This window comes from Patella vulgata, chromosome 2 (assembly GCF_932274485.2).
Source record: "Patella vulgata chromosome 2, xgPatVulg1.2, whole genome shotgun sequence".
NCBI classification, from domain to species: Eukaryota; Metazoa; Mollusca; class Gastropoda; family Patellidae; genus Patella; species Patella vulgata.
The window spans coordinates 14,622,465-14,737,173 of record NC_065880.2 but is presented as its reverse complement, the minus strand read 5'-3'; the positions used below and the strand labels follow the sequence as shown (position 1 = coordinate 14,737,173).

Here is a 114,709-nt window from a genome sequence, read left to right as displayed (position 1 = left end):
CCCCCCTTCCTGTTGAAGTGTGAAAATAAATTAGACCAAGATTTCACAGGATATTTACTAAAAAGGATAAATAGATAATATTACTGATATCATAGGAAAACTTAGAATTAGACTTTAGAATTTGTCCACTATTCTGAATCCTCAAAATTGCAAGTATAGTGAAGCTAATGGTGAGAGATCCAGTGGTGGACAAATTCTGCATTTGCTGTTAACTTAGTCTTAGTTATTCATTTATGCCCAGCTGAGACATACTAGTATCTAAGGGCCAGCCAAAAATCTTCAATGGAACAAGAAAATTATTCATTTTTTTTTTTCAAGAATATTACCTTCAAGAGAAATGTGGTTGATTAAAGACTAACATATGGTTTGATTTTATTTCAATTATTCACTATGTAGGGAAGTAGTATGGGAAATAACTCTTTATATTACTGCGGACCATATTTAGTGAACTTGATTAAATTCTAGCAGTACAATATGCTTGAATACATATTTTAGTAGCTTTTCATAGTGTTAATTCCACTAAAACTGGGCTTGTATATAATAATACAGAAACTATGTTGCACTGAATCCCTGCCCTCTACCAAAATGATAACACTCATACTGGCAGAGAATTGAAATAAAATGGGGTTGAATGTCCTACTGGGCTAATGAAGACAAGCATATAATATGCCATACAGTGTGTTATGAGGGAAATTTTGCAAACTGCCAGGGGATCTTTTATGTGGATGTATATACTATGATCAAAAATAAATTTTGAATTCTGATGGAATAAAATTTGAAGAAAACTGGAGTAAGATCAATATGAATCTGTTATAATTATGCCAGTAACGTTGGATGTTAAGCCGAATGTGGTATTCAACTGTTATTTCCGGACATAATCCTGTAGAAAATTAAAAAAACAACTAGTAAAGTCAAACGCTAGACAAAATAAGGTCTGACTTTTAAGAGATACTGTTTCATTTCCACTAAGTTGCACTGACTTCTGATAGACGTGGCACACATCATCATCTCAATAATTATTAAGATATAGTTTTTAACACTCCATGCTGGGGCTGCCAGTGGATATGACTGTCAGTAGAGGAATATACGGGTAAAATGAAGGACCTGCGGTGTCTCATGATATAAGACACTGGCTCGCTAACCAAGAGGTATCGGAATCACTCAGTGTTCGCAGAGACAGTTTCTTGGGATTTACCTGTGTATTGTCCCCTTGTCAGTGGAGGAGGACGGAGCTCTCATGTACATGTTAAAATAAGAGTAGCTTTTATCGCTACTTACAGAGGCAAAATTACCCTCACTAAAGGGCGTATACCTGTCTTCATTAGACCAATCGATGCAGAAAAGTAGGACGATAAACTCTATTTCATTTTATTTTCACCCTTAAAATGAAAAATAAAATCAACAACATATTATATTGATACATATAGTTATATTAACTAATATATTATTATTATATAAAAGTATACTGATCAGAACAACAACAGAATTGTATGATAATTACAATGAATCAATATACAACAGACCACTCATTTAACAGGATTCAAAAACAAATACAGAAGGAACAGTAAGACATTATTCTTGTCAAAACACAAGGTTTGAAGCTTGAGGTATACATGTTAAAACTTCATATTAGATTTCACTGTCTGAAGTTTCAAGCAAATGCATCTTCCATTCATAGTACACACATACAACACTCATTAAAGTTACAATTTCATATTTTCTAAGAAAGTCAAAACATAATGTCTTTTGCTCAATAGGTTGTCAACTCACTATTATACGATCTTTCTCACACTTAAAAATCTTTACACCGGAAATAATAATACAATTACCTCTGAATTACCTCCCTTGTTTTCTATTCCCCACCATGAAATAGCTATCTTCAAACGTATGAATTTGAAGTTGAAAATGATATTTTTGCCAATTTCTCAACTGGCAATAGTGAATTATAGGATTAATAGGATTATTCTTTAACAAGGTAGGATTGTTTATAGAAACCATCTATTTTAGGGCTTTATTTTAATACATTTTAAAAAAATAACTTAAAAATATGAAATTGTAACTTTAAAGCAATGGTGTCAAATCTGTGTTGTAATAGAAAGTTTAAGAACATTTCAACAAAACCATCAGAAGAACCAAATATATCAAGTATCTCCTATGTACTGGGATCTAGAGCGTTGATGCCTTTATCAATTAATCATTTTTGTCCCTTTGATTAAAGTTCCGTTTGGAATAACAGAATCGTAAAATTCACATGGTAATTACAATATGATACCATGTCAAAAGAATTATTAAATCTATCCATTATATTAAACAATGCATTCACACTTGGCTAAATATTACTGGTAGTTACTAACCCAACTATTCTTCCCCGTTTCTCTTTAATTAGCCAGCAGGGTTAATTATTATTTTTTGTCAATAAAACCATTCTCAGAAATTAAGCAATTCTGGTGACTGCAGCATGACATTCAGACTACATCTGAATATATTATAAACACTACATATCTTTGAAATCCAATATATGCTGGTGTGGATGAAAGACATTGTTTCTATTTCCGCAACCAATTTCTAAGAATGGTTGTAAGGTTTTGATAGTTTCTATAATAAACACATTCATCAGATAAGTGAAGTTAAAACCAGGACAATAATTTCGAAAAAAAACCTTGTCAATATTTGTTTTCACTCACAATCCTTTTACACATTTTGTCTTTCTATAAATAAGAAAATTTTCAGTCTTTAGAGAACATATCTTTGAGTCTGTCCCGACTAGTATAAAGACAATATGCTGTAGCTAATCCAAATCCTATTCCACCACCTCTAACACACCTCTTCCACCCAGCTGTAAAAAAAAAAAAACAGTTGAAATTAAAATATACTCTTCAAAATTTCTCAAAAACTTTAATTTTTATCCCCTTTCATGGCAGCACACTTTACAGCAGATTATAAACGAACCAATCAAATGTTCTAAGGGAGCAATACCTTATTTTGATAAACGATCCTTAATATTATGATAAAACATCCATTTAAATTTTGTTTAATTTTGGGATCTCAATATCAGATCTCCCATTATTACAATTCCTATCTTGACTAATGTGCTTTTTGTCAGGAAGTCAATAGTGGTAGACGCAGGATATTTGGTTGGGGGACCCAGATGGGGAGTAGTTCTTTCCACCCTGTTCACTCGACTGATTGGGGGTTCCTGGATCCTGAGGTGTCAATGGTTATTTGTGGCGCATATTTGGACCCCAATAAAACATTCACTGTCATCAACTACAACCAATACAGAGCTCAAATTTACATGTTTTATAGAAACAGAATAAGTGAATTTTTTATACTCTTATTCATATTCAAGTCCAATTTATCAACATGTGCATTTTAGTACGGAAAGTCTGTTGGCCAATTTCGTTATTTTACCGAGATTTCATCTAATGGTTTGGATCCAGCTATGGCGGGTGTGGCGCCAGGCAGGGTAAGCTTACTCTTCCGGACACCTGTTACCACTGTTTGTCGTGTATTTTGTACACGGTGAACAGTCGATTTGCTGTTTACACCATTTTTTACCTATACCGTTTTTTTTTTTTAGGACTTCGAATTTTGTCTAATGGTTTGGATTGTTCGTACTTGGTTTTATTTTATTTATACATACCTGAACATTTATATAGTAAACCTGTAGCTGTAGCTGCTGTTATAGTGTTTAACTCGTCTTCTACACCTCGACCCATTGATAACACAACACCAAATATACTATACATTAACGCTATAAATACACCAATAAAAACTTCAGTAGTAAAATACAAACACAAATTATTAGATATGTGAACTTTATATTCAGTGACACCTACACTATCATAAGGGGTGTCATTGAGTCAACAGGCATGGTTTCTACGGTTGTACGTGACAAGTGGGTTTTCTCCGGGTCCTCTGGTTTCCTCCCACTGCTAAAGACCCCTACGCTCAAGCAAATTATTGAAATAAAATTGAACCATATGTTGGTCCCGAAATGACCTAGTTTGTGTCGAACGGACGTTAAACCCCATTTCCCTCTCCCTACACTACTGGAAGAACAGTTTGGAATGCTGCTACAAAGTACATTTTTGTATAAATTTTATGTAGGAAAGCTGTAACATCTTTATATCATTATGTTTCGTTTAACTAATCTATTGTGACAAGAATTGTAAAAGTTGATACATATCTATACTTTATTGAATGATATTTCATTTTCATTTCTGCAGATATTTAAGAGAGAGAGAGATGGGGTTTAAAGTTCACTTAACACAAACTAACATATGGTTCAATTTTATTTCCCGGCGTGGTTTCCCTTGTCAGTGATGCAGGACAGAGGGGCTGACAAGGAAAGCTGTCTAGTCGTTCGGATGGGACAAAAAACCAAGGTCCCGTGTACACATTGGCGTGCACGTAAAAGATCCCTTGGCAGTTGGAATTCGATTTAAGAGTAGGCCGTAGTGCCGCTGTCCGGGCAAAATTTCCCTCATAGCACACTGTATGGCATATGCCCGTCTTCATTAGCCCAGGTTAGGAGCAGAACAGTAGGACTTTAAACTCAATTTCATTTCAATTTTATTTCAATAATTCGCTTGACTAATTGGAGGAAAGCGGAGGACACAGAGAAAACCCATGAGGTTGGACAGACGACCCTACTGCTTGTCACCTACAACCGGGGAATCAAAACCAGGCCAGTTGACTCAATGACAGACCTTCTATGATACAACGCGCACGCGTAACCATTCGGCATCCAACCTCCCAAATTATCACACCAATAATTATATCCAATTCACTTCATTTGTAGCCCTATCTTTTAGATTAAAAAATGCACATTATTTCATATACTGGTATTGAGATAATGCAATACACTGAGTAGAAAAACACTGAGTAGAAATACCTCCTTTTAATTTTATTGCAATACATGTATCTGCTACAATACTCTACCATAATATGTATAGTAAACAACATACCTACAACTCCTAATGTCTGAGCTGATGAAGCTCCTTGCTTTGCTATGAAGTTCAACATTCTAAGGAGAAAAACAACAATTAAAAAATATAAAAAATAGTTTCAGAATTTCATTGGCAGTGAATTAAAGTTAATACACGTCTCATTTAATCCCTCTCAGTGCTAGTAGCAGCCAAGCGAAAAATTACTACCTATCAGTTTGGTATGTTGGTAGAAAATCATATGTAATGATACAGCAGATCCATATACTTACTGAGTTCGTCTAACTGCTCCTGTTAACTGAGCTGCTTTTGTTTCTTTCAAACCAGAATATAATCCATTTAACCCTCCTACAGCTCCCCCTAACATAATAATACAATATAAGAAATTAACCCACCCAACTCAAGATCAGAAGTATAGTGTAATAATATTATACAGGCTGAGCCCAAAATATATTACCCATTCTGATTGTACGCTACTTATTTAAATGTGAATACTTTGATAATTTTTTTCAGAAAAATGTCACAGAAGCATGAAGTTTTTATTGGAGACTATTGTTTCCGCAAGGTCAGGAACTTTGCCATCCAAAAATTAATAATATTGTCCAATATTTTTAATACACTGCTCAAATACAATTATTTTTTTCTGAAAAATGTCACAGAAGGACAAAGTTTTTATTGGAGACTATTAGTACCGGTATCCAATAAAAACTTCATGCTCATATTAGAATTTTCTGAACAAAATATTATATGAGAATTTTCTGAAAAAAAATTATTAAAATATTCACATTTAAAAAAGTAGTGTACAGTCAGAATGGCTAACATTTTTTGGCCCAAAATGTATATTGACAGTGTGAAAAGGGCAAAACTTCTTATTTTACATTTTACATTATAAAGATTTGATTGTTAGAGCGAACACGATTCGTGAAACATGTTTCCACAGGGGTCAGGAACTTTGGCATCCAAAAAATAATAACATTGTCCAATATCTTTTTATAGAAACTGCTCAAATACAATAGATTTGTTCGTCTCCTAGCATTATACAATTTAGAGAATCTTAAGCAAATGTGATTGTATGGTTTATATACATTTGTATCAAGTTCCATAACTCTGGAAACAATTATCCGAAATTCAGGAAATCCATTTTTCTTATACATCTTAATCATTATCATAAACAAAGAACCAAAAATTGAAACAATATATAGTCTAGGGTGTTTGCAAAGAATTGTGGAACAAGTCAATACTAGCGTGATGTTATAATTATATGACTACACAGAATTGTGGATGAATGAGAAGGCTTTTACCTGCAAACACAGACCCTCCTATCTGAGAAAAGGAAAGTTCTAATCGACCTCGTTGTCTGTTTGCTCCCTCTGGAAATATAAATTCTGAATCTCCACCCTGGAATAAAATGCATTTCATGAGTAATTTTATAAATTCAATTACCGGTTCTTAAAACAAACTGAAGAATTTCTTAGATCTTTGAGACCTTGATAAATAAACAGCTGCAGAGCCAAGATTTTTAAAATTGGTCAAGGGCCACAACTATGAGAAGAATTTTGCCCAGGCAGCGATATTTCTGTCTACTCTACATCAAATACAAACTGCAAAGAGCTTTTATAAATGTGTCATGCACCTTGCCAGACTCTCCGTCCTACGCCACTGACATATGGGGTGCCCGATTGGAAAATCCTAAAACTTTTCTTGGCTAACACCAGCAAGATCAAGCCCAGAACCTCCCATCAATAACCATTAATGTGTATAAAATCTTACCGGTGAAATAAATGCTGGATCAAAATTTAAATAAGGTGACATAATAGACCCTGCTTGGCCAGCAGTAACTGAAAATAAAAGGAGAAATTTTTCTTAAAAATAAGTTTTTACTGCCCATTTGTGAGTAACTGTTGATGACAATTATCACAGTGAGGCCAAGTAAAACTGTTATTTCCTCGTCTATACTTGCTTCGGGATTGCAACATGGCTATATTTGTCCAACTCCAACTAGCATTTCTAATCAAAAGTCGAATAATCAATCTTTATATGTGTATTTGGATTGCTACAGTACCTGTCTGAGAATGAGATATTTTCTGTCAAGGTATTATTATTATTATTATTATTATTGGAGCTTAAATTAGGGTAAGTGATCGCAGACACCCTTAATCTCATTTGGGATTAGGGTACCCGACCAACAATGAGTTACATTATACACATGTGTAGCCGTAGGAGTAGGCTCTGGTTGGCTGGCCGAGAGTATTATTATGTAAGCCTACATGTAGTCACCGGTTGTAAATGTCTGCCATGACATATCAAATAATAACGCAAAACAATAACAATAGTCTAGTTAACTAGTAGATAACAAACCTTAATCTCTCAGCCCTCCGTGTTCCAAAATAAGACATGAGGCCATTACCTTCAACGTAGCACATGCGGGAGCGATTTGCACCCGGCATTTATAAACAAAATTGACAATATTTTTAATAAAAACGATTGATTATTGTTATTTATAATATTTCTGCCAGACCCAACTACAATTTAAAAGCATATAATCCTACCTGAAACGGGTACAAATCATCATTTTTAAAATCGAGGCGTTAAGCCGTTACTAAGACCGCCATCTTTTTAAACGATACGCTGTCATCATGAAGGCGGGGCTAAATATAAGGCTTTTAAAACAGCCAATCAATAGGGCAATCTAAAGCTCTGTAACTACTAACTATGAATGGATTTCGATGGCGGTAAATGTCAGACAAAAACAACGCTTCATTAATTTAAACGCGAATATTTGGAGTTACGCGACAGTTGTGCCACTACATTGGCCTCTGTAAGTTTAATTAATCATAATAGCATAAACTTATCTCATTTTAAAGATGTTACATGCATTAATAAAGAAATTGAGTTTGCCACTTGGAACTAAAAAGGCATCCAATCGTAGCTAAAAACAAACACATCAGTATATCTCAACGTTTTTAGCTACGTTCTCGTAGTTGGTTAACTAGTAGCCTTTTAAAAAATACAGATTGTGTGATGTCATCCTTTGATGTTGGCGTACCATTATTATTTCAACTAGTGAACTACGGACAACGTGCCGCAACGTACTGCCAACCGTACATTATTTTATAGTAGATACATTTTTAACACAGACGACTTAGGTGTATAATATAATCCATTCTCGTACCCTGGGGTTGACTTGCTATCGCTTTATATAATATACATCTAATGATATAAAAATAATAATGACCAACGAATACGATGAATTCGGTCAATTCCATGGAAATTAATATGAATAATATTATAAAGAGAAATACCTGGTACATCCATACTTGGATCCCTGGAAGAGTACGGGGCAAAAAAGCTCGATTTCTTCTGATGGTCAGGATCCATCATTCATAAATATTTTCTAAAGTAGTTATAGGTTGTATTTTCAACAAGAATTCACCGAAAATTTGTCCTTCACACCATTTATTCACATGCAACCTCCGGGAGAGAACTCTAATCTCGCACGCGTTCGTAGCCTTTGTCATCAAGACTAGCTAGACACGTATCGTAATATATAGGCTAACGACGTTGATGCATGGAAATGAAATGGGGTTTAACGTCCTACTGTTCTGCTCCGAACTGGGCTAATAAACGGGCATACGCCATACAGTGTGCTATGAGGGAAATTTTGCCCGGAGAGCGGCACTATGGCCTACTCTTATATCGAATTCCAACTGTCATGGGATCTTTTACGTGCACGTCAATGTCTTTACGGGACCTCGGTTTTTCGTCCCATCTGAACGACTAGATGTCCATGTCAGGCCCTCCGTCCTGCATCATTGACAAGATGGAACCACTTCGGAAAATCTGGATGAACTTTCTCGGCCAATGCAGGGATCGAACACCCGACCTCCAGACTAGCGAGCCAGCGTCTTACCCACTTAAACGGCACTCAGCCATATAGGGGATACAAAAATGAATAATGATTGAAAAACAAAAGAAATAGTCGCAGCAAAATATTTACATGTAGCCAATACTAACAAAAATAAATTACATTTTGAAAACCATAAAATCCAATAAAATTTAATAAACATCAATCACATTTTCGGAAACTTGAAATAGACCGCGTGTCTTTAAAAAGCCGTAATACTGGGAGTTGAACATGTGAACTTACCCTGTTAGTTAGAAACATGAGACCACCGCCAATGAGACTTCCGGACAAATAGAGGGGGGGGGGGGAGAGAGAGAGGAGAGAGACTATTCATTTGTTGAAAAATAAATAATCACAGCAAAATATTTACATTTAGCCAATGCATTATATGATAACTAACCAAAATAAATTAGCCTACATTTAGAAAACCCTAAAATCAAATAAAATTTATATAAATATCATTCACATTTTCGGAAAGATCGTGTGCCTTTAAACAGCCGTAGTAGGGGGGTGAAAATGAGCCTTTCGAAAAAATAGGGGGAGTGGGGGGGATTCATTTGTTGAAAAATAAATTGTTTCCCTTCTGTGTTGCCCCCACGCAGCTACCAGTGCACCCATACTACTGCAGGCCTACGGCATCCGAGTTCACAAAGATAGATTTTATTACATAAAACACCCTTTTCGGGCAGCATGTATATTATACATTAACGTATGCATGATAAATACATTAAGAAAAATGGATGAAAAATACATAAAAAGTGGATGAAAAATACATAAAAAAATGGATGAAAAATATATAAAAAGTGGAATGAAAATTACATAAAAAGTGAATGAAATGTTCATTTATATACATAGAGGGAGTATGTACAAAATATAAACCAATGTTTTGAATATGTCAAAGTCTCTTGAACTAAATGTGAAGAGAGGTCTTTGAATTGTAGGTTATTTTTGGTTTTTATAGAGATATGGGCAGTTTGTGCAAAGAATGACAACCGAAGAATGACAACAATAAAGATATACATGTATACAAAATACTGAACAAAGAAAAACATTAATAGGCCTATACAACCAGAGATCATCATTTCGAAACCATCAACAAACAACTATCTTTACATCGCATGAAAAATATTCTTCGCTCGATAAAGACGAGAGAATCCTCGTCGAAACGTCGCTAAAATAAATCCTTCAAGTAACTTGTATTATTGTGTCGTGTGTTATTCTGATTCAGTTACTAAATACCGCTTCAAAACGTGATCTCGAGTAAAAAGGGAAACTCAAAATAAAAGGAAAAATACTTACCTAAACGGGATATTTTAGTGGAGGAAACCTTTTATAAGCTAGCTGTTATAATTAGTGTTCATTTAGGGTTTCATTCCCCCCCCCCCCACTCTCCCGTCAACTTTTAATTTTTTAACCATAAATATTTTTAAACGCAATTGGCGGGAATGGCGATCGACAGCCTTAGCACTAGGTATAAGCTAGAGTTTCCTGAAATATAACTCAAACATTTTGCAAAAGATGGATGGAGAACATGGAAAATCAATAGGGCCCATCCTCTCATTGTCCCAATGTTGCACATTCAATTTGAAAAAAAAAGTCTCCTAAAAACTGTAGCCTCGGTGCTCTATCTGTAACTCCGGAACGGAAGGTCACGGAACGCTGAATATCGATAGAGTTCATCCTCTCATCATGACCCTAATGGGTTTGAAAATGATGTTGCTGTTTCTAACGTGCATGATGGATACATCAGTGATTCTGACAATGAAAATGGTGATGATGAAATGACTCGGAAAACATTCCTTACTCCTGCCGAAGCCAAAGTCAAGTCCTTAAAAGCAAAGAGGTATGACCATGGCCAGCTTCAAATAGCACTATCTATGTACCATCCCTACGCTTATTGTTGGTCTTGTGTTGTAGTGTAAACGGACAGCGGAAGACACATATTATGGGAATATTGCTTTTCTGTGGAAGCACAAGCTTCCGAGGTACTGTCAAGTACATTTTTGACGACATTTCTTCTCCAACTGGTTGTACCTACTAAAGAATTGTTTGGATCATAACCAACATCCTGTCAGTAGTTAAAACGTTCCGACTGCTGTTCTTAGAACCCCCCCCCCCCTTCATGATTGTTTTCCATATCCCAGTGCGCCATAATCTGAGTCGACGTTTTATCGAGTTTCTTAATAACCCCATAAAGACCATTACCTATTTTTGTGCCATTTTCAACCCTCTGCACTTCACAACAATCCATCAGATCAAAAATATTCTGGTGCTTTACTTTTGAGTGTGTGTGGGTGTGAGGTACTATTTTGATTTTTATTTGAATTAACATGGATTGACCCCTGTATTAAAAATCTTTGAAAAAAAATTCAATGGGGTTTAATCTCAGGATGACAACTTGAAATCCTCCAACCTTAAGCATGCTATTTCTCAATCTGATTAAAACACAGATCCTATTTCGTTTCGTTTTTTATATTTCAATATTTTGTTTTACTTGTCTTTACTACACTAGGGTGTAGGCCATCGAAAGTATAAATAAACGAAACATAATATAGATCTGTATTTTAATCAGATTGGCTTTTTCTGGTTCTATGCCAACACACAGATGTAACAATTTAAGACCCATTTGAAGGAATTCATTTATTCAAATTTCGTAATTTCTTACTAAATATGATTGTATGATTGTATGATTGCATGTAGCATATATTATGTACAATGATGTAGTACAATATAAAGCTTTATAAAGATATATACAAATGTACAAAAAAATAATATTATTTAAAAACAACATATCTATATACAATTTTCTTCATTGTATAATTAAGAAACTTATTAGATGGAAATAATCCAAGTTTGACACCGAAAATAAACAATAACAATTTTCAAAACAAAAGCAACATTTTGTGCCAAATGGCCACAATCAACAGGCTTCATTATCTATTATTCTTTTGTAAGGACATACATGTACATTTTAATATTTCCATGCAATTCAAGTGAGCTAGGCTTCTGTGAAGTACCAGTGTAATCAAACAGTACATGTATGTTTAAACCAGGGTCCTCAATGTACCTGTCTAAAAGTGGGTCACCAGAGGTGGTTGTCAACTTACGGAAATAGGGTCAATAAGATTTGTAACAGAAACATGGTTTGTTATTATCCAGTACGAATATTATGGTAAGATCTGTAAATATTTAGAAATGTATTGGCTTATGCCACAGACCTAAGTGTTTTTAGTGAATAACACACTTGTTGGAACAAATTTAATGTAGGGGGTGCTGTACCTCAGTGAAGCGAATAAAAATGCTATCAGTTGGGGGCTTTTAAACTAATGAACACATATTTGCAAATATTTGCAATAACCCCCACTCTCATAACGGCTCTGCTTCTATGTATGTTTGAAATACTAATTCATGCATGATTTAGTAAATCTTGACTTTTCCAGTCTGGAGACTGTCAGATTGCATAATGTGATCTATAATTAGTCTTTATCAAGCAGCTGATGGTAGTACTGTAACTGTATACCATAGAATTGTGGACTGTTGATAAAAGTGCCATATAAAAGAGCTGGGGTAATGGTAATGGGTAATGGAATGTAATCATATCATTTTTAAAGTAATGGTCATGTAATGAGTAATGGAAGATTTCAAAAGTAATCAGTAATTGAAATGTAATTAATTATATTTTAAAAAAAAATGTCATGGTCAATTACATTTCAATTAGGTGTACATTGTAAGGCAAATATCAATATTAATATTTGCAACTGTGGAAAGCCTCAAATTGTAGCATCAAAGAAGTGCATGTAACTACTGAATTTTATCACTTTCCAAAAGAAAGTATACACTATGCATTTCGTGTTGCATCAACCAAAGTCATTTTCCATTGTATATATGTGGCATTTGGGTACAATGCCAATTTGTTTCGCTTTTTTACTTAGAAATGTTGAGTTTGGATGCAAGAGACAAACTCAGTAATGTTTCATCAAATGTTTTTAATCTAAACAAAACTTAATGTGTATTTTTAGTGTGTATACTTTCTTTTGGACATTAGTATATTTAGGGTCCCTTTTTAGACGAGTAAGCTTAAACACAGTGGATATGCAAATAGATGTAGATTGTAATCAGAGATTAGGGTTAATTAGAATTCAATCACTTAGTCAATCAATCAGATTAAAAGACCTATTACAGATTTCGCCAATCAATGGTCTTCAAGTGTATCTCATCATTTTGTGGTTACTTATATAAAAAAATTATATCCGATTTTATTTACCAGGAATGCTGAATAATTTTCCAATTATGCGATGTCAAGAGACAAACCAATTGGATTGATTATGAATTTTATCTGAAATTACTTGAAATCAAATGTAGTTATCTATACTATTAATTCATTTTTCAAAGCCATACAGTTACAACAACAGTTTTTATGTTAGAAAATTTCCTTTTGCCTAGATGTGAATGACAATTCATACAAAAAAAAAAAGCCAATCAAAGATTGTTTGAGCTTCATTTCATTGGTGCTCCATTGCAGAAAAATATTGTTGTGTTTTTAATGTCATAAAGTAATGGGTAATAGTAATTAATTACTTTCAAAGTAATGGGTAATGGCAATTAATTACGTCGTACATTGCTAAAAATGAGAAAGTAATTGTAATGAATACATTTAAAGATAGGTTGCCAGGCAACAAAACATACGCCCACAGCAGCTAAATCGTCCGAGCAGTCGACAAGGGTTGTCACATATTTATTCTTTTGTAGGTAATTAGGGGAATTTAATAGACAATTTCATACAGATGACATTATAATTTCCGTTGTTTGAAGGTTCACAAGGTTTTAGATCTAAAACCAGGGCCGTAACTCTGGAAGCAATCTACAGAAATTGTTCAAATTCGAAAGGCTTTTTTCGTTTTAATAATTCAAATAATGCATATGAATTTCATACAGATCGGATGATAACTTTTGCTGAAATTCAATAGGCTACTTCATTTCACTAATTTAAATGATGCATACATGTATCTATTTCAAACAGATCGGATGATAACTGTTGTCATTAGAGCGTTCACAATATTCAACAAAGTGAAACAAGGGCCATAACTCTAGATGTAATTAACGGAAATTGCTGAAATTCAATAGGCTTCTTTGTTTTACTAATTTAAATGATGCATATATATTTCATACAGATCGGTTGATAACTTTTGTCATTAGAGCGTTCACCAGGTGCAACAAAGTAAAACAAGGGCCATAACTCCAGAAGAAATTAACGGAAATTGCTGAAATTCAATAGGCTTCTTCATTTCACTAATTTAAATGATGCATATCAATTTCAAACAGATCAGATGATAACTGTTGTCATTAGAGCGTTCACAAGATTCAACAACGTGAAACAAGGGCCATAACTCTAGATGTAATTAACGGAAATTGCTGAAATTCAATAGGCTTCTTTGTTTTACTAATTTAAAAGATGCATATAAATTTCATACAGATCGGTTGATAACTTTTGTCGTTAGAGCGTTCACAAGGTGCAACAAAGTGAAACAAGAGCCATAACTCCAGAAGAAATTAACAGAAGTTATTGAAATTAAATAGGCTTCTTCATCTCACTTATACAAACAACATATATCAATTTCAAAACAATCGGTTGATAAATGTAGTCTGTAGTCAAAAAACTAACTATTCAAATGGATCAATTCTAACTTGCTATGGCACTTTAATGTTTCCACTGGTTTCCACTCATTTCACACCACCATCTTGTGTGTCTTTTTTGTCCAAACAAGTCCATTCTTTTTTTTAATAGTATCACATAGCTTCAGACAGTTGCATAAGGCTAGGTTAAAACATATACTGTATTACTATTAGTTTTCTTTCACACAGAATTAAAATTCATTAATATATAATCTGGGGTAGCTCCTCTAATATCACATGTTCTTAAAACTATAGTAATGTTGAATTGACTTTTATAAGCACATTTTCACAGATCGCAATAAAAATTGCAATGATATCACTTTTGGCTATAAAGGTCTTGCTGAAATATACACTAATTTATTCATTTCAGATTTATGTTCATTTGTTTTATGCATTTCGAGCACTTTGTAATTTCTAAAAACAATATGGCAAATATCACATGTCCTCCTTGAGTCCATTATGTGAACGTTCATATGTCCTTGAAGAGATTGAAGATTTCTGGCTGAATATGGACACAATGTACAAAAATGTCTTTTGTTTCGTATTGCAGATTTCTTACTGCTTGAAGATTGAATATTATTATCAACATCTTGCCCAGCAACTGCTTCAGTACCAGCTACCATTTCTGATATTTCATTTCCTGAAAATACATAAAGGAATCAAGAAAACTATTAACCCTTCTATTACGTGGGTGGCCTGGCCAGCACAATGAAAATTTCTCTCAATTTTGAAAATAAACTAAAAATGTCAGGCCAAGATATTGTCTGTCATTTACAGAGACCTTGTTTAATAAGTTATAATAACATTTACAATCATTTGGCTGCCTTATTGGACTTTACAAAAGAAACTCTGGATTGATATTCAGCCATCATCTTGAATCTGATTTTAGCCAACTTTTGGGGTTTTTTTTGGAGCTATACAAAATGGAAACATTTCTCTGGAACCAATTTTGCTTTAACTTTATTCCCATCTGAAGAATATACTAACTCAACTGTTCAGTGACCTTTAACCTTTCTATATATATAATGATCCTAACAACTAATATCAAAAAAGTTTGATATTGAAGAATAACTTATGATTTTATTAAGGTTGCATTACCGATATCTAAAATTTAGATATAGAGATGACAGTTCTTGCTATAATAGTTGAAAAATAGATAAAGAATAGGGAATATATTGAAAATTTTAGTCAAATTGCTTCATTCTGAGCGGAGTTATCATTGTTTGCAGAACAGTGTAGTCTAGATTGTTATTGCTACCGGTATTGTTGTTTCAATAATAAACTAAGTCCTGATTTTCAATTTTTAAATTAAATCATTAACTGCCAATCGTATTTAAATCTGTAGAAAATCAAAACCATCTGATTCATCATTTGTGAATTGTATGATGTGTATTGTATCAAGAATGAAGAACCAAGCAGACTGGTTTGATAAAAAACCAGCGGCTGCCAGGCAGGATACGCCCACATTTTCGAGAGATGGATAGAGAACAAGCTAACAAAAAAGTGATTTTTCCTACAATCAAGGGCCATAATTCTGGAAATTACAATTCGATATGCGCATATATCGAAAGGAACTGAGATCTTTGTGTTATAAACTTACATTTCAAGTTTCAACAAAATCGGATAAAAATTGTGACCTCTATAGGGTCCACAACCTCGATATACCATATTTTTACGCTATTTGAGAACGAACGGCGGCCATTTTGTCTGTCAATTTTTGGGCGATTTTCACAAAATTCAAACTTAACTGTCCTTAGGGTGGAACGGTAATATAATAATACGGTTTTTTAAATCGGATAAAAATTATGACCTCTAATGGGTCCACAAGCTAAAAACATGATTTTTCGTACAATCAGGGGCCATAATTCAGGAAGTTACGGTCCGATATGGGCAAATATCGAAAGGAACCAAGATCTTTGGGTTATAAACTTATATTTCAAATTTCAACAAAATCGGATAAAAATTGTGACCTTTATAGGGTCCACAACCTTGATATACCATATTTTTACGCTATTTGAGAATGAACGGCGGCCATTTTGTCTGTCAATTTTGGGCCGATTTTCATGAAATTCAAACTCAGTTGTCCTTAGGGTGTAACGGTGATATAATAATACGTTTTTTTAAATCGAATAAAAATTATGACCTCTATAGGGTCCACAAGCTAAAAACAGGATTTTTCGTACAATCAGGGGCCATAATTCAGGAAATTACGGTCCGATATGCGCGAATATCGAAAGGAACCGAGATCTTTGGGTTATAGACTTACATTTCAAGTTTCAACAAAATCGGATAAAAATTGTGACCCCTATAGGGTCCACAACCTTGATATACCATATTCTTTACGCTATTTGGGAACAACCGGCGGCCATTTTGTCTGTCAATTTTGGGCCGATTTTCACGAAATTCGAAATCAGTCATCCTTAAGGTGTAACGGTGATATAATAGAACGGTTTTTAAATCGGAAACAAATTATGACTTCTATAGGGTCCACAAGCTAAAAACGTGATTTTTCGTACAATCAGGGGCCATAATTCAGGAAGTTACTGTCCGATATGCACAAATATCGAAAGGAACCGAGATCTTTGGGTTATAAACTTACATTTCAAGTTTCAACAAAATCAGATAAAAATTGTGACCCCTATAGGGTCCACAACCTTGATATACCATATTCTTACGCTATTTGGGAACGAACGGCGGCCATTTTGTCTGTCAATTTTGGGCCGATTTTCACGAAATTCGAACTCAGTCATCCTTAGGGTGTAACGGTGATATAATAGAACGTTAAATCGGATAAAAATTATGACTTCTATAGGGTCCACAAGCTAAAAACATGTTTTTTCGTACAATCAGGGGCCATAATTCAGGAAGTTACTGTCCGATATGCGCAAATATCGAAAGGAACTGAGATCTTTGGGTTATAAACTTACATTTCAAGTTTCAACAAAATCAGATAAAAATTGTGACCTCTATAGGGTCCACAAGCTAAAAACGTGATTTTTCGTACAAACAGGGGCCATAATCCATGAAGTTTCGATCCAATACATGCCAATATCGACAGCAGCCGAGATCTTTTGGGGATAAACCTATATTTCAAGTTTCGTCGAAATCGGATAAGAATTGTGACCTGTAGAGAGTCCACAAACAATTGTGGACGGACGGACGTCCGGACGGACAGGGGCGACGGCATAATACGTCCACATGAAAATGTGGGCGTATAAAAATTACCTGATAAAGCAGTGACTTCATAAGGTTTTTCCTGAACTAATAGATGAATCTTTGGGAATTTTCTGTGCATTTCTAAATGTTCACTTAATGATTTCATATTCACAGTAGCATATTCTCCTTTACAATAATTACAGGAATACACATTTCGCATACCGTTAATAGCAAAACGACTTTCAATGATATGGAAATCGGAAAACATTTTCACAAAACAATCTTTTATTCCCATTTGAGCTTTAGCTCTTTCTATATTTTTGCCAATTTTTACACTAACAGGTCCAGGATAGTGATCATAATCAAAAGGACTTAGTGGATCTATGCTATTAATACCAACACTATGTTCACTTGTTTTAGCAGTTTCATCATGTTCAATTGATTCAGTTTTCACACCCGATAATATATTAGTTATAGGAATGAACCCCTTTTGACTGCTACTTAATTGAGCTGTCTGTATGTTACCACTTTGATACGTAGGTTTACTGAAAATCCTATAACTTCTACGCACTAAATCCTCTGAAGAAAGTATTTGTCCAACTTTGAGAGGATCCGGTTTAATGTCTGCATAACCTGACGGCCTGTCTTCCATATCATCTGTGTCATCAGATTCTGTTTTAATTCTTTTTATACTGACTAAATGAGTATCTTCAAGATGACCGCGTTCTCTTTTCACTGATAAATTATTAGTTTGGGCTTGTTTTGAAACAGAGTCTTCATCTGCATCAATATTCAAACTGCAAATGTCACTGATTTGTAGCTGATATCTCTGATCCTGTGCCAAAGGCAATGTGGGACTTGTTGGTTCTGTTTTAATTGATATATTATTTTCTGTAGCTTTATCAGGTATAGCTATCATATTTGAAGGGCCATTAGATGAAAAATAGACTCCTTCTAAATCAAAGTCATTTATAGAAGAGATAACTTCATCTGAATCTATTTCACTTGTATTGGTCTCAACAACAACTCGAGGTTTAGCAGGAGGTCTTTTCTTTTTCTTTGGTTTGTTGACCACAATATTGCCAGTTTTAATAAATGATTGCTCTGCTTCGGCTGTCCTGTTTGTTAAAACTTGTTTCCGTCTGCTACCACCAGAGGTTTGCTTAGCAGGAAAGTCCTTCAGGGCTGTTTTTAGAAGATTGCTAGCACATGGTTGCTTTGGCATCTCTTGGACAGCAACAATAGGACTGCAAGGTCTTTCGTCTAAGATTTCTTCTACCTGGGGGGGAGGGGGTTCTTTCTTTCGCTCTGTAAGCGAAATTAAATGTTCAAGTGTAGCAGATCCGCACGCCTGAAGAGGTAGGTAACAAGCCACATCTTCATTTTTCTTGTTACTACTAGATTTTGAGAAAAAGACCTCCTTTTCTGGTTTCTTGAAGACTTGTCTATTTGGTGCTTGAGAGGCATTTGACCTCTTTTCAATCCACTCAACTGTATTTTTTGCACCAAAACCAGTTTTCTCCTTATTAATTTCTAGTATCTCAATATCATCATCTATAGCCTTCTCTGGAATTACAGGTTTTGTCAGCATATTTAACAAAACTGACTTCCTTTGTAGTACAGCAGCTGTATCAAGATCTATCTGCTTTTCCATAGGCTTCTTGTTTGGATCATTCTCTTGTTTTAATGCACTGTTTAAGGGAATTATTATTTGATTGCTTTTAGGTGTAACTAAAGATTTAAGAGCTTGATTGGTAGATGGTTTTAAGTTTTTGTTAATTCCTTGTAATGGAATAAATGTCTTGACACCATCATGTGATAAAGTGTTGATTTTCCCTTGTTGAAATACAAGGTTACTGGTACCGGTCTTTCCAGTTGGTACTGTGGTGTTGTTAGAATTTATTGGTTGTAGCAGTAACCTCTGACCATCAGAAGTTTGTAGCACAATTTGACCAGGCTTTGGTTGCATTTGAGATTGAGCAGTGTTTTGTGTGGCACTGGTGGGAATCTTTAAAGGCGCTGACTGTTTTGAAGCTTGTAATACAGTTGAATTGGTAATATTTTTGGAGAGCATGGTGGATGGAATAAATATTGGGGCAGGGTTAGATGCTTGACCAGTAGTTGTCTGATTTGAATTTACCAACACTGGACCTTTCAGTACAGGAGGAGTCTGCAAGATAAGATTTCCTGCAGTTTGCGTATTTAAGTAAACAACTTGGCTTTTTGCTTGGTTATTAGGCTGAATATTGCGTACTTGATTATTTGAATTAGGAACCACCATACGAATTGTTTTAACAGCATTGGGTTGAGACATCATGACAGGACCACTAGTACTGGAGTTTGATGAATGTAGAATGACCTGACCTGGGTCTTTCGAGCCTACTGGTTTGAGGAATACTTTAGACTGTGGCGAGATAACTGACATATTTGAATTCGATAAAAAAGTTCCAACAGATCTTTGTATAGTGTTTTGTGGATTTTGTAATCTGAATACAATCTGTGTTGGTGCTGGTTGAGTAGTTGGTGCTGTTATAGGTCTAACACTGAAAGGTTTCGCTTCAATAGAAACTGGACTGCTACTGGTTATAGGAGGAATTACAATATAACTTGAGTTTAATCCCTTATCCCCATCTTTTGCAGCACTGTCATCTTTTCTTTCATCATTTAATATAGTTATATCATCATCATCATCATCTCCCAAATCTGGCTGTATCACCTGCTCATCAGCGCTAGTAAAAACATCTTTTGTTTTCATAGAATCCATGGAGGGATTAGTTAAATTGGCATCTTCTTCATCTGAACTTATATTCTCCTCAATTTCAAAATAGTCTTCATCATTATTCTTATTGCTTATCCCCCATAAATCATCTGTTTCTTCTTCAGCCGAATGCATTCCAACAATAGACAGTTCATTCTCATTTTGTTGGTCTTTAGGAGAATCCATTTTACCCACTAACAAACAACTTCTGGAAGAGAAAAATAAATCAAAAACCCAATTATTAAAGTTCATTATAACTTCGATTTAATCATTACAAATTCACTAGAATTAGTTATTAAATAAGTCTTTCACTCACATCAGTAAGGTGAATTACGACCTGATAGTAAATATTTAATATGGCGTGCTAATCCGCACAGTGTAAACTATATTTTAATGGATCTTAATCCACCTTAATTACCCTCCATTTATATCTATTTCATATTGTCTTATATATTTCTTTAATCACCTGTCTCTAGTATTCTTTGTTTTACACTTTAAATTGACCTTATAAATTGTAATTAATGTCTACGGACTAAAGCTTTTTCAGTTACCATAGTGTATTGTTTGTATAGACGATAGATTTGTAAGCGATGCATGGGGATATATAGACCCAACAAGCCAACAGTGAGGCTGATGACCCCGTCGAAATCATTAATCGCACATTTATTTTTGTCAAAAGTATCACGCAATCAAACAAATTATCACCTATACACTAAGTTTCATCACTCTCTATCAGATAGAATTAAAGTTATCTTGTCCCTAAGCATGGACCAATGAAATTGCTTAGAAATAGCTCGAAATGTTAATCATTGAACTCAGTCAAGACATTCACCTAATGAACAGCTACATCAAGTTTAAACATTCTACCTAGATAAAAGCAGAGTTGTTATGTTCAAAAGTCTTGACCAATCAAATTGCTTATCGATCCTTAGCCTAAGCAGAAAATTCTCATCAACAAACTTAGTCAAGGTAATGATATAATGAATCTATACACAGAGTTTCATCACTCTCACTTAATTAAAACCAAAGTAATCGTGACCCAAAGCATCAACCAATCAGATTGCTTATCTCTGCTGACCGTAAGCAGACAATGTTTATCATCGAACTCCACCAAGGCATTCACCTAATAAACACCTACGCCAAGTGTGAACATTATAGCTCAATTAGAATGAGAGTTATTGTGTTCCAAAGTCTCAACCAATCAAATTGCTTATTGATCTGCTTACCCTGAGCAGAAAATGTTCCTTATCGAACTTAGTCAAGGTATTGTTGTAATAAAACTATACACCAAATTTCATCACTCTCACTTAATTAGAACTAAAGTTATCATGTCCCAAAGCATCAACCAATCAAATTGCTTATCTTTGCTTACCCTAAGCCGAAAATGCTCATCTTCGAACTATATCAGCCAATCAAATTGCTTATCACTCTGCTTACCCTGAGCAGAAAATGCACATTATCGAACTTAGTCAAGGTATTGATGTAATGAAACTATGCACCAAGTTTCATCACTCTTACTTAATTAGAACTCAAGTTATCGTGTCCCAAAGCATCAACCAATCAAATTGCTTATCACTGCTTACCCTAAGCAGAAAATGCTCATCGTCGAACTCTATCAAGGCATTGACCTAATAAACACCATCCAAAAAGTGTGACGGACGGACAGACAGACAGACCCATTTTAATAGTCCCATGCTTTCTTCGAAAGGCAGGGGACAAAAAACAGAATTAGAGGGGTGCTTTCTAGAAACCTGTCACAAGGAGATCAACTTCAGATCACATCCCTAAGGACAGACTTGATTTACCTGTATTTGGATATTTGGAGACACAAGTTTATTTCAATTCCTATATCCACATTGGAGCTTATTTACTATTAAGCAGTGAACCAATAACTGTTACATTAACTGTCTGCCGTAAGTTATGTTGATTATTGTTAACTAAAGAATAGAGAAATATTAACAACCAACAAAAGTCTTGTCTTCATTGATTCAACCACGAGAATTCAAGAAAATAAACAAGGATTGCACGTGTACAAAATGATACTATTAAGGAACTAAGCATGGCTATTGACTTTAATAATGCCATCTCACATAAAGATAGGTTGCCAGGCAATGAAACATATGCCCACAGCAGCTTAATCGTCCAAGCAGTCGACAAGGGTTGTCGCATATTTCTTCCTTTGTAGGTAATTGGGGGCCTTTACAAGACAGTTCCATACAGATCAGATTATAATTTTTGCCGTTTGAGGGTACACAAGGTTCTACAAATTGAAACAAGGGCCTCAACTCTGGAAGTAATCTACAGAAATTGTTGCATATAAAGTGAAACAAGGGCAATAACTCTTGAAGTAATAAATGGAAATTGCTGAAATTCAATGGGATTCTTCTCCTTACTAATTTAAATGACGCATGTAAATTTCATACAGATCGGCAGATAAAGTTCAATAAAATCTAGACGTAATAAACAGAAATTGCTGAAATTCAATAAGCTTCTTCGTTTCACTAATTTAAATAATGCATATAAATTTCAGAAAGATTGGATGTCTTATCATTGGATTGCTTATCACTCTACTTACCCTAAGCAGAAAATGCTTCTTATGGAACTTAGTCAAGGTATTGATGTGATAAAACTATAGACCAAGTGTGCTCACTCATGGGCGGATTGTGGCCGGGAACCGGCTTGGTCTCCCGTGTCGGAGCTGTACCTTTTACTGACCGCGGAGCCTGGATGGGTGGGTCGGGGGGCTCTCCCCGGGGAAAATTTTGAAAAATGAACCCCAAATATGCGATTTGGTGGCATATATGATTATAATCTCTGTCAAATAATATATCTCATAAATCGATTAATTTAGGCCAAAACGCACTCATATTTAGCCAGCAGACTAGCTATCATCAAATTTTGCTGAGGTCTTTAAATTGAATTTTTTTTTGAGTTACGAACCATCAGCAGACATTTCTGGCGTATCCCCACAAACAGGGTGCAGGTGACTTAATAATTAGTAAATTTGCAGGCGACAGTGTTGGGTGAATCCGATGAAATTTTCGGATGAAATTCGGAATCCCCATTGCAGGATTCCGAATTCCGGCCCACACCCAAACACCTGGCCCAGAAAGTCTATTATACCAGCCCATTCCAGACTCCAGTGATGGCGTGGGGGCCTGTTAAAGCCACGTGGGGGCCTGTTAAAGCCACCGGCCACATACAACATGATCATTATCGCTCCATGGCCGGTCCAATACTCCCCCTCTCCCATATAATGTTCAGCAGAAAAATGTTTTTTAGACGAATTGGACAGAGCCCCTGCTCTCACTTAGTTATACCTATAAAGTTATCGTGTCCCAAAGCATCAACCAATCAAATTGCTTATTTCTGCTTACCTTAAGCAGAAAATTCTCATCTTCAAAATTCATCAAGGCTTTGACCTAATAAAGTTTGTACCAATCAAAGTGCTTATCGCTCTGCTTACACTGAGCAGAAAATGCTCATTATTGAACTTAGTCAAAGTATTAATGTAATGAAACTATACACCAAGTTTCATCACTCTCACTTAATTAGAACTAAAGTTATCGTGTCCCAACACATCAACCAATCAAATTGCTTATCTATGCTTACTCCATCAAGACTTTGACCTAATAAACACCTACACCAAGTTTGAACATTCTAGCTCAATTAGAAAGAGTTATTGTGTCCCAAAAAGTGTGACGGACAGACAGACAGACGAACCCATTTTAATTGTCCCCTGCTTTCTTCGAAAGGCGGGGATCAATAATTGAAGGAAATTGCTGAAATGCAATAGACCTCCGTTTCATAAAATTAAGTGATGCATATAAATTTCATACATATCGGATGATAACTTTCATCAATCGAGCATTAACAAGTTAAACAAAGTGAAACAAGGGCCATAACTCTAGAAGTAATTATTGTTAATTGCTGAAATTCAATAGGCTTTGTGGTTTCACTAATTAATCTAAATGATGCATATAAATATCATACAGATCGGATAACTTTTGGCGTTGGAGCACTCACAAGGCTCAACAAAGTGAAACAAGGGTCATAACTCTAGACATAATTAACGGAAATTGCTGAAATTCAATAGGATTCTTTTTTTTACTAATTTAAATAATGCATAAAAAGTTCACAAAGATCGGATAACTTTAAATATTAGAGTGTTCGCAAGGTGAAACAAGGGCCATAACTATAGAAGTAATAAGCGAAAATTGCTGAAATTCAATAGGACTCTTCTTTTTAATAATCTAAATGATGCATATAAATTTCATACAGATCGGCTGATAACTTTAGATCTGATGACAACTTTTGTCGTCTGAGCATTCACAAGGTTCAACAAAGTGAAACAACGGCCATAGCTCGAGACGTAATTAACTGAAATTCAATAGGATTCTTCTTTTTACTAATTCAAATAATGCATATATATAAAGTTCGCAAAGATCTGATGATAACTTTAGATGTTAGAGTGTTCACAAGGTGCAACAAAGTGAAACAAGGGCCATAACTATAGAAGTAATAAACAGAAAATTGCTGAAATTCAATAGGATTCTCCTTTTTACTAATTCAAATGACGCATATAAATTTCATACAGATCAGCTGATAACTTTAGATGTTAAAGCATTCACAAGGTGCAACGAAGTAAAACAAGGGCCATAACTCTAGAAGTAATAAACGAAACTTGCTGAAATTCTTCTTTTTATTACTTTAAATGACGCATGTAAATTTCATACAGATCGGATGATAACTTCTGATGTTAGAGTGTTCACAAGGTGCAACAATGTTTAAATAAGGACCATAACTCTAGAATTAATTAATGGAAATTGCTGAGATTCAATAGGCTTCTTCATCTCACAATGAAAACAACATATATCAATATTAAAACAATCAGATGAAAACTTAAGGTGTTAGAGCGTTCACAAGAAATTGTGTACGATGGACAGACGGACGCGACAGCAATATACGTCCACATTTCCATGTGGGCTTATAAAAATTAACGGAAATTATTGAAATTAAATAGGATTCTTCATCTCAGTAATGTAAACAACATATATCAAATTCAAAACAAACAGATGATAAATGCGTTCTGTAGAGTGTTCACAAGAAAGTGCGGACGACGGACCGACAGAGCTACAGACAGAGGCGACAGCAATATACGACCAAATTCTATGTGGGCGTATAATAATTGTTTAGGAATTTAATTTACAGAAAATAATCATTTCATATTAATCATATGGAGGCCTGACTAACTGGCCTTGAGGTCATCCTTATCAGTGATGAAGCGGCCAAGCTTCTCCTTATGACAACAATCAGTGTGTATAAATTTCTTATATTTTATAAATCAATAGCAATCAAGGGCAAGAACTCTAAAATAAATCCTTGGGTTCTTCATCTCATGAACATAAACAATGTGTATACATGTAAATTCAAAGATAATTTGAGCCTACACAGAGTTTTTTCAAATTGGTTTTAAGGGAAAGGGAAAGAAATTCAAGTCAATGAGATAAGAGCCTCAAGAGCATCCACAAGCTATTGTGGACAATGGACTAACAGACAAGGGTGATGACAATATATAAACCTAATTAGGGCGTATAAAATTTATCCACAAGTAATTGTGGGAAATGGACTGACGGGCAAGAGTGAATACAATACATAACTTAATGTGGGCGATTAAAACTAATGGGAAAATATTGACTGAATCTGGACACATCTGTACTGGAAAGCTACATTCTTACATGTAGATGGTTGACTTTGAAGAGAAATTAAAATGAATCTAAGTAGTTATATTAAAATAAAAGGGAAGTAAAAATGTTGACAGTCAATCAATTTACATATAATATATAATCCAATGTCCAATGATGTGTTTTAGTAAGTAGGCCTATCACTTATCTTGCTTGAAATAAATGCCTTATACAACCTAATATAGGCCTTATTGTTGATGTAAATTATTCATGACAATTAGAAACAAAAATGTCATGACCCAAGTAGGCCTACTGTTTTGTGTAATTATAAATATGGCAGTCTAATAATTATTTTTTAATACATATTTTAGATATACTATTATTTAATGGCAAATTATACAAAAATGTCATGACAATATTATTGGCATATCTCTTCAAAAAGTTTTGTTGGGCAAAGAATACAAACTGAACGAAAACTAAAGTACCGGTATATGGTTCCTACGACATTTCTATTCCGTTCTGAATGCGTTTGAATTCTGATATACCACATGTATCATAGTTTATAATATAGGTTTTAAGGCAATAATTGATGATACATATATTATTAATATTGTTTGTGAAGTATGGGATTTATTATCAATAAGAGATTTCTAATGTAGAATGTTGTCTGTAATGTGCCTAATGTGCCTAATGACGACTGGGGAGTTACAGCCTTGTATAACATGCGAAGTTCAAGTTGTGCCTCTGCCCAACTATGATAATGACAACCCGTTAGTGCATATATGGCGTAGTAGCTGTTGCACCTAGCACGTTGCTGATATGGTGTGTAGTTAATAACGTACCTCTAAATTGTAGAAAAATATAACATTTTAGCAACAATGTATCGATATTCTTGTTAAAATGGCGGTCAGGCTAAGTATAGTCGGGACGAGTGACGTATGCAAAATACCCAATTTCATTGGGTGATAGTTTTCATTAACATATTCTTCATCGAGCATGCCACAATTTAAGGTCAAGGTCTTTCCCTAACGGACGTGCTATATAGCCTGTAAAATAAAAATTATAAAGTTATAGAATTAAATCTCCAACTTATGATTTATGTAGAATATTCAGTTCTCCCTAGCAGTAAAATTAATTTGTTTAAACTAAACACCTATGGCTATATATATGTATATTTTTATCAAAAAAAATTAACCGTCCTCAAGTCGCCGAAGCCTCGCATGCGATATCGGTTGCAAAACCTCTTCAGATTGACAATTGTTTTAATACTCGAAGGAGAAAGTTTCTTGGCTTCATTGGGCCTAGCTAAATTATCAGTAACGCGTAGGTTTACAAATAGGTCATGGTGCAACTGTAAACGGCAATCGGCCTTGGAAGTGTTCGGTACATTGCCGTATGAAGAACACGTGGTTTCGATGTGTCCAGACCAACCAGGCGCTAATTTTTTTGTTCAGCTTCTCGGTGGATATGGCAGACGAAACGGGTCAACCCATTTTAACTGCATCATGCTTCGTTATTGGGTGTGCGTGGAATGATGATAATTGACATTGTAACACCGTCGTACGTATATTTCCAGTCCCAATCCGTACACCCGCCGGTAACCCGTTTCGTCGGTATATCGCATACATTTCTAGTTAACAGTAATAACAAAGGCTACAATCTTTATGATTATCTTTTAATATGGGTTGTCTATCTCAATGAAATGAAGAATTGTTTTGATTGACGGCGGGAGTTTGAAATGCTACTCTCTGTTTTAATGTGGAAGTTTTGTAGGCCCTTCTTGATTTTGGGGGTTGGGTGGCGCTGAATGGTTAGCACGTGCGCGCTGTACCATAAAGTCTGTCATTGAGTCAACTGGCGTGGTTTCGAATCCCCGGTTGTACGTGGCAAGGAGTAGGGTCGCCTGTCCAACCTCGTGGGTTTTCTCCGGGTCCTCTGGTTTCCTCCCACTGCTAAAGACCCCTACGCACAAGCGAATTATTGAAATAAAATTAAACCATGTGTTCGTCCCGAAATGACCTAGTTTGTGTTGAGTGGACGTTAAACACTCCATTTCTCTCTCTCTCTCTCCCTTCTTGATTATATTATGAAAATCAGTTTTGTTGGAGTTGTAATTGAGATGTTATAGTTTCTTCAAATTTTTAAACATTTCTACATAGATAATTAGATTGCATTTTAAATAATAAAACAGTCGATCGAAGCACGTACTATATATAACATGTGTAAGAATTTAGTAAAACTATATTATTTTCATTAATTACTTCATTATTTGTATTTCTGAATGGTTAGCGTGCGCGCGCTGTATCATACAGTCTGTCATTGAGTCGACTGGCGGGGTTTCGAATCCCCGGTTGTACGTGGCAAGGAGTAGGGTCGCCTGTCCAACCTCGTGGGTTTTCTCCGGGTCCTCTGGTTTCCTTCCACTGCTAAAGACCCCTACGCGCAAGCGAATTATGTAAATAAAATTAAACCATATGTTATTCCCGAAATGACCTAGTTTGTGTCGAGTGGACGTTAAACCCCATTTCTCTCTCTCTCTCTGTATTTCTGAAAGTTATAAAACTAACATTTTTTCCTGGTTATCAGGTGAATAATATTTACTGATGCTTAGTATTAGCTTCCAGGCCTGTCACTAGTGTCAGAACGAATGTCTTTGTGTGGGAGACTGGGGAGCCACAGTAGCACAGTGAGTAAGATGTTGTTTCGCTAAGGTCCCGTGTTCGACTTCGATCCCTACGTTGGCCAAGAAAGTGCAAGGGACACCATATTATAGTTGTGTACTGTGTACACTTTGGCATCACTGATCTATTTAATACTACAATATAAATTTTTATAAATCAGTGATTGGCATGGACTTAAAAGAACCCTTGGCAGATGGAATTCGATATAAGAGTAAGAGTAGGCCTAGTGCCACTGTCTTGGCAAAATTTCCCCCATATTAGTACACTGTATGATGTATGCCTGTCTTAATAGCCCAGTCAGAGCAGGACAGTAGGACATTCAACCCCATTCCATTTTATTTTATTGGGGGAACTGTCAGCATCAAACTGGACCTTCCCATTGACAATCGTTAAACTAAGGAACATTTTAGCCTAATTATTGCACAATTAAATGTATATAATTGCAAAACATAAACATATATTGAATGGAATGGGGCTTTACATCTTGTCAACACATGCATAACGTATTTTATGTTTTATATGACATGGTAATTTTCATTCTATGGCTCTGTGTGAAATTAGAGGGAGGAGAATTTAGCCCAAACAGCATCTATCAGCCTGATTTTATTTGATTTTTGAACTTGCAAATAGATATATATGCCATTGTGTAAACTGGTGAACCATTTCCCCATCCAAAGGACAAGGCAAAAGCAAATATAAGCAAATAGTACCAAATAACAATCTGATGCACAAAGAAAAATGATACCTTCTTTATTAATTTTTAATACTTTTTATTTGAAATTGAAATTGTTTTTAGTATTGTATTATATGAGTCAAACAGTTAGATACTTCCAGTTAAATAATACTGGTAGTAAATTTATGTTCTTTGTTGTTCATGAAGGGTTGTAGCAGCTGGGGAACATTTGGTCTTACATTGAGAGAGAGAGAGAGAGAGATGGGGTTTAAGGTCCACTCAGCACAAACTAGGTAATTTCGGGACTAACGTACGGTTTAATTTTATTTCAATAATTCCCTTGCGCATAGGGGTCTTTAGCAGTGGCAGGAAGCCGGAGGACCCGGAGAAAACCCACGAGGTTGGACAAGCGACCCTACTGGGGAATCAATTATATTTAGAGACCAACTAAAGAAATTTAATACAGGGTATAATAAGGTATTATCACTTTCATAAAGGGAGTTAAGTTAAGGAGGTTTTTTTTATGGTCATATTATATTTTCAATATAATCTTGAGAAACAGCGTCACTATCAGGCCTGTTGAGTGTAGATCTGTCTAACTTTATTGTGTCTAATATTAAAGATACATTATGTAAGATTTAGATAAAGAGCTGTCTATTCTTGCTATCATAGTTCAAAAATAGATAATGTAAAATGAAAATATTGAAGATTTTATTCAAATTTCTTCATTCTGAGCAAAGTTGTCACTATTTGTAGTTTTGTCAAGATGTGTGCATAGTTGTAACCACGGCACTGGTATATTCAAGACTTAGCCTCGCTTTCCCATTTTTATATTAAATTTTTAAATGGCAACCGTTCTAGTTTAGTTAAAATCGAGAGTTGATCACGGTCATGTTTTGTTAATAAATGTCAAATTTATAGTTTATATAACATTTTAGGCCTAAAGAAATACCTGCAATAGGCAGATTTAGCTCTTGCATAATGTATGTTTAACTTTATTGTTCTAATATCAAATTTACAGTTAAAGGATAGAATTCAGATTCACGTTGAAAATGTCAAAACTTCTTTCGGTTCAAAGATAATATATAATGGACATACCACAGATTTTATGTTCAATTGTCCTCCTGAAATAAAGTGGTTGTCTTGTAAAATAAATGTAATTAATTTTGAATTATATTTGGAAAATAATCTTAGACTCTATCAATTGCTCAAAATTAGAGTAAGATATTAGAGAAAAAGAGAGAGAGAGAGAGAAATGGGGTTTAAAGTACACTCGACACAAACCAGGGCATTTCACGACAAACATATGGATGGTTAAATTTCATTTCAATAATTTGCTTGTGCACACGGTTCTTCAGCAGTGAGAGAAACCAGAGACCCAGAGAAAACCCACGAGGTTGGACAGGCAGGCCCAGAAACCACGCCAGTTGACTCAATGACAGACCTTACGATACAACATGCTAACCATCCGCCCCCATTAGAGTAAGACATTATAAGCATCAGTGTTTGTAAACCTCCTTGAAAATCACGCAAAAATTTGTATGACTCATGAAAATCAATAGGGTTCGTTTTGTTATGATACCAAAAATTCATACCAAATTTTAAAAAACAAGCCAACAGTGAGGCTGATGTCCCCCGCCGAAATAGGAAAATAATTAGAGGACACATATAAATTTATCACAAATAAGCGGAACGGACAGACAGACAAACAGACAGACGGACGAACCCATTTTAATAGTTCCCTGCTTTCTTCGAAAGGCGGGGGACAATCAAAGTAGGAGAGTTATTGTTTTCCAAAGTCTCGACCAATCAAATTGCGTATCGCTCTGCTTACCCTGAGCAGAAAATGCTCATTATCAAACTTAGTCAAGGTATTACTGTAATGAAACTATACACCAAGTTTCATCAATCTCACTTAATTAGAACTAAAGTTATCGTGTCCCAAAGCATCAACCAATCAAATTGCTTATCTCTGCTTACCCTAAGCGGAAAATGCTCATATTCGAACTCCATCAAGGCATTGACCTAATCAACACATACACCAAGTTTGAACATTCTAGCTCAATTAGGAAGAGAGTTATCGTGCCCCAAAGTATCAACCAATCAAATTGCTTATCTCTGCTTACCCTTAGCGGAAAATGCTCATCTTCGAACTCCATCAAGGCATTGACCTAATAAACACATACACCAAGTTTGAACATTCTAGCTCAATTAAAAGTTATCGTGTCCCAAAGCATCAACCAATCAAATTGCTTATCTCTGCTTACCCTAAGCGGAAAATGCTCATCTTCGAACTCCATCAAGGCATTGACCTAATCAACACATACACCAAGTTTGAACATTCTAGCCCAATTAGGAAGAGAGTTATCGTGTCCCAAAGCATCAACCAATCAAATTGCTTATCTCTGCTTACCCTAAGCGGAAAATGCTCATCTTCGAACTCCATCAAGGCATTGACCTAATAAACACATACACCAAGTTTGAACATTCTAGCTCAATTAGGAAGAGAGTTATTGTGTCCCAAAAAGTGTGACGGACAGACAGACGGACGGACAGACAGACGGACAGACAGACGGACGAACCCATTTTAATAGTCCCCTGCTTTCTTCGAAAGGCGGGGGACAAAAAAAATCTGTTAAAACTTTAGCCTCTATTGTATCTTCAGAAAAATTGTCTTACTCACTGAGTCCCTGCAGCTCCCAAATTTGAAAACAATCCATTAAATGCTGTAGTCTCTATCACATTCACAAGCGAATTGTTGACCGACAGATAGAGGCGTGGGTGACATTATATGCATTACTTACACGTTTAAATATTCATTTCATATTATCTTGGAGGTAGTCATTTACTATGCAGAAGGATTTTTGTTCATATTTTATTCCAAATTTGGCTTAGTCAGACCAGGAGGTCCTTTGTAAATTTTATGCCCTCAAAATTTTAATATATTGTATGGCAGAGGCCTATACCCGTCTTCATTAGCTCGGTTGGTGCAAGAAATTAGGACACTAAACCCCAGCGTCTTAACCACCAAGCCTCCTTTTTGTTTATAACTTCCTTAGTTATGCCTGTCTATGTCTGTCATTCACATCTCTTGTTAGGACATTAGAAGACAGTAATCCATATTTTTTTATAAATTGATATTAGTTGTGGACGAATTCATTCACTTGATATATACAATTGTTGTTTAATGTTCGCAATGTCTGTGTAGTTTGAGTGTCTTACCTGTGGGTTTGTCTTATGTGTTTCGTTTGTGTGGGGTGCATTCCTCCTGCTTTTACTATTTGAAACAAAGAGGTCTTTATAATCACCTCAAGAGTTATGTCCCTTTGGTAGTAAATCTTTTTAGAACTTATAGCCTGCAATTATTAACCTTTCTGAAATTTATATCTATCCTGTCCAAAGAAAAAATCCTATTGATTTTCAATGACACTGATTATTCTCCTTTGTTACAAAAGCTCTAGTTAGCACCTTGGAGACTGTTTATGATTTAAATTTTTTGAAGAATTTTATGACTTATTTAACTCATAACCATTTGGATGACTTTGCTGTTGGTTGGTGTAGGTTTTGTTGCCGTGCAGCCTATGTCTGTTTAGAATATGCATCATATTCATATTCCTCTTTGGGGATTTCCCTGATTTTTGCTGTGAATTCTGCCTTCAGTTCACCTATCATTTGAGAGTTGTTCTGGTGCACATTATCCTTGAGATACCCCCAGGGAAATCCCCAAAGTGGAATGTGTTTGAGTAATTCACAATTGTGCGTTGGAGAATATTTTGGAAAGAACATTACTTTCATGCTAAGATAACTGAAACTTTGGGGAATGATAGTATACAGATTGAAGTCTAAGTCCAGCAAATTTGCTGGACCTTTGTAAGATTTAATAAAAATTTTATGGGTTCTCTTTTTTTGGGGTCACCCTGAAAGTTTCAGAAAAATTTGATGAAAACTCTGGCCTCAGTCATGTGGTGTGGACAAGCTTGACAAGCATTGTGAACAGGTTTCAGCAATAAAGGGGCATAACTCCAAAAATATTCAGATTTTCATGAAAAGAAACAGGGCTCTTGTCTTGCAATTTGTACAGATTTCCTGAAAGTGTCAGATAAATCTGCTCCAAACTCTGGTCTCTGTTATGCAGACAAGCATTACAAGAAGCGAGAACAGGTTTCGTCCAAAAAAGGTGCATAATTCTAAAAATATTAATCCGATTTTGACGAAAAGAAATAGGGATCCTAATAATACCAGTTTTCTGAAAGTTCCATAAAAATCTGACCTTAACCTTAATTGCTTTAAGAAAGTTTGAAAGGATGATTACAATATATGTCAACATAAACATGTGAGCCTATAAGAAAATGCACTTGGAATATGGTTGAACCTCGCAGTACAAATATTTCTTCAGACAAAAGAAGATAACCATTCTCTTAACATTAATTCTTGCATAAACAAACTGAATGCAGACATTGGTAAGAATCAAAATACAAATCAAATAGAAATGTGCAGTGTTTAAAAGGATTATATTTGAAAAACATGGGGGAGCCATACTCGCAGTGTTTTGTTTGATTATACCTAATTCCACCTAACACTGCTATAAAGGAAGCAAATTTCTGTTCCAAATTATGACTAGTCAATAGTCCGATTAATAACCAATAGATAACTGCGTAACAATATCATTACGCTTTAAACAGAGCTCTAAATTGGACCATATATGTTTACATAATGTTACATCATGACTCACGATTTTATTATGCCCAATTAACAAGCGCATAGAATATTGCAGAAAAACTAATTTTGTGACAAACGAGGCTATCAAATCAAATACAATGTAAACAATACAGTTTGGAGACAAACAATAATTTCACCGTTTTTAATACCTTAAATCACTGTCCAAGTTTTAGGGAAGACCCCAGATTAAACAAAGGGCTGTTATGTTGGTTATGTTGCTGTATTTGGGATAGATTTGATAGATACACTCCCTCAAAAGCTCAAGTATCAGAAGCCAATCCAGCAATGGCCAGAGAGGGATTTCTCGGGCCATTGCTTCAGGGATATGGGGGAGCCGACTTGTAAGAGTTGGGGTATTGAATTAAAAAGCAATTGATCCATTGTAAAATTGATATACAAACTTTATTCATTTTACCTATGACATGTTATGAATAAGTTACAATTTACAATGTCTGATGAAGGCTATTTGTCTTGATGTTAAATATTGAAGACTGATATATTTGTATATTTATATATACAGTTATTTCTCTATAGAAACAACATTATACATGTAATTATACTTTGGTATTTTAATTATAAGGTTTAGTTTACAAAGAGGACATGCAAAATGCTCACAATTCACAAATAAAACATAACAGTGTACAAAGATAATATATAAGTTTGAATTTAAATTTACACATAAATTAAAAGGAAATATAAAGTTTCTCATTTGATCAGGAAAAAAAATTCACTTTGTGCTTTTTGTTCATTTTCTAGATAGCTTATCACAGCATGGAAAATTACAGGTTGCACTGATAAAGGCACAATATAATAATCATACATTAATACTGTTCTTGCATTTTTTTTCTTTAAATTATTGCATATTTTGATCTTATGTCTGTAAATGTATTAATTTAATATTAAATGCCTCTTGCCAAAATGGTTTTGAATTTTAAAAAAGCAATTTTTCACATTCCGAAATTTCATTTGATCAAAATAGTCAAACAAAACATTTAATTGTATTAAAAATAAATAAATTTGATTTGTTGAATAAAATTTTGCTCTTATAAAAAAAGGAGACAATAAAAGAGATAAAGCACTCAAATAGATTTTGTAATATATTTGATTTAAAACAAAAATATTGTAGCAATCAATTCATTAATGTCATGCAGATTAATGAGAAATTGCTGAAGTAATTTATATGAAAATCTATGACACTGTTTAGTGTTTAAACAGATTGGTTTTGTTTGATATGCTTAAATTCATGAAACTGAAATAAAGGATTGTACCCTATGGTATCACCCGTTCGTTCATATAATGCATGACCATTGCCATATTTAAAACATGTCAACACCACATAAAACATAGTACTCACTGACAGCGAGTCTTCCCCTGAGTCAATAAAATTATTGGTTTTAATTATCATCCATTATATACATGTTTATACAAAGAAAATGGCCATGCCTCTTGCCATTTGTCATATACAAATACATTATATATATATATATACTATTATTTATAATATATATACTTAATTAACATTAATGTAAACTAGTTTTTGGCATTCACAACATTTTGTCTTTGATTACTCTGATATTTGATGCACAACATTTTCTGTTCTTGAACAAATACGGGGATTAAATTTAATTATCTTTAACATCAGTAGAATATTGCAGTTAACATTCTTACATATGGCATCGAAAGAAAAGTTTAAGAATGTTGCCTATTCTAAGGACGTTTATGATAAAATAATATCCCGTTTAATCACTTCAAATGACCATCTTATTCAATCTTGTCGACTTTAGCAACTATTTTGTTTTCCCACATTGGTAAGACGGCATTATCATCACTTATTTGTTCAAAGACAGCACCTTCCCCACCAAACTCATCACTATCAGTCTTGAAGAAATATCTGAAATTATGAATAACATCATATAAACAAATGATAAATTTAAAGCAACTCCTTGACAGACCACACCATTTACAGGACATAAAACGTAAATCAAAAATAGTGCTATAGAAAATAAGAGAAAAGGTCAATTTGAAACAGCTTTTCCGCTGATTCCTAGCAGTATTAATACCCATTTGAATTTAGCAAGAAAATATAGTTGGTATGTAAATGCAAATCTCAACATAAGTCTTGGTTATTTGTTTTTACTCGCTTTTTCTCATTCAGCTTTTACGGTTCCCAAATCATCTCACTGAACAATCAATCTTACAGTGGAAAGGCATGGATTTACACCTCCGTGGAAAAATCATTATCTTATAAAATATAAATCACTCTACAATAATGTCATATGATACTTACTTAAAGTTTCCTTTCTTTGTTATAAGAGTTTTGAATTGGCCTAATGTTATATTACGTCCTGGTAAAGTATGACGATATGGTATAGGTTCTGTTCCGAAATATATTCCAATTACAGTGGTATTCGATGATGAGGTAGATACGTTGGCATTGTTTGATTTATTAGATAGCACTGATCGACTGTAAAAATTAGAAAAATACAGATTAAAATATAAAAATACAGATTAAAAAATTATAAAAGTACAGATTAAAAAATTCTATAAAAGTACAGATTAAAAAATTCTATAAAAGTACAGATTAAAAAATTCTATAAAATTGTTATATTCTATCAATAAATAGTAGCCTAAACAAATATAATTATTCTTATACAGAAGTAAAGAACTACTGGTTTCTACTACTCAACCATTTTTGCAATTTATTTCTATACAAATACTTACTCTAAGGTTTGACTTCCTGATCTGTCAAGATCGGATGGTACAGTTTTAGCCGATGGCATTGTCCGCACCTGAGACGAGCAAGACTGCATTGTATGGCCCTTTGACACACCAGTGAAAGATCTGAAATGAATTGTTAACATAATATTTAAAGAATGGAACATAACTTGCAGAAAAAAACTAATATTTCAAATCATTTAGTAATGTATATTGATTTTTATCAACATAGTATATTTTTAATGGATTGGGGTCGGATCGAAAGGTAGTGAGGGAAAATATTAAGGTCACTTTATGAGGGTTATGATATTTTGGTTAGTATTGTACATGTGACAGAGTAGCCTATGCTACTTCATTGTTGTGTATTGTTAAACAGACTGGAAATGCTGACGAGACGTAATGCAGCGGAAATATTTCTGATTAATGTGCCTGGTTTAGAGGCATTGTCACGCGTTGCTGTACAGGCCTTGGCTGATTTTTACTGGACCCTGCCCACTGGAAACAATAGGCCAGTCTCAGGGTGGCAGTGAGATTGCATCCAAATCTTTGGGCGATGGCTCTGGTGCTCATGACCTTTTGAATTAATGCAATGGCAGATATCGGTGAACAACGAAAGTCCTTATGAGTTGTGTAAAACTGTTATGAAAATATATCGATTTGAAAACCTGCACAATCAATCTGGGACTCCTCCTTTAAAGAGATTTTTCAACTTACTTTGACTTGATTGGTGAACCAGGATAATCTTCCAGCCTTCTTTTTGCCTCTTCTAGCTGAGTACGGGTGTTAGGATGTGGCGGCAATGGCATCATAGTATCCTGTGCAAAAGGTTGACTGGGCATAACTTGACTTGGTGGTACCCAAGACTGTAATGTGTTACCACTTCTTTCCACAGACGTAGAACGGCTATTTGTATGTGTGCCACAGACTTTCTTAGATCTGCACAAAAAAAAAAAAATTGAAAATATTAAAATTTCACACTTATCAAAATGGTTACTTACATTCCCAGGTCAAAAAATCCATATTAATTTGTTCAAAAATGGGGAAGATGGAGTAACAAATAATGTAAAGCGGGGGACACACTAGCGGAATCATTCGGCTGAAATGTTCAACTGGATCAATCGCCTAGTGTGTCCATATGATTTGCTCAATTCAAACATGTTTGATATATTCGGCCAAATTTTCATTCAGCGCGTTTATATTTGCTGAAGACATTGCTCGATTGTAGAATTCATTAGCCAATCACTGGCATCGAGATGATTTTTTGGAAGACAAAATGGCGACTATTATGGCTTTATAACCGCCAACGTCTTCCTCGACCAATGTCAAACAAGTTTGTTGAAGCAAAAAAAAACCTGTGTGTCTCGGTAACGGATCCAGGTTTTTGCCCAATCACTCCTGTTATCCCACCTCTTTATATGCCGACGCATACGGCGTAAAATTTAAAAAAATCCTCCGCTGCAGCTATTTTTTTTTCTTTTTCTTGGTAGCGGCCATGTTTTATGTGACATGAGGAGATGTAAACGACTGGTGAATCTGGTGAAGAATTTGCCTAGTGTGTCCACTTCGGATGAATGAAGTCGGCTGTAATTTGCCCCGAATCATTCACCTAGTATGTCAGCCAGACAATACATATCTATTGCAGATATTCTTATAACAACAATCACTGGACATTCATATTTTGACCACGGCATTCACCTAATAAACACCTACACCAAGTTTTGACATTCAACCTCAATTAGAAAGTTATCGTGATATGAAGTCTCAACAAAAAAGCAGAAAATGATCATCAAGGTACATGTTTATAAAACTATACACCAAGTTTTAATCAACGTTATCATGCTCTGAAGTCTTGATTAAACAAATTGCTTATGGCTCTGCTTAATCTGAGCAAAAAACGGCTATCATCAACCAGTCAAGGTGTAATGAAACTATAAACTAAATTGCTTATCTAGCCTTAGCCTAAGCAGACATTGATTGTCATTAAAGTGTGATGGACAGACAGATCACCCATATTTTAGACTCCCCGGCTTTCTTTGAAAGACGTGGGGACAATAACTTTTCAAGCACACAAAGTGAACTGATCATACATAAATACATGTAAACAGTAATAATTTACCCTTGCTTATGGGATGGTAAAGAAGCACTGGCTGAATGGTTAAGCCGAGCTGCATGTGATTTGCGATTACTGGAACTTTTATCGGAATCTTGATAGCCACTTGATGGTTCTGCAACACGATCACTCTCCAACATCCAAGAAAGAACCCTGCAATGACAATAGCATAATCATTAATGTTTAATTTTTTTAATATAATTTATAAGCTTATCTAGTATCTGTTTATTGTTTATCATTGGCTCAATGGGTCTGTAACTGTAGGAGCACAGCAAATATATCACATGCTAATATTGTACAATCGTTTGAAAGCAAAGCAGGTGTAACTGATAATACAAATTAGCAGGTCTCAGAAATTAGGCAAAATATTCAAAAAGAAATTTAATAGCATTTGTCGGGTATGGAAGGTATTAATGTAGATAATATTATAATACATGTAATTAAAATAAATTATTATATTAATTAAAATAATCTTTTATTATAATCAAAATTAATGGTTATCTATTAAAGAGTTTAAACTTATTAAAATTGAAATTAAAATCTAATCAGAGTTTTTAATTAAGAATCCTTTTCAAGTTCAAATTTTTAGGATTAATTAAAAGAAGCTGCTACATGTATACTTTAAAGTATGACCATTTCTGTAAAGCTATCAGACTAATCCTAATTTTACCATCATAAAAGGGAAGTAAACAAATTATCATTGACTCTATTTCTAATTTTTTTAACGTTATGCTTTTCTCTTTTCATGAAACACAAGAAATTTAATACTCTTTCTAGTGCTCATCTCCTGAGGGATAAGTACAAAGCTTTAGAAGTGAGCTTCTAAGAGCCTCTGAACACAGCTGTTCTTCATTTAGCCTACTGGCATTCACAAAGAAGAGGCTTTGAAGTTGCCATTATTCCTAGCTAGCAGACAGCAACCATCTTGGCAGAAAGACCGTAGTTCTTTGATCTTGCCTTGGGTTACTTTGTTTCTGCCATGTGTAGAATCTCCAAAGCTCCAAACTCAAAAAAGAAATTTGGGTAACTTAGGAAGGATTTTTTTTAGCCTTTACAAGGAGTAATTAATAACAAAATGCTGTACAAAGAGTCACAAATGTTTTAATACATCTTTTGATATGTTCTCATCAAGAGGATTGCCATGATCACATGTACAATAAATCAATTTTCCTATTCATTTCATGATCTAATCTTTTTGAGATTTCCAGTGATAATGATCCTTTGATTCCTATGACAAATTAAACCATTTATATCTTAGTGGAGTTTTCTATTAAAGTTCTTTGTGCACTTTTTTGTTGGACTATTGATTTTTACATCGTTTAAGCTTTTCAGATTCAAATAATTGAGTAATCTGGTTAAAAATACTATTAATCTCTGGTCCCAATAAATTTAATAGCATCTTTGAACTGCATTAATTAATGCCTTACTTTGTTTGATTCAACAATAAATTACGAACAATATGTCATGATTATAATAATGGCTTTATGTTAAGGGTTAAGGAGAGCCTTGCGGGGACAGTGTCTAGTTATTAGGATGGGACAAAAACCTAGGGTCTGTCTTTACATACTCATGCACGTACATGTAAAGAACCCTTGACAGTTGGAATTTGAAATAAGAGCAGGCTATCTGATATCAGTGCAAATGCCCATATAGTACACTGTATGGCACGGTTGGTGCATAAAAAAAGGACATTCAATTCATATACATGTGAGGTTACTACATATTATCCAAATGATTTGTCAAAGTTTGAATTGGACTGATCTGATGTTATTTCCTTAGTGATGTGTCCACCTCAAAAATTTTGTTTCAAACAATTAAGTGGAAATCAGCTGCTATTATAACTTTTGGCTTACAACACAACATCAGTTAATCTTAACATTGACTTATCTATAGAAGTAACATATTTAACAAAGACAGGGTGGTCATCTAACAAATCCAATATGGAATCAACAATTTTATTTTGGACCCAAATCTGTATTGAATCCATGAAAATTTATACTTTTCACCAAAGCATAGAGAGAGAAATGGGGTTTAACATCCACTCGACACAAACTAGGTCATTTCGGGGAAAAACATATGGTTAAATTTTATTTTAATAATTTGCGTAGGGGTCTTTAACAGTGGGAGGAAACCATAGGAACCTGATAAAACCCACAAGGTTAAACAGGCAACCCTACTTCTTGTCACATTCAAGCAGGGAATCGAAACCAAGCCACTTTACACAATGATAGATCTTGTGATTTCACATGCACACGTTAAAACCACTAGACCACAGACCCCCCCCCCCCTTCAACAAAGCAGTTTTAGGCTGTTGCTAGTTCACTGCAACATTTAGTGGGCGTCAATGTATTTGGCAATTTGCATGAGATGGTGTCATTGGAATACTGATATTTTGTCTATATTTAACTACATAAATACATATATCTTTTCTCAGCTACTCATGTAGTTATATACTACATGCATTTACAGATATGTTCATAAAATCTTAGGAATAAAATCGTAGCTTTTTGTGAAATAAATCACTCAAGTTGGGTTAAATTTTGTAATGCCATTTTTTGCAAAATACCCCTAACAATGTGCACTTAGGGTTTCCAGTTATCTTGATGTTTTTATCTAATAACACATGCAATTTTTGTATTTATGTTTCTGTCAATGTATTGAATTTTTATATTATACTTACTTGGAACTTGTAGGATCCATTAAATTAGGCATTGGAGGTAGGGATTCTTTATCATACACAGTACTAATTCCACTATCAATATAACTGCTACTATCAGACGATTTAACACATTTGCTGGCTTTCTTTTTACTCGTAACACTACGATTACCCTGTCCAAGCACATCAGTCCAACATGACATACTCGCATGTTGGGCTTCTTTTTCCATCCGCGTTTTAGATGTCCGTGGTTGATGATGATGGTGATGATGATGATGAATGTGTTTATGTGTCTCTTTTCCTGATTTTTCATCTCCTACACCACTATCACACGATAATGACGAAAGACAATCACGTTTGCGATGTTGTAAACTACGTGAATGTATGGCACTGGATCCAGTTCCTGTGGCCGGTAAGGACTGATTGAATTTTTTACGTGCTAATGTTGGGGATTTATTAGGAGGTGAATGTCCACTAGGCGTATGATGACTTGAACTTGCCCAAATTCTACTACAATGTTGATCTAAAATACTTTCAGCAGTTTCATCTTCTATCACAGAGTTTGAAGGTATGAATGGTATATTGAAAGACGCTGTTGTATTTTTTACCATTGAGGAGGACATTTTTTCCTCTTCAGCTTTATCATACTATAACGAGAAAAAAGCACATGTATTTTCACATAATCAACCAACAACTATTCAGGTCATGTTCACAATACAGTTGACACCATATTGATACAGGTCAACAAGAATGCTAAATCATACCTGTGATACCAAATTTATTGCTACGGTCTAAATAAACATTTATTACAGACAACCATATCTTCAGTCTTCTTTGATTGGCATTTAGTAATTGAACATATTAACACAAGGTACAACTTTATTGATACACAATTACTAAGTTTAATACTAAGCGACGTTTCGGAGAGGATTTGCTTGATAAAGACGAGAGTATCCTTGTCGAAACGTCGCTTAGTATTAAACCCAATAATTGTGTATCCATAAAATTGTACCTTGTGTTCATAACTTCAGTCTTTATTTTAATTGGAACCCCTGGACTATAAATACAGCATGGTTTCCAAAGTTTTGTACACTTACATAATGAAGCACATAATCAAAGAAAATTTACAAACCTCTAAACATTTTAATTTCTCTTCCATTTTTATTCCAATTTCTTGTTCTTCATATACCCGTTTTAATTTTTCAATGACCAGACTGGCAAATTTCTTTGGATCAGTTTCTGCTATATTTCTATCTTTTGGTGCCCTTTCCGTTCGCTAAAAAAAAACCCCAAAAAACAATTAGTCATAAAACAAACAGTGGTTGCGAAGGGTACACAAATAGTTGGAAAGTGTGCTCAATGTCAGATTATGATTAGACTGTAAACTATTCCAAGATATCTTTTAGCAAATAGAACCTGTTCATTACATGTGAAAGACTATGTATAAACATTGATCCTTGTAGTATGCAAGTATCTGGAGCTCTGGGATGTTTTTTCAAACAAACATAAACTTTCACTTTCCATTTGAGGTAGCTAATAACTCCCCAGATGCAACAGTGCATGGATAACCGTGTCTACATACATGTTTATGTCTACACATGTACTTGTTAAAGTTGAAGAGTCAAATGTACATGTAAGTGTTCGTCTTGATTATCAAATCACTTATACAACCAAACAACAAATTCCTTAAAAGAGTTAAGCAAATTTAAGCAAATCTAACGATCATTTTGATATTAGAGCTGAAACATTCATACAAGAGAGAGAGAAATGGGGTTTAACGTCCACTCGACACAAACTAAAAAATGGTTCAATTTTATTTCCATAATTCGCTTGCGCGTTGGGGTCTTTAGGAGTGGGAGGAAACTTGAGGGCCTGGAGAAAACCCACGAGGTTGGACAGGCGATCCTATTCCTTGTCACGTACAACCGGGGAATCAAAACCAGTTGACTCAATGACAGACTATGTGATACAGCACGCACGTGCTAACCATTCAGCCATCCAAACCCCCAAACATTCATACAAAGCAATATTGCTAGATCTGTCCATTTTATTTGCATGCCCTATGATATACTTACAGGTATAATGTGTGAATGGAGACCAGCACTTGTTTCTCTATTAACCTGAGCTTGATTTTTCATAGACTTTCTACTTCGCTTCCAGCTTCTATTGGACAAACCATCTCTGTAAGAAACATCAAATTATGCATGAAGGAATATTAAAGATACAGTTAAATCAAATTCCAGATTTGCTAACTAGCGCTAAAATGTAAGATTAAGAAACTTTAGTCTGTAAACCTGAAAACCAAAAGATATGACCAACCTTTTTGTGGGTTTTAAATTTTACTAACAAATACCAGGTAGTCTTTTTTATTTATTTTGTTTTGTTTTTATTTTGTTTGATTAATACATGTACATATCGGTCATTAGAAGTTCCATTGACCTTCATATTTAAAGGAGGTTGGCTATTTATAACAACAACTGTATTACATTTTTTCTTTTCATCCCTTTTGATACATGGACATGTCCATGTAACTACACAAATTGAGGTACATGTATATGTACATGTAGGCCTACATTGTGCTATTCCAACAATATCGTTATATAGCATTTATTGTATTTTATGGTTTACTTAAAACTGATGTATAATGCTTCACCAGAAGTATGAACAATATTTCAATTTTGAATATTTTGAAGCATTTAACCTGTCATTGCTAAGGTTTCATTGAAATACAGGAAGTAATGAATACATTTTGCTACTTTTTTTCTTGGATAACTGTCATTCTTCAATCCATGTATGTATAATCTAACATGTTCTTAAAAAATATCATTTTAAAAATTCCGCACAATATACATGAACCCAGAAACACAATTGTCTTGAAACAAGATATTTTAGCATGTGTAATATTGGATAAGCCCATCATACATGTATGTATGCACTCATGCTCTCCCTTTTATTACAGTAACATATATTAATAAAATATGAACCTAAAATATGTAAGCTACAAAGCTAATGGTATTCAATTTGATTGCTATATTCTAGGATATGATTAGCTAGGCCAGGTAAAGACAAGATCAAAGAAAAAGCAAGTCATTAGATAAAAGCTCCTTCACTATAAAAGTGGCTGTCCCTTTTATCAACAGTGCATAAATTTCTTCACGGTGGTAAAGCAAAGCCTTTGAAGTCCACAGTTTTGATAAGGCTGACTGATAACTAAAGGCCCAATCGATCCAAGAAACTGTTCACACTATAATAGTCTACATGTTTCAAAGGCAATAGGACAATACACTCCTCACATGTGCACATGTCTCAGTAATAGGTTTCAAGTACAATTTAATTACAAATGAGAAAACGTGGCCTTTGTTAACTATGTTAAGCTCTCAAACATAAGAAATAAAGCAATAAAGTCTATAGTGGCTGATAATGGGTGATTATTGATAAAGGCTAAACTAATGATCTAAAAACATAAATAATCAAAAAATATTACAAATTTAAGGCCCAGAGTTCATAATGCATTCTCAGACTTAAGTTAAGAATTTACTCAAAATTGTTTGCCTTATTTAACTAAAACATAGCCCTTTATAAAACTTTTGTTATTTTAATGTATCAATAAGAACCTATGGGAAAATTTTTGTGTTTCTGGATTAAAGATGTTTCTTATAAACAGTGATTGAAAGTTAAGTATTTTCTTAACTTAGGTCTGAGAATGCTTTGAGAATTTAGGGTCTGAGTTTAAAGATGTGTAAGTTTACAAATAATATAACAGAATTCATAGTTCGTGTATTTTATAACCTTTTTTACGGAACTGTGTTGTCACAACTTTCATTTAGATATTTAGGTCGACACTGTACATGTGTAAATTTTAATAATGAAACTCTGTAATATAAATTCTCTTTGATGTTTACAGACATGCTGTCCACGTACAAGTAACAAACATGTCTATAAAGGGTCAATGTCTTCTTAATTGCCTGTACATGTAGTATGTACATTTGTTCATTCATGTAAATGTTCACCGATTCAGTTACATTATGTACATACAGTACATGATGTGAAATTCCTTAACCAATTATAAATATGATTCATGTTCAGTTCATCTACATTTATAATTTCTAAGAGAAAGGAAAGGGGTTCAAAATCAAAAAGAGTGTGAATGAATATTTTACATGAACAATTGCACACTTAAATAATTCTATAATTACAAGAGATCTATTAAGAAATGTGTAGCTACAAAAATTTTAAGAGCAAGCTTTAAAGTTCTTATTTTCTACATGAAAGTAAACCTACTAAAAGATAAAATAAAAAGCAGAGAGCCTTTAGCAAAATGTCCCTGTAGTAATCTACATATCTTTATTTCTTTTTCTCTACCTCACTGATCAAAGCATTTTGAAAGGTAAGCTCAGAGTTGATTGTCACACCATGACTTATGTTCATCACTCAACCAGAACCGAATATAAAATAAAATGAGGTTCTTTACATAATATATTAAATAACTCAAACAGTTCAACCATTTATATCGCTTTTGTTAAAAGGAAATACATGAAAGGATTTGAATATTTTTTTCACCCCACCTTTACCCCTCTCTTGTGATCAATAAATTTATAGTAAATTTTGAAAAGAAAAACGGTTGGGAAGACAACTTTGAAATCTGAATTCTCATTGATGTACATGTATATCAAACATATATTTGATCTCAAGATAACATTATTTTATTACTATCATAAGTTTGAATAATACCAAAACATGAGAAAAACTTTTATTCCCATCATGTATGTACATGTGTACATGTACACATAAAATTTGTAAAAGAAAATCACCCTGGTTATTTTTTGTGAAGAATTTGTGATTAGTAATACATATTTTGATTTTTAGTTTTAAAAAAAGTTAAATTTCACTTTTTATATTAATATGTTAGCATGAAGGGACAAAAGGTTGATCATCAAAATGTGTTTAATTGTCATGATGTTGTATGTCACTTGCTCTTATCGTTAGATGAAGGGACAAAAGGTTGATCATCAAAATGTGTTTGAAGGGACAATAACACTCTTGCTGGCTTGACAGCTCCAGAAGATAAAAAATAGCCTAATGTAGATGTGTTAGTGTCCTACCTGTTGTGTAAATTATCCATTCAATACTATTTTACTTGTCCAGGGGGTTCAAAATTATTTTTAAATCGAAGTTTCATTTGAAAAGGTTTACGTTAGACGTTTCAAACCATTATGTTGAATTTTTCAAAATTTTTAAATAAGGTGTGTCAAGATGAAATTTGTATCATTAATTAATTGAAATATTCTAAAATAGTACAATTTGTTGACCAGAATAAAGATTGGGACATATTATTCAGTTACAACAAGAGTGGTATTGAGCCTTTAATTGTCATGATGTTGTATGTCACTTGCTGCTTATCGTTAGATACATGGCATAAAAATAATGAACAGAGTATGTTCATTATTACATTCTTAAGTGCAGTTTAACAGTCTAGAGAGAGACATTAAGTAATATAGATGTACTGATACTGCACGAGGGCACTGAAATTATGGTACGCCAACTTCAAATGATGACCCAACTTCAAATGATGACATCACACGTTTATTTTATATAGGCATAACCACAGAAATTTTACATACCCTTAGGTACATGAATACTTATATATAATTTACAAGAGAAAAGGGTATTGTGTAATTGCAGGAAGAACTGACTACAGACAGAATCTAAGAATCATGTAAATCACGTAGAATGAACAAAGTGCCACCTACATGAATGTTGTACACGGCCTAGAAGGTCCAGTATTAAAATTCCCTGATCAAAAGGACACAACTTTGTATCAAGTCATATCACAAGACTAAAAGTATGACAATGTTGACTAACATACACAGTAAACACCTCATTCATACACACTTCACAGGCATAAAAAAAACATTTCACTACTTACACAGAACTATCAGTTAATGATATAGTATCATCAGTTAAGGCATCACTGGACAAACTCTGTAATTCACTATCCACAGTAGATACAGGGGCATAGGAAACATGGGCTGGGTAAGCAGAATTTAACATTCGTGAGGTATATCGGGAGCACCTATGCAGAGAGCAAGAAAAAAATTAACAGTGAGTTTCCTACATAAATAGAGTGTATTTAGAATAAAATGAAAACATCAGAAAATAAAAAGTGATATTCCTACACATGTACATTAGAAGATTTAATAGTCACTTGGTCAGGGTTGTGGAAATGGTGTTTGTGACAAAATAATAAAACAAGATTAATTTGCCAAGTTTCAAGACGATTTTACCATTAATACTACCTAAGTTGTAGTTGACAAAGTGTAATTTTAACGATGTCAGGCAGCAATAAATGACAAAATAACTGAAATGTTAATAGTTAGAAATAGTTTGTTTATATTGATGGCACAGTGCAATCTTTTGTGGTATGACATAGCAAGGTCTTAACACTTCTTCAATCACATACATTTAAATTTGGTAAACAAAGAAGTTATGATAAATTTAGTTAACTGATGAGCTGCTCACTAATATACAATTTGTATATATGGCACTGAAACATTTTCTTCCTTTAATCAAGAAGAAGCATGTCATGGTTCAGACCTCAGTAGTCAATTTAAAGAAAGCAAATGATCAAATTCGATTTCCCTTTTCAAACAGTTTTTAAAAAATTCCCCATGCACATACAGTATTACATGTACATACATGTATGCATGTGAAATTCTTACCAATACCCCCCTTTGCCCCAATGTACAATTTTGATATTTCCACAGCCCTGACTTACATGTAGTGATAAAACAGATTAACAGTAACATGTATAAAGCTTGAAGCAACATTAATATGAAACTAAACATATTGAAGAAAAATATTTAAATGTGGAAGTATAATATAATTTGTGCACAACCTACCCAGTAAGAGTTTCTGTTCTTCTAGCACCAGGTAATTCTGGTCTTTGAAAATTATGACCATGTGATTTATTCAAAACACTAGATACAGAACCATAATTTAATTGGTCACTTTCTAATTCTTTGTCTTCAATAAGGGCCGGTAGGAGTCCCGCTTGGGATACAGGCCTAGCACTATTTGAACCACTAGAGCGGCTTGATTTAGGACTATCGCCATAGTTCTGCACATATTGCACATAGAAATCGGAGTTTAAAAATGCAGGGTATGTCACACCTTTCATATAACCTTCAACTTCAGCTTGTGCAGAATCGAAAATAGTTCTATCCATTTGTTCCTTTCGATTTATTTTGTCTGTTATTCCCTGTCGTGTGTCTTTATCAATACACTTTATTTTATCATGACGCACAAATTTTTTATATATCACTTTTATTACACTTGGTAACTGTTGTTCATCTTTTTGTCTTAATCCTTCACAAGCAAACCAAAAATCCACTTCGTAACACCCTCCACTTTCTTTTTCTAAATATTCCTTAAATAATTCAACACCATCGCTATCACTGAGTAAATGATGCAGTGTTTCTGCCCACTTTAAATGTGGGGGTGTACTATTTTCGGTAAAGGGCGGTGAACTTGCAGCACTTCCTTCTGGTTCAAACCCAAGAGGAGCGTCCATATCATCACTGAACAGTCCTTGGGTAGAACAACTAAGTGAACCTCCAGTTTTATCCAAATTTGATTTGCGAGGCGTTGCTGCAGGAGAATGTGTCATCTCTCCTTTGCTGGACGACATACTTTTACCAGATGACTGGCTTTTGCTTGAAACTTGGCTCTTGTGAGAGCCACTACTACGGGTTGACATTCCACCGTTTGAATGGAGCTCATTTTCTTCTCCAGGAACGGGCGGTCGAGGTGCCGATTCAGTAAAGTTGTTTCCACCTGAATCATTCAGAAATTCAAACACCTTCTTGCTGGTCATCCTCACAAGGGTGTGAGGTCAATCACTGACCACAAGATGCTATGGTTCTGATAATCTGTGTTTACATCTGAAAAATATAAAAGAACCTGTGTAAGTTTACCGCAGTGAGAAGTTAAATAGGTTATCTTTTTATAAGTGGGGATTTCCACTGCAAAAAAATGGGGATTAGAACCAGTACCAGAGTTCCAATGATAAGAATGCCTGCGGAGAGGGTTCTATTTGTTACAGAAACCTTAATTTAATGTTTTGTTAACTAAAGATTACATGTATTATCAGGACAAGATATGTCAGCAGGAATATAGATTGTTTCACAATGACGCCCAAGAAATGTGTAAACCAAGCTTAACTTTTGGTGAAAACAATGTTTATGTCTCTTCTGCATGTAGGTGCAATTTAATTTTTATTATTCACGGTACCAAACTTGGACTATATATCTATCAATTCTAAGTAAAGTTACACTAACTAACTCCATACAAACTAACAGCAGTCTTCTACTTTTTAAGTACTTTATAATCCTGAGAGCCACTTTACTTCTGAAATTCACTTGGCTTTAAAAGACTTGGAATGACTTTACTATGCAATTAATGTTCAAATGACTTTAAGTAAATATTTCAAAAGTATTCAAAGCTCTGTTAAGCCAAAAGGCTACCCTCTTCATCTTTTAAGCTGGCAGAGAAAACTACCCTTATACAAGAGTAAAGAGTAGTCATTTTGGAAAAATGAAGAAAATAAATGGTCTCTACATTTCAACACAGAAATGTCGGTTAAAAAAGGTTTAGCTCTGATGAGTTGCTTTGAGTGTGTCAAAAACGGTCTCCAATTTTTCTTCCTTTGATGTACTGCAGGAAGTCTTCAGCTGTAATAAAACGCTGCTGACATAGAGGGACCTTCAAAGCCTTAAACTATCAAAGGCAAGATAGTTAAAGAATCCTATGTACGACCATGTGTTTACAACTTTCTTTCCTTTATACCTGGTACAACAGTGTCTGACTCAGGTAAAAGAACCAAGTGACCTGCCTACACAAGAAATCTATCTTTTATTCTTACTACACATGTAAGTGCGATATTAGAGTGTTCTTTTAACACTAAATTTTAATGTATATACAATGTAAATGTAGGCTTGCATGCCCTATAATTTAAAAGTTAGCATCATGTCAGTTTTAAAACCTGACAAGTACATCTACAGTTATATTTCTTGTGTGATTTTGAATTATATAAGTATGGTACATGTATACATGTATGTATATTGTATACTTCGTAAAATGTTCTAATTAAAGGAGCTAGACTTCTGTTAATTAAAAAAAAAAGGGGTGCTCAATACGATTGATCTAGTGTCATTTCTATTAATTATGGGACGGTATTTATATGATTAAGTTTCAATTTCATTAAGCGGTTTGTTTACTAATTTTAGTTTCTCTAATGGCTTAAACAGTTAAACACAAAATCAGTTATGTCAACACTGGTTCTATCTGTGGATGTTAAATTTCAAAAGTAGCCAAATACCTATTTCATAAAATAAATCAACACTTTACAAAAGAAAATCGACCATCATAATAAATCACCCAAATGTCTCAAAAAGATAAAATTTAACTAATTACCAATATCATACCTACATGTACACTTACACTGTCTGATCGTTAAGTTGAATTTCATTAGAAATAGAAGCCTCATCAAATGCAATCCACATATTTAATGGAGATGACTGTTTAGTTCCTTATTTCAAAATACCTTTGTACTTATAACTAGACCTACATGTACATGTACATGTGCACACTGAGTTCTAAAGCTTTTAACTGAAACGGTCTGAATGGAACCTCAAACCTAATGCCAACACTTGAAGTTGAATAGCAATGCCTACAATAACACATAATGCTGAAAATTCAATAAATTATGTGTGTTCAAGGTCTCTATGTTTAGCAAAGGTATGTTAAACATTACAATCTATAGATGTGGATGCTCAAAGACAGTATTGATTAAACTGAAGCTCTTGCTCCAGAGGTAATTGTTGCTAATTGATCTGCACACTGATACTCTTGAAAGTGGGTTATATGTACATGAATGATAGGCCTTTAGTTGCCTTTGATCTTACACATCAAATACATACAGCTTATGATAAAGTCTCTGATGTAGTGTTTCTATATAATCCTCAATCTAATTTTTTTTCAAATTCTATCTGTATAAACAATGTGCAAGTAAATGTACATGTATTGCTGCCAGTGCTCTTTTTTGTTAAATCAAAATTTGATATTTTAGTTTTATTACCTCTAGCTAGTTCCTTATTTTTAAAAAGTGCCAGTTATTTTTGTTCTATTATTAAAACATTAAATACCGGTACCTCAAGGGTAAAATACTTACTCTTAACTCACAATCTACCTACAACATGAATACTCACAATCTACCTACAGGTACATGCCTCCTGTTTAGTGCATAAACAGACCTATATGCATAAGGTAACCTACATGTAACTGTATAGGCTTAACTGATCCAAATGTGTTTTCATTCTCCCCTTAGATGTGTGTGGAAAGAATCTTTACAATGTGACATAATGGGCCTATTGTACTGTACTGGTTTGCAACATTTTGACATGTTTTGTTCTGAAAATATCATCCTGGCATTAGCAATTTTCAGAAAAGATAGTGTTATGTCACATCACAGAACATTCGGCCAATTGATACAAGGTGGTAGCAACTTCAAGCAATTGAGAAGTATTGTGTATCGTACCACTGAAATCCCAAAAGGTAAACTGAAAAGTCAGAATAATAATAGCCGTACATGTAGTTTATGAATTTCACATTCAACTTCAGAATTATGCTTGTACTGGCAAAAAGCTCTGATTACACAGACTGTAGTACCTTCAGCCTTTTCAAATATGCTCTCTTATACTCATGATTTTAATCTAAAATTTGCATACTGACATGGATTCAGACATCCAGTTCAATCTTCATGTTATCTCAGAAATCAGAATTGACTCGACCATATCAACATGTCACAATCTACAAATGATATTTTACTTGAGGAAATATTCTGTGTCGAATTAAAGTCTTTTGTCTTTTATTTAGGTATCGTAGTTACTGATGTCTAAATTTAATTTAATTACACTCCTACCTATTATTAACTCATAATATTGAGCATAAAGCAGGGTATGTCTACTCAATTTTGATAGAATACCTGATATGATTTTTTTTGTCAAAGTAGTATTAGTATATAATATACAATGTATGCTTACCCATACCTACCCCTTCTAACATAGATTAATAACAAAAATAACCCACTCTAGATAATAGACCTTTGAAGACAATGTATTACATTGTTGCAATCAATATGAGCTTTATATCCCTTGTTTTTGTTTAACATAACCCATTATCTATAGTTAAATAAAAGAGATACGTTGCAAGTGAAGACCTAACCTATTTTATGACCTATCTTGAAAAGAATAGAAGCGCTTCTAGCCTATAGCCATCACATTTTCTCACCAAGTGGCTCAATATATCTAGCTCGGCTAACAAGAATTTGAGTCTTAAACATGTTGGATGTTCAGGCAGCCATACGTCTGAAATAAACTGAACAAATGCCTCCTAGTAAAGGTAGAAGTCGTATGTCACCTTGAGATACCCATGCATCGAATTTTAAATAGTTTCTCTTCGAAAGGAACGTTCAAGACATAAAATAGTACGTCGATCTTGTAATTTTCAGATGCACGAGGCCGCCATTACTCTCTATGCAAATGGTGGCGCTGTCAGCAACATTTCGCTCGATCGCTAACTTTAGACATTGGATGCAGTTATAGACAATTTTAATATCAATCACCGAAGTTTATCGGAACTTTTTATCACCTAAACAATGTTTTCTAAAAATACAAATATGTTTAGACTTTAAAAATTACATATGGACGACCTGTTGAACAGTGTTTATGTCGGTATACATTGTAAATTCCGAAAATTAAATAAAACAAAAGAAAAACAAGATGAAAAAATGTAAACCATTATTTTCCCAAAAAATTGTTCACCCTACGATAATTGTTTAACTATAATAATCCATCCAGTCATATCGTTATCCGAAGTATTGGACAAGTAACATGCCCTGTCTGTTGGTCCTAATGTTACATACAAAACGATACACTATACACATAATTCCACATATTTGCCACTTTTTGACTTACCATCCATGTATATAACTATAAAACAACTTGTATGTCAGGAGAAGAGTTGAAGGCGAAATGTGTCCTTTTGAACTCGGTCTATAATCCACAGCGCACTACTGAACGAGAATAACTTGTGAACTTAAACTAATGTCTATCATTGTTATGTTAGCCTTTATTTTGCAAGGTAGATCTACTCCCCTAGTCCTATTTTTAGCTGGGGATTCCGAAAATAATATCTAAAAGTAGACATTTAACTTTACCACGTAAATAAATCCTTTTCAATATCATGTTTTTCTATGGCGATGTACGTAAATCCATGGTAATAAACTTCATCACACATTTAATAAACAGAGTAAACGAATTACACTAGAAATGTAGAGGTGGTGGTGCTGACGCCGTCTCACTAGGTTGGAACGCGGTTTGCTACTTACTGGGTCGTATCACTATATACATAGGCATATGGCAAGCTCCATAGGAGGATAACAGATAGAGCTTACCTTTGCATTGCGGTTTCACACAAAGGCTATCTCGACTGAAAACAACAGTTGAAAGGAACAAAAACGATGATGGCGATTTGAAAAGTTTGAATGCAGAAGATCAAAGCCACATGCCCGCCGCCGACAATCCCCCCATACTACATGACGTCATGCCTTTTAGAAGAGCCGCGCCAATCAAAATTGAGGTGGAAACACACTGAAAGAAATCTGTTGGGCGAGTCTAATATGCAGAAGAAAATAGGTAGTGTATTTTACCAAATAATAAGGTTAATTCGGTAACTCCTTGTTTATTTTGGATGAAAGTTTATTAAGCAGATACATTTATTTAATGAATATTTTGTATTTTAAATATTTTTATGCCAAACATTCATTTTTAAACAAAAAGTAACAGTCTATTCAACCCATTGCACTATGTTACAATTTTATTGCTTCCGATAGCAACACGAAGTTGAGAGAATTTGGAGGCTTTGATGTTTACCGCCGTCGTTGATTACTTATCGCTTTAATTAGCTGTAATTTTGACAAAGTAAATAAAAAACATTTTTTAATTCTTTTACCCTGCATTACGCAGATCATCACGGTCATCGTTTCAGTGTGGATTTCTTCATTAATAATTGAATAATTTTGTTTTCTTTCTGACAATGCTTTGCCCTTATAAATTACACATTTGCCGGAGGCCGCCTTTGATGTTTTTGGTTAGTGTATTAAGCACACTTGTAAATCACAAGAGAACAGCGTCTACGGTAGAGGGCTGTATAGCTAGGAACAAACGTCACAGACACGACAAAAATGTTTTGAGAATATAGGGATAGGGTTATAGAAAAACCATACCTAAGCCATTTTAAAAGGAGTTTTTTAAGGGCATAAAATCATAGTTTATGATAACATTTGGCACCATTCCAAAAAGTCTTCCTTTCATCTTTGCGGACAGATGTGTGTGTCTTTGGTTTCTTCACAAAGGACGAAATGGATAATTAATGTAAACAAAATGGATAATACTTTCTTCGTTTAAAAAATAACCCTGACTTAGTCAAAGTCGGTGAAAATCCCATTTATTGCTCATTGCGTATAATTGATATCTATGAGTGGTGAATGGAAACCCAATGAAATGAAGGAAATACGCGAATAAAACTTTGAATACTGTATACGTTTGATATTAATGGGGGCATGTGTGCATTTCGTTGGAGTGGTGGTGGGTGGTGGGGGAATGATAATAAAGAGAAGACGATTGAGGTATGTCATATCAACCTGAAAAAAATATAGGGGTAAACGATTAAAACCCCTGTATTTGACGTTCGGCTTATCTGTACATTTTCGTAAGCTCTAAGTACGGTTATTGTAGGATGGCTCGATACCGATAATAGGTATATATACAGGTTCTCTTCAAATTCTAATCGTCTTTCTTAAGAACCAAATTCCAACAAAGATAGATGAATTAGTGTACACCATACATGGCACTAGATTACACAACCAATTATCAATAATCGTTAATTAATGTCTCAAATCGGTATCAATGTAATAAAACCTTTGTCGGCTCTTAATATATATAATCATTTTCCCTTCTAATAATAATAAATAATGGTTTTGATCTGAAATCATGCAAAATATACAAAGGACGGTTACAATTACTTTTAGTAATGAATTCGTTTGATTTCTATTCTCTTTTGATCTGGGTCTATCAGTAAAGCCCTTTTGAAATTATCCATTTTTTCATCTCTTCAAACAGGCTAACAACCGAAGCCCTCTTTGTTGTTTTCAAACAAATATAGCGTCGTCTTTGTAAATAGGTAATTCTAGGCCTACTACTCTTTAATCTATGGAGTTGAAACGTGTTTCTTGTCATGTAATGACGACGATTAGAAGGTACATCTTAAGAAATAGAATGGTTTTGAGATTTTGATATTTGATGCGTCGTAAAGAATGTAAGAAAAGATGGCAGACTTCATTTTGGATATTGTTTTTAGAATCCTAGACAGATCCCAATGATCCATTACTCTTTAAAATATAGGTTTACCTGTCGAATTAGTTATAACTTAAATTAGAGGAAACGTGAAATAATAATAAAAAAAAACAAAACGTGATGTAAGAATTAGTTCTCGGTGGTATTTCACTTTAAAGTATAAGCTGTCATCCTGTACACGGGACACAAAACAAAAAAGACCAACTATGTATACACTATGCCACAAGATATTTGAAACCAAGCATGCTAGTGAGTGTACAGGTCAGCCAGAATTTGATGTAGTATTTAAGATTATGACTAAAGGCTATAGCCTAATGTCAAGGTTTCATTTGGTATGTATCCGTAATTTAATTATAGTTCATCCTACGGCAGACAATATATGGTTTTCATAGAGGATTAAAGAAAATCAATTTCAGTGTTGACAAATTTTCCTTTGAAGTATTTAATTAAGGGTGGAAGCCAACTGAGGCCGGCAAGCTGTTGGTTTTATGCGCTACAAGATCAAAGAAATCAGGTTTTGTTACCCACTGATATGCCATTGTTGACGCTATAACCTATATCAATGTGCCCTTTATCGTTTGTAATTGTCGGGTAGAACAGGTGTAATTATCCTATACACCTAACAATGCCACGTAATGGACTTAAAAAAAAATACCTTATAAAAACAAATATATTTACATTCTTTGATCTGTACTGAATCCATAAAGTTAATCCTGTTTTATTATATCAAATATTCTTGAAATAAGATACCGGTTAATTAATTAATGAACCGTCCTTTGTGAGGTGTGGAATGATGTTTAAATTGCACAATATCAATCCAATTATATTATTACATATTGTATATGTAGCTATAATGGATATTACCATTTTCAGACGCGTAATTCCATATTTAGACGTTATTTTTGATCCACTCCATTCACAATTTTTGTTGAATTATAGTTTAGGTATGTTTTGCGTGCACTGTCGGATTAAGACCTAATATGGTTAACATTGCATGCCAATATCAAATTGTCGTGAAGTAAACTTCAATCAAATAAGTCCGTTCACAATTGTTTGTGGACATACAAGTTACAATTTTTATCCCATTTTGATGAAATTTAAAATATATACGTGTATTAAGGATCAAAAGATTATGGTTCGATTTTGGTGCGCATACTGACCGCAATATCTTGGGTTATGGACCCTACCCATTACGCAAAATGCGAAACATGTACGAAGTTTGTCGACCCCCGACAAGCCACAATCTTTGTCAAATTTATATTTAATTATATGCTAAGCACCCAACGATCCTGAATGATTGTCATTTTGGTGTCACGGCTGTTTCGTCTGTCCGCCAGGGACAAACCCTATAGATAATCAGCATTCCTTGACACGAGGGGATGAGCCTTGATTTCCCTGCTCGCATGTTGGGTGTATCTTTCATTGCACCCCCCCCCCCCAAAAAAAACCCAAAAAAACACACACACACTCACTGAACTTTGGGACCCTGGCACAGTTGCACCCCACACGCCTTAGTAATCCGACACTGTTTATGTGTATTGTGGTGTGGGGTTGGGGGCAGGCAAACTAAGGAACCGACCTATGCGACACTATTGTTGCGGTCAACGCCATTATCAACAATACCTGCAAATACAGTGTTCACAAGACTTTGTGGACAGGGTACAACCACTGGATAATGTGTACAGGTGACAATATACGCCCACAAAATGTCCGAAAAATAATTCTCCACTCGCTCCCCTTGGTTCTGTAATTTTTATATAAAGCATATATATAATGTCCATAGACAGTAGAGCACTAACTGTCGAACAAAACACAGCCAATTCAATATTGTCAAAGATAATGACAAAGTCGTTTACCCTGACATAAAATAGTGATGACAAAATATACTGTGTCAAAGATAACCCGAATGTCAATATGAAAACAATAATGGATGGCTCCAAGCAATACAGCGGTGTTCCGGATGACATTGCAATTTACTGCAACATCGCCCCTCTCGGCAACATTTGTCTTTCTTTAAAATTTGTTTTCATCCTTAAAGATACATTATGGGAGATAAGATAAAGAGATGGCAGTTCTCGCTATAATAGTTAAAAACTAGATAGTGTAAAGGTAATTTGCTGAAAATTTCAGTCAAATTGATCCACTATGAGCCGAGAAAGAAGTGGGTGAAATTTTTGCATAGTCTCGGTCATCATCACTAAAATCATTAATATAAACAGCATAGTCTCGATTATCCACTTTTTCTGATTTAATTATCAACGGCCGTTAGTGGCATATAGGAATCTAATCCAGCCAACATCGAAGGCTAGCCTTGACATCGAGAGTTTATTATGGTCTGAATAAGTTAATTAATGCCTAATTGATAATTTAGATAACATTTCAGGCCTAAAGAAAGACTTGTAATAGGCAGATTTTACTCTTGCATAATGCATGTTTAACCAACACATTTTCATACCTGAATAATACACACATAATGATTTCTGACAATGAAACGCTAAACAATGTTATGTATATAAAGTATACCTATTTGATTATGCGGACTTGTTTGCTTTGAGTAAATCCGACCCTGATTCTAATGAAGACCACAGAATCATCACACCCACACCTTCTGGACTACAGAGCTGTTGTATAAATATTACAGACAAGTTATAAGAGACATCAATCATCCAGAAGTCAATTCTTGCTTTGATATTCCATATAGCTTATAATACAAAAGGCTAATCTATCAGTGATCGAGGTCTGTATTAAAGAAAACTAATTCAAGCAGATTTTTTAATTGCCGAATACGTGTTGATGCAACTATTATTTCAAAGTGAAATTTAATCATTTTAATCATCCATCACAAAGACCCAGGGTTTGGTTACAAAGAAGTCGGCGCGTGCCGACCGTTCGGTAGCCTCAACGTGCGATTATAATTTCTCTTTGATCATGCCGCTCTGAAGATTGTTTGTCCGTTTTACGGGACTGAAAATCCTCCTTATCTAAAGAAAATTGGTCGATAAAACTACACATCTGTCACACTCTGATCATACTTAAAGTTTGTCTAATGTCTTATATATTTTATAAAATACAAAAAGAAATATAGTAGATTAAAGAATTCATTAAAATTCATATAAATGTCAGACCCATGTTCTTTAACATTGTAAAGTTCAACTTCACATGTAATTATACATTGCAGAAACATTTCTGGCTGGTGATGCAGACATGTGAATTAAAAAAAAAATCATATTGTATTTGATAATATTCATAGCATCAGTGAAGAAAGCCGGACAAATTTTAAACTAGCAAAGTTATTTCATCATTCTTGGTCAATATCAATTTAGCACCCCTAAAGTTAATTTTGCAATTTTTTTTTTTGATACAAGAACTGCTCATCGGAGATTATTCTCATTACAACAGTGAAGGAAGCAGGACAATTTTCTAATTGCAAAATTATTTGATCGTAATTGGCTAGGGAAATTAACTCTACTAAAGAATCATGTGTCTAACAATAAGCACTGGTCCCTTATGCATAGAAACGTAATTTCTGGGGTTAACAGTCCCTTTGATCTTGACCGCTCAGAGCTGTTCATTGGAGAGGTTAATCAAACTTGGACATCTGCCCCGCGGACAACGTATTAAAGCACCAGCAGTTCCTTATTTTATATTATCTACGATATCACTACAGGAACGAACGAACTTATTTTATCTAAGTCTGACATTCGTAATAAGGCCTATCGGGTAAATTTGAGAGAGAAATTGTATTTAACGTCCACTGAACAATTATTATGTCATTTCGGGACTAACAGTTATAGTAGGCCTCTATTTCCCTAATTCGTTTGCGCGCGTGACCCCGTCTTCATTAGCCCAGTCGGAGCAGAACAGTAGGACGTTAAACCCCATTTCATTTCATTTTTGCGCGCATGGTCTTTAGTGGTGCCGCCACTGATAAAGTCGACTGTGTATATTAAGGCTTGTCGAGTTTCCTCATTTTTTTTAAAAATACGACATTTTGACTAGTCGAGATATTTATAACTTGGTATTATATTCACAAGAAAAAAATATCACATCTCTGGCTTCAATTGCTTTTTGAGGAAACCTATTTTATAACGTAATAAATTTCACCAAAAAAAATTCCCTTTTTCACCACTTTTTGTGAAAAAAAATCATTTTTTAAAATCCCGAGGTTTTGCACCAAAACACATGTAGAAAGCCAAGATCAAGCGCAGATCAAAAGTTCATCAAATGTTTCACTGTAATGACCTTTAGAAGCAACAAAAGGTCTCATTTTGCGACTTAGAACTTCAGTCACGACGTGTTTGTGCCTTGCTTCACGTCCGTATACAGAATGGGAAGTCTCAGACGTCATGGCCACTGTCTGAAGGTAGTTAGGTACATACAGCTTGGTACCATTCAGCAATGCTTCCTGCAGTTCCTGGTCAGAAAAGTCCTCTGTGAGAGCAGATTCACAAATACCACATTGAGAAAGGTTCATTAGTTTTGGCCAATGACTGTGTATAGCTTCAAAGTTAATAGAGTATAGCATGTTCTCTGGAAGTAGGCTAGACCGAAAGCATTGCACTACAATTAAGTTGTTGATTTTTTAGACTCTTCTGAGCTGCACTCTATATTAATGTCTTGCGAAGACGACGACGCGAAGGGGGATGCATCTGCTTCATATTGCTTATGTATCTGGAATTGCAACCGTTCTGCTTCTGCTGTATCCCTTTGATCTCTTCTCACATCTTTATCGACAGAGCCTAAATGAAAGGAACCCTTCGGTCCAATTTTCGCCCTTTGATCTCTCGGGTTCTCTCTTTCTTCTACTGGAACCTTCTTTCACGGTGGACAAGAACAAATGATGTGCTGTATTTGACAATTATCTTTCTTGCATTTCACAACATTGTCATCACAGGGGCGAAAAAAATAATTTGCACTGATCATCGAGATAAATAGATCTGTTTATCCGATCAGAGGACATAGAAAATGTCAAGCGAACGGACTTGCCAAAGTAGCGAGCCCTTACGGAGGGTACGGGGATTTTGAAATATAAACAGCCGGAAATACAGTATTCAGGCACCGATTGTCGAGATAAATGTAGAGTTGGTCAGATACCGGATGTCGCATGATCACTAGTTTAATTGTTTTAAAATTTTGGCGGGGGTGGGGCAAACAGAGGGCAAATGCCCCCCTCCCCTTTGGCGTCACCGCTTGGGCCATTGGATCATTCTAAGGACTTTCTTTGAGCAGGTTTTATCATGATTAAACCGACCCGAAACTGTACTGCACATAGCTTAACATATAATACACCAATTCACATTGAAATAAATGTGAAACCTTACCGAATAATTATATTTCTGTCCATTTTAAAATGGCCACCGAACCAGAATTAGAACACACACGTGGTTTTGCGTCACCTCGAAAATACAGAAAAAATGTTCGGTAAGGTAAGATTCAGATTTCCGTGTTCCACTCTTCATTATTTGTAACATAATTAAATATTTCGATGCTAACTGTAATATGTGTTGAAAATTGTGCGAGCAAGACAGGACGCAGGTACAATATTGCAACTATAAATTCCCCGAAGAACACCCAATGGGGCGCGCATAACACTAAAATGTATGGGTAGTCTTAAAGGACAATATTGGTGTCAGTCATTATCACATATGTGATAGAACTGGTTAAACACATTCCAAATATAATTTTAACACAGAGATCATTGCTACGATAGATGCGTTATGAAGCGTTCAAGAAAGGGAAGTGGCGAACGCAAAAGGAAAACACGAGTTATCCTTCTATATAACTAACTGAAGTGACGAGTGATAACAGATTCACCGGCGAATTTCTGCTCACTAATAATTCCTTAGAAGACCAAAAGTTGTTATATGAGACTGTGGGAGGATATCTGACAATTCAAAAAATAATTAACTCTCACTATAAGAAAACGAGAAAAATAAAAACAGTCCGTGCATTACCATGTTTTTATAAAGTATAGAATGAATAAAAGCAAGGGAATGTACGGACTATTTCTATTTTTTCTCGTTTCCCTTATCTAGTGGCATCCAATTACTTTTTTGAATTATCAGATATCCACTCACGGCCTCACATAATAATTTTGGGTCTTCGAAGGAATTATTAGTCAGCAGAAATTCGGCCGTGTATCTGTTATCACTCGTCACTTCAGTCCGTCCTGCCTCAATGACAAGGGGGAACCACGCCGGAAAATCTGGATGAACTTTCTCGGCCAATGCAGGGATCGAACACCCGATCTCCAGGCTAGCGAGCCAGCGTCTTACCCACTTAGCCACATGATCCCCCGTGACGTACGGAGCGCGTCTTATAAATATGTGGAGCCGCGGTGGTTCAGTGAGTAAGACGTTGGCTCGCTTGCCTGGAGTTCCCGTGTTCTATCCTGGTGTTGGCCGAGAAAGTTTATCGGGATTTTACGACGTGGTCCCCCTTGTCTGTGGTGGAGGTCAGAGGAACTGGCAAGGGACAACGTAGGACTATAGTTGTTCGGATGGGACGAAAAACCGAGGTCCCATGTAGCCTACACATTAGCGTGCACGTAAAAGAACAGATGGAATTCGAAATATGAGTAGGCCGTAGTGTCGCTGTCCCGGCAAAATTTGCCCCATATAGCACACTGTATATATAGCCTCTCGTCTTCATTAGCCCAGTCGGTGCAGAACACTAGGACGTCAAACCCCACTTCATTTTCATTTGCTCCTTACATGCCTATATTGATCTAATGGGTAACGGTTATGAGAACATTGAGAGAATTAAAAGTCTAGTAGAGGACGGAAAAAGAAGTTGACAGAGGTGGATGATCGAAAAGCGGCTAAAGACAAATTTTAATAGGCTACAAGTTGTTCATGGATTCTCCGTCAATCAAGTCTGGCGGTTAAAATAAATTAAGAGTGATCTCTCAGCGTTAGGGAGCGCTTGCTGTATATTGTTAATAAACTTGATCGTGAGCGGACTTGAATTTAATTAGGCTTCGATATTTATGATGAATGGACAGCGATCAAAGATAACATCGTCTTTTTATGTACCGGTATGCAACGAATTCTCCTCCTACTAGGTACCGGGACAGACAAGTCACATGACACAAACATGACTTCTTTTAATAGATTTTTTTTAATGATTTGGTGTATTTCCTCGCGAATACAATGTTTTGAAGCAAAATTTTGATATATTAATTAGTTTGAATATATTTTTAGGCCAAATATATCATCAGATCACCCAGTTTGTACGCGGGAAAGTAGCTAGGTCTATCTTTAAAATGTTTTGAGAGGGATCCGAAGCTCTAAGCAAACTTTTGATAGATAAATTAGATTGAATGTATTTAGTCCAAATAATAGCCTATATCGTCAGATTAGGCTACTAGGGGTTTGTTCGCTGGAAGGCGTCTTAATGTCTTCTTCCTTTTTACTGAATTTTCAAATGAAGTTATAATTTTTCAGTGTATAAAATCAGTAAAGTTAGGTTTTTAAGGCTAACATTTCATTTGCCACAGTTATTTTATATTGTTGTAGGCTAACGAAACCGGGGTGGTCGAATGGTCTGTTACTGAGTCAACTGGTGTGGTTTCGATTCCCGGTAGTACGTGACAAGGAGGAGGGTCATCTGTCCAACCTCGTGGGTTTTCTCCACTCCAGTTTCTCCGGTTTTGACCCTACGCGCAAGCGAATTATTGAAATAAAATTGACCATATGTTAGTCCCGAAATGACCTAGTTTGTGTCGAGTGGACATTACCCCCCCCCCCTCCTCTGCCCTACAAAGGAGAAAGGCAGTATCTGCAACATAATCATGGTGTAGATACTGCCTTCTTCCTTTGCACGGCAGTCCTGACCTCTCTGTCTGTCGCTAACAAAAGCAAAGAGTTCCGAATGTCACAAAACGTGACGCAATGACCGTCTGCTGCTACGCTAATTGTTGTTGACGTTTTGTCAGTCTTTTAGTTTTACAACAAATTTCAGAGTCAGAGACTACATAATTCAATTTTAGGCTAATGGTAATTATGCCTATGACTGAATATTTATATCTACAGCCTAGGGCTATCCCTGGTCATACTAATATGCTGAATATATGTAACTTGTCAAAACGGATCAGACGAATGAAAGGCGGACAATTCTCTGCTGCCTAGCTGATATTCTTTGACTTTGACCAAAATAGTCATTACTCCTACCTTAGTAATTAGTATAATAGTAAAGCCTTTGACCAAAATAGTCCTAACTCCGACCTTAGTAATTATTATAATAATAATGCCTACAGCTCTTTTCATAGTAGGCTGCCTTCACAAAATCAAAGCGCCAATTAAAGACTAAAATTTCTGGGTACCGTAGTAGGCCTACTAAAAACAAAAAAAAAATTACTAGCACAACTAGCTTAGCCTAGTACTACAAACAAGTAGGCACTACTACTACTAGTACAACCAAAAGTAGCACGGTTATGAATATGATTAGACCTATATTCATGTAATACCAATATAAATAATTATAGTGCGTGTGACTTGTGTCTGTTCAGTGTTGGCACTGTTGTTGCTGATAATTTATTGACCGAGGCATATAGGCTAAGCATGATTTGAATACCTAGAAAGAAGTGGGAGTGGCCAACATGTGAAAGAAAAATAAAAAGGCTTTTTTAAGATTTATTTCTTATTTTTTTTAGATTTTTTGACTAACATTAACAATATTAACAAGATATTATATTTTAAAGTAGCTAAGTCTCTAACTCAGTTACTCAGTATCATCCAAAGTCTTACACATTCTGACGTTGAAAACACGAATTATTTGTCAATTCAAATCAACATTGATGTGATCTTATCGGGAAAAGGTAGGCTTCTGATATCCAATATATAAGACAAAAAAAACATTTTACCATTGGTAGACAAATCGTGTACTAGGCTATAGATAGTGCGTTTCAGCTTCATATGTAACAAGTGACCAAAAAGAACGAGGCTTTATTCCATAACTCATGTTATGCGCAATAGACTGGAATAACCAGACGCTATAAATTGACATTCGGTTGAGACTCATGCCGTATATCGCTGGACATAACTGATTTGAAATTAGAGTCAAAACGGAAACAATTGAATGTAAATCAGTTTATATACAATCAGATTACATTATTATATGCGTTGCGACCCATTTGGGTCAATTTCTAATTCCCAAATTTTAGCGATTTACCTCCTTTAACAATATAAATAAAATATAACAATAACAATTGACAAGAGAAATAAACCCTTGTGTAATATTTGCCACAACTCAAAATTCAATTTTACAAAAGTACCGTAGACTAGTTGAAATTAATGAATATACTTACAAAAACCAACTCTTAAGAACTATTATTGCACCCTGGATAAAATATGACAGATTGACATAAAATTTTTAATAGAATGATTCTAAATTTAAAAATGGTGAATTTGTGTATATTTTTGTAAGACGTCAAGTTGTGACCTACAAAGTAAAAATTATTTTTAACACAGCACCGTAGGTGATGTGGAATCGACCTAAACAATTAACTCGATAAATGATTGAAATTTGAATCAAAGTTTTGTATAACTATGATAGTATAGCTTACACAGTAGGCCTGCTCTACTTATATTAGTAGATCTGTGGATAAATCCAAATCACAAAGACTGTCTTAAAGTATAAAATTTTATAAAACTTTTCTTTAAAAGTTCTCCATAGCTTCAACTAGTTAGCCATAAATAGAGAATACCTTAGAAGAATTGAATTTTCTTGTATCGAAACACCTTTTGTGGGAAAGAAGATACAATATATTAAATGTGAAAAATAAAAGTTCATGTGTGACAAAATTAATGACAGACTCTTGAACTGACATTCCGGAGTTACCAACATTTTTCTGAAAACCAGGTTAACTCGATAAAAGCTACATTTTTTTATACGCCCACATGGAATTGTGGTTGTATATTGCCGTTGCACCCGTCCGTATATCCGTTGTCCACAATTTCTTGTGAACACTCTACAGACTACATTTATCAACTGATTGTTTTGAAATTGATATATATATATATTGTGTTTACATCAGTGAGATGATGAGTCCTATTTGATTTTAAAAATTTTCGTTAATTGCTTCTGGAGTTATGGCCCTTGTTTCACTTTGTTGAACCTTGTGAACGCTCAAACAACAAAAGTTATCATCTGATCTGTATGAAATTCATACGCTTCATTCAAATTAGAGACATGAAGAAGCCTATTGAATTTCAGCAATTTCCAATAATTACATCTAGAGTTACCGCCCTTGTTTAACGTTGTCAAACCTTTTGAACATTCGAATGACGAAAGTTATAATCTGATCTGTACGAAATTTATATTATCACTTAAAGTAGCAAAGTCTCTAACTCAATATCATCCAAAATCTTCGACATTGAAAACACAAATTATTTGTCAATTTAAATCAACATTGATGTTGTGACCTTACGGGGAAAAGATGGGCTTCTGATATCCAGTAATTAAGACAAAATAAACATTTTACCGTTGGTAAAGAGGCTAGATATATTCCACAAGTCATGTCAAACGGTGACGCCATATTCTTATCTGGAGAGCATGCGCAATAAATACTATCGGTATAGAGTGGAATAACCAGACGCTAGAGATTGCCATTCGATTGAGACTTTTGGCGTATTTCGCTGAACATAACGGATTAGAAATTGCAGTAAAAACAGAAACGATTGAATGTAAATCAGTTTATATACATTCACATTACATTATTATATGCTTGCGACCCATTTGTGTCAATTTCTAGATCCAAAATATTAGCGATTTAGCTCCTTTAAATTAGTGAAACGAAGAAACCTATTGAATTTCAGCAATTTCCGTCAATTACTTCTAAATTTATGGCCCTTGTTTAAAATACATTCCCGGGTACAAACTGGGTGATTTGATGATATATTTGGATTAAAAACATATTCAAACTAATTATTGTCCCCCGCCTTTCAAAAAAAGCAGGGGACTATTAAAATGGGTTCGTCCGTCTGTCTGTCTGTCTGTCTGTCTGTCTGTCCGTCTGTCTGTCCGTCACACTTTTTGGGACACAATAACTCTCTTCCTAATTGAGCTAGAATGTTCAAACTTGGTGTATGTGTTTATTAGGTCAATGCCTTGATGGAGTTCGAAGATGAGCATTTTCCGCTTAGGGTAAGCAGAGATAAGCAATTTGATTGGTTGATGCTTTGGGACACGATAACTCTCTTCCTAATTGGGCTAGAATGTTCAAACTTGGTGTATGTGTTGATTAGGTCAATGCCTTGATGGAGTTCGAAGATGAGCATTTTCCGCTTAGGGTAAGCAGAGATAAGCAATTTGATTGGTTGATGCTTTGGGACACGATAACTTTTAATTGAGCTAGAATGTTTGATTGGTTGATGCTTTGGGACACGATAACTTTAGTTCTAATTAAGTGAGATTGATGAAACTTGGTGTATAGTTTCATTACAGTAATACCTTGACTAAGTTTGATAATGAGCATTTTCTGCTCAGGGTAAGCAGAGCGATACGCAATTTGATTGGTCGAGACTTTGGAAAACAATAACTCTCCTACTTTGATTGTTAGACTATAAGTAAAGATATACTGTTTGATTGTTCAATACTTTGTAAAAGATAATTTGTGATAAATTTATATGTGTCCTCTAATTATTTTCCTATTTCGGCGGGGGACATCAGCCTCACTGTTGGCTTGTTTTATCATAATTTTGCTTCAAATCCTTCTCAAAACATTGCAATTGCCAGGGAATACCCTGGCTATAAAAAAATTGATCAAAAGAGGTCATGTTTGTGTCACGTGACTTACCTCTCTCGGAGGAGGAGAATTCATTGCATACCCAAGACGATGTTGTCTTTAATCGCGGACTATCTATTACAAATATAGAAGCCTAATTAAATTCTCGGATTATCCACTGCCCGCGTCTTTTTCTGTGATTTTTATCTCAGAAAGTGTTGTATGTCTACTCTTCATAAAGTTTATCAACATGTACATCAAGCGCTCAATCTCCGCGTGCAACCTTTGATGTCACGCGTGCAGACACTCCTAATCCTTGGGCTGTTGATTAGGGAAACCCTTACATTTTTGTCATGCGCTCCATGAGTGTTTTTCAGGGAATCCAGTATTTTTCTAGTAAGATTGGATATTTCTACTTTCCATATATACCAAAATTGCCATACTTTTATTTGAAATGACCACCCGATAAATACTTTTCTGGGAACCTATCTTTGTTGAACTTGTGAACATTCGAATGACAAAAGTTACCACCCGATTTGTATGAAATTTATGCATTATTTGAATTAGTAAAATGAAAAAGCCTGTCGAATTTCAACAATTTATATAAATTACCTCCAGAGTTAAGGTCCTTCTTTCAGTTTGTAGAACCTTGCGGACCCGCAAACAACGAAAATTATAATCTGATCTGTATGAAATTGTCTTGTAAATACCCTCAATTACCTACAAAAGAATAGATATATGCGACAACCCTTGTCGACCGCTTGGGCGATTTTGGTGCTGTTGGCGTAGTTTTCATTGCCTGGCAACCTATCTTTTAATTTCTTTGTCGATCATGGAAGAACCCAATCACCTCTCCTTTCCATAAACTTTGTGAACCCCATATTGTGGTCATGAGAAGATGAACCTAATCAATACTCAGGTTCACCACATCACAATGAAAAAACAGGTTTTCTCCTAAAAAATACATCAAGACTTCTATTTCTCGTTTCAGTTCTGAAGAGATTGATTGACAAAATGACCATTTTTGAAAAGCCACAGTTCAAAACTTTCATTGTGTTAATAATGGTTATGATTTTGTGTAAGTAGTATTAAACATACATTATGCAAGAGCTAAATCTGCCTATTGCAGGTCTTTCTTTTATAGGCCTGAAATGTTATCTAAATTATTAATTAGACATTAATTAACTTATCTAGACCATAATCAACTCTCGATGGCATTGCTAGCCTGCGATCTTTAGTGGATTATGAGCCAATTTACTGCATAACTTTCATTCACATTTTAACGATTAATAAATGGATAATCGAGACTATGCTGTTTATCATACTGACTTTGCTCCCTGAACCGAAAACCTTGTAAACGCAATAGAAGCTACGGTTTCTACCCAATTTTCTTTTTAAAATTAGTGTGAAGCATTTGTATTATGAGATGATAAACACAAAATTCAGCATTCCACATCTTTCTGTTCCGGAATTACCTCCCTTTTTCAGAGGCTACAGTTTTTAACAGAGTTTTTGCAAATTTTGTGTGAAGCCTTGGTTCCAATCATGTATTGTTGAAATTACTTTTTTCAGATGTGTTTAGTTATGGAGTTGCTGGAGATAACACCACAACACCAGTACCAGTTGTAGATAAAGTAAAAGGTGACTTGTTTACTGTTTCCTGAATTTATTCTGGATAATATATGTACTAGTTATTACTTAAATTTGTGCCTTGTGATAGTAAAGTCACAATTGAACAGAAATTCTTAATATTTAGATTGGAATAAAGGTGGCTCCTTCCAACTTTTATGTGGAGCAGACGGTGCCTGGTTTTACATTTGTGAAATACAATTTAAAAGTATAAACTTGAAAGTTCAAAGCTTATATCAGATATTGTTAACTTAATTTCTGAAATTTATATTGGTTGTCTTTCCTATTGATAGGGAAAATCTTATCTATTTTCTACGACATTTTGATGACTTCTTGTAACAGTGCTTCTTGGCTTGTGCAAAACGTTGAATTAGAAGTGCTTTTTATCGCTCTCCTCCGCAGATAAAATCAAACCCATCATATTTTACGGATTTGTCAAAAAACACATACCCCAAAATGCAAATAAAGCCCATGTAAACAAAACCTTGAATATTATCAGATGAGAATTTTGTTTCTGGCCCGCTGCAAAATATCGCTGAATTCGATACTCAGTGCTGGAAACATGATGTTTCAAGTAAATAGGTGTTTTATATTTGGTTGTTAAAGTGAAAATATTTATAGAAACTTATTATATTGTATATTATGACAAATTCAGTAGCTACTCCAGCTACTGCACACTATACAGTACTACATGTTGGTCATTGAGGTTATTTTTCCCTTTTGTTCCATAAATATTGTAATTATCATGTTTGGACCACTAAGCTGCTGGTGTGCATGTTTTGTTACCTGGCAACCTATGCTTATATATAAGCTTTAGTTTAGATTATTTTTGATTGTTATAAAATTATTCTAATTTTATTAGAGCAGTGTCTCAAATTGTGAGTATTATAATTTGATTTTTGAAGAAATATTAATTTGTTGATTATTTAAGCTTTATCATGGAATTTCGCATGATATAATTTTTACTGTACCAATATAGCATATTTTGAAGTCTCATTTGTTTTTGTTTTTTTGCTTGCATTTTCATGTAGACATTCTCAAGGCATCAACCTGTTGTTGATCCATCTAGTCCACACTTTCACTGATATCTCTACCATTTTTAGGAAACTTGGTATGGGATTTGAGAAGCTGAGTTTCAATTTAATGCAAAACTTCAATTATCAATGAAGGGAACTATTAAAATGGGATCATTTGTCCGTCACACTTTTTGGAACATAATAACTTCTCTAACACTATTTGAGGTAGAATGTTCAAACTTGGTGTATTAATGTGTTTATAATAAGGGGAATACCTTGACTAGTTTGATGATAAGCATTTTACTCATGGGCTAAACATTTTAATTGGTTGATGCTTTGGTGTATGTTTTGATGACTTAACTGCTGGTTGACCTGGTGATCTGTGTTTAATTATTGCTGCTTGGTATTTCAAGTTGAATAATTGTCAACCATTCTTCGTTTATGTTTGGTAATGGAATTTAATGTTATTGTTTAAGTTACTGGTTTATTTATGACATTGATGGTATAAAAAATGAAACTAGCTTTGCCACAGTATAAAAAATATTTAAATTTAAAGCTAAGTTTAGTGTACAATTAATATAGGATTATATGGTTTAATTAAAGGACAGCCTGGTTGGTACAAAAGATAGGACGTTAAACCGCATTTCATTCCATTTAAAAGACAGCGAATAGAACTGTGATTTGCAGTGTATGCAATAATAATAATCACTTTATTTCAAAAGGGTAGAAAATTAGGCCTGGGGCTTTTCTTACATTTTGCCCTTTTAACAACATCAATCATGCATAGAATCCGGAACAAATTTGTTAACATAACGATAATAAATATATTAAACGTGCTGTTTGTTAAGGCCGTCGTTCGCACTTCATTTGGTGAATTTTAACAATAAAATCGTTTTTGAGGTTTTATGATCATCTGCGAGTAACACTATTTAGGAACACATACCAGTCATTTTTTTTACAAAATTCTTCTTTATTTCTACAAAATTTGGTTCTGAATGATCCCACCCTTTTTTATTTTGCCCTAATTCCGCTAAAACTATTGATATAAATCTAAAAACAATAGGCATTTCATACGTGAAATACTCGGCTTCCGACCGGTAAACTGTCGCCATGTTGGATACTGTTAGAAAGCTTGGGATCCCCCCTATTGAAAGGAAATGACGTTTTATGGGGGTGTCTTGAAACCTTTCTTCTGTATTGAGATAAAAATAGCAAGCAAGAACAAGTTTTGCATACCTAATGAGGTTATTTCGAGAATACGTTATTTGATTGGTCGGTCACATAGGTCAATGGTGAAGTGTCCAATCAGAAGCGGGCAATCCTCTAGATCAGGTCAATAGGCATGCGCACTAAGCTCATGTCCCAAATCAATCCTGGTTGCTATATTACTGAACCGTACGTCACTGTTTATCAATATTTTTGAAGATTTTCAAATAAAATGCGTTTGAAATTGTTAGATGACTAAATAAGTATGACAGACACTCATAATAAACAAAATGAAGATGAATATTCGTCTGCTAGACCTAGTAGTGGTATGGTTGCAATACCATTACCAGGTAGGCCTGCTGTCAGTGATTATATAGTTATGGTTGTTTTGAATAACATCTATTCCTATGTCAATGTTCGGTTGTAAATTTACACACAAGAAATAAAATAAGAAAATACTGTATATTGATAAGAAATACATTAGAAAATATATATATTAAAAGTCAGTTTATTAATATTAAATAAATGAATTGAAAAGATCGGCGTAAGTTGTTCTACTGAAATACTTCCAACTTCAGTTGTTGATTTCTCAAAACAGTTTTTTTCTAGAGTTACCAATTTTAGTCATGCTATATCTCTGAAAGTTATCGTCAGATTTTCTTGAAACTTGGAATATAACTTCCTATATAATAACTTTGTGCAATAGGAGAATTTTATTGAAATCTGCAAAATAGTTCCTGATATATTGTTGCCATAGCAACTGTGACACGTGAAAGAATTTTGAAGTTAACATTAAAATGTGTATAACTTGCTTTCTAATTATTATTTTGTAATGAAACTTGCCTATTGCACAAAGGAACATGTCAGTAACCTCTCTGCTTAATTTTAAAACATTCTGTTGAATAGTTTCTGAGAAACTGGATGACTAAAATTATACGCAGAAATCCAAGATGGCCGCCGTTTCCATAGCAACAGGTACCCCCAGGAAAATTTTTCGGCCGTTTTTGTAATACTCAATGGATGTGTTCTTAGATGTGTAAGAATGGTGACTTTACCTCAATTATTAAAAAAACTGAAATTTTCTACTGTCCACCCCCTTAAATGTGAAAATTATTAACGCTAGGAGAGGTATGAATAGAATTATACAAAATATATAAATGTGAACAATATTTGTTCGAAGATAGGTATGAATAGTATTATAAATACAAAATATATGTTGGCCTACATGGATGAACATAAAAGCTGATGACATAGATCCATAAAATATGAATGAACAAGAAAAGATTAAATTATGAAGCACTTAAATATCTATAGATATGCTTACGAAACGTGGATTGAGCTTATATTTTTAATATAATCATTAAAGGGAGCTAAATCCAAAAGATGGTCTTGATTTTGTTTTTTCAAATGATCACCATGTTTCTTTTATTTGGATTATTGTTATGGAATAAAGAAAACAGTTGAATTCCATCTCCCAATTTAGGAAATTGTTTACATATTTTATTGGTATGACTATAGATAATGCAAGTTTATTGGGCCATTAAATACATGTACATTTCAAGAGATAAAAGAGATAGTGGTATCCTAGTTTACATATCCCTAAAAGTAAATTTAAAAACAACAAAATCTTGTGATTATGTATGATTCAGATTGTCATCCATGGTTGTTAACCAGTCACAATACCAGTGGGGGTGGGGTTATTAAGTGGGGAGGCTACCCGAAAATTTTTGTTCTGAAATGTTAAAGCTATTGAATTGAAAATGGTACAAGTAGTTAGGAAATGTAATAAAGAAGGGAAAAGTAAAAGTAACTTTAAAAAAATGTTGTTGCCAGGGTAACTCATTTTTTGGGAAAAATTTATGAAAAGCATAGGTACACTATATCTTTGTAACTAATTAAGATATTGTCACCAAATTTGCAGGATATATAAACAAATATCTAACCATGGATCAGACAGAAAGCAATTTTAATTATCATTAATATTTGAAAAGTTATTGTGGTGAGGCAAATGTTTTAATCACCATTTTCCAAGAAACCATGAAAATTATAGAGAAAAACTCTCTGTCTGATTTTAGGGTTATCATTAAAGAATAAGCAGTCTGAAAATGAGACATCTTTATTAGTGACAGAGATATGGTGTACCAACATTTTTCATACTTTTTCCCAAAACTTGTTAACCCTAGCAACATTTTTTTTTCTTTTTTTTAATGTTAGTTTTCTCTTGTTTATTACATTTCCTAACTACTTGTGCGTGTCATTTTCAATTCAATAGCTTTAAAATTTCAGAACACATTTTTTGGGTAGCCTCACCCCTTAATCTTTTCAATCATTCATTTTTTTAATTTCAGAATTAAATTATATACTTTACAAAGGAAGGAATATCGCATTCCTTCTGCATGTCGAAAATATGAACAGGTAAGCTTGCTATTGTATAATAATATATTATGATACCAGACATAATCATTGTAAAGGAAATATATAATTTAACTGTGCATTGTCAGCTCAATGATAGACTTGTTTTTATATTACATATTGTATGTGGATGTACTTTGTTGTGACCCCTGATTATGGTAAATAAAAGACTTGTTATGGTTTTTCTAGTTTTAAAAGAAGATTTTTTAGACATAAATTTATGCGTTTAAAGCCACGGGAAATATTTGAAATGGGGCAAACAGTGAAATAACCAGAACCGTATATCTTTGTGGGGGGGAGCCACGGTGGCTAGGTGATTAAAACGCTGACTTGCTAGCCTGGAGGTCTGGTGTTCGATCCCTGCATTGGCCGAGAAAGTTCATCTGGATTTTCCGACGTGGTTTCCCCTTGTCAGTGGTGCAGAACGGAGGGCCTGACAAGGACAGCTGTCTAGTCCTTCGTATGAGACAAAAAAACGAGGTCCTGTGTATACATTGGAATGCACATAAAAGATCCCTTGGCAGTTGGAATTCGATATAAGAGTAGGCGATAGTGCCGCTGCCCGGGCAAAATTTCCCTCATAGCACACTGTATGACGTATGCCAGTCTTCATTAGCCCAGTATAGGAGCAGAACAGTAGGACATTAAACCCCATTTCATTTCATTTCATTGTGGGTTAAGGCCCCTAGCTGCCTTTCATACAAAAGCCAAAACGAAGTTTATGGGCTCTCTAGTAGAATGAATTGGCAACATGTGCCTTATCAATTTTGCCCGTTCTCCACCCACCTCTTGGAAATGTGGCCATATCTAGCATGGGCCAAACACTTGTTTTATTTGCCTGTATATGATTAGGGTTTGTTTTTTTTAAGGCAGTTAAGTGTTAACTTAATCACCTGCCAATTTCATAAATTAATTAATGTTTTGAATCACATTTTAAAATCTTATTTCAGGTTTCAAATGTGACAGCAGCAAGTCTTTTAGCAGAAATAAAAAAACCTACAAGTAGCAAGGAACACATTCACCAAATTATTCGACATCCATCGTTTCCTTCTAGGCTTATTAATTCTTTTGTTTTACTCTTACTTAATGAGACAACAGTAAGCAAGTTATTGACATCTGAATTCAAATAATGCTTTAAATTGAACACATTTTATTTAAAATATAAGCAGAACAAATCACATCATTGACATATGTCTTAAAAGTCAAGAATATGTACTATTTTAATTATGTAAAGACTGTTTAAGCACATCCAAGTATTAAAAAAGGCTTCGTGAATGGGCTGACTTGTACAAAAAAGAAAGAATTTTTTTTTACTTTATTTGTCTAAGACACATGACAATTTGAAATCTATAGACTTTATTTAACCTTAATTTTGGCATGTTGGATATTTAACATTTTATGGTATTCCTAATTAGATGTGATAACTTACATCACATGTGGTGCCTTTTATTTATGCAGAATTTGAAATCAGAAGCAAGAGAAGTGGCCACTGAAGCTCTTTTGGAGAAAAACAGCAACTTTCAAGTTCCAAGGCAGATTGCATTAAAAGATATCTTGTTTTTAAATCGTCTTGTGATGTATTTGCCAGGATACTTTATCACAAGAATGTCACATGATGCATTTGACTATCTGTGAGTTTTCTTAAATATTCTAAATAATAAACAATTGATAAGTATTCTATTATTCTTAGACTATTGAAATTAAAAGTAGTGACTGCTTTTTGATTAAATAATGAAAGGAGTTTATTATTTTTTGTCACATTCATTACAACCCCAAAATATTTTCAAATCAAGACAGTTAATTGAATTCCATGTTTTGATGTTAGGTATTTAGACAAGGAGAATACTTTTTCTCAAACTAAGTTTTCAAAGGCGATTTTTGTTGATCAAATTTATATTGTAAGATGATCATTTTGTTTTGTTATAAATACACAGGATAGACACCATCCATAACTTCACAATCTCAAATTCAGCAGCAACACCAATGACATTGGTTACAGAACATATCCTGGATGACCCCATGAGGCATAGAAGTTTATGTACAAAAGCCTCATCTATGATGACTAAGAGTAAGAGCATGATAAATGATCATGTAAAGAAGATTTTCTATTTGATGAACTGTCTTCCAGCTTCTATTTGTTCATCTCTGTCAGTGAATGTGGTATAAACTTTTATGTAATTATTGCTATTTAATTCTTCTAGTTCAATTCATATTCCTACATTACAAATTCTGGTCTTCTTCTTTCAGACATATTATGTAGATGTGCCTATTACTATTTCTCTAATTTGATCATTTTTGTGATTCCGTGGAAACAAATTTGGCTTAGTTTATGTCTAAAAGAAACAGTGGTGGTTTCATAAACATTCAAAATAGTTTTGTGGAAACTTTATTAAACATTATTAATTTGAAATTTCTTTGATTTAATAGCATTTTATGTTTCCATGGAATCAAATTTGACTTACCGGTAGTTTGTGGTATACAACTTTATTCCGGAGCACATCTTATGGAACTTTAAAGATATCTAGAACTGATCACATATCTTTTCAGTCTTTTGATATGTTGATAATTTAATTCTAAAGAATAAGTGATGGTGGTTGGTGTATATGGACAATAATTGTATAGGCAGCAGCTCAAATGTCAAAGAAACATTGATTTATATTGTTTTGATTTGTAGATACAATCAAATCTTCAATTGTTGATGTCTGTACCATGGAGTCAATCCTGTGCTTTAGATACCGTCTCAGAAGACAAGCGAAAACGTTTGAAAGAGCATAATTTGAAAGCTGCAGTTCAGAAAGGGTCTGGATGTGCCAGAAAAATTGCCAATAAACTCTTAGAGAATGACATAGATACCAGCAAATGGGATGATATTAAAAAGTAACAATATTTCTTTTAAAAATTTTCTTATCAATCAAAGCATTTCAGTTCGAAAGGGTCTGGATGTGCCATAGAAATTGCCAATAAACTCTTAAAGAATGACATAGATACCACCAAATGGGATGATATCAAAAAGTAACAATATTTCTTTTAAAAATTTTCTTATCAATCAAAGCATTTTAATGAGATCATGTATTGTCTTTAAAACATCACCCAGATCCTCCTAGTCTTCCACATGTGAAGAGTCTGGGACCGTTGTCAGTATTTGACAAAAAGTTCCATTGCCCATGCATAACTGGGAGTTGATGAAGTGGTTGATTATACAGTATTTTTTGCCTAGTCAAGTAAGAGTTGTGCCCCTTCCCACAATAAATCCCACAATTCTTGCATTATTATAAACTAACATGAATTGTGACGACAAAAACATAGATATGGCCCATGAAGAGAGAAATTTTGCAATAAAAAAAATTAAGAGTGTTGGATATTGAACTGGCAATGCAATCAAATGGATTTTTCTGGAATGGCATTCTTTCATGGGCATCAACATCTTGGTTTAGGACTAGTTACCTCCCTTAGACTTTGTTTATGACAGTGTGAAAGACCCGATGATCTAGCCAATGTCCTATTATGATCAAATGTGGACAACGCATCCAGGCTAATATGTTGTTATGCACAGTTATAATCCTGATTGTCAACTTATTATTAATTATAAGAACACAAAGGGCTGAAATGAACTTCTGAAATTTAGGATTGTGACTAGTGGTAATAAAATTGCTAAGAATACTTATTGATATATTAGTAAAGGCAAACTATATTTATGATTTTTGCAGAATTAGTCCAATTTTGATTTGCATGTCGGATACAGAAGTTAAGAATGTTTTGAATAAAGTAGATTGTACACAAGCAAAAGATGGCCTTCTCCAAATGGACACAGATAACTCTAAAGCGGTAACTATTTTATTATACAAAATGTCACTTAAGGTATTTAATCAAATGTAAATGAACATACAATAATTATATCAATATCATCCACAGTCTTCGACATTGCAAACACGACTTATTGGTCAATTTAAATCCACATTGATGTTGTTACCTTACCGTGAAAAGATGGACTGATATCCAATGTTTAAGACACAGTGAACATTTTCAAATTGGCACACAAATCGCGTGCCAGGATGCTTATGAGTGCCATTTGTAAAGATGCAACTTGATGAATGAGGATAAACTTCGCAAAACATGCTGATAATAGAGGGAGGGGGAGGTTGTCAAGTGGTCTAGAGATTTAGATTATAAGGTTTGTACTTGAATCAACTGGCTCAGTTTCGATTCCAAACTTGTACATGACAAGGAGTAGAGTCATCTGTCCAATCCTGTGGGTTTTCCCTGAGACATTCGTTTCCTCACACTGCTAAAGACCCCTACGCACATGCAAATAATTGAAATAAAATTATACCATATGTTAGTCTTGAAATAACCCCCAAAGTGACTGATGATGTGAATTTCTATTCAGGCAAAGCAGAGATAAACGATTTGAATTGGTTGGGACTTTGGAACTTTTATTCTAATAAAGATAACAGTTTCATTATTAGTCAGTACCTTTATAAGAATTTTCTGCTTAGACTAATTATATAAGTACAGATAACCTATTTGTTTGGTCAACACTTTGAAATGCAACAGCTCTGCTTATAAATGAGGTGGAATGTTGAAACTTGGTGTAGACGTTCATATGGTGATATGTCTTGAGTTTGATGATTCACATTTGCTGCTAAGCAGAGATGAACAATTTGATTAGTTGTCAGTTTGGGACACAATTAGAGTGAGAGAGAGAGAGAGTTTAACTTCCACTCGACACAAACTAGGTCATTTTGGGACTAACATATGGTTTAATTTTATTTCAATAATTTGCTTGCGTGTAGGGGTCTTTAGCAGTGGGAGGAAACCGGAGGACCCGTAGAAAACCCACGAAGTTGGACAGGTGACCCTACTCCTTGTCACGTACAACCGGGGATTCGAAACCACGCCAGTTGACTGAATGGCAGGCCTTATGATACAGCATGCACGTGCTAACCATTCGACCATCCAACCCCCCTTTAAAGTAAGAATATGAAACCTGGTGTATAGTATCACTACATCAAAACCTTCACTAAGATTGATCATGAGCATTTCCTGCTTAGACTAAGGCTTCATATAATTTCATTTATTGGTTTGATTGATTTATTTTATAGGTTATGAAAGCTATTGCTTCGAGATGTGTTTTTAAGACTGTACAAGCTTCAGAACTTACCTGTAATGAGCTTAAAAACTTCGCCAGTTTCTTAACCAGTGTACCACTAAGTTTTTTAAGATCTGTGCCGAAGACTGCCCTTTGTGGTAATGACTGCCAAAAGGTGTTTTTCAAGGGTGTTGGTAATTACACAATGCCATCATTAATTGTAAGTAAACATATTTGAGAGTATAAATGATGTCAGAAAGTTTTAGACACTATTTTATGAAGCTAGAACACTTCAAAAGAAATGTTTATATTTATTAAATGATATATTAGCCATTATTAGAAATTGATAATTTCATATTCCTAGGAATTACCTAAAATTCAGAGCCAGGTATTGATTATTTGCTGATAAGTTGCAATTACTTTAATTGTTTAGCCAATGGAAGAATAAACCTAAGCTTTTATAGTATTTTTCCTGTCAATAACTCTTGTAAATGAACTACAGCTAGGTCTGATTTTTACTATTAAAATGGGTTTGTCTGTCTGTCACACTTTTCGGACAAAATAATTTAGCTTTTAAGTGAACTAAAATGTTCAAACTTTGCGATTTTCAATTTTTTCCAATCCCAGAAGAGCTTTTTCAGCTCCCCAGACAAGAAGGCCTGTTTGTTGACAATTATTTTTAGGCCAATCTGATTAAACATATGGTAGATCCTATTTTCTATCTTTTTCTTGTTCAAAATTTCATTTTGCTTGTCTTCACTACTCCTGGATCTGGAAGAGTAGTTAAGTACGGTAACCCGCTTTCTGGGTTATATGAGAGATTGGCCAATCAAATGGTCTGTTGAGTTGAATACTTATTGTGTGGCTCACAGAACTATGACTAGACATTCGGACTGATAGAAAACAAAACAAAGCAAAAGTTGTAGTTCTAAATAGCCACTAGGAACACCGGCGCTGATTAGTTAATCGAATGACTGACGTGATAGGGTGAAAACTCGCTCGTACGACCTTTGACATGATCATCCACTACAACTGGTCAGATCTTCATGTAGTGGAGGCCATTATGATGGTATATAAAAAAAAAATGAAAAACAAACTATTTTAATCAGATTGTTTTAAGACTAGAATGGTTGACTGTGCTGCTGGTGTGTGTATTAGTAAGGGTACTGTCATGCTCATATATATTCTGGTGCTTACTCTGAGAAATGTGTAATATATGAGAATACTAATAATGCAATTGTTGAATTGTTTTGTAGAAAAATTATGTTTTGAAGACATGTGGTTTAATTGGTCCCCTTGATTCTGCTGCTTTGAGTCGTTTAGGTGGTATGGTTATTAAATTGCCAATGAACAAACTTAAAACTTTATCAGCTACAGACTTGGGTAATATTTTATCAGATGTAAAGACCTCGATGAAAACTGACATGAGGAAGGATCCAAGAAGGAATGTTATGATGCGTAATATGGCTAAAAAGGTATGGACATTATGGTACAAAAACAGTATTTGGTTGTCTGGAATAATTTGTTGTTTGTTTTTAAAACAACTATTTAAGATCTGTGGTTATTATTGCATGTTTAGGTCACTTGACTTGAAATATGCGAAGTTCAGACCCTGACTTGAACAATGATGAATGTCTAGTTGTTGAGATAGTCCATAGTCTCAAAATAAGCCATATAACATTTTGAGACATTCATTGAAAGGGGCATTAGGTAAGATTAGATAAAGAGCTAACAGTTCTCGCTATAATAGTTAAAAGACAGATAATGAAAACAAACTATGCTGAAATTTTCAGTCTATTTGCTTCCCTCTGAACCGAGTTATTAGCCATTCAATTTTAGGCTAGTCTCAGTCGGCATTACTGACGTTGGTATGATAACAAACAAAGTCTCGATTATCTATTTTTACGTTAAATTATCCATCACAAAATGTGTTCAAATCCAGTAAATATAGCAAATTAACGATGGCATCAAAAGTTGATTATGGTCCAGATAAGTTAATTAATGTCCAATTAATAATTTAGATAACATTTCAGGCCCAAAGAAATACCTGCAATAGGCTGATTTAGCTTGCTTAATGCATGTTTAAATTACATGCCATTAAATCCATTTGAAAACATCTGAATCACTAGAAAATTATTTGTGTAATAATTAGACCTACATGTATATCAAATGCTTTAGTTATTAGGTGCTGGCACAATAAGCAGAATTGCAGATAATAGAGATTTTATGAGACAGCTTTCCTTGAAAGACTTGAAATCTGTTCAAGATGTTTCTAGTATTTACAAGTCCAATACGACAATTGATTTACCAGATTCTCAGGTAATTATTCAATACATACTACTTACTTTTGGTACATTTTGCAGTTAAAAAAAAGAATAAAGATTGTTTTTCTAGTCAATGGACTGAATTTATGTTCTTTTGAATGAATTTGTCGCCAGGTATTAAGCAATACAAAGTCAATTGCAGATCAAGTGTTGACATTAACGTGAGAGCACTGGAACAGCTGACAACTGGTCTAGTTTTCCAATAGAGGTGTTTCAGCATAAGTGCAAAATGCACAGTTAAATGTCTGTCTTTTTACTCTTTAGGCCAAATCTGCAAATCCTATGTAAATAATATTCAAAATTCATAAAATTTTATAAAAAGCTTATGAGTAGATATTTTGGGTGTACATATATAAATGTTATGTTATGGAATTTTCCAGTTTAAGATGCAAAGTGGTTATTTTGGAAGATTTGATTTTTCAGAATAAATTTTTCATGAAAAAGGTTTTGGAAACTAAAAGAATAGATAATATGTCGGCAGCAGATGTAAGGTAAGAAAACTTTTATTGATTATTATAAATGTACAGATTTATTGTCAACCCTGTGAGCCCATTCACAATTATTATCAACACTCTACAGAGACTTTTTGGGATTGTTCAGCTAGTCTTGAGAATTTTTGCCAGATAATTTTTGTACAGTCACTGAAATCTTGTAAATGCTCTGCAATTCCAGATTTATATTTCTTTTCATATTTGCTGGAATTGTTTGGGTAGTTATCAAATCTCAAAGTGACACATCAATTCTATGCTGAGTTTTATTTTGTAGTATTTTTTTTTTACAGTTTATATGAATTTTTTTACTGTAGGGAAATGAAGTCATTGGTAAAAGGTCTAATATCAAAGCAGATATCTGAATTTAATCCAATGTATAGAATGGAGATTGCTGCCGCATTATGTGAACAGACAAATTGGCCAATGAAATCGGTATTTATCACTGCTCAAAATGAACCTTGGCAATCGACAAAGCTGTTGTAAAAGTCTTGGCAAGAAATGACTGCTACATCAAAATTATCTTGTCATCACCACTTGTTGTCAACATTATTTAGTGATGAACCAGTTTAATGTTTTGTCTATGCTGTATGAATGGCTTCATATTTCCTTTTGAAATCAATGGCTACCAAAAATCATCTTTCTCAGAAAATTGGTATGAATACCATGAAACATTCAATATTTTCAGAAAAATGCAAATGATGGAAAACAGCTTTGAATAAATAAATAAGTATGGAGCCACTTTGGTCCAGTAATTTTTCAGAATAGATCTCCCCCCAACCACTACTGTCAGTAGTGCAGGACAGAAAATGAAAGTTCTGTGTACACTTTAGTGTGCAAATAAAAGACCCAGATGACCAGACACAATGCAACTAAGTCCAAGGATCCAGTCCCTAGTTATCATTAATTTGAATTCAAGTATTTATAATATAAGGAAAAAAATGACATTTGGATAGTAAACAGCTACTGTCAGAAAAGCTGCTCTAGAAATATCATTCTTGTCATTGACAAAGGAATCTGTAAAGTATAGATCTATTAGAGTTATTTTACCTTTTTTTCCCCATAGATCCGTGCTATTAATCGCAATCTCATTGTTGAAAGTTTAAAAGGAAAAGCAAGTACAGCTCCTATGAAAATCTTTACTGCAATGGATGTTGAAAATTTGGGCTGCGAATGTTTGCTACACTTTAAGTAAGAAAATCTTATAATTTTATATTCAAGCTTTTATCATAGAATATAATTTTTTTTTTTTTATGGAATGGTTGAATACTATCACTAGAGAGATGACAATTTATAATCTCCCAAATTTTTTGATTACTGCCATGGTAGAGTTTTTCACCGGCAGTTTGAGACTATACTTTCAATCAACAAGCTCACTCCTTCTGTGTAACTTACTGTTTCAGAATTTAATATTTTTTTTGATATTGTAAACATGGAGTACACTGCTATCCAAATGAATGTTTTCTATACAGTTAGAAAGCTATTGAAGCAGTCATTATACTGTCCGAATTATGTGTTCCAAAAAAGATACACAAATATTCATTGTCCCTGCAGTAAATAACATATTAGGGAGAGGGGTTTTACATAGGCTAAGCCTGTTCCCCAATCCCTTTCAGACATCCTGAATAAAAATATTGTTTATAAAAAAAAAAAAATAACATATAAATCAACTACAAAATATATTGAAATTCATAAACTTATTGATATGCAAAATGCTAAACATCATACATACAGCTTGAAAAAATATATCAAGGGACAAATAAAGTAAATGTTTAATATATTATTATGCACCAGTTGTGTACATTTTGTGTGCAAGTTTATTGTTGTCAGTAAGTTGTCACCATTCTTACAAATTCTTAGAAACAGAACATTTACAATACTATAATGTTCTGGTCTCCCTTCAAATTGTTGCAGTTTGACCGGTTCTTGGAATTCACTTGTTTCTTGTAACTTTGACATTATCTAGTTTTTCATTGGATGCTCCCGATCTCGGCCTCTAACTGTGTTAGCACTATCTTCTAAAATTCATTAGCCACATACATTTTTCATTTGCCTCTTGAAAATCTGATCTGTATTTCGTTTCGCTTTTTTTTTATACATTCGATGGCCTACACTACATGAAGATCTGATTGATTGTACTGGAAGGTTGCATCAGGGGTAGCATGAGCGTCTTTTGACCTATGACCTCAGACATTAATTAATCAAACAGCGCTGACGTTTCTAGTGGTTTATCCACATTTCAGTGCATCGCACGCCAAGAACTCATTGGCTAATCCCTCACTGCAACCAGAACGCTGCTAATATAACAACTCTTCCAGATCCTAGTGTAGTAAAGACAAGTGAAACGAAATTTTGAACTATAAAAAACGGAACGAATAAGGTCTGTGTTTTAATCAGATTATTGAAAAGTTGTTTGTATACTAGTCTTGGTATATAGTCTGTATTAATGATGTAACATTTTGAAGCTAGCAGCAAGTGCTAATAACTTATACAAAACATTGAGCAGAAATTTGAAGATGTTAAATTCCCGTGATTTATTACAAATAACAAGTGCTATATTGAATTGTTTCCTTGTTTCTCCTGCCACCACTTTGGCAAACTTGTGGTAAGCACAACACAAAGTATTCTTCAAAACACAAAATGTTCTACAGTATTAATTCGTAATTTAAGTCTATATTCTAAACACTGCAGGAATTATTGATGGTATTACCCAGGGCTTTATTTTGACAATAGGTGTTGCAATTAATGTGACTGGCAACACATTTACTGTATCAAGTTCATTTCTTGTTTTACAGTATATACAAATTATGCTTCATTATTATTTAGATCTGAAGAATTAAAAGAAATGACGTATGAAGCATGTACTACTACCTGTACAGCCATAGGATCATGTCCGAAATTCAAATGCCTCAACCCACAACAAAGAAGGAGTGTGCTTAATGCTTGTTTGACTTGTATGGTGAGTTTGTCTTTATAAATCCAAATTGATCCCATTGGATTTATTGTACCAAAACTGTGAATTAAATTATTTGAATTCTTCTCTAGCATATATTAACATCATGGAAATAGACACGTTCTAAAATTTTATTAAATAATTATTGCAATAATGTAGAAAATGTATATCTTGTCATATCTCATACAGTTCCTTTAATTTGTTTAGAACTTAACCTCAAGTCAGTTATCTGTCGAAGACATTTCATCGCTCGGTCCTAATCTGGTGCAGCAACTAACTTCATCTGAATTTGATAATAAAATAAGTGCTTCCATAATCAGCAGCTTACTCAGCTACTTCCAAGGTGGTTGCATAACTGTGGATCTTCGAAATGCCTTGAAGAAGAAGATACTTGAAGGAAAGGGGTAATTTCAGACTGCTTTAATGTTGTCATTAGTCTCCCATTGCTGAAAGCAAAGGAGACTATATACGTTTTCTTTCCATCTGTCTTGTCATTTCTGTTTTCCAGATTATTTTTTTATTTGATTGAAATTTGGTACACAGCCGCGTTACAGATCTAGTTCACTTTTCATGAGATACTGTTGGAGGCAGACCACCATTAATTTCCCCATTGACTTCAATGTTAATTCTGGCCTATTTGCCCACCTCCAACTTTTCCCCAAATTTTCGTTGGGCTGAATGCTTTTCACTACAGACAGAGGAACAAATGGTCATGTCTTTGCACTAAAATTTGTATAAGGTTGACCACCAAAATTTTGAGATACACAAACTTGAAGAAGCATACTAAAAACATGTAACTAGTTGCCGTACATATCGCCGTAGCTAACCTGATAACCCTCTTATCCTTCTGCCTCAAAATCATGAATATTTACCAAAACCTGGCAGAAAATGTTAATTCAAACCCTCTTCGTCCATTCTAGACCAAAAAATCAACACAAATGGGCATGCAAAAGGGGAGAAAAGAGAGAGAGAGAGAGAGAATTGCTATAAATAGACGAACTACAATTCGTGGGTACCAAGATGATAAAATTTAATGGTGGTCTGCCTCCTATATGGTTTTATAAGTTCATATATCATCAAAATTCTTTTCTTTATAGCTTCACATTTATTTTTGCAACATTATTATAATATAGAATCAAGAATCAGAAAAAAATAATTACTGCAGAAATGGTGACCCTTTAAAGTTATGTAGTGTTTTGTATACCGGATTGCAGCTCAGGTCCATGGGCCTTTTGTTCTAGAATTGAAGATTCTTTCTTAATTTTGTCGAAATGTGAGTTCTGCGAAAAGATTTAAAAAGTTTCCGACAAGTCACATCAAAAATATTCAAAATATTGGAATATTTTTCAAAAATTGACTTTCTTTTACCTTTTTCTACAAAATGGTCCATTTTTGACACTTTGTATGCCTCAAAATGCTAATATTTCCCTATTTCTGGGAATGTCTGAGATGAAAAGCATTTATTTCTAGAAACCTTGGCCGGTATACAGGAAGACAAGCTGCAAATTTGTTGCATTGAAGGTAACTGTAAGGAACTATAGTGAAACCAGTAAGCCCACCCCCTAAAAATGTTGGTGTGGTAACAAATCCCACTTGTGTCCACATAAGTAATACTGTTGATGGAATATGGCTAAAAGCCATGTTCTTCTATCCCTGGCTTATATACATACATATAAACACAGTTTGTTATAAGAAGTATGAATTATTTATTAAAATATGGATTGATAAATGTAAAATAAATGCTGTATTTAGGTGACAACCAGCCACTCTAATAAAAGGGTCGCAAAGCACTATTTTTTTTTCAAAAAATGGGAATATTTCAGTTTTTAAAATACTTTAACAATCAGAGGTATCCTTGAAATTACATAGTGTAAATATTATGTGGAAGTAAGTTGTTTTAATCTTTACATCAATGTCCTGACAAAATGAGATGGAAAAAGGGAGTTCTGACATAATTCAAAGCATAAAAGGGGTATGAAAAGGCTATTAATTAATATTTTATTGCCCTGTAACTGCCACATTTTCAAAGATCACCACAAATAATAGATTTACATTCAAAATGTAAAACATTAAGCTGCAAAAAACACATCTACAACATATCCATTTTGGGGTGTGGACTCATTTGGAAGAAATGTCATAGGATTACATGTTTGACCATAAACAAAAAGTCTTAGAAATCCTTGAAATCTTATATGTAACTATTTGTTTGTGTCAAATAAAATGCTCGGTTACAATTCAAGCACAAAATCAGATTACTGCTAATTTGGAGTCAACAAATGTTCAATTGAATATCCAAATATCATCTTCAAGAAAAGGGGTGGGGTGGGGAGGGTGAGCCAGTCTAAATGAAATGAAGACAGAGAAATTTCCCTGCAAACACATAGATTTTACTTCCTCGAGAAGGGAAATGCAACAATTTCAGGTTTTGAAAGATTAAAATTGTGTTAAGCCTGAGGAAAACAGCAGCAAAATGCAGTTCACTCATGTTTTGAAAATTCTAACACACCTAAGCAGAACATAATTAGACTAAATTTCTTAATTTTTAAATTTTTGACAAACACATGAATACTTTTTCAATATCTGACAAACACATGGATCCTTGCCAAGTTATTTAACAATGAAAATAAAGACATGCAAAACATTTTGGTTCATTTTACAACAGATGAATAATTAAAATTTTGACAGCAATATTGGGGGTAATCTGAAGAATTTCAGACAATTTATCATGATTTTTAGGCAAAATTGAGTGAAATTATGATACTTTCTTCCCGTCTAACAATTATAATGCAGAAAAAGTAAAAATCATACATTAAAATATTTTCCACTAATTTTGAAAAGTAAATAAACACTGAAAATCACAAAATTTTGACTAAAATCAAAATTTCCCCTCCCAAATTTGTCAAATATTTTTGAAATTTTACCATTTCACATTTTTTACTATCAAAATGCCATATATCACATTTTCTGACAATTTGGAGATCATATCATCAAATTTAGGCCTTTCATCCACTGTCAGGTTGTTTTCATATAGGAGGCAGACCACCATTAATTTCCCCATTGACTTCAATGTTAATTCTGGCCTCTTTGCCCACCTCCAACTTTTCCCCAAATTTTCGTTGGGCTGAATGCTTTTCACTACAGACAGAGGAACAAATGGTCATGTCTTTGCACTAAAATTTGTATGAGGTTGACCACCAAAATTTTGAGATACACAAACTTGAAGAAGCATACTAAAAACATGTAACTAGTTGCCGTACATATCGCCGTAGCTAACCTGATAACCCTCTTATCCTTCCGCCTCAAAATCATGAATATTTACCAAAACCTGGCAGAAAATGTTAATTCAAACCCTCTTCGTCCATTCTAGACCAAAAAATCAACACAAATGGCATGCAAAAGGGGAGAAAAGAGAGAGAGAGAGAGAATTGCTATAAATAGACAAACTACAATTCGTGGGTACCGAGATGATGAAATTTAATGGTGGTCTGCCTCCTGTTAATGTTTTACTGAGTTATGGCCCTTTGTTGATACAATTAATGATAATTCTGTTTTCCAGAATGTTTTTGGATTAAACTTTGAGGTATTTAATTAAAGGTTAGCACACTGAAGTACATGTATATAGCATAGTTGCAGATGTTTTATGAAATTTATATTGTTTTTCTATCCATCCTATTTAAAGGAAGAATCCCAAAAAGCTTTCAACAATTTTCAATGATTACTTCCAGATTTATTTCTCATTATTACAAAATCTTACGATCTGATCTTTTTGAAATTTGTTTGTATTGTTTACCTCATAATTATTCGGGTGACATATCTGCAGGTGGGCATGTTTCATTGCATGGCAGCCTGTAGTGTTTCACGATTGTAAATGCATCAGTTAAAACCTTTATGGATATTTTAGCAGGTGTATGTGTTTGGTTCGTTGCTTGACAGCCTACTATTGTTTTATTTTTATTTTAGGTAATTTGTTTTTAGACTTTTATTTACCTCTTACTTTTATAACATTCAAATATCTAATCTTGAAAATGATGGTTCATGTTTAATTCTTTGAAAATATATTTTATAAACTTATTTTAAGAAATACATCAACATTTGATATGACAGTATTTGAAGAACTACAGGAACTTATTATGATCTTCACTGAAGAAGAGCAAAAAGATATGGATATGGTGTGTAAAATATCAAGTTTTCATTGAATGTGGATAATACTGCCCTTATCTCCATTATTCCCGTGCTCTGTTCTTCCTCATTTGCTTACTGATGAACATATTATACAATCCTGCAGGGGTGACATGTACAGTGCTGCCTTGTTCGATGAGACAAGAAACCAAGACCCACCTGTGTACTCACTGACTGTTGGAATTTGATCAAGAATAGGCGAAAATGCTTTTGTTATGACAAAATTGAACTCTCTAGCATTACGAATGTTACCATAAAAACAAAAATATTCATGTTAGTCCCAAAATAACAAGTTGTGGTGACAAGAAGTTAAACTCCATTCTGTTCTGTTCCTTTCCTGATACTTGACCTGCTTTCATTTCCGAAACCTCCATTTATAAGGTGATGTATCTACCACTTGCTTCAATTTGTTCTTCTTAGAGGTTATGATATAATCTTACCCATCTGCAATCATGGTGACAGATATCGCTGCAATTGTAAGCTATAAGAAAAATATTTAGCAATTGATTATTAAGTTATTTGGTTCAGTTCTCAGTAAGACCATGAAGATAAAGTTTTAAGTATAAATTGACTCATAATTATTTTTAGGCTGCTTTGAATGGAGTTACTGAAAATATTTTGAAAGTATTGAATCCTACAGAAAATACAGATATTGAGATTCAGAAGTGTTGTGATCGGTGGATGTCGAAACAAGATAAAGCTATAATTAAATCAAGTATTAAAAGTCTCTATTCAACAATAATGAAAGCCAAAAGAGCTGCATTTGAGTCAACAAACAGTAGGAAAAAAAGACAAACAGGTATTGCATGATGGCCATGTACTCAGTGTTTTAATATACTCACATTTAATTTGGATGTATATTGTCATCACCTCCATTGTTTGCATTCAATTAGGGAAAGAACCTGAAAAATATGATCTGACCTGACATAATTTGTTAGAGTTATGACCTCTGATTTTAACATCTTTTTATTTTTCCTCCCGGATTTGAATCCAAATTATTAACACTTACTCAATCTCAATGAAATCGTCAAATTGGACTTATTGATACAACAAGCCCACCACCTAGCCATCTTTATCTTGCAACCATTTCATACTTCATTCTCTTCATTTTAAAAAAATCCTATTTTAAGCAAAGCAGGAAGGTGGACATGCAGTGATCAGCCATAAAGAGTATAAAACATCAGGCTGATAAATCAAATATCCAACTAAATGTATTGGGTTTCTATAGTAAATTTAGAATTTTCATCGCCTAATCATCATGCCTTTAAAAATTTGTATATATATATTTCAGAGACTTGGACCTGTAGTGATATACAGAGTGTCGGGCAAGCTTTTACTGATATTTCTGTTTCTGAATTACTAGCAATAAGTAATACTGAATTTTCCAGTTGTATTCAACATCTGGGAACTTTAACAGGCTGGACTTCAGATCAGCTTAATGTATTATACAACAGAACAGAAAATGTAAGAATTTTTCTTTGTTAGCATACAATATTACCATAGACAGGTTTCCTGTCATCTTGATATTGATAAAAATTGAAAAATAATTGATATTGAACATATAGCAGTGTCCAAATGTTGCCAGCTAGTCATTACAAGTGACAGTTATTGGCTGCACATTTTCAGACTGTTAAAAGGATTTTTATCTGATTTTGATAGAACTTAAAATATTTGTTTATATCCCAGAGATTTCGATTCCTATTGATATTCGCGCATATCGGACCATAACTTCCTGGATTATGTCCCCTGATTGTACGAAGAATCACTTCTTTTTTTTATCTTGTTTTCTGTCAATCTCTTGCAAAATGTGGGCGTATCTTGCATGGCAACTGCTTGTTCCATCCTATCACCCAGTTCTGCACTAAAAGTGGAGAGTCACATCTCCTTTCATTCTCTCCTATTGCTGGAATATAGCTAGTTCAAGAGATAGGTTAATAAAGAAGTTAGAAATAGAAAATATTAGTAAGTGAACAAACTAGGACTAGTCAAACCATTGAGTCTACATTTTCCATCAGATTTGGTTTTAGAAAAAGTAGGTCCTACCTATAAAAATAACTGACCTTTTTTTTTTTCATTGCAAATTGTTTCCTATACAGTTACTAGCTAACAGCTGTAATATGACAGAAAGTGAAATAAGTTCCATTGGAAATATTGCTTTGGGAATGACAGTAACAGATATTAATTGTCTAAATATGACGTCTGATGATGCAGTTTCTGCTTTAGGTAGCCTCTCAGTTTGGACTACTGCACAGGTAAGTGTTCAGGGTTTTTATACGCCCACATTGAAATGTGGCTACAGTTATGGCCCTTGTTGTACTTTGTAGAAATGTTACTGTTCAGTCAGCTTGAAATTAATGTGCCATGTGCAGAATAGCGAAACAAAGAACTCTGTTGAATTCCAATACTTTCTGTTAATTAGTGCAAGAGTTATGACCTTTGTTTCACTTTGATGAATTTTGTGAACACTCTAATGACAAATGTTTTCCGATCTGTGTATTATTCCAATTAGTAAACATAGAAAAAGCCTATTGAATTTAGTAATGATATTAATATTTCTAAAGATTTTACCTTGTAGACTACACTCAGTGTGAAGCATATTATTGGGGTGGGAGGATGAACCCTACTGATATTCAGCATTTCCCAGCCCTCTTTTTCCAGAGCTACCTTCCCTTTTTTCCAAAAACCTTGTTAACATGATTATAGGCTACGCTACAGTTAAATGGGGATACTTTGTTTTTGCATGATTGTTCACCATCATTAGAAAGTGTCTCAAATAAGTTTGGAATCTCTAGCTGGAAGGATTTACCAGAGCTGGGGTAATGGTAATGGAATGCAATCATTACATTTTTGAAGTAATGGCCATGTAATGACTAATGGAAGATTTCATAAGGAATGGAAATGTAATTAATTAGGCCTACATACCAAAAATCATGTTATGGTCAATTATATTTCAATTACATTTTATGGCATGTATCAATATTTCCATCTATGACAAGCCTAAAATGTAATGACCCCAGCCCTGATACTTTCACAATCTTAGTTTATCTTTGAATGCCTTAGGTCATTGTTCATTATTCATGTCCGCTCTATATCTTGACTACTACTTAGAGTTGCTTTGCATGATTGTTCACCTGAGTTCACCACCACTAGCTATAGGTTTGTTGCAGATATTCACTGATCTGCAGTTCTAATTTCCTGCAGGTACCTTGTCAAATGTTATCAAGTGTCGCTTTAAAAATTAATATTCTCATCTCCATGTTTTATATCTTTTTAATCTTTGGATAGATATTGACAATAATATTTTGCATATTTTTATTTTTAGTCAATATACACTAGACGTTTCGCCATAAATAAATACTGGTACCCAATTACTCAAGTTGATTTCCTAAGTTTATAAATGAATTGCCTTTAAATTTCCTCTGTATCAATGCCTATCAGCTATAATATAAGTAGTACCTCATGATAGATTGGCCTATACTATTTGATATTTATTTGTTTATTTCTTACAGCTAACAGCTTTAGCTGAGCAATGCAAATCTGATAGAATAATTTCTGTTTCCTCTTTGTCATCTGATGATCTAACTGCATTAGGACATATTTTATGTGGTTTTCGAGCATCTGAGTTAAATACTATTAATGCAACTGCAGTAAGGTAAATTGTTCATTTAATGACTAGGGCTGTATCGATACAGTTCATTTTCGATACGAAACGTGTTCACGATACCGCAAACTGATAAGTGTTACGTATCGCGATATGGGACATCACAAATTTAAGTCCAGTTTATTAACATGACGTCACAATCACATGACGAAGTAGATCCATGCACAGCACAAATCGTTTGCAGCAAAGACAGGGATAGCAAAGCAAACAAATAAATAATTTAATAGTTATTTAGAATCTATAAATAGGTTTCATGGTGTTTCTTAATTTAAGAACATATTTTTTCAATGATACCATGACTAAGTTCGATGAAGAGAATTTTCTGCTTAGGCAAAGTAGCAATAAGCAATTTCATTGGTTAAGATATTAGAACCTAACAACTCTGCTTTTAATTGAGGTAGAATGTTTAAACTTACATTATGCAAGAGCTAAATCTGTCTATTTCAGGTCTTACTTTAGGCCTGAAATGTTATCTAAATTATTAATTAGACATTAATTAACCTATCCAGACCATAACCAACTCTAGATCGCATCGCTAGCCTGCGATCTTTAGTGGATTATGAGCCTATTTACTGCATAATTTTCCTTCACAATTTAACGATTAAATGGATAATTGAGACTATGCTGTTTATCGTACTGACTTTAGTAATGACGATCAAGGCTAGCTGAAAATTTCAACCGCTTATTTCTCAGTTCATAATGGATCAATTTGAATGAAATTTTCAGCAAATTGCCTTTACATTATCTAGTTTTTAACTATTATAGTGAGAACTGCCAACTCATTATTGAATCTCCCATAATTTATCTTTAAGCAATTTCATTGGTTGATGCTTTGGTTCAAGATAATTTTGATTCTACCTTATGGCTGGCTGTACTAAATACCGAAAAAATCAGAAAAAGCACTGAAAAATACTTATTTGATACTAATTACCCAAAAAATCTAAAAAAACCTGTCCACCCTGTCCAGTCCACCACTGATGGTCTGAGTATCCCTGTCCACCACTGATGGTCGGACTGTCCCAGTCCACCACTGATGGTTTGTGACCCAGTTCAGCACTCATGGTCTAAGTGAACCACAAATGGTCTATTGTGTCATAATGCACGATCTGAAGGTCTGTGTGTTCCCGTCCACCACTAAAGGTCTGTATGTCCCAGTCCACCACTGATGGTGTATTGTGCCAAAGTCCACTGCGGATGGTCTGTGGCCCATTCCATCACTGATGGTCTGTGATCCAGTCCACCACTGAGGTCTATGTGTCCCAGTCTGCCACTGATGGTCTATGGTCCATTCCACCCCTCATGATCTGTATGGACCAGACGACCACTGATGGTCTATTGTGTCGTATTCCACTACTGATGGTGTATTGTGTCATAGTCCACTACTGATGGTCTGTGTGGTCCAGTCCACCAATTATTGTCTATTGTGTCATCGATTCCAGGCAAAATTGGAAAATAAATGATTTGAGGTATCAGCTGATTGCATATAATCCAGTGCACTAAGGCCAAAGCTAATTTTGAAAGTTGATCAATTTGCCTGAATATTGTATCCATAATTCAAATTGGAGTGAGTAGGGTAACTTTAAAAGTCCTTATTTCCACAACCACTCTATGAGATTTGGACACTTCCATGGCTTCAAATGGTCTCTAAATGGCCGACGTTGAGACAATCATTTAAGTTCATCCACAGATCCTTTTGCGAGCATGTTTTTTGCCATCGTTATGCAGACGTAATCTAGCTAAATTTTATGGCTAATATCTGAAACTTTCACTGAGGGATTACAAGAGTAAAGTTTCAAATGCAACTAATCTACTCACCTAGGTAATGATCCATCATAGTTGAAAGTAAAGTCATCACTAAAGGCATAAAGTCCACACAAAAAATAACCTGCCTTTCCCCATCCTGGAAGTAGGTCCTCAATATGTGCATGTGGAATGAAACCAATGTGTGTATATATTACAATGAATGCAGTCCTGATCCCTTGTACAGTATTTTCTTAATGTAGGGCATGGCTTTTCACCAGGAGACTGAAGCTTATTTGATGAACTTATAGGCTGTTCTGACATTCTTTTCCTTTTTCCAAATTTGTGGGTTTTCTCCGGGTCCTCCGGTTTCCTCCCACTGCTAAAGACCCCTACGCGCAAGCGAATTATTGAAATAAAAGAATTAAAAAAACATGTTAGTCCCGAAATGACCTAGTTTGTGTCGAGTGGACATTAAACCCCATTTCTCTCTCTCCTCTCCTTTTCTTTGTTACTTTTACACGTGGCATATCAGCAGTAGGTTGGTGCGGAACACCCATAACTAAAAGATCAAAAGCCGCTGAAGAATGCTTACAACCTGCACTAGGATGTTTATAACTAGTTCATAAAGAAAATGATGGCTCAATGGTGTAAATGGGAAAAATTGCAGTCTGTAATTACATGTAGTATCAAAAAAGTTTTTTCTGTGGTTTTTCGGTATTTAGTACAGCTCGATACTTTTCAAAAAGGTAATGTGCAATTTGTTTTGATCTTTTTTATTACAGTAATTGTGGTTCCCAGTTAGGATCATTGTCACCATCAGTTTGTTCAATAAGTCATATCCAAGCTTTAACAAGTGTTGTACTTCAACCATCAGGTTATGGTCATTCCAGTACCTGGGATGCAGCTGTATTCAGTGAGCTTGGAATTTTAATTGGTAAGAGTTTTCAGATTGAAATTAGAACATTACTCTCTGGACAAGAATGAACGATCTAGAGCATAAATCTATTGCTATTGCACATCAGGAAAGATCTCTATCTTGAGGTTTTGTCACTGCAATCTGAATCTGAGATTTAATTGAGAATTGGATGATTGTCTAAATCTCCACCTATTTAAAAGTTCCATTGTCTTCATAATGATAGATTTGTTATTACGTAACATTTTTATTGTCCACCGTCTTTCGAAGAAGCATGAGACTATTAAGATGGGTTCGTCCGTCCGTCTGTCACACCTTTGGAACACAAAGCTCTGCTTGTAGCTGATAGTGATTGAAGAAACTTAGTATATTTGACTAATGTTCAAACTTGGTGTAGGTCTTTGTTAGATGAAAGGGGAGTTGGATGGCTGAATGGTTAGCAAGTGCGCACTGTATCATAAGGCCTGTCATTGAGTCAACTGGCATGGTTTCGAATCCCCGATTGTACGTGACAAGGAGTAGGATCGCCTGTCCGACCTCGCCTGTCCAACCTCGCCTGTCCAACCGGTTTCCTCCCACTGCTAAAGACCCGTACGTGCAAGCGAATTATTGAAATAAAATTAAACCATATGTTAGTCCCGAAATGACCTAGTTTGTGTCGAGTGGATGTTAAACCCCATTTCTCTCTCTCTCGTTAGATGAATACCTTGACTGAGTTCTAGGTGAGCTTTTTCTGTTTAGGCGAAGCAGAGGTAAGCAATTTGATTTGTCGAAGCTTAGAGACATAACTTTGATGAGTTCATTTATGAGTATTTCTGCCTAAGCTACACAGAGTAGTAAGCAGTTTAATTGCTCCATGCTTCACGAAAACAAAGAAATTTTGGGATTGAAGCGAGGGACATTGGCCTCAATGCTGGCTTGTATTGATCTAGTAGCTTAATGACAACAACCAGGGCAATCAGTAATTTAAAATCCTGACTTGGTCAAACTGGTCATTTTGAAATTTGGCACTATACATGGCATGTTTTAAAATGGATGTCAACTGGCAAGGAAATCGTGGCTCAGATATGCTCATGTATGAGTATATTGTCGTCACAACCACCTGCCCATTTATAATTCGTTCATCTGCTCCTGCTAATACTACTGGATATCAACATTAATACTATGTAATGTATATTTAATACGTATGTAGTTATATGTTTTATGTTGTTACTATTACAGCCGGATTATCTAGCAATAATTTTGCAAATATGTCCATTTCTGCTATTGAAGGGATGTCAGTAACAGCTATACCTAATATTCCATCCTCAGCTCTAAAAGTAAGTTCATAAATTGTTATGGTTATTCACTAACAATGTTTTCAGGTATTTAATTTTTTAGAACACCGGAACAGTGCCCACTAATCTAGCCTAGTTGGGGGCGTGGCATTTCGGGCATGTGTGTTAGGGGTAACCCACCGCACAAACTGTCTGGCAGTGGTCATTCATGATTCCTGTAGTGGTACCGAACAACTCCAAAGCTGTTTTAGGTGGTACAGATTTCAGCTAATCTAGCCTAGCTGTGGTGTGGGAATTATAAAACTCTTGTCAGGGATACTCCACCACTACAAATGTCTGGCAATTACATAGCTCTGTCAGGGGTAACTCACCACTAAAAATGTCTGTCAGAGTGTTTGGTACACTGCTGTGCGATTTTCATATGGTACACATTTGAGCTAATCTAGCCTAGTTTTGGGGCATGGCATTTTGTGCGTAGAATACCACACCCACCACCAGAAACCCGGCAGACTTACATTCTGATGATACCAGATATACATGCATTGATACCATATAGGAGAAAATTGGTACACTTTTCAGCTAGGTTAACCCCCTGGGCTCCCGCTCTAATACGCCATACAGTGTGCTGTGAGGGAAATTTTGCCGGACAGCGGCACTATGGCCTACTCTTATATCGAAATTCCAACTGTCAAGGGATCTTTTACATGCATGCCAATGTGTACACAGGACCTTGGTTTTTCGTCCCATCCGAACAACTAGCCCTCCGTCCTGCATCACTGACAAGGGGGAACCACGCCGGAAATTTAGGCTATGAGATAAACAAATTGATTTATTGAGACTTTGGAATACAAAAACTTTGATTCTAATTGGATGAGATTGGGTTTCATTACATCAACACATTGTCTGTGTTCAATGATGAGAATTTTCAGCTGAGGCAAAGTAGAGTTACATTGGATAAATCCATTGGAAATATTGCCATTCCTATTGGTCTATATAGTGCACGACTGTGGTGCTGTACTGGATGACAATATGTGTATTAAACATACATTATGCAAGAGCTAAATCTGCTTATTGCATGTCTTTCTTTAGGCCTGAAATGTTTTCTAAATTATTAATTAGACATTATAAAATTAAAGAATCCCCGCTCAACAGAATACATAACAGACTTGTAGAAGTAGAAGATCGTTTGATGGGTCAATTAGACATTAATTAATTTATCCAGGCCATCATCAACTCTTCATGGCATCAGATTTCTACGATATTAAATAGATTAGAACAGTTCAGCCATATTCTGATTTAAGCTAAAAATGGAGGAGCGGGACTTGGCTTTGAACAACCAGTACGGTGGTTGAAATTATTGCACACGTCTTGTCAGACCTTCAAAGGCTAATATCTTCGCTCGCAATAGAGTAATTTGAATGAAATTTTCAAATTATTCATTTTACATTATCTATTTTCGAACTATTATAGCAAGAATGGCTAGCTCTTTATCTAAATCTAACATAATGCATCTTTAATGTTAATTTTTATTTTGTTGTTTTTCACAGGCAATGTCAGTTGCTCAGTTACAATCGTTCAGTTCACAACAAGCTATAGCAGTTACACAATCTCAGCGTGCTGCAATGTCTATTGATCAGAGAAATGCTCTGTCTACAGCTGCTTATGGTGATTTTGCAAACCTTGCATCATCCAAGTCAGGTGGATCAATGCTCACATTTATTTCTTTACTCAAACTAGATATTTTTCATTAATCAGTAGACACAATATTGGTGCAGTTATTCATTGCTGTCCTTTATTAACATCATTGCTTCAGTCAATATTCAGAATAAACGGTGCCAGCAATTTAGATTCTTTGCCTTTTCATAACAACTGGCACTGAAGCAATTTTCAACAAATTTTGTATGTAAGTAGTGTTGATGGTAGATGAGTCAAATAATGAATGTGGTCATATGTTGTCACTTGTCACCCATTCCATCTGTTTATAATTTCAAACACTGTAGACCACAGTAAATAATATTTTTAAAATTTTAATTCATTCAGCTTATGGTACTCCAAGACAGATGCCCACTGATTGTGAACATTTTTGACAATTATTCCTTTATTCAGACATGGTGGAGACCTAAATTTGTATGGAATCTTTTTAAGATTTACTAGGTTGTTAAAAACCCCTACAAATTCCCAACTATTATCTGTCACTCATAATACCTTAGCCATCACAATTATCGTGGGATATTTGTATAATATTTATTAACCTCAATTATAGAATGAAAAGAACTGTCCAGAACAAGCCTTACAGTACTTTTAACCACATTCAACAACAACTCATTACTCAACCCCAACATGCCAGAATTGTTTCATGCCCGTGCATTTAAAGTTTAGAACCCTCTCTTCAGAAATTTTGATGTTTAATACGATAAATAGGAGTATAATTGGAGTGGAGGCCAGACATTATTGGTAATATCCATCAAAAATAAAGTTTTAGGGCTTTTTAAAGGTAAATAAAAGAACTCTTTCTTATAATGTTAAGTAATGTTTTTTTTTGTTTTTTTTTTACAGGAACAGGCTCGACCTCACCAGTAGTAGTACAGATGACATTAACAGTTATCATGGGAATCCTCTGTCTGTGCTTATTTTTGCCCAGTTAATCATTAAGATATTATTATTTATTATAGGCTATTTGACTAAATATACATTCATGTGCTCATTGAAGTAAAAACACACTACGTTAGGCCATAAATAAAAAATTTCTGGTTCTCAGATAATCTGACATAAAATAGTCTCATTAATATTACTGCATGTAAATGTTTTTGGCATAAACATGACTTTATGCTGGTTATAACATTTATTAAATATACAGTAAACTTCGCATAAGTCGAATTTAAGTGGACTGACCAATTTTATCTGAGTTAAGGAAAGATCCGAGTTAGCCAAAGACCAAAATTCAATCTTAGCTCGATTAGAAATAAAGTGCAAGAGCTGATAATAATTGATTCAAAGGCACATTTCAAGCTTTTGTTCGTATGTGCGAGTAGATAGCTTCCGTTTTGTCGCCATCTTTGAAAAATGTCTCGAACAGCAGACAGCGGTTTCAAATTTTCTGTGAAAATTATATTATTGCGTTGCATAAAATAGTATTTTGGGGCTCTGTGCATGGAATACCTAATCGCGTTTTAGACCATCGAGACGAAACTGACAGTCAAATTCTGAACATACTGCTGATCCGATTTAGGCAAAGGAAAAAAGTCGGAATTAGATCAAATGGTCCAAACGATTTTATCCGAATTGAGCAAAGATCCGACTTATACGAATCCAACTTATGCGAGGTTTACTGTAATTCATTTTATTGCCCATTTCTTCCTTCCTTTATTGTATAAAATTTAGTAAAATGGGCAAAATTTATGACTACCTGTTTGGGTGCCAAAAGTGTCTTTACCCACCCACAGGTGCTGAGAACCCTTGTAATGCTACTACATGAAATGAAAGGTTACAAGTTGTATAAATGATCTCAGAATGATGAATGTAATTGATGTCCCTTCTATAAGTATAATACACTGCAAACTTATGTCAACCTGATATAACAGTTTCTCTTTTAAAGATGCATTATGTCTGAATTGGAAAAACAGTTGGCCGTTTTTGCTATAATAGTTCAAAAATATATAAAGAAAAATGAATATACTGAAAATTTCAGTCAAATTACTTTATTCTGTGCTAAGTTGTGAGTGTTTGAAGATATGACAAAATCTAGCATAGATTATTATCTTAGCAACAGTACTTGTTGATTGAGACTAGTGTAGATTATCTATTTTATTGTTAAACTCTCAATGGCCGCAGTGCTATTATCTGCTTAAAACCGTAGCTATCCAACAATCCTGAGTTAATTATGGGTTTGTCATATTAATAAATGCTTAATTGATAATTTATATAACATTTAAAGAAAGACCTGCAATAGGCAGATTTAGCTCTTACATAATGCATCTTTAAACATACATTATGCAAGAGCTAAATCTGCCAATTGCTTGTCTTTCTTTAGGACTGAAATGTTATCTATATTTTTAATTAAGACATTAACTTATCCAGACCATAATCGACTCTTAATGTCATTGCTAGCCTGCGATATATACTGGATTATAATCCGATCTGCTGCTCAATGCCCATTCATGATTAAATCAAAAAATGGATAATCAATTCTAGGCCCAAAATTCAATTGCTAAATTCTCGATTCAGAGTGGATCAATTTGACTGAAATTTTCAGCAAATTCCCTTTACATTATCTAGTTTTTAACTATTATAGTGAGAACTACCAGCTCTTTATCTAATCTCCCATAATATACATGTATCTATAGCTGAACTATATGAAGTGTACTTTGTTTGCTTGAATATACTGAATATTTTTTCACATACAATAAAAGGTTAAACCAGTTTCGTGTTGTCATCTATATTGGGCATTGATGCAAGTAAAAACCAACTGTCACTGCAGGGATATATAGCCAAGACAGCACCTTAAATTATGGTTATCAGTCACATGACTAAAACTTTCAAGAAGCAAAGGTCTCTATAGCTCAAGTAAATTTTTACAAATGTAAGCAAAATGCTGCCCTCATAATATAGTGATCACACATCAGCTACTTGGCTGAAAAAAAAAAAATAAAGTTCCATACTTGGAAAATATATTTTTTCAATCTAACCAAAAATGTTCCCCCACGTCAGATTACACGACCACACCAGTTACATGGCTAAACCGTAACTGAAATAACGATCAATGCATGCAGAGCTCTTTATTTTTTGTTGTTGAAAGTCTAGCCAAAAGGGAAGGGGCTATCGGCTATTTCCAACTCAGGTCAACTTCAACATGAACGAAAAATGGAACTTGTCTTTTATGGTCATCAGTTATATGGCTGCTGCTGAACAGAAATAAGGAACAATGCATGGAAAGCATGTTTTCTTTTAAAGGGCCAATCCTGATAATTTTTGGAGAATAAAACAGCTTAATTTTGTGTCAAAATGCCTTAAAACCATCTACCTATGGGCCGAGCAAGTAACTCAATATTTGTGATACGTTTGCAAACAACTTAAACCCATCAGTCTTCATCTTGAAATGGAGACCGGTGTGACACCAGCGGTGTCCCAAACTGTATTATACGGCGTCGGGATAAAACCAGACCTTTTTTTTTATAAAAATAATGTGCAGGTGACATTTACCGTCTGCTATCAAGTACAGCACATGGGTCATTCACTGTATAGACCTCTCAAGAAACGGGAATTGATTATCAGGTCACCCAACGAAAAGATTGACCTGAAATGTTAAAAGGGTAACGTGTCCGGATAAGCAGTTTTGACGTTCACGTCCAAACGACTCAATATTTTGAGCTGAAATTTTGAGACAAGGTCAATACACCATTCCTATATATTTTGGTGCTTAAATTTCATACGTACTCGGACTTTAATTTTTGAGACTGTTAAGGCTTTCCCCATTCCATGTCAGATTGTCAATTATATCACAGCCCCTTCCTACCCTCGCTATATAAAGTTAGTAATAATCATTAAAACATTGTACAATGAACTGGTTTAAAAATAAAACAAAAGTATAACAAATGTTTGTTATCTATGTAAAATGGTATCCAGAGTGCTGCAGTAAGAGTAATGAACTACACCCAGACTCATTCACGACCCAATTATCAAGGGACAATGATCACTGTAATTCGGGTATCATTTAATCTTGTGTATTTAGCACTAACTTCTTTCACATTCGTTTAATATTTACATCTTTGTTTAAAAACTTAAAAAAATCATTTAAAATCACCAACAAATCATCTAATTTGTACTTCTGTCCAGTTTAAAGCTGACCATTCAATTTTGATAATGTGTCCAATTTACAACTGTTTAATTTCTCTATCACTGTTAGAAAATAAACAACCCAATTGATTATTGATGTATAATGATTAATTTTTGAACAGTGGTCAGGAAATAAAACCCTTGTAAATTGGAGGCTCATTATCAAAATTAATCAGTCAGCTTTAAACTGGTCACAAGTACAAATTAGATAATTTTCAACAATTTTTACGAATTTTTAAACAAAGATGTAAATATTAAACGAATGTGAAAGAAATTAGTACTAGATACACAAGATTAAATAATACCCAGGTTACAGTGGATGATACTAACTTACTATCAACTTTACATTTGGGATGTTTCTAAAATATATAATGCACAAGAACAAAACTTTCTATTATTATCTTTAAATAATTTATTTATAAGTGTGATAGACATGAAATAGATCATTAAAAAAATAAGAAATCTATGTACATGCATCATATAAGTAAATAGAATGTACATGTATGTCTTGATTTATAGTGGGATAGACATGAAAAAGATCGTGGAAAAAAATGAGAAATATATGTACATGTATCAGTGTCATAAAATTAAATAGAACTTGCTTTAAAAAAAAACCCAACACAATCTCTACACTAGTCTCTGCATTTCCTCTCGAACAGCATGTCCATGATGTTCAAATTCTTTCCTTCTGGAGTCTAAAATCTTTTGCTGCAAATAGAAAATATTTATAGTAAATAACCTTTCTGTGAGTAGGGTCGGAGTAACGGGGTTGCTGACTGGGCTGCAACCAGGAGCTCCCAAATTAGTTCCCCAAAAACTTAACATAACTTAAAGTAGCTAAGTCTCTAACTCAATATCATCAAAAATCTTAGACACTGAAAACACAAATTATTTGTCAATTGAAATCAACATTGGTCTTGTGATCTTACAGGGAAAAGATGGGCTTCTGATATCCAATATTCAAGACAAAATAAACATTTTAACATTGGTACATGAATCGCGTATCAGAATGCGTTTCAGCGCCGTTTGTAATAAGGGGCTCGAAGAACGAGGCTAGACATATCCCACAAGTCATGCCAAATGGTGACGCTATATTCTTATCTGGAGAGCATGCGCAATAAATATCATCGGTGTAGACTGGAATAACCAGACGCTAAAGATTGCCATTCAATTGAGACTTCTGGCGTATTTCGCCGAACATAACTGATTAGAAATTACAGTAAAAACGTAACGTAAACGGGTGAATGTAAATCAGTTTATATACATTCACATTACATTGTTATATGTCTTGTGACCCATTTGTGTCAATATCTAGGTCCCAAATATTAGCGATTTAGCTCCTTTAATGTCATGTGTTCCGGTAGAGTTTAAAGTTACAATTTCATATTTTCCAAGAAAGTCAAAACATAATTATTTCTATATCTTTTGCTCAATAGGTTGTCAACTCACTATTAAACAATCATAGGTTATCTTTCTCACACTTGAAAATCCTCACACCGGAAATAATAACACAATTACCTCCCTTATTTTCCTATTCCCCACCATGGAATAGCTATCTTCAAACGTTTGAATTTGAAGTTGAAAATGATATTTTTGCCAATTTCTCAACTGGCAATAGTGAATTATAGGATTATTCTTTAACAAGGTAGGACTGTTTATAGATACCATCTATTTTAGGACTTTATTTTAATACATTTTAAAAATATGAAATTGTAACTTTAACTAGGGAATGTACTGACAACCAGAAAATGTCCCCTTTCACTGTTAATCTGGCCCTGTCAGCAAATAACACTGTGCTTGAAAAACATATCTTCCATAAACACTAATCAATGGAGTGCCCAGCAACTAAACATACAAAATATTATTTATTATAATACTCGAGTTTAATCATATGCTTCACATCAATTTAAAATCTGTAGAATTTATCGTGTTCACAAGCCAATTGTTGATAGACATAATATCCACACAAAAGCTCTGACCTGCAGAGTGGTTACAAGAAGGTGGATGAACTGATACACATAAAAACATAATTATGACTAATATTCATAACAAAATTCAAACAATGAAGACTTGACGGGAGTGGAAGTATGACTAAACTTTTCGGAAATTTTTATAACCTACCATTTTATTTTTTTGACGTTTTATTTCAAGCTTTATAAACTGTTCTACAGTAAGTTCTTCTATAGGCTTGTTGATCTTTAAAAATGGACAATTAGGAGAGTGCTTTACATGTTCTTCCCTTAAAAAAGAAAACATAATTTGTATTGAGATCATTCGCACCAAATTTATAATTTAAGTAGTGGAGTCAAAATTATTTAAAAGTGTATCCAATTATTGGTATCTTGAAAAGTGCCGAGCCCCAGTTTTCATCACCTTATACCTTATACATCTCTATACAGCTGAGAGCTGACACTGTGATGGGCCACAGGTAGTGCTAGTATTGGTAAGCTTGTAAATCTCATTGTGTGCGATATCACCTCCAGGGAAGCAGACATTAATAAATAAATCATTTCAAATACATTTAATTTGACTCAGAGAAGATGACCTCTAACTAAATAGGGCGTGTGCAGGCTACATACCATGGATCATCTGTTGGTTCCCAACCATCTAATTCCTTAAAGCACAAAAAGCAACAAACAGCGTCTGGTTCTTGGTCAGTTGGACAATGGTAAAAACCAGCTTCTGCTAACTAGAACATACAATTAAATATGTAATAATATATGATGAATGCCCCTACATGTGATAAAGACTAGAAAATAAGACCTATCACCTGCACATTTCAATCTTTCGCAGTCGCAAGATATAAGCTTATATAAATTCCCTATCAGTGTGACTCATAGTTGGTCTCCGACACGACATGCCAGATAATACTTGTAATCATATCTAAGTTCTCACTGTAAATCACACATTACATGTATATGTATATTGCAATTTCCAAACATCAATATTCTTCATAGCGGTAAATTTTGGTATTGTGAATAAAGAAGCTGTATGACTTTTCACACCCGACAACCACCAAGAAGCAATTTATCCCCACCGGCAACATACTAATCCCAATCTTGATAAAACTATTAATATTTAATAATCTTATTTAAAAGCAAATACATTAACAATAATACATAACGTGCCAGCTTGTAAAAATGGCGTTTTATTTTTCATTTAGGCTTATACATGTATTTGTTACCACTTTTAAAAACATTGTTTAATTATCTGCCGATATGTTATGTTGAATGCCAGTTAACTCATCCACAAGAAAACTGAATTCGTCCACATGAAAAGTCTAGTTTAGTCCACAAATATCAAAACTCATTGGTTGAATCGTCCATACGACATTGTTTATGTTCAAGAGATACATAAATATGTTGGTTGAGTCGCCCACACAACATTGTTTATGTTCTGGACACAGAAGTATTCATAGTGAGTATAATTAAGTGTACTGAGTGATACTTTATCATCAAATCCATGTGGTTTTCATAGTGTTTGATGAGTATAATTTTCTTTACGTCACATTAATAACAAACAACAAAATAAATCACTTAATTCAATAAATAATAGCAATTTCATTTATAAATAACCATGGACCTTGAAGTTGTCTACTTATTAATATCACCGATTAATTGAAATTCTGTGTAATTTTAAATCATGGATATCAATGAAAAAGCATGTGGTAAAATTTGTTTATACGTACATACATGTACAGGGAGTATTTCAATTCAGATTTCATATCAAACCAATTATGTCTAAAGTCATAACGCCAAACAATATTCGTCTACTTTATTACAAAATCATTTATTCCTGAAGCAATGGGCCGAGAAATCCTTCTCTGGACATTGCTGGGTTGGCTTCTGATACTTGAGCTTTTGAGGGAGTGTGTCTATTCTTCCCGTTCAATCAAATCTATCCCAAGTACAGCAACATATATGACAGCCCATCGTTTAATCTGGGGTCTTCCTTAAAAATTTGGATAGTGATTTAATGTATTAAAAACGGTGAAAGTATTGTTCATCTCCAAACAGTATTGTTTACATTATATTCATTTTGATAGCCTCGTTTGACATGCAATTAGTTTTTCTGCAATATTATACTATGCACTGGTTAATTGGTCATAATAAAATCCTGAGTAATGATGTAACGTTATGTAAACATATGCCAATATGGTCCAATTTGGAGCTCTGTTTAAAGCGTAACGGTAATATTAATATTGTTTCGCAGTTAGCTATTGGTTGTTAATCAGACTATTAACCAGTCATAATTTGGAACAGAAATTTGCTTCCTTTACAGCAGTGTAAAGTGGGATTAGGTATAATCAAACGAAACACTGCCAGGAGTATGCAAAATCATTGGTGAACGAATCATCATGTCTAAAATCATAATGCTAACCAACAAACAATACTATTACTAGTCATCTTTATTGCAAAAACATTGGTGAACTAATCTCGTCTGTGATAGGTCTACCAAGCTAGTTCATTATTGGGTAAATAAATGAAATGAAATGGGATTTAACGTCCTACTGTTCTGCTCCTAAACTGGGCTAATGAAGACAGGCATACGCCATACAGTGTGCTATGAGGGAAATTTTGCACGGGCAGTGGCGCTATGGCCTACTCTTATATCGAATTCCAACAGCCAAGGGATCTTTTGCATGCACACCAATGTGTACACGGGACCTTGGTTTTTCGTCCATCCCAATGACTAAACAGTTGTCCTTGTCAGGCCCTCCATCCTGCACCATTGACAAGGGGAAACCCTGTCGGAAAATGATCCCAATGAACTGCCAAGGGATCTTTTACGTGCATACCAATGTGTACACGGGACCTTGGTTTTTCGTCCCATCTGAACGACTAGACAGTTGTCCTTGTCAGGCCCTCCGTCCTGCATCACTGACAAGGGGAAACCATGCCGGAAAATCTGGATGAACTTTCTCGGCCAATGCATTGCAGGGATCGAACACCCGACCTCCAGACTAGCGAGCCAGCGTCTTACCCACTTAGCCACCGTGATCCCCATATTGGGTAAATAAAACAATTATAAACACTCAATGAGTAAAACTTATTTATTCCATACAATTAATGTGTGTAAACGAGTCAAGTATTAATTGTGGATGACATAACCTGAACCAGCCATTAGTGTGTACGAGTCAAGTATTAGTTGTGGACGACACGACATAACCATTGTTATCGATGACAATAAACCAATACCTTGTGGACGACATAACTGATTGGCAACCCATATGTTTACCTGTATTACATACTTCTATTTTTGTGGTGCATTGAATTTGATCTGCATAATTTAATTATTCTATTTACTATATATTATATTATTTTATATTTTTATTCTTTTAATTTCTATTGTATATACTTTTTAATAAAGTTTGTTCTTATTTTGTCGTCGGTGTGTTAAAATGATTTTTGGCAGAAGTCGATCGGTAAGCTATACACAAAAAATTGATATGTCATATGTCGATCGCATATCTGCTGAAGTAAAATTATGGAGTTGACATGATGATGGTCACGGTGGTGGTGTTGTTGACATCATCAAGTTTACGATTTGCTTACCCTTTGTGGTGTACATTTCCAATCGTCATCAAAAGGCCATACTTTGAAACTTTCAAGTCGATACTGCAATAAATGCATATAATAATCACTCATTAAATTATTCGACATATCAAAGCCAAAACAATAATATAAACACAACAAAATTCTTCAACTTCAAATTTCCCTCTCTAAATAGATGGCGCTGATTAAGAAAAGACAACTCTCGGCTCAAGTGAACTTGACGATCAGGTATCAGACTAGTAATTAACTACGACCTATAACATTTTTGAAACATTCCGACGATTTTAATTTTTATAACCACATAGAACCCAACATGTCACCATCATCCGATAAAATCATTGAATGGAATTGACCATTCTGATTATTTTTCTAGGCTGGTCAAGGGAACCTACCAGGATGATCACAGATGATTTCCCTAATTTTCATCCTTTCTTTCCTCTACAATAACCTGGCAGAAAATGTAAATTCAAACACTGTTATTAAATTGTTGACCAAATGTCAAAATAAAACGGGGAGGGGGAAAAGGGAAAGAATTGCTATAAATCGACGGACTATTATTCGTTAGGGAAAACACTTGTCTTGCTCCATAAAGGAAAATTATATTCCAATTATCGTTTTCCTGTATTTTGCCAACATTTTTTTCTTTAATTTTATATTCAATATTGTATGTTCCAGTAGCCTATCGTGATTTTAGCATTGTATTAGAAAATATGACACTTGGCTATTTTACATTAAACAAAAGAAACAGAATCTTGTAGAGAGCTAATAAATACTTTGTTTATTCCAGATCAGGACACAAAATAATACGCCATTTCAGTCACAAAATTATTTCGTTATAAATTCAACACATTCTAATCTTCTGTTGTCTTAGTAATCATTAATTTTGTCCATGTGAATGGAGCGCAATGCCGTGCTTAGTAATTGCTTAAGAGTTTTTGCGGGTCCTTTGAGTTTTAGCGACCCTCCCAAGTGGACAGAATCAACAGTATACAGAGGCGAAAGTACTTGGTCAACTCACAGTCACTGTATGAAATAATGGTAATGATGGCGACTTTCATGTTCAGAATCTGATACTACATAATAATATCGCTCAACCAATGTCAAGCTTATTCCGTGGCTCAGATTTCATACAGCCCAAAATTCTGCTCCCCGCATCCCCGCCCCCACCCGCAATAACGATATACATATTGGGTCATGCAAAATCAGCAGTTGACAACCCATCCATGGTACAACTTTCCACTGGCCCCTTGTGCAGGACGGGGGGGTCTGGCAATGAACAGCGTTTAGTCGTTCGGATGGGACAAAAAAACCGAGGATCGGTGTACACCACATGTGGCATGCACGTCAAGGAACCCTTGAAAGCTGGAATTTAATTGCTGTCCGGACAAAATTTCCCTCATAGCACACTACATGGCATAGAATGCACCTCTTCATTAGTAAAGTTGGAGTAGAAAAGTAAAACGTTAATCCTGATTTCCCGGCGTGGTTTCCCCTTGTCAGTGATGCGGGACGGAGGGCCTGGCAAGGACAGCTGTCTAGTCGTTCGGATGGGACGAAAAACCGATATAAGAGTAAGACTGTCCATAAAATTTCCCTCATAGCACACCATTTGGCCAATCTGAACAACAGACCCACCCTACAAGCAGCTACCATTTAGTTTTCGAACGTTAGCTATACGTACGACCGTATGGCGTATGCCTGTCTTTAAAGCCCAGTCGGAGCCGGTAGCATGTTAAACCCCATTTCATTTAATTTTTATAACATATATTTCCCATATTAATCTGCTAACTTGTCCTTAAAATCGGGTCAGATAATATTATTATACAATACCGAGTGCTTATAGAACTACAATCCACTTGGCATTCCTCGATAGAAAAAAACATCAGACGTATTTGAATATATTGTAGGGCGTAGCGTACGTAAATGGCGGGTAGACTATTTACCACAAGAAACTACAAAATACATGAACGTAAAGACTTAGTGTAAAATATACATCAAATTCAACACAAATATTATTATAAATTTATAATAAATGACCATTATAGTAATAAGCTTAAATTATATCTTTTTGGTCATAAATGGACTTGACTGATGTAATTTACATTGAAATTAGACATTTATTTTATTTATACTGGAACATTAATTTGCACTGAAACGAGAATACACTTAAAAAATCGAAATCAACGAAAATAGTATTATGGTAGGCCAATGATTATTATTTATGGGTTTGATCACAATAAGACTTTCTTGGCGATATTATTTCATTTAATTCCTGAAATAGGCTACATCGTAAAATCACCGAAAAACATCCAGCAAAACGCGAACGATAGTCAATAAAAAGAAAACAATGTTGACACGAATCCCCTTAAGACGAGAGCCACGCGGTGACACAGTGAGTGACTAGGTGATCCCGTGCTAGATCCAGCGGTTGGCCGTGAAAGTTCCTCAAGATTCACCAGCCTAGCTCGTTTCACCCCACTAAATGAAATGAAATGAAATGGGGTTTAACATCCTACTGTTCTGATCCTAAACTGGGCTAATGAAGACGGGCATACGCCATACAGTGTGCTATGAGGGAAATTTTGCCCGGGCAGCGGCGCTACGGCCTACTTTTATATCGAATTCCAACTGCCAAGGGATCTTTTACGTGCACGCCAATATGTACACGGGACCTCGGTTTTTCGTCCCATCCGAACGACTAGACAGCTGTCCTTGTCAGCCCCCCCCCCCCCGTCCTGCATCACTGACAAGGGGAAACCACATTCTGCCCACATATAGGACTATCTACTGCGAGAATAGATCTCTGCCCTGAATGACCGCCATATCCAAAAATAGTATAGGCCTACTATTTTGTAATGCGGTTCTACTCCGTTTCACGTCTGCCATTCACACAAAGACCAAATAAACCTTTTCCATTTTATTAAATGGACGCGGAATAAATACGCCTCAACATTCACGAACTATACTTAGTGTTTTCGACTAAAATCTCGATTAAGGAATTAAAATAGCGGTCAACTAGCTTAGTGACTGTCAATCGGAGCTGTAGACAGACAGCGTAAGTTTAGTATGGGTTTCACCATGTCAGTTATGATCATTATATATGTATGTACAAGGTTATACTTCATATTTTCATTTCATTGTTATACTTTCATTGTTATATTTTCATTGTATCATCCCAATGGTACATGCATATATCTCATTATATTTTCATTTCATTATATCATGTTATTCCAATATATTATTTCATGTAAAATATATTTTTGTATATGTATATTGATGTATGTGTATGTTTTGTATGTTCTTAATGGACGTAATATGCAAATAAAAAAAATTGAAAGTTGAAAATTATGCAAGACGGAGGGTCTCGCAAGGAAAAGGGTCGAATGGGTCTGAATAACACACGACAGTTTGAATTCGATGAAGAGTAGACCGAAACGCCGATGTGGGTCGGAATGTCAGTCTTGCCTATGTGGAGCACAAAAGTAGAAGTTACACCCCATTGCATTTCCACTCTAAGTCTAAGATTTTTGGTAATGTTTCTACTGATTCCATTATATTTGGTAGAACTGGTATTTTATTTTTCATAATCATCTTATTATTTCCCGTACGATGTGTTTAAATGATATGGATTTAATCATTGGCAGGGCAGCGAACTGGTATTTTCAGAGGGTGATTTGATCTTTGGCAGGTGAGAATTTCCAGATTTGATCTTTGGCAGAGCAGAATTTCCAGATAGATCAATGGCAGAGCATAATTAACGTTTTGAGACAATGGCTTTTTCTTTTAATTGGCGGGGGGGGGGGGGCTGAATGGTTAGCGTGCGCGCGCTGTATCATAAAGTCTGTCATTAAGTCGACTGGCGTGGTTTTGAATCCCCGGTTGTACGTGACAAGGAGTAGGGTCGCCTGTCCAACCTCGTGGGTTTTCTCCGGGTCCTCCGGTTTCCCCCCACTGCTAAAGATCCCTACGCGCAAGCGAATTATTGAAATAAAATTAAACCATATGTTAGTCCCGAAATGACCTAGTTTGTGTCGAGTGGACGTTAAACCCCATTTCTCTCTCTCTCTCTTTTAATTGGCAGAGAAGAATTAGTATTTCCAGACGATAACGTGATCTTAAACAGGGTAGAATTGTTTTTTTCAGTAGTACTACTAGTAGTTCGTCTTTCTGGTTCAAACGTTTTAGCTATAATCTGACTTGGTTCGTTTCTTTTACTGAAGAATTTGGTAAATTAACGGTGTTAGATCTTGTGAATTTCTCCATTGCATTTGTTGAAGCAGCACGCGCACAATACTGTTTATACACTTATCTGAAGCAGATATTCTTGGCTTTGTATTTTGATTTTCTGCATGTTGATCGGAGGAAGGAACCCGCCCAAGAGCAGGTAGTTTTTTTTTATATTTTACTACGCTATCTTGATAAGAAAATGACTCTTCTATTGGTGAATAATCATTAATCTTATAATTTCCAATGGAAGCTGACATATCGTCTTCTTTGTTTTATCTATCATCTGAATTTCAACTAACATCGTTGACGGGTTGAGTCTGGGGGCTGAAATGATGTCCCAGATCGACATATTCATCACTTTCGCTTCCTCCCTTTTCTTTGTCCATCGTAACTACTGAATCATATCATTAGAGGAACTTACTGATAGAACAATTCGTTGTTCTTTGGGTAGATGAGCCTCTTGTGCTTCAACTCATTTCTCACTGCCATTTTATAGTCAGTGTTAAACATACATTATGCAAGACGTGAAATGAAATGAAATGAAATGAAATGAAATGGGGTTTAACGTCCTACTGTTTTGCTCCGAACTGGGCTAATGAAGACGGGCATACGCCATACAGTGTGCTATGAGGGAAATTTTGCCCGGACAGCGTCCTACTCTTATATCGAATTCCAACTGTCAAGGGATCTTTTACGTGCACGCCAATGTGTACACGGGACCTCGGTTTTTCGTCTCATCCGAATGACTAGACAGCTGTCTTTGTCAGGCCCTCCGTCCTGCATCCCTGACAAGGGGGAACCACGCCAGAAAATCGGGATGAACTTTCTCGGCCAATGCAGGGATCGAACACCCGACCTCCAGGCTAGCGAGCCAGCGCCTTACCCACTAAGCCACTGTGATCCCCCTTATGCAAGACGCAAGTGTGCGTATTGCAGGTCTTTCTTTAGGCCCGAAATGTTATCTAAATTATTAATTAGACATTTATTAACAAAAAAAGGCCATGATCAACTTTTGATGGCATCGGATACTTGAGATTTTAACTAGATTAGAACGGTTCGCCATTTAAAAATTTAATTTAAAAATGGGAAAGCGAGGCTAAGTCTCGAATATAACAGTGCCCTGCCACAATGCATACACCTTGTTAAAACTACAAACAGTAATAACCTGGCTCAGAATAAAATAATCACAATTCTACATGAACACCATCACAAGACATTTGTGACCGCGTATATCAAAGTGGGTCGGAATACGCAAATCTAATTTTGGACTAGAGACAAAAAAAGTGAAAATATTGATTTTGATCGAAATTGAGATTTTCACAAAAATGTGTCTATAAATATACTATCTATCGACACAAAAGATCAAAATAGCAATAAAAGATTTTAGAACACCTTTATTTGAACGTTTTGTAAGAGTACCGTATTCTTAAATTGTCCTATTTCTTAAAATTCTCAGCGAAATTAGTTATTTTTCTTCGCTCACTGCGGGACGACCGGTCATTCCTCTTGCATAATAATTGGCATCGTTGTAAAGCGGGGAATCTCTCGTTTACAAATATGACCAAATTAATGTCGATGAATTGATTTTGAACGGATACAATTGAGTTTTAGACCCCCTAAAAAATATAAACCACCTCCGCTTGTTGCTGTGCTGTCTACACAACTCGTTTGCTGATTGGCCCAGACACCGAGTGAAAAGCATTATGGTTACGTGACTGACTCGAGCGGGCGATAAATATTTGGTTTTGGCGATAATGTTTTTGGGTACCTACATGCGGTTTTACTCTCATAAGTGGCAGAAAAAAATTAATTCTGATCGTATATAGATTGCCGTTGAGTGTTAATCCAAACCACGTGGCTGATTATGTAAATTAATCGACATGGGGGTGGGTGTCATCGAGTAATACTAATCAACTGTCACGGGTTAATTATAAAGCCGTCGACAACTCCTTATTTATTCCGAATAATTAATCCAAGCAGTGATTATCTGATATCTTTTAAAAAAAAAATAATTTATAGGCCTTAGATGGAAATAAAAAAAATGGCCAATAATTTTCTTTTCGAAGAGAATTTCATTGATAGATGAATTCGCTTTACTGTCGCTTCTTCATACGACATACAAAGTAAGGAATGCATCTTGGATATTATTGTTTAAAATTCTCTTATCACCATGGGTCGAAAAAATGAGAACGACCAACGAGCCGAATTGCGACGATTCTCGAGTCTGCCATTGTTTAATTACATCAAAGCCAGAATGCACGAAAGTGAACGTAAGTATTTCTTGACTATGAAATTGACATCTCTATAGGGACTCATATTTTGATACCTTTA

General features: G+C 34.6%; 5 protein-coding genes across 8 annotated transcripts; 1 reads left to right on the top strand and 4 right to left on the bottom strand.

The window, feature by feature from the left end:
* Window positions 1-1,354: 1,354 nt before the first annotated feature.
* LOC126811349 (mitochondrial import inner membrane translocase subunit Tim23) lies at window positions 1,355-8,445 on the bottom strand. Its single transcript, XM_050536887.2, has 7 exons — window positions 8,252-8,445; window positions 6,720-6,787; window positions 6,251-6,347; window positions 5,222-5,309; window positions 4,971-5,029; window positions 3,644-3,754; window positions 1,355-2,836 (listed from the first exon to the last, which is right to left on the bottom strand). Exons 1-7 carry the CDS (start codon window positions 8,328-8,330, stop codon window positions 2,727-2,729), a joined length of 612 nt encoding a protein of 203 aa, XP_050392844.1. The 5' UTR covers window positions 8,331-8,445; the 3' UTR covers window positions 1,355-2,726.
* Window positions 8,446-11,531: 3,086 nt separating this feature from the next.
* LOC126811340 (uncharacterized) lies at window positions 11,532-27,104 on the bottom strand. Its single transcript, XM_050536853.2, has 3 exons — window positions 26,967-27,104; window positions 17,752-20,648; window positions 11,532-15,166 (listed from the first exon to the last, which is right to left on the bottom strand). Exons 2-3 carry the CDS (start codon window positions 20,624-20,626, stop codon window positions 14,853-14,855), a joined length of 3,189 nt encoding a protein of 1,062 aa, XP_050392810.2. The 5' UTR covers window positions 20,627-20,648; window positions 26,967-27,104; the 3' UTR covers window positions 11,532-14,852.
* A 7,486-nt stretch (window positions 27,105-34,590) lies between these two features.
* On the bottom strand, window positions 34,591-54,333 carry LOC126811341 (axin-1). 3 transcript variants are annotated; one of them, XM_050536854.2, is made up of 11 exons: window positions 53,711-54,333; window positions 48,578-49,618; window positions 47,605-47,751; window positions 43,754-43,859; window positions 42,811-42,954; window positions 41,703-42,325; window positions 39,029-39,175; window positions 37,627-37,848; window positions 36,919-37,038; window positions 36,485-36,661; window positions 34,591-36,088 (listed from the first exon to the last, which is right to left on the bottom strand). In XM_050536854.2, exons 2-11 carry the CDS (start codon window positions 49,549-49,551, stop codon window positions 35,959-35,961), a joined length of 2,790 nt encoding a protein of 929 aa, XP_050392811.2. In that variant the 5' UTR covers window positions 49,552-49,618; window positions 53,711-54,333; the 3' UTR covers window positions 34,591-35,958. The 3 variants fall into 3 exon arrangements, with proteins under 3 accessions (XP_050392811.2, XP_050392812.2, XP_050392813.2); XM_050536855.2 differs by having other exon boundaries at window positions 54,190-54,330; XM_050536856.2 differs by lacking the exon at window positions 53,711-54,333 and adding an exon at window positions 53,154-53,267.
* A 2,043-nt stretch (window positions 54,334-56,376) lies between these two features.
* On the top strand, window positions 56,377-101,177 carry LOC126811339 (stereocilin). 2 transcript variants are annotated; one of them, XM_050536852.2, is made up of 27 exons: window positions 56,377-56,481; window positions 68,866-68,952; window positions 69,447-69,515; window positions 70,366-70,381; window positions 74,074-74,140; window positions 75,088-75,234; window positions 75,596-75,768; window positions 76,072-76,297; window positions 76,812-77,014; window positions 77,845-77,962; window positions 79,240-79,446; window positions 80,483-80,701; window positions 81,405-81,545; window positions 81,974-82,041; window positions 82,356-82,473; window positions 83,105-83,229; window positions 84,865-84,997; window positions 85,199-85,395; window positions 89,070-89,160; window positions 89,759-89,969; window positions 90,462-90,634; window positions 91,267-91,422; window positions 92,680-92,822; window positions 95,357-95,508; window positions 96,709-96,806; window positions 98,312-98,462; window positions 99,321-101,177. In XM_050536852.2, exons 2-27 carry the CDS (start codon window positions 68,889-68,891, stop codon window positions 99,407-99,409), a joined length of 3,555 nt encoding a protein of 1,184 aa, XP_050392809.2. In that variant the 5' UTR covers window positions 56,377-56,481; window positions 68,866-68,888; the 3' UTR covers window positions 99,410-101,177. The 2 variants fall into 2 exon arrangements, with proteins under 2 accessions (XP_050392809.2, XP_050392808.2); XM_050536851.2 differs by lacking the exon at window positions 56,377-56,481 and adding an exon at window positions 64,046-64,146.
* Window positions 101,178-103,001: 1,824 nt separating this feature from the next.
* LOC126811351 (baculoviral IAP repeat-containing protein 5) lies at window positions 103,002-108,342 on the bottom strand. Its single transcript, XM_050536889.2, has 4 exons — window positions 108,152-108,342; window positions 105,176-105,285; window positions 104,718-104,835; window positions 103,002-103,304 (listed from the first exon to the last, which is right to left on the bottom strand). Exons 1-4 carry the CDS (start codon window positions 108,257-108,259, stop codon window positions 103,224-103,226), a joined length of 417 nt encoding a protein of 138 aa, XP_050392846.1. The 5' UTR covers window positions 108,260-108,342; the 3' UTR covers window positions 103,002-103,223.
* Between the last annotated feature and the right edge of the window lie 6,367 nt (window positions 108,343-114,709).

What these genes read in the sequence shown, in the direction of transcription:
- LOC126811349 (XM_050536887.2), bottom strand. Translation starts at nt 8,330, where the DNA reads ATGATGGATCCTGACCATCAGAAGAAATCGAGCTTTTTTGCCCCGTAC. An exon ending in GGAGCAGTTAGACGAACTCA is followed by an intron (nt 5,030 to 5,221) that starts GTAAGTATATGG and finishes TTTTCTCCTTAG; the next exon opens with AATGTTGAACTTCATAGCAA. An exon ending in TCAGACATTAGGAGTTGTAG is followed by an intron (nt 3,755 to 4,970) that starts GTATGTTGTTTA and finishes GTGTATTTATAG; the next exon opens with CGTTAATGTATAGTATATTT.
- LOC126811340 (XM_050536853.2), bottom strand. Translation starts at nt 20,626, where the DNA reads ATGGATTCTCCTAAAGACCAACAAAATGAGAATGAACTGTCTATTGTT. An exon ending in TGAAGTCACTGCTTTATCAG is followed by an intron (nt 15,167 to 17,751) that starts GTAATTTTTATA and finishes ATGTATTTTCAG; the next exon opens with GAAATGAAATATCAGAAATG.
- LOC126811341 (XM_050536854.2), bottom strand. Translation starts at nt 49,551, where the DNA reads ATGACCAGCAAGAAGGTGTTTGAATTTCTGAATGATTCAGGTGGAAAC. An exon ending in GGTTCACCAATCAAGTCAAA is followed by an intron (nt 37,039 to 37,626) that starts GTAAGTTGAAAA and finishes AATTCATTTCAG; the next exon opens with ATCTTTCACTGGTGTGTCAA. An exon ending in ACAAAGAAAGGAAACTTTAA is followed by an intron (nt 36,089 to 36,484) that starts GTAAGTATCATA and finishes TCATAATTTCAG; the next exon opens with ATATTTCTTCAAGACTGATA.
- LOC126811339 (XM_050536852.2), top strand. Translation starts at nt 68,889, where the DNA reads ATGACCATTTTTGAAAAGCCACAGTTCAAAACTTTCATTGTGTTAATA. An exon ending in AAGATACTTGAAGGAAAGGG is followed by an intron (nt 85,396 to 89,069) that starts GTAATTTCAGAC and finishes ACTTATTTTAAG; the next exon opens with AAATACATCAACATTTGATA. An exon ending in ATTAATGCAACTGCAGTAAG is followed by an intron (nt 92,823 to 95,356) that starts GTAAATTGTTCA and finishes TTTTTATTACAG; the next exon opens with TAATTGTGGTTCCCAGTTAG.
- LOC126811351 (XM_050536889.2), bottom strand. Translation starts at nt 108,259, where the DNA reads ATGTCGAATAATTTAATGAGTGATTATTATATGCATTTATTGCAGTAT. An exon ending in GGAAATGTACACCACAAAGG is followed by an intron (nt 105,286 to 108,151) that starts GTAAGCAAATCG and finishes TGTATGTTCTAG; the next exon opens with TTAGCAGAAGCTGGTTTTTA. An exon ending in GAACCAACAGATGATCCATG is followed by an intron (nt 104,836 to 105,175) that starts GTATGTAGCCTG and finishes TTCTTTTTTAAG; the next exon opens with GGAAGAACATGTAAAGCACT.